Genomic DNA, 142,671 nt, shown 5'->3' with positions numbered 1-142,671 from the left:
GACAGCCCAGTGTCTGCCTCTCCTCACAAATACATTGTCATCGGTCACCTGTGTACTGTAGTATTGATTTCCTGCAATATAGAGATCAACGAATATGTATTCAAGATTAGCCCTTTGCCAGACACATTACACACACACCAATGTCAGCCACATTGGCTGGAAATGGGGTCTGTGAAAGCTTGTGCACACATAAGGGGAAAGAAATGGTGATATTTAATGTTTAATGGGATGCATGGAAACAGTAGAGCTTAGTGGGACCATTTATCTCAAATACTTTCTACTGTTCTAATATCAACCTAATCAAGCAATATGTTTCTGTCATAAAATATAACTCATTGTTGCAGGTAGACAATCTGCTGCAAAATTACAAAAATGTGACCCATTAATATATACCACGCAGATGCTCATTTATTCTTCAGTAAAGAACCCCTTTACTATTTTGGGCTAATAATGCTTGAACTATTAATCTAGGACCATTTTAGTAACGTTCAGAACCATGACCGCTTTCAACTACCCATAAAATATGTATATTAATGCATTTTCAGAGCATCTCCTCATTAGATACTGTGGTAACTAATTGTAAAATCTAAAACTTATTGATTGAATGTGTGAAATGCTCCTGCTCAATATAAATTAATTTGAATCAAACATCCCGCTGTAAAAAAATGTATCAGGAAATGTTTAAGAGGCTAAATTAGGCAGAAAAGGACATAGCAGTGAAATTATAGATGGGATTAAATATACATGAGATTAGGCTATTCATTCTTGGCATGGATACACACTGAGCACAGAGGAAAGATGGGAGGGGGGAAATGGTAGAACAATGGAAGGCAATGTGGAGATGGGCAGCTGTGGAATAATGCATCTATGTGATAGATAAGCAGCCATTGAATTATAGGGTCTTTAGGCAAGGTACATACTACAGAAATTTCTCTCTAAATGTGTTATCTATAAAAATTTTACCATTGACTGATAAAAAAAAAGAAGTCCTGATCAGCATACCGATTCATGTGTACACACTATACACGTTTTACAAGATTTACTTTCAGATCTGTGCTCTTCATCTGTCATAATCATCGGCTGAAAAGATCATGGGGATCAAGATGAGAGTTTTCTGGCGGGTTTGAAAAAACAATTAGATTCTAGCTATCATTTATTTAGTACATTCTACAAAATAATAACTAGAATCTGATTGGTCTCCACTTTTCAAACCTGCCGGAAAACTCTCAGCTTGATACATTTACCCCCATGACTCTGTAAACCCTATGGAGATCCTGATCGTGAGTGCATACACACTGCAGGATTGGAATAACATCGTTCCATTCCCGAACGAGATTTTCAATTCAGTTTGAAACAATTTCATGTGCTTTGCAGCAATAATCATTCATCATTTCAGGGTACACACTACCGTTATATAAGGCCAATCAGTCGCTTATCGTCTGATTGGCCCAATAATCCAGCTGAAAACATTGTACCCAGCCTTACACATGAAAAAACGGTTGATAAATTTACAGAATGAACTTGTGTGTAAGCATACCCAAATAACCTCATCACCAGATCTTAAATCCAAGAACTGGTTGAGTGGTTATATAACCAGAAAGAAATACCAAACCAGAAAGAAATACCAAACCAGAGAAAGTGTTTTTCCAGATATAACAAGCAGTGCACACCATTCCCACTTTAGTGTATAACTGCGTACCAGATATATAATCTTTAAAGCTTATCTGTGTAAAATCCAATGGGCTGTGCCAGGTCTGCTTTCTTTTAGGTCCACATGGTAACCTTGTACATTTCTCTTAACTAATAACAGGAATGGAAACATTGAAGAAGATGACACACTTTTACATGCTTTCAAGCTCGTCAGCTTCTCAACCTCACTCGGAACTGAAATCCTCTGCCACAAATCTGCCAGGAGTATGTGTGTGTGTGTGTGTGTGTGTATATATATATATATATATATATATATATATAACCACCCACCAGAGTGACATAATGGTAATGAGTGGGGTTATCTCTGTTGGCCGATCTTCACCCGTTACCAATATGTTGCCCACACAACATGACATGCCCATTGGATTTGTCTATAAAGTCAAAGGTCAGACGATGTGGTTATAATACATCCCTATGCAGCACTCAAAGCCTCACCACCACTATACAGAACCAAACAGATATTCAAAGCCTCATACTAAAGTTATGCATCAGTTTTGTGATTAGAGGTCCCCTATCCCTGTTGCACTCTGACCATTGTCCAGTGTATATAATTAAACCTGGGACATCGCCCTACACCAGTTGTATGGAGACATAACCCTACCCTAGGGCAGAGAGACCGACATTGCCCTATCCCCCACCTTTGCACAGAGACATCACCTTCCCCTGTTGCACAGTGAAACCACTCCCCCCCCCCTTACCGTGCTCAGAGACATCACCCCCCCCCCCACTCTTGCAGTGAAACATCATGTTTCCCCCTTACAGAGACATTGTGCTCCCTGTCACGATATTGGGTTTAGTTTTGGCCCACTTATTGCTGGCTGGCCAAACAGAGGTAACTTATATGCCACGTGATTAGCAGTTCTAAGTCATTCAGGAAACAACAGTTAAAAAATACAGCAGTGCTTTTATTGTGCCAAAAACACAAAAGCTATAAAATACAGTATGATATAATCTACCAGACAGGTTTACCACACACTGTCCCTTACCCCTCTAGCCCAAGAACTGCAATCTTAATTATCTTGTCCCTTGGCACAAAATTTTACCCTTTCCTGCCTCAGCAGGTTCACCAAGTAACAGGTCTCACAGGATTTGAGTGATTTCCAATAGCGATAACAGGATGCCCAATATACCAGAAGCCTAAACTTCAATACATAGACTGTCCCAAGCAGAATACACTCCCTCAGCCTGGACTCCTCCTTTTCATATCCAATTTAGTTCCCAGGATTACAGGGCTGGGCCAGTGTGGTCTTAGATAGGCGACTGCTACCAGGCTGTCCTTTTCCAAACCCATACAGTCACAGGCCCACCTGCTGGTATGACTGTATAGCTGGCCACAGCCAAGAACAATAGAAACCCACTTGTGTTACCACTTACCAGTCTTTATCTAGACTTGGTCTAGATAAAGACTGGGTGACACCTAGAATCTGCCTGCCAGCTGATTAGAGCTTCCTGTCTCCTGGTGAGACAGGGTTCTGCAGTCCCTCTGCGGGACATGTGACCAGTATCCTCCCATTAATTAACCAAATCCACCTGGCCACATTTAAGAATAGACAATAACAAAGTCATACTAGATACAATTGAATATAAGCGGTAACAGTTTGAGCTCTTTGAACACAATGATACATACAATGCCTCCCCCCCTTTTCCCCCCACAAACCCAGAGTGGGTGAGAGGGTGTCCAGTACGTTATGACCTTTGGTTGCACAGTCCAGACACATGCTCTCACCATACTCCCCCAGACATAATGGTTTCCCCTGTTCCGCAGAGTAATCGAACTCTTTTGTTGCATCACACTCCCTCCCACCCCCATTTTGAGCCCTACTCAGCACATCAGAAAAATGATGTGAAAAAAAAAAAATATACAAGCTTTTGATGAGATTTTGTTATATGGAGTCCTGCTGAACACATGAACATCAAAAGTGTGTTTGATTTGCTGTTGATGCTTTTTCATGCATTTTTAATCCACTGAGCAGATCTCCATTCATTACTTTGGAGTTCTGCCACAAGAGCAGATTGAAAGTAAAAGGCACTGATCAAAAATGTTATGCAACATTTCACAAAAAGGGTGTAATGTCCCCTGTCCCCTCCAAAATCCTATACTCGCTTATGCAGGGGGCTGGATATAAACGGTTAATGTGGATTTTCCATTTTTTTTCTTTTTCTTTTCTTTTTTTTTTTACAGTTTTTTTTTTACCAATGAATTATTACTCAAAATAAAATAATGGAGTATGGTTTGCCAGATTATCAATAATACAAGAAAGGTGCCCTCCTGGTGTCTGACAGGCTCTCACAAACATTAGTTTAAAAATCATATTTTTGCATTCAAGAGATGGTTGCTATTACCTCTGCAGTATAGTAGAATCCATAATCCATTACACAGTGGGGAGCAAGTGACACGACTCTCTTCCATCATCCATCCTAGGTCTGTGCAGCTCAGATGTCCGTGTGTCTCTCACTCTCCCTGACATCTCCACAGGGGAAATAGTAGTCAGCCAGGGTAAATATAAGGGGCAACATTGGCATGAAAGTCTGTGGAGGACACCACTGTTATAATCATATCTGGGGCTCTTTGCTGGTTACCTGGAATGTGGGAGACAATGCTGATGAACTCACAGCTGGAATAATAATATGTAGCACCCTGCAGGTATTCTCATGTATGGAGTCACTGCTAGTATAATCATATGTGGGGGAACTGTTGGTATTGTTATTATCAACCGTTACTTATATAGCGCCACATATTACTCACCGCCTTACAGAGTATTTTTAGCATTCACGTCAGTTTCCAATGGAGTTTACGGTTGAAATTCTCTAATAGGCAAACCGCTATTTGCTCTACACTGATTTTCAGACATATTATAATATGTGATAGAATGCATTATAGCTGCTTTACATTTGTAATAATTACCAGTAAATGTTAGTATATTTATGGTATAATCTAAAAAGTTATACAATATAATAAAAGGAACGTATTAGGCTGCTATGCTTTGTTTATAATAAATACTACAATGTATTGATGGTATAGTCCAAAAATAAAGGATACTATATAATAAAGACTATATTGCTGTTATGTGTGGGCTCCACTACATGTTATAATAAATATTATAAAGGGAGCACTGCACCCCTTTGCTTAGCGTACTTTATGTTGCGTAAATATACTGCATGCTCACAAACAGGCCCACCGCATATACGGGTATTCGTGGTTTGGTTTTGGCAAAAGCGCCATTGCATGATTTGGTTTTGGATCCCGATTTTTTTCTAAAATCCGTATTTTTTTTTTGCTAAAATCACATATGTTTGCTTTTTCCCCCCTACATTATTATTAACCTCAACAACACTAATGTCAAGTTATTTGCAGTCATTTTTTACCACCTCACAGGTCACAATATTATTTTCAATGTGACTGCAGATTTAGAAGACCAAGCCTGCCAGTCCTATTATTTGTATTTCAGCAATGACAATTAGCAATGGAGCAATGGAGCTCTCCTCTTTGTATGTTACCTATATAACACAGTGCAATGTGACTACAGATTTAGAAGACTGAGTCTGCCAGACCTATTATTTCTATTTCAGTAATGACAATTAGCAATGGAGCTCTCCTGAATGTCACTGGAGACTTTGAAGAACACTGCTACCTCTCCTCTTTCTTTTCTACCTATGATGCTGCCCAACTGCACTAGAGACTGCCAAGAACCGTGCTACCCCTTCTGTGAAATGGCGCTGGATCGCCGTGGAGGGCGGTACTTATAGAACCTAAAGCTCGCGAGATCCGAGAATCGACGATGTAACAATGACATTTTGCCTCATTTTCAATTCCGAGGGTGCGCGAAAGTACTGATCCGAAACTCGGATCTGCTAAGCGCGGATGTGTTCGGATTTCGGGGAACCTAGCATGAGCATCTCTAGTATAATCACATGTGAAGATCAAACCAATAAAGCAGACTCACTTCTTGCTAGGAAGCTTAGACAGAAGAAAGCACCCAATATGATCTGTCAAATTAAAAGCTCGTCTGGTCATGGCCTTTATCACACAGATTTAATTGGAAAATAATTTATACAACTTAGGTGACTCCCACCCTTCTCCTCCTGATATTGAGCAAGCCATATAGGAATACCTGCACTCATGCCATCTCCAAAACTCTCCCCAGAGGCTGTGTAGCTGCTGAACTCTGAGATCTGGGAGGAGACTCCGGATACCCTCCGCTCTATGAAAGTAGCTAACACTCCAGGTCTGTATGGCTTCCCTTTCTCATATTATAAGAAATGTGCAGGTGTCCTTGCCCCCAAGCTTACCTCTCTTTTCAACTCGATTCTGGACGGTGGAACCTTCGGTTGTCCCACAAAGAAGGCAGTTACCTCCCTATCTCATTATTAAACATTGATCTAAAGATTTTCGCTAAACTCCTTGCTAATACGCTCAACATGGTCCAACCGTCCTTAATCCATCCAGATCAGGTTGGCTTTGTCCCCTGCCGACAGGCGGTGGACAACACTGTGTGCAGGTTCTCATCTCTCTTCCTCTCCTGAGATGCTGAAAAGTTTGTCACAGGTGTATCAGCTCTGTATCATAATCCTACAAACTATCTCTTCCCTCTATCCCTGCTTATCTTCGCCCTGTCCACTGAACTACTAGCCTCCAAAATTATGTTGAATCCAGATATTTCTAATGTAGTGATGGCATCTGGCACAATTGAGGTAGATGACATCCTTCTTGCTATAACAAACCCCTTGATTTCACACTCAAGGTTGATCAATCAGATCCAAAGCTTCTTAATCCTATCTTACTTTAAAATTAATTAATTATAATAAGTAAATAAATACTACCAAGACAGAATTTCTGGATTTTATTTCTCCATGTCCCCCAATCAACTCCCCCCCCCCCCCAAAAAAAAAAGAAAAAGTAGCTCTTCCAGCTTACTTTCCTTTACTTATGTTCCTTATAATTGCCAATCCAATATCCCTAAGGAATACAGCCCAGTACTGATTACTCTGGGGTTGGTTGTAGGGACCCTATGCTGAGGGAGGCAAAGCCTAGTGCTGGTAATAGTCAAATCAGGATCAACCCACATTGTTTAGCCAACCATTCTTTTCTAGTTCCTCTCTTGGCTGCCACTACAGTTGTTCCAGTTGTTTTGAGCTGCCCGCCTTTTTTTTTGCTTTTTACTTTGTCTGTAAAAATGTAATGAATTATGGCAATATTGTGACTGGATCCAATATGATGATACTGGCTTTCAGCCCTTAATGTGTGTGGAAAGGAAATGATTACCTCGTTTGTTACAGTAAGGGGGGATGATGTCATTCTTTTATGTCCTACTAACCTCATCACAAAATTTATTTTCTTTAAAAATGTATGAGAGTTAATAACCATTAGAAAGGGACAAATAGATATATATATATTAGATATTACTTTGAGATAAAAAAAAAGTCCCTTCATTATGGTACAATATAACAGGAATAACAGGAATTAAAAAATATATATCTTATGTTGCAAGTCTTGGATAAATATACACCAATAAAAACCAACAGAATAGACTAACGTGGATTGAAATTCTAAAAAGAGGGCACAGGGAAAAAAAAAAATTAATAAATGTCACAAGGTATAATAATAACAACGGCATTAATGATAAAACAGTTTAAAGTATTTTGTAATGTAAATAGACCATAGTGACTTATATCAGATAGCTGCCACAGTTATCAATTATTTATTATTCACTGGAGAGGTGAATCTGCAAACATCCAATCAAAGCAGCCAGCCAGTGCTGCTGATTATCATCACTGTGTCTTGGTGTTACAGCTGTCCGGCACTGGCTAGACATTCAGCTCCTGACACGTGTATATTTGTCCGTTTCTGGGTCTACATCAGTCAAAATGACGTGAACACACCCTTACCAGGGTTTGAGGAGGGGGGATTTCCGTACCACGCTGCCGGTGGGCATGACCAGCATGCATGGGGGCGTGGTTATAATTTTAGACAGTGCTTGACTGCTCTCCAACTCTTCCTATCCCCATAATATACATGGGCAAAGTTGCGTGCACTACTGTTAGGTGCACGCAGCTCTCCCTTTTCAAGCAGAGTTGTGTGAAGCAGGGGCAGGGTCCAGCCACCTCAATTATACAGTGCCCCAGGCTTGGAGGGGGGGGGGGTTTCCAGGCCCTAGGAAGGAACCCCCCTTGGTTTGCCTATGCTTACTGTACTCGGCTTTTGTTCCCCTCCATTTCCCACTTCCATTCCGTCTCTCCAGTTGTAAGGAGTCACAAGGCTCCAGGGAGAGAGGAAGTAGTTGCTCACAACCAGGGGTAAAAGAGGAGAGCTTTGTCCAAGAGTCAAAGATTGAAGAGTGAAAGGAGCGCTGAGTCCGGGCTTATAAATATATGTGGCTTATAAATATATGATACTAATATTTAAGCCCAGATTTATACTCCCAGAAATCTTTGCGTCCATTTATGCACCATGATATCATTGCACACATGTGGAGGCCCTCTGCACCTCAGCAGGTGTAATGATGGCACCACACCTGGCCAACTATTATATAGGTGCTATTTTAAGCCAGCCTACACAACGCCACTGCGCATGCACTGCCCACAGTGTTGCATGTAGCCGATGTGTGATTGGCCTGTGCATGCATTGCCCACATGCAGCACTGCACATGCCCTGGGCATGGTTTATTCACAGGACATCTTGCAGAGCATAGCTGAAGGGGCAACTGTTAAGATGATAATGTACAGGAGTCACTAATAGTGTAATCTTAGTGTGATCACTGCTAGTAAACTCATATATGGAGTCACTGCTGGTGTAATCGTGCATGTGAGTTACTTTAATTACCTGTTGCAGTAACTGCTTGTGTAATCACGTAGAAGTAAACCAAGATGGGCTGAACACCATAAATCTGGCTAGGGTCCAATTTATATTTAATCTAAATATGACAATAACTAATTGATCATATATTAGCTCATAATGCCAAACGCAGGCTTGCCTCCATATATGGACTGTGTACTGAGTGATGATGGGTCATGCAAAACAGTTACATGTCCGTAATGGATTTAATAAATCTAACTAGAAAACTTATACAATATCCTATCAGTCACCTATTTTTCTGTTCAGTCTATTCTATGCCTGCATCTTCTTTGCTTATTCACTTATTGTACTCTGTCTCACTTCTCTATTTTATATTAAACTTTCCTAATTGCAGGAACTGATGAGACAATCTCCCTCCCTCCCTTCCTCCTCCTCAAAAGACATCTCTGTTGGTGCTCCCTGTAATAACACTACAAGCCTCTATGCCTCCACATCTATCTCAATTTAATTTCCCAACACATACAGATTGCAGTTCTATATTAGTTTTTCCATCTCCCTGAGTGTTTTCTCCCTAGCTCTTTGTCTATACCTCGCCTCCCAAACCATACTCTATGTACAAATACCAGAGAAAAGCAGGAGATTATAGGTAGATAGACAGACATACAAACAGAAATATAGTCACATCATGTGAGAGATAGAAGCATAGATCTGTCTGCCTGTGGGCCAGGATTTACAAGGTTCGCCACACTAGCCTGCTTTGTTTGTGAACCCCCTCCCATCAATGTGGACTTCTATAACATCTACCTACACCACATCACAGCAGTACATATGTATAATGTGACACGGGCACTCTTAGGTGATGCATACACAAATGGCATCTTGCGGTATATGCAATACTTTTATTGTTCCATCACATTAGACAGCATATACTTCTGTCAGAATGACACCAGGCAACCTAACATCCTTTTCCTGTCTGGTCACTGGCCACTGTCTGGCATCGGTCGCCATGCATAGTAGCACAATACAAAATTTTATACTTGAGACTCCTCCCAGGTGACAGGTGACACTCCCATCTTGCTTTTAAAAGGGAGTTCTCTGCAGGTGTTCTGTAATTGGTCTTTACCGCAGACACACCTTGTCAACTTTGCTGTTAGCTGTGGAAAAGACACTTTCAAAGCAAGTTAAATCACACTTTATACTTTTACTTTGTCACAAATGTCTTACACCTGTATACCTTAACCCAGTTACACTGCTATAAATGTGTGTAACCTTGTCTACAGCCTTTACCTGCAGACTATCAGCTGAATAGCTAAGTCCTCTCTTGGACGCCTGTGGCAGACCGCGTCCTTTGTCACAATATATAAATAATATTAAAATAAGAATAAAAAAATAATAAATATAAAACTTATATACTAAAATATATAATTGTAGCTAATGCTAAATCTGTTCCTGGGTATTACCCAGAGGATTAGGGTGTGTAAAAGCCAACAACTATTTTAAATATCTCCTTGCTGATGTATGGGTTTAGGCAGGAGCAGCTATTTAGGACATCATTTTAATTTTCACTAGTGTTCTTGTCATGTTTAAACCTCCCTCCTATATGAACTTGATATATGTAACCGCGCTGCCCCCCTCCACTGGAACAAGCTCCCTCCCTCCATCAGAACTTCCCCTAATCTAACCAGCTTCAAACGGGCCCTAAAAACCCACCTTTTTCTTAAAGCCTTTCTGTCTCCCACTTAACTTCCTACCTTATCTTCTGCCTCTGTCCCCCTACTCTCCCTCTCTCCCCTGCGTCTCTCTGTCTGTCCACCCCTCCCCTTAGATTGTACGCTCCTCTGAGCAGGGCCATCTCTCCTCCTGTTTCCACCACTTCTAACTCTGCTCTCCAGCTACTTAGCCCTCCTCCTCAAAGGTCCTCCACCCCACATCCACTTTCGCTCCCTCCTCCCCCCTGGGGGTCTCTCTGTCTTCCACGCCCCCCTTCTTGGGCCCCGTCATTTTCGGATCCTCCCTCCCCCTTCCCCGCCCTCTCTAGCTGTGCATTGAGCGTACTGAGTTGCTGTGTTTACTGTACTGTGCTGTCTCCCATTGTATTGTGATTTTGTTTGTCTCTGTACGGCGCTGCGGATGCCTTGTAGCGCCTTATAAATAAATATTAATAATAATAATAATATGCCACCTTTCTGGGCTGGCACGACTGTGGCTATAAAAAAGTATTAAGGATTTAATTTTAAATTCCTAACACTAATCAACACAGAATGTGCTGTAATGTCAAATAAAAATAGCAACTCTTTCCTCATTTCAAATAAAAAAAATAGACAATAATTGTTTGCGTAACTATTCATCCCAAACCCCACCCTCTGATTTGCTAAGAGAAACATAAATAATGTCTCCAGTCACAGGTCACATAATTCATTGGAGTTCACCTGTCCACAGTAGAAGTGTGTCAATAGATTTTATAAGAAACAAACCTTTCTGTCCTGCAGTCAGTAAGTGCATTTCCAAACAACAGGAGTTTCATCATGAAGATCAAATAATATTCAAAGTACATGCTACAAAAGCAGCAATGAATGGAAGAATATAGGACAATTTCAATGAATTTTAATATCTCTAGCATAGGCTCTTCATCAATCTGTTCTTAATGGGATGACAAATTGTTAAAGAAATGTTACCTAGAGTTTGCCAGAAAACACGTGGAAAACCCACATGCCAAGTGGTGGAAAATTCTATCTACCGATGAGATCAATAATTAACTTTTTGGAGGTTCATTTGGTTAAAATTGAGGGCTAAGGGGGCGGCATTTGTCTTTCTCGCCCCAGGCGCTAGAATTGTAAGTTACGGCTCTGCAGGAGCGTAATGCTATGGGGATGATTCTCTGCTTCTCTGCTTGACTGAAAGATTTGTTAAAATAGAGACTCCAAATCGACAGTGCAAGATGTAGACAAATCATGGAGGAAAACCTGTTGCAATCTGCAAGAGATCTAGGATTTGGGAGAAGATTTATATTCCAAAAGGACAATAACCTATAGCAGATTGCAAATAGTTAAATATAAAAAATATATTTCCTGGAGTGGCCTAGACATTAATCCCATTGATAATGTTTGGAAGGATTTGAAAGCTGTTGTTGAGCGAGTGTGGCTCAGAGTGGATATTGGGACAGCTGTGAGGGTATATTAGTGTGAATAGTATCATCAGGGATAAGATAAGAGATGTATTTTTAGAGAACGCCTAAACAGCCTGACTGGGCGTGGTAGGGAATTCCATAAGTGGGGAGCAGCACGGGAGAAGTTTTGTAGGCAGGAGTGAGAGGTGGTTACCAGAGACAAAGCGCAGGTCAGAGATAGATCTAAGAGGACAAGAGGGAGAGTATTTTGATATGAGATTTGAGATGTATGAAGGGATGGTGTTATTAAGGGCTCTGTAGGTTAGGGTGAGTAATTTGAATTGGATTCTGCAGTAAACAGAGAGCCAGTGCAGAGATTACACAATAGGGATCGATGTTCCCTTTTTAAAGTTCTGTGTGAGGTACATTCTGTGCCTTTCAACGTTCATTGAACAGAACACAGTTCAAGTGGAGAGGGCAATGCTGGCTGAATGCCTGCATGCATGCTCGCGGTTTATGACGACGAGTCCATTCAAAGAAGAAGAATATTTGGACTAATCTACCATTGATTTTCATCTGACCATAATTGGGCACTCTGAGATTACCAGGTTAATAATTAACTCTTTCACCATACTAGCTGGAAGGATTCCCCATAAGCAGCCTTATCTATCAACCTGGCACACCCAATACTCCCTAATGTGCACTAAATCACTTAGACAAACAGTTGGAAAAGAAAAACAGTGCTTTATTGTAAGATATACACCAGAATACAACTCTTTCAAGGAACAAGTACCAGGGGGGTCAGCATTCCAATAGCCTATTATACAGCCCTTTCATAAAAGACCTATATTCACTGTCTTTCCTGAAGCAATGTCCCAGCTGCTAAACCTCATGCTTTCACTCTGTTACCAGCAAGGTAGGGACCAAGTCTGATGACTCCCCACTTTTGGTAAGCTCACAAAGTGGTAAAATATGTGGAGGCTTGAACATCAGTGCACCAGGAGCTGTCACCCTTAGTCACTCCAATCTCAAGTAGAAGACTAAGGACCAAGTAGAACTCTTCTCAGTGGAGAAAAATCTTTTTTTAATCCTGGTCTGGTTCCCACAGTGGTGCGGCTTCAGCAAGTCAGATTTAAATAGTGTAGGCCCCCCGGATTGGCACCTGCTTATTGTTGGGGCTGTTAATAAGCCTCCCTTGTACCTTGTGGTCAGCAGTATGATCGCCTTAGTATCTGGGCATCTCAAGCCGTGCTCCAACTTAATCCTTGACCATCTTTTTTTTTTTTAAAGTTTTACTTTGGCATGGTCATGAAACAAGATACAATCTACATCAAGAATGTTCAAATATAAACAGAGGAAATAAATAGAATGTACGACGAGCATAGTAACGTTACAACTCAATGGATGAGTAATACAAAATAGAACACAGGGATCGACCAATAGTTTTTAATAGACAGTGAGAGAAGGAAAAAGAAAAGAAGAGGAGACGAAGAAGAGAGGAAAGAGGAGAGAGAAAGGTAAAGTGGCTTAGTCTAAGTTAGGTGGTAAGATTAGTTCTGAAGAAGAAATAAAGAATAAAGAAGGGGAGGACAAGGGAGACTAAGGAGTCACAAGAATGGAGAACGAGCTTGAAAGTGAGAAAGCCATTGGTCCTAGACCTTGGTGAAAGATCTAGATGAATTTCATTAGTCATGTACTCCATACATTGAGTCTGCCAGACCCTGTTGACAATGACCTGGAGGGACGGGGGAGTCTGCTGCCGCCAGTCTGCTGTGATTTGGCAAGTAGCAGCTCAAACAATATGTCATGTCAGTTTATTCTGATGGAGCATCGCCGAGGGGGCCCCCAGGGGTAATAGAAAGAATTCGGACTCCAGCGCCATGTCAATCTAAAGAAGCGATTGAAACGTGACAGTTTTAGGCACATCCACCAAACATGATGTGTACCCTCCTGGGAGCACCCCCACCAACAACGATCAGAGGAGTCAAGGAGAATCTTATGGAGGTGCGAGGGCAGATAGTACCATAGATACATTACTTTATAGACATTCTCTTTTATTTTGACACAGATTGAACTGGAGGCAGCATTTTCATGACTCTCAGACCATTTCTCATCTAACAATATTTCACCTGTGATAGGCTGCTTACCTTGGTGACTTTAAGTGATAGCAGCTCATTGAGGGTCATGTTAAAGAATCTAGAGATGCATAGAAAACCCACATGAACTGAGAAACAATATACATTAAAACACATATTCCAATATGTACATTCACATCCCAGTAATAAGTACTGGCGAGAGGGGATGCCAAGTGGGCTTAACTTTTATTTTCAAGTTGCCTGGCACCCTGCTCTCTTCACAGGCGCTGGTTAGAAATACTAAGGTTTAAAAGTGCTCTATTATATACTTAATAATGTATGTACTAATACATGTTTAATATTTAAAGTGACTTTAACCACCATACCCTTTTTAAATTTGGCATTGATTAGTTATTACTTCTGTGAAGTGTGTCCTACCGTTTTCAAAAATAAAGTTAACATCTTAGAATTGTATCCTCTGGTTTGTTAGCTTTGAATAAATACATGTCTGTAGGATGAATTATGTGCCATAGAGATTCCACATTTACTTAGACGTGCATGTCAACATTTCTTCATAACATTATCGAGTACTTGCAGTTACTGAATATAATAAAATAAAACACCTTTTAATGTTGATATCCTCTCAATATGCTTTTTACACTTTATATTACTACTATGTTTTCCGAAAAGTTTTTGGTGTTTTTAGAAAAAAACAGGTGTAACAGTTGAAGGGAGCATAGGCACATTTAAATGATTAATGCCATAGCAGCAGAACTTTGGCACGTTGCCTTGAATGACATAAAATTAAGCACATGATGAATCATTATTCTAAGTGGCAGATGTTTCAGACTATAATTAAATCAACTGCAACTTTACAATGTATTACAATGCATTATAAAGTTGCAGCTGTATATTGTAATGTTAAATTGTCCAATATCCAAAATGGTACATTTCTAAGACTTTTCCCATATTTATAGAGGAAATACGTGTGGCGTTTGTATGGTCTCCCTGTGTTTGCGTGGGTTTCCTCCGGGTGCTTCGGTTTCCTCCCACACTCCAAAAACATACTAGTAGGTTAATTGGCAGCTACCAAATTGACCGTAGTCTCTTTCTCTCTGTCTCTGTGTATATTAGGGAATTTAGACTGTAATCACCAATGGGGCAAGGACTGATGTGAATGACTTCTCTGTACAGCGCTGCAGAATTAGTGGTGCTATATAAATAGCTACTGATGATGATGATGATGATGATGATGATGATGATGAACTGCCCCTAGAACTTTTTCTGACCAAAGTAAATGCATGAATTAAAAAATCCCATAAAATAACAGGGATTATGGTAACATTTACCAGATATAAAGGGATTGCATTTTAACTTTAACCGAAATATATCATGTTTTTACAAGGTAGCCACCTAGAAGTGAAGCTAGTAGGTCCTCCTGCGCCCCTATGTGCTTATAGTTTACCACAAAAAATGTCTGACAACAAAGAGGTTACAAAACTATTACAGCCTTAGTCAGATGGGATTTTTCCTTGCGTCTCAACAGTGCAACTGCAGCTGGATCTGGAATATGCACAAAGCGAAGACCAAAATCCCTTGAATTAAACATGAGGCTGAGCGGGACCCTTCTGCTTTGCTCTGCATACAGCTGTGAGCCGTCCTGTCCATTGGGAAAGCTGTGTGTGGAAAACAGAATCCTCCCTCTGCCGCTCATGGAATTCCTCAGCCTTTTCTGACCACATTGACTTTGAAATGAGAATTTCTGGGTTTAAAATAATCAGGTTGTTTGTTTTCTCATTACTTTCCCCCCCAGGGGACAGGCCATCGACTTGGCCTTGTTAATTAACTTGCTTAGCCGCTACTGAATGTTATCAATCTATTTCATCTTTAAAAATGAACAAACTCACTGATCTATTAAAGCTGCCAGTTAGCTTGAGCTGGTAGTGATAGGTAAGGTAAATTATTTTCTCTTAGTACAATAAAAATAGAAAGCACGGCTGTGATGTGAGATCCGGGGACAGCAAGAATATTAGCTTTAACCTATAAGGATCAGCACCAGCGATGGGACAGCTCCTCTGACAACCTGAAGTTACTGAGCTGATCCATTCATCAAACCTTCACTGGTCTTCATAGCAAATCTCCCTCCAGATGCTGCTGAACTACATATAAAGTGATTCTCAGCCCTGTGCAGACAGAGTGGCTCAGCAACAGCTGGAGATAAGGGTGATGCTGTTCATTTATTTATTGGACTCTACCAGAGGTATGCAGCATCCATCAAACAGAAGACGTATCACATAAATAAAATTAGTAAATGTCAAAAATGCACGACATAATAGGATCTTGTGAGACAAACATCAGTGATAACCAGGTACAGTGTGCTGTAATTAGGTCATTTAATAAATGCATTCCATTTAAAGTAATAGTATATTTTCATATTTAGAGAAATTAATTTTTTTGTGTATTCATTATTTAATTTTCAGGCTGAAAACCATATTACCAGTCACTGTGGACACAGAGATTGCTAATTGCGTATATGGGCTGTGATATTGCGGAAGCAGTCAGCAACTCCTGCTGTGTGACCTGAAGTTGAGGAGTTATAGTGCTTTAGTCACTCTCACACTGTGGGTGCCCTAGGCCAGAATAGTGTGCGATCTGGGCTGACGATTGTGTGAGCAGAAAAAGAGACTAAAGCCTCATACCCACTGTTATTATTTTTGTGGTGATTCTTGCGTTTGCATTTTCATCTTAAGTGAATACAGTGGGTGTGATTATCCACCACAATACCAGCTACAGACGACAGGTGGAAGTGCAAGATCAACACAGACAGATGCAATGTGAGGATTCACCGCAATACCGGCTAAAGACGACAGGTGGAAGTGCATGATCAAGATTGACAGCTGTAATGTGAGGTTTCACCACAATACCAGCTACAGACGACAGGTGGAAGTGCATGATCAAGATTGACAGCTGTAATGTGAGGATTCACCACAATACCAGCTACAGACGACAGGTGGAAGTGCAAGATCAACACAGACAGATGCAATGTGAGGATTCACCACAATACCAGCTACAGACGACAGGTGGAAGTGCATGATCAAGATTGACAGCTGTAATGTGAGGTTTCACCACAATACCAGCTACAGACGACAGGTGGAAGTGCATGATCAAGATTGACAGCTGTAATGTGAGGATTCACCACAATACCAGCTACAGACGATAGGTGGAAGTTCACCATCAACACTAACAGCTGCAACGTGAGGATTCACTACAATACTAGCTACAGAAGTGGAGGTGCACCATTAACACTAACTGCATATTCTTTTTCACTTACTGCAAATAGCACTTTGCTAAAGGTCAAGTCAATTCTGACAAAGAGAACACACCTATATACAGCCTTTATAAGTCCTTCACTCCTACCAATCTTTGCAGAAGCAAAGGTAGAATTTTGTTTCTCTGCTGGTTCTTCAAGAGTCTTAATTTGTTGGTCTGTTCATAGCATTCAGTTTCATCCCTCATGATTCTACATTCTCCAAACCCATAGACCTTATCTTTGTCCCTTATGATTTCACCTTTTCCAAACCATCAACTTCAGCTTTGTTCCTAACAACCCATCCTTGCAGGACTAAGCGCCCTGGCTGGTTTGTGGTGTGTCTCTGATATCTACCCCAGCCAAGTGGTTTTCTCCCGGGAGTAATCAGCATTCTGACATTGGGGAGCCTAGAGGATCTCAAACTTCCTTCCGAATGTGATTTAAAAACATTAAGAATCTCAAGACAATGGGTTTGAGTTTGCAATGTGGTTTTACTGGCATTTGAACTTGCATGTTTTTATTAACTAAAAACAATCTCTAGTGGGTATGAGGAACATAGCCTCTGGGGCATTGTGTCTGGGCAGCAGTGAGAGGGCAAAGTATTGCCGTGGAGGTGTTTGTTCTGTTGGCAGGCACAGTGGTCGAAATGGGCTGGTATACTGTGGCATGCCATGTCACCACTGATCCTACTGCTTTGATTGTAATACTATCAAATTCCATTCACTTACATTTTTCATACTGCCACTTCTAATGCCCACTTCGACCACTGTATATATATATATATATATATATATATATATATATATATATATATATATATACGTGTATTTATATATATATATATATATATATATATATATATATATATATATACGTACATATATATATATATATATATATATATATATATAAATAAACTGGAATTATTGCTTGGATTGGTTTTTTTTCTTATAACTCAGAGAAAAGAACCATGCATTTCAAAGATTATGGAAACAAAAACTGTAAGAAGGGAAGTGTTGCTTTTATTATTAAGCAATAACATTCCAGATGCCTTGTAAGAGCGTTTTGATGTGGTAACAGGGTAAGTCCCTAGTCCACCCATTCCTGCCTCAGAGAACTCTCTTTATTTCCATCCCCCGTATCCATCTGAGCATGGTCTGCTTCTAAATGGCTCACAGCCTCAGGCAGAACACGCTGCGTGAATGCAGCAAAATCCTGCACAAATAACTGCTAAACGCAACCAAAGATCCCTTAGCGCTCAGTGGGAGGGAGAGAGAAAGCTTCATGCTCTTAATTGAAAGGCTCTGTAATATGAGAAAAATGTGTGTGCGTGCGTGTGTGTGTGTGAGAGATAGAGAGAGGAAGGAAGGAAACATATTTTCATAGCTGGCAGCAGTCGTTATATACTTTTCCTTTTTACGACTGTGTGGCATAGATTCCATGCTAAAGAAATACTTTGAGAAAATAAGCCATAGAGATTCTGTCTCCTCAGTGGAAATAAAGCTTTATATTCTATACATTTCTAGTAGCACATTGTTCAATATTTTCATTTTAAATTGCTGTATATTACCTGCTACTCTTTCATGAACCTATCTGTGAGTGGCCATTTTTTTAGGTACATCTCCGTGAATTTCTCTTTTCCCATTTTCCCTCAGTTCAGCCTGCATTGACACAATGGGCTAGATTTACTAAACTGCGGGTTTGAAAAAGTGGGGATGTTGCCTATAGCAACCAATCAGAGTCTAGCTTTCATTCATTTAGTACCTTCTACAAAATGATAGCTACAATCTGATTGGTTGCTATAGGCAACATCCCCACTTTTTCACCTGCAGCTTAGTAAATCTAGCCCAATATGTGGAAAGTGAGAGGGATGCTGAACTATGTTAACTGAGGCATGTCACATAATATTTGTAAGAGCAAGAGTGGTGGAATTCTACTCCGAATAATGTGTTCCATCTCATCCCTAAGATACTCAGTTGGATTGAGTTCTGGTGACTGGGAGGGACCAGCACATTACGCTGAATTCACAGTCATATTCCTAGAATCAATCAAAGGGAGTGTATTTACTAAACTGTGGGTTTGAAAAAGTAGAGAGGTTGCCTATAGCAACCAATCAGCTTCTAGTTATCGTTTATTTAGTACATTCTACAACATGACAGCTAGAATCTGATTGGTCGCTATAGGCAGTATCTTCACTTTTTCAAACCTGCAGTTTAGTAAATATACCCCATGAACCTTCTTAGCCATGTGGTATGGAACATTATGTTTCTGAAGAGTCAAACTACAGCTGCCATGAGAAGATGCACCTGTAACAGTGTTCAAACATTCTGTGGCATTTAATCATTGCTCTACTCATATCATGGGTCCCAATGCATGCATATATAATTTTTTTCCAGTTATCAAGTATCAGTATTCCTTAGCCCACTGTAACTGCACCTTTTTGCTAACAATAGTGGAACTTGGTGGAGTTGCTGGATGTCATATCTTATTGTGCCAACCGGTGTTATGTGCCGCTTTCAGCACACTATGGTATTCAGATATTAGTTGACTGGCTCCAGGGCCATCTTTCTGACTGGGCACGATGGGCAGGTGCCCCGGGGGCCTAGCGGACAAGGTGTTCCCTCCCTGGTCCCCTCTTCCATGATGCGCTCGTAATTCACTGCAAGCACAGCACGGAGGAGCGGAGAACAGCGACGAAGAACAGAAGAGGATTCAACTCGAAGAACAGGGCGATTGTAAGGTAAGTTAAAGGGGATTTGAAAAAAAAAGTGATTTTATATAATATACATATATATATATATATATGTATATATATATATATATAATATGGGCCCCAGTGCACTGCTTTGCCCGGGGGCCCATAATGTTGTTAAGATGGCCCTGACTGGCTTGTTGCCCTTCTCATACTTTGCACAAATCATGTCAGCATCCCTCAGCCCATTTTTATCAAGCGTTCTTGTTCTTGCTGGGGGGTCTTTTAGGTCTTGGCCTTTTCATGATTATATAGGTGTGACACAGTGATTGCTGTTTCTCATGCCAGCATCTCTGTCACCCACTACCATGCCAAAATCAGTCACTTAAACCTTTGTTTTCCACATTCTATCCTCGGAAGTACGCACATACATGACCCATAGGTATAGGCTTTAAACAGCAACATCTGCACATATAATGCTCTCACTTATTAAACAGTTAATCATATGTGAAGCTGCATTAACCAAAAAGACAACTTAACTATTAACTTCAGTTCAATTTCCAAGGCTATCTACGTGCTAATGTTTGTCATTAAAAAAAACTACATTTCTAAGACAGAATGGATCTTTAAGATTCATCTAAATTTGCTCTCATTAAAGCTCATCAGTATAGGACCTCTTACTGGCTTGGTTTGCATGAAGCCATTTGACAAGGTTGAAATCAGTCATTGAATAAATATATAATAGAGGATTTAATAGGACGACTTTATTACTTATAACTGAGATACAACGACTCATATGATCAGGGGTTTTGTCACGCGGCTCATTTAATCTGAAACTGCTGCAACATTTACATTGGTTCCTGAGTTAGCAAAATGTTATCCAAGCAGTGCTTTGGATTTTCTCCACACTTATTATAACAGCACAGACAGTTTCCAGGAGTAGCTCACAATAGCGCTTGATTGGACGCTGTTTGGAATTATATTATATGAGGGGATGCTTAAGGACTGTCTACATCTTCGACTACTGTTGATAAAAGTCTAAGGGGTATATTTACTAAACTGCGGGTTTGAAAAAGTGGAGATATTGCCTATAGCAACCAATCAGAGTCTAGTTATCATTTATTTAGTACATTCTACAAAATGACAGCTAGAATCTGATTGGTTGCTATAGGCAACATCTCCACTTTTTCAAACCAACAGTTTAGTAAATATACCCCAAAACCCTTTCATTAGGAGTGCATTTATATTACTTTATTAAAGATATACAGCCATCTTATGAGTAAAATCATAATTAGGGGGACGGGGGAATGTGTGATACTATCTAAATAATCTTGAGTTTCCCAGAGTAATAGAAAACAAAAAATCTGTAGCCCCGATATTGTATCCACCATAATATATGCAACATTTCTATTGTGATAAGAATAATTCTGAATATGCCTCAAAGACTTTAATTATTGCCATTACTGAAAAGAGGCACATTGGAATTCTAACGACCTTGGTGAAATCTAAGCGATCTTGCAAGTCCAAAGCTTATTTTACAAGCAAATAATTATGTCATTATTTTCTGTGTGTGCTGATTTTCTATGAATATATTTTTTTAAAGAAGCTTTTGCCATGTTAAAGGGGACATCTAGTGTTCAAGGACAGTTACTGCAATTCCAAGATAAACATGAAAGGATCCGAGTAGGCTTGCAAGCCGGCTCTGTACTTTTGCGCGTCTTCGTATCTGAATCGAGGCAAAACGTCATTGTTGCATTGTCGGATCTCGTGGGTTTTGTATTCCATAAGTACCTCCCTTCCCAGGAGATCCAGCGCCATTGCTCCCACAGAAACAGGGGTAGCAGTGTTCTTGTAATTCTCCAGTCTCCAGTGCCATTGCTCAGTGCCATTGCTTACACAGAAACAGGGGTAGCAGTGTTCTTGTCACTCTCCATTCTCCAGTGACATTGCTCAGTGCCATTGCTTACACAGAAACAGGGGTAGCAATGTTCTTGTAATTCTCCAGTCTCCAGTGCCATTGCTCAGTGCCATTGCTTATACAGAAACAGGAGGGGCAGCAGTGTTATTGTCACTTAAATTTTTTTATTGAAAATTGATTGGAAATGAATGTTATTGAGGTTATTAATAATGCAAGGATAAAAAAAAGAGCGAAATGATGTGATTTTAGCAAAAAAAATAGGGATTTTAGAAAAGAATAGGGATCCAAAACCAAAACACGGGGGTCAGTGAACATCTCTAATAATAAATGAATGGAAATGTGAACTTTTAATGCGTGTACCTGCTTGAATTCACATTACAGCTAATGTAACCACACCACTTTCACAATTTTCCAAATTAAACTCTATATATTCTGTAGCACTGTACATTTGAGCACTGATTATAGATATAGATGATTATATTACTTGCCAGAGCTAGTTTAAGATGAAGTGGGGCCATAGGCGGAGTTCTAGATATCCTTCTTTGATCGTCAACCCCAGTGCGACTGGTTTAATCATCAGAACATTATTACTTTAATCTAGATTTTAATCTCATGCCCAAGTATTATCCACTATATCAATTTTTCTTTTAAGAGCAGAAGTGCACATATTATACCAGCAGTGTCCATATGACTAAAAATCAGCAGAAGTTCAAACAAATTAAAGACCTTGAGGTCTGCTGAAAAAAATGTTATGACACCTCTTGGTTATGACAGACTAAGCTGGAGACACTATAACAGGAATACCCACAGCATGGAATCTCCGTTATAATGTCAACCAGCCTTAGTGCGCTCAGCATGGGACTCAATTCCCTAGGGACATCCGGATCACAAATAAAATGTTGGCAAACAGCCCTGCGGAGGTTGGTGTGGGTTGATTGATGTAAATGTATTTTTTTGCAATCCCTGGCAACACAAAACTGCTTGGGGCTGTTGGTGCTTTTAGAACTACAAGTGCCAGCAAAACCATGACTGCCAGAGCATGCTTGCGTTTCTAGACGTACAAGCGCAAGCATGACTTAGGACATATAGCGCACCTGGAAAAAAATACATTGAAATAAACACACACAGTGGCAAAGCCCTTTATTAGAAAAAGACCCCCCAACATATGCCCTATTTCACCAATATATATTGCTCACCAAAAAACATGGCTGTCTACTTTCTTCCAGTTTTCAATCCACTGGGATAAAAATAAAGCACCCACATGCACGATGAGAACTGTTCCTTGCAGACCCGCAACTCAGATTACAGGCTAAGACATCTGTCAGAATTTATTGATTACAGCAGTCATTGTATGAAGTTTCATTTTCTTCCAGTTGGCCGCTATAAAGCATCTAGCTACGTTATGAATGTGTCCTATGACTCTTGATGCATGCCACCATATGTGGGATAGGTACCCTTTTACCATAGTGCCTTCTTATTGTATCTATTAATGCCGGGAACTTAGTAGCAAATAATTGATCATTGAGTCTGCTCAGGTAGGCGCCTATGTACTTTTGCACTTGTCAAATCTTTTGGGATTGTCAGCATAAGCTATTGTTGTCTTTAAGAGGTTGTTGTGCCTCAGGAGACATATTTAGAGAGAGAATATCCTTCTTGTCTACCTTAATTTTGAAGTTTATGAGGTCTCCATACTCACAGATCTTTTTCCATGGGGAATGACGGCAGCCAGTCTATTTGCTGACAATAAGGCAAATAATTTTAGAACTACGTTAAAAAGGATATGGTTGGGCTGAGGGGCAGGGAGACATATGCCCTGGGCCGGTCCCATACTGGGTTACCTTGGGCTTGGTCACTGGGGTACATGCATTTTATTTTTCTGTAAAATATTCCTAATAGGCTGCTGAGCTAAGTCTCCCCCATCCCCTGGGGCTTAAATTTGCCAGTCCTCCCCTAGATGTAGACCTGCACCTGAACATGCTTTGGGGTCCCTATCGTTGTTTGGTATTATGGCAAGCTTACCCCTAGTGGTGCCATGTGAGACTTTATCAAGTCTCACATGGGGACGAAACGCGTTGAGGAGTTATAATGAACATCTTGAACATTACCTCAGTGTAAGTACTAATGTACTTTGTAATGGTGAATAAAGTTTTTTACTGATTGATTACTTTGGTCTTCCCTGGTTTGTGTATGAGGATCAGAAGGGCACTGACGGTGGTCACAGATTCATCAGAGCAAACTGCCGGAGGATCCAAGATACAGCCTACAACACCCAGAATCCCCTGATTGCATTCTGTTGGCTGGATTTTGACACAACAATCACCGCTTACCATCAGGCGGCCAGCCTTTCTCCAGGAACACAGTGGTTATCATCAGATGCATTACGGATTTAATACATAAACTGCAGTTCTTGGGAGGACGGATACCATCAAACAGAGTAATACTTTTTGTTCAGAATTGAGCCTACAATGGTATTTATGCTTTATAAACTATATTGATTAGAGTCAAGTCTACCTGAGAGCTGGAGAGACATTAGTGCATTTATCGTTGTGGAACACCATATATTAATTCTACGCGCTAAAGTACTGTTTAAAGTGTGTATGTAGATGTGGTTTGTTACATGTACCGTCACTGAGCGCTGCAGAAACTATTTGCAATTTTTACTTGAGGTCCTGGGAGAGTCTCTCTGCGTGCAGCTTGTGGCAAGGTGTTTTTGTCATTACAGGATTAGAGCGCTTATCCCTATTATATGTTATATACAACTGGAACATGGTGTAGTACACTATGAAGTGTCAGCTCTGCGGATAGCAGGTTACCACTGGAATGGTGTCGTAGTACACTATGAAGTGTCAGCTCTGCAGACAACAGGTTACCACTGGAATAGCAGCGAAGTACACTGTGTAGTGTCAGCTCTGCAGTCAGCAGGTTACCACTGGAAGGATGGCGAAGTACACGAGGAACTGTCAGCTCTGCAGACAACAAGTTACCACTGGAAGTACACTGTGTAGTGTCAGTTCTGCAGTTAGCAGGTTACCACTGGTAGGATGCTGAAATACTCAAGGAACTGTCAGCTCTGCAGACAACAGGTTACCACTGAAATAGCAGCGAAGTAGACTGTGAAGTGTCAGCTCTGCGGTCAGCAGGTTGCTGCAGGATGCAATCCACAAGGAGAGAAAAACACAGTAGGAGAAATGGAGCCACGTCTATCACCTAAGAGGTAGCTAAAAGAACAGGCACTAATCATCAGGAGGAGGGGCCTTCTGAAGATTGGAGCCAAAATGTATCAGCTTATAGGAAGGGAGCAGAAGGAATGAATAGATCGGGCCTGCGCATGTGCAGACCTGAAACATCCTCCCTGTTATCTCCATTGTTCCTAATCCCTAGTGGGAACTCACCACTACAGTTAAGAAATCTATGCACTGCCAAATGCGAATTAGTGCCAAGTTGGTCCATTCAGTTTGTCCTGGGCAAAAGCTGGCAAACACTAATGCAGTCCAAATCTTTCCTCCAATTCAATCCCCCCAAAAGAGGTAGATTGCGAGGGTGGGGTGTCTCTGGTAGTGTGACATCCTCTGTTGGTTGTGGTTGCAGCAGTGGTGATGTTGCTGAGTTGGTGCGACCCCAAGGAGCCACATAGTCCACAACGGGATGTTAGGCCATGATTGGATCATTCTCTCCAGAGGAATCACTCTATATCAATATTGAGCTGGAGCACTTTTCGGGGTATTACTAAACTGGAAACATACTTTTGTGGAGGAAACTCTAAGATTAACAGAGATTAGTTGTACAGAGCTCTGTCAGAGCACATTCTACTTGAATGACTGTTAAGCCATGACCTCCACATCTCATTTAATTCCATCACCACAGATTTTACCAGCTTGGGACAAACCTAGAATGTACCTATTTGCCAACCTAGTAGAACACAATACCTTCTGGGTGAATTCCATCCTTTCCTAACTTCTTAACTTATAAGAAGTCCATGCGAGTAGAACATAAGTCAGTTGTACAAGGATGTTATACTATAGTCCTTCACTTGATTTCATGAAGATTACATACTCACCACTTTCAATAACATCAGCAGAGATATGCAGTCCAGGCACAATACCCTGACGGTTCCCCTCAGGTCAAGGAATGTTTGATTATACCCCTCATTAAGCTGAATTCCCTCCTCCTAAAACTGCAACTCTAGCAATACAGTCTGATGGACAAATGATGTTTGCTCCCTTGACAAAGAGATGTGGCAAGAGGCATTTGAGGCTCCCTCCAAGGTGTTACTTAACTTAGTTAAGTCATCAATCTGTACATTTATTTTACATGCCTTAGATTGATTACATTTTGTTCACAATCCAACTCTGAATACCCAAAGTGTGAATTTGTATACACCTGACAAGTTCTAACCATATATGGTCAGTTAATGTATAAAGTGCTCATATTTCTCTTTGACCTCTTGAAGTTGCAAGTTCCCCTCCATGCCAAAATATTCCTCTTAGGTTCTTTTTTGTCCAATCTCTTGTAATACTTCATCAGTCTGCAGCACATGTTATTGTTATATGTCCATAAGGCCATAGCTCTAAGATGGCTCATCCTGCATCCATTCACCATTGCCCATCGGATCAAGCTTGTTAATTCAATGTATTGTATTGTAATTGTAAGAAGCTCTTCTTTATAGTTACCCTTCCATAACACCATATAACTGCAGCACCCCACCAAGGTGGCTTAATAGGACCACTTTAACATGTTATGTCAAACCACGGGGTGGCTACTCAACGGAATTCAAATAACTCTTTATCATACTTTACTTTTCTGTTTCAAACAAGTTGTTTGAACTTCTTAGAAGGTGACATATTTTACATGCTTCTTAATACTCCAGAAGGAAGGAAGTTAAAGGCACACTAGATCACAGCACAAGTGACATGGATCAGATATACCCACGCTGCTACTCAGAAGCGAAATTGTCAGTCTACAGCAATATCAAGATAAACTCGAATACAGAGCTGTACAGACTGTATATGAAGAAACCTCATATACATTCATCCAGGAGACACGATTAATAAAACGTCTCCAAGGTTTAACGATTCGTTTTAATAAAACAACATTTTAAAACATCTAAGGGATGTTTTATTAAAATGAATCGTTAAACCGTGGGAATGTTTTATTAATTGTGTGTCCTGGATTTATTTATAGGAGGTTTCCTCATATACAATCTGCTTCAATTTTCATAATACTCATAAAACTTTGCTGAATTAATGAAAAAGCAAACACACAAAAAAACAGGATAACAGGAGCATATTAAAGCAGAAGTGTTCATATGACTATATTACCAGGAGATGTTTTGTATTATACCAGAAGTACTTATTATTATATACCAGCACAGACCATGACATCACACCAGCATGGTTGGATGAACATATTATACTACCTACTATGACAAAAGAGTATTATACCTGCAGTGCAATATGATTATATATTATCACAGGTTGGAACCAGTATTAACATACAGGTAGTGCCCTGAAATATGACAGCAGAAGTGGGTGCACATATTTTACTAGCCATACTCATGACAATGGCAGCAGTGTTGGGTGCCTATATTATATAAAAAGTGCCCATTACTATGCCAAAAGAGGCTGCTATGGTAAATGCTGTTGGTTGCTTTGTTTGTGTGACTACATGTAGCATTGTACAACATTTTTCCCTTTAAATATGCCGCAGCCAAAGGCAGGTATTGCAGCAATTGTGTTTAGAATGTCGAGGTGGTGAGCGGAGCCGTAACTACCGTATATACTCGAGTATAAGTCGACCCGAATATAAGCCGAGGCACCTAATTTTACCACAAAAAACTGGGAAAACTTATTGACTCGAGTATAAGCCTAAGGTGGGAAATGCAGCAGCTACTGGTAAATTTCAAAAATAAAAATAGATACCAATAAAATTACATTAATTGATGCATCAGTAGGTTGATTAATGAATGAGTATAGATGTATTGGATTCGTACAGTATAAAGCAAATATAAACAGTAGACAGTATAAATATGGCACAGTGTTGAACAGAGGTAAATGTTACAGTGTTCAGCATGCAGAGCAGTATTTCTAATGGATGCTGTAGGGATTGCACTGATAAGAGTGTCCGTGCCGCTGGTAGATGGATGTAAATAGTGCTTCTGCCTGTATTAACTTTGGCAGCCTGGAATGCACACTAGGGGCTGTAATGGTGAATGTGTATCCCGTTCAGATGTGACAAAAGTATGCAATTACCTTCTGATGGTAGTCAAACTACCATTATGGTGGATGCCAGGGGTCTTGTGCGCGGTCCCGGGTAGGTTGGGTAGATGCTGACCGGTCTGAGCAGGAGCGATGTCGATATGGCTGTGAGGTCAGGCGGGCACGGGTGTCCTGCCCGGGCGGTGTGTGAGCTGGCACTGAGTGCTGGGTAGTTTCCCCGCTGGTGGCTCCGATCTGTGTTTTTGCCGGGCAGCATCTGTTCCTGATGTGGCTCTGCGCAGTGTGACGTGATGTCAGAGGTCACGCTCTGCTGCATCCTGCATTGCTCTCAGTACGGCACCTTCTCTCCCCACTAAGAATGCCGCTCACTTAGATCTCCCCGAGCATCACTCGAGTATAAGCCGAGGGGAGGCTTTTTCAGCACAAAAAATGTGCTGAAAAACTCGGCTTATACTCGAGTATATACGGTAGATATTATAGTGCCCTGGACACAGTGAACTCTGGCACGCCAACCCGCCGACTCCCCCAACCTGTCTGCATCTTGGTGGGAGTAGATGCTCCCTCTCAGCGGCGGCACAATGCCATCCTATGGTGGGGACATGCCTAGTCCTCTACAAGTCCAAGACCATTCTCCAACCATGTCCTGCCCTCTTCTAACTGTTCTTGTATCTTTGATTACCTGATGCTGCTGCTTTCGTCTAAAACTCACTTGCTCCTTGGCCAGATTCTGAAATGTTGAACTCCCCACCCAACCATACAGAGATTAAATCAGTAGCTTTTTCCTTCTACACAATCAGTCCCAGAATTTAATTAATAGCATTCACAAAAAGGGTGTCCGACGCTAGGAGATCGGCAAGCTGCAGCAATCTTGACAGAGGCTGCTGTATAAACCAAAGATTATCCCTTTTCAGACTAAACCATGCAGGGTTCCTGAGTAGCATGCAAAAAGAAGAGCAAATTAATAACATATTAAATTGACCCTGCTGGGGCCACTGCTTTATTATCATGTGGAACATTATATCGAATATTATAAAGAACTGTGTCACCTAACAACTAATACTAAAGATGAGAGAGAATTCAGTTTACTCACTGAAGTGGTCTGACGTATACTTTGTCTGCTCCCACTAGAGGGCAACACTTTCCATGTATAGCACCGAGAGGCATGAGTATCGTCTAAACATGACCTTGAAAATTCTCTTGCACAGGTATGATAATGACCTATCAGGCTAAAACACAGGCTGTAAAAGAATCACAATATCTGCAGCCAAAGATTAATGAGGATCATCAGCCAATAAAAAAAAAAGTTATTAGGAGACAAAAATATTACAGGTTTGCAAAACTAAATAAAGACAGCAGGAAACTAGGAAGTTATGTCTGTTGCACACAACTACAAGAGAAGTCATGTACCCAGGGCCGGACTGGCCATCTGGCACTTCTGGCAAATGCCAGAAGGGCCGATGGCTAGATGGGCTGGTGTAGGGACCTAGCCTATTATTTGCTGGCCCGATACTCTCTGGTCTCCTGAAAACTGGCTCCTCCCAGAGCCAGCCACCTTGCTACATATGTCGCAGATGATTGCTGCTCCGTTCCTTTCCCTCGCCAGGCTCTGCCCTCTGTCAGTAAACTGGAACTGTGCCCTGCAACCTGGACACAGTTTCCAGTTCTTTTCTGAAGGGGGGAGGGGGGAGTGGGTCATGGGTGGGGCGATTTACCACAAGTTGCATGGGAGGGGGGGGGGGGTTGTTGTCGTGAGTGTGACAGGGACAGGGACAGGGGAGGAAAATGTGTGAGAGTGCCCGGAGAGAAGGTGATGCAGGAGGAGGGATGAGAATGCCAGGGGAGAAGGTGGTGAAGGAAGAGGGGTGAGAGTTCTAGGGGAGAAGGTGGTGCAGGAGGAGGGGTGAGAGGGCCAGGGGAGAAGGTGGTGCAGGAAGAGGGGTGAGAGTTCCAGGGGACAAGGTGGTGCAGGAAGAGGTGTGAGAGGGCCAGGGGACAAGGTGGTGCAGGAAGAGGGGTGAGAGTGTCAGGGGAGAAGGGGGTGCAGGAAGAGGGGTGAGAGTTCCAGGGGAGAAGGTGGTGCAGGAGGAGGGGTGAGAGGGCCAGGGGACAAGGTAGTGCAGGAAGAGGTGTGAGAGGGCCAGGGGACAAGGTGGTGCAAGAAGAGATGTGAGAGGGCCAGGGGAGAAGGTGGTGCAGGAAGAGGGGTGAGAGTGTCAGGGGAGAAGGTGGTGCAGGAAGAGGTGTGAGAGGGACAGGGGAGAAGATGGTGCAGGGGGGTGTATGAGAGGGATAGGAAAGAAGATGGTGTAGGGGCATAGGTAAAAGAAAGTGTAAAGGGAGAGACATCTTAAAAATGGGAATGTCAGGGATGCAGCCACCATAAAACACAAGTAGTAATGAAGGATGGGAATGCACAGAGAAGACAAGTGTTAAAAAAAAAATTATAAAAAAAATCAAGCCTTCATACTCCATTCACTTATATTTTCCATACTCCCACTTCTAAATTTCCACTTCAACCACTGTCCTCTGTCCCTGCTCCTGACTGCCTGTGTGAGCTGACAGCTGCAGATCCCTCCTCTCCTGTCACGAGGAGGGATCCGCAGTTGTAGGAGAACAGAACACAGGATGCCATAATCAGGTAAGTTCATATATTTTCTCGTGTGCAATGTGTTTCTCGTGTGCATTCTTTCTTGAACTGGAGGCACTACTGTGTATGGCATAATGATTTGGGGGCACTACTATGGCATAATATGATTTGTGGGCACTACTGTATGGCATAATATGATTTAGGGGCACTATTGTGGCATAATATGATTTGTGGGCACTACTATGGCATAATATGATTTAGGGGCACTATTGTGGCATAATATGATTTGTGGGCACTACTATGGCATAATATGATTTAGGGGCACTATTGTGGCATAATATGATTTGGGGGCACTGTTGTGGCATGTTATGATTTGTGGGCACTACTGTATGGCATATGATTTGGGGGCACAACTATGACATAATATGATTTGGAGACACTACTGTGACATAATATGATATGGAGGCACTACTGTGACATAATATGATTTGGGGGTACTATTGTGGTATAATATGATATGAAGGCACTATTGTGGCAAAATATGATTTGTGGGCTGTAATGTGGAGGGTGATGCCGGTTGCTGTAATGTGGGGGTGATGTTGGTTGCTGTAATGTGGGGGTAAAGCTGGTTGCTGTAATGTGGGGGGTGAAGCTGGTTGCTGTAATGTGGGGGTGATGCTGGATGCTGTAATGTGGGGGGTGATGCTGGATGCTGTAATGTGGGGGTGATGTTGGTTGCTGTAATGTGGGGGGTGATGCTGGTTGCTGTAATGTGGGGGTGATGTTGGTTGCTGTAATGTGGGGGGTGATGCTGGTTGCTGTAATGTGGGGGTGATGCTGGATGCTGTAATGTGGGGGGTGATGCTGGTTGTTGTAATGTGGGGGTGATGCTGGTTGCTGTAATGTGGGGGTGATGCTGGATGCTGTAATGTGGGGGGTGATGCTGGATGCTGTAATGTGGGGGGTGATGCTGGTTGTTGTAATGTGGGGGTGATGCTGGATGCTGTAATGTGGGGGGTGATGCTGGATGCTGTAATGTGGGGGGTGATGCCGGGCGCTGTAATGTGGGGGGTGATGCCGGGCGCTGTAATGTGGGGGTGATGCTGGACACTGTAATGTGAGGGGTGATGCTCTAATGTGGGGGGTGATGCTGGATGCTGTAATGTGGGGGGTCATGTTGGTTGCTGTAATGTGGGAGGTGATGCTGGTTGCCGTAATGTGGGGGGTGATGCTGGTTGCTGTAATGTGAGGGGTGATGCTGATTGCTGTAATGTGGGGGGTGATGCTAGATGCTGTAATGTGGGGGGTGATGCTGGTTGCTGTGATGTGGGGGGTGATGCTGGTTGCTGTGATGTGGGGGGTGATGCTGGTTGCTGTGATGTGGGGGGTGATGCTGGACGCTGTAATGTGGGGATGATGCTGGTTGCTGTAATGTGGGGATGATGCTGGTTGCTGTAATGTGGGGGGTGATGCTGGTTGCTGTAATGTGGGGGGTGATGCTGGTTGCTGTAATGTGGGGATGATGCTGGTTGCTGTAATGTGGGGGGTGATGCTGGTTGCTGTAATGTGGGGATGATGCTGGTTGCTGTAATGTGGGGGGTGATGCTGGTTGCTGTAATGTGGGGATGATGCTGGTTGCTGTAATGTGGGGATGATGCTGGTTGCTGTAATGTGGAGGGTGATGCTGGATGCTGTGATGTGGGGGGTGATGCTGGTTGCTGTAATGTGGGGATGATGCTGGTTGCTGTAATGTGGGGGGTGATGCTGGTTGCTGTGATGTGGGGGGTGATGCTGGACGCTGTGATGTGGGGGGTGATGCTGGTTGCTGTGATGTGGGGGGTGATGCTGGTTGCTGTAATGTGGGGGGTGATGCTGGTTGCTGTAATGTGGGGGGTGATGCTGGTTGCTGTGATGTGGGTGGGTATTGATGTAGTTTGAGTGTGTGTGGGGGGTTATTTATTGCTGTAATTTGGGAACCGATAATGTATTGTCATGGTATTTATTGATGTAATGAGGGTGCTAACAATGTAATGTTGTGGGTCTTTAGGAGAAATAAATACCCCCCACACACACACACTCACACACACTCATACTACATCATGTTGTACTGCACCAGCAACGCGCACTGCGCCACCATCACCATGCAACAATATAGTGCATGGAGCCCACAGCAGGTGGGCCTGTGTGCTTTAAATGCCAGGGCTGATTTTTATTCCCAGTCCGGCCCTGCATGTACCCATACCTCTCAACGTTTGTGTCACCAGCAGCGGTTTGGTCATGGCGCGCTATGGGTGTGACATCACCCCTGAAGTGTACCTAGCGCTTTTGAAGTGATAGGTTGCACCAACCCCCACCACCCATCCAAACCCCTTTATTAGCGTGCGCACCATGTAGCCCAGCAGTGGACAGCATATCCCCCAACTCTCCCAGCTTTAGTGTGTGGTTTTAAGGCATCTCAGAGAAATTGGTCTTTCATTAAACATCTGCAGCTTCTTATTGAGATTTCTCATTGCAAAACCCACTAAAACAGCTATCATTTTACATTATGGGCCCGATTAACGCAAGCTGCGTTTTTAAAACGAGCACAGAACTTGATTGTACGTGCAGCGGTATTCAAATGTAAGTGGATACATTTCCATTTGAGTCTGGGGATAAGTACACTCGGCTTAAACAGTACTCCTCATATGTTAACAGACAGAACAGACTGCAGGATATGCATATACATATGTGCAATATCAAATCCCAACTTATAATACTATAATCATTAATAAAAATATTTATTTTTCAAAAAAATTAAATATATAAATCAGGATGTTTATAGTTATAACTCAGGATGCACAGTAAAAAAGTATAGCAAAGCTCACACATTCTATTGTCCATGTTCTTAATGCCCTCATATGATTACCACTGTCTGTCTGCATTACAGAATTATGTACCTTTCCTGGATAATTACTTTACATTTGGAACCCAATTGGCTCATCTCTGCTCTGCACATCCACTGGCAATAACAAACTAACTTGTATATCCCCATTTTTTTTCCAAAGGATTAAAAAATACTTTTCACACAGTAAGAATGCAGACTATCAGGTCCTTTTATAGGTGGCACATTTATGGCCAGAATGCATGTTGGATGAAAAAGTACTTAGATATAAGAACATCACTGCACAGAATTGACACAAATATACTATTATTTCTGGACCTTACAACATAGACAGTAAAAACACACATGTGAATTTCAGCAGCCAGCAGTTCAAAATGTACAAAATGTCTTAATGCGAATACCTTAAGGTTTCTACTTTTCTAAAATGTCCATTAGGGGGGGAAGGGAGAGGGAGGGGGGTCGGCCCTCCATCCCTTCATGTCCAGTCAGTGGAAACAATTTATATGACACATCCGATGTATACTATAGTCAATTTTGTAATCCTTTATTAATCAAACATATTAGTTATATTTTTATAACAGCATATACTATATATGTTGTCCTCTTAGGGCTAAACTACATCGGTGAATTCAATAGCTTTTCGAAGGCAAATAATCTCTTTCCAGTGAATTCCCGCTTTGCAGCAGCTTGTTTACTATGGGGTCATCTACACAATGGATTTTAATAGCTGTGTAGTGTGACCATCACCTCCGATTTAATCACATTGCGTGAATTTCAAGGGATTAACCTCATTCAATATCCATTAACTATAAGAGGGTGAGCAACTAAACACTCATTTGTGCTATTTTTGTAGGCAATTCAGGGGAGGGAATGATCCTTTGACCCACGTGGTGAGATTTCAGAGAGATCAATCTCAGGTGATTAATTGTACAATATAGCATAAAGTAGCACAGTATTTTCTAAGCGAGTAACCTCATGTGATTAAATCACAGCCGATGTCTTAAAGAGGAGAAGTTGAATATATTATATTGATTTTACTTTGTCATGCTGGCAAATTATTTTATCATGATAATTCATCATCATCACCATTTATTTATATAGCGCCACTAATTCCGCAGCGCTTTACAGAGAACTCATTCACATCAGTCCCTGCCCCATTAGGGCTTACAGTCTAAATTCTCTAACACACACAGACTAGGGTATATTTGTTAGCAGTCAGTTAACCTACCAGTATGTTTTTGGGGTGTGGGTGGAAACCAGAGCACCCGGAGAAGCAAACACAGGGAGAACATACAAACTCCTCACAGAAAAGGCCATGGTCCGGAATTAAACTCCTGACCCCAGTGCTGCAAGGCAGAAGTGCTAACCACTAAACCACCATGCAATAATACAAACTATCTGAGCACTATTAACCAAACACACCAAACACAATAACACCAAGATGCACATATATAAAAAATACTGTAGCCCTCACTGTAAAATATAAGATAATTAGAAATGTCAAGGCTTCTGTGACCATATTAAAGGGTAGGTGAGGTGATTTCTAAGATCCATCCTTTTTTACTTTACAGTAGATGCTGTACTATTTCTTACAATTTGTACATTTTAATTTGGAACAAAACAAATTCCACTAACAGTTGTGCATTCCATCATGAAGCATTTTCAATATAAGTGATATTACACAACTAATATTCAGTGCATTGGCTCTGGATGACTACAGGACCTTAGTGTCACATGATTATCAGCCTAACCCAACAGTTATTTTAAATAATGGCAAAGGCATGTATGATACACAGAGGGAGAGGCACAAATTGCTATTAAAAACACTAAACTGCAATCAGGCTATATTAGTAATTTTAGATTTTTCAGAACCGTTTCACAGGTAAACTTTAATGTCACATGTCTATGATAATGGGAATAATATAAGCTTATTGTAAAAAAAAAAATAAGTACATTAGGAGTCACTGAGGAGCAATGTTTCCACTTACAGCTTTATCACCCTGATTTTTTTTTCCCTTTCCCGTTGTTACTTTTAATGTCAAATACATCATCTTATGTATTTTGACAGTGAAATTTGATAGTTCAACAGAAAAAAACAGGACGAGACCTGGAAATCGTGAATTTAAAAGTGGAAACACTGCTGAGAATTCCATGACAATGTTAATAAAGGAGACTGAAGCTTTTATACCGATAGTTTAGTATAGGCAGCCTCCCCCTCACTACAGTTTAGTATAGGCAGCACCCCCCTCACTATAGTTTAGTATAGACAGTCCCCCTTACTATAGTTTAGTGTAGGCAGCCCCCCTCACTATAGTTTAGTTTTGGCAGCCCCCTCACTATAGTTTAGTATAGGCAGCCTCCCCCTCACTATAGTTTTGTATAGGCAGTCCCCCTCAATATAGTTTAGTATAGGCAGCCCCCACTCACTCCTCTTTCTTCTGGCCTGGAGTTAACCAGGAGGTCAAACACTATAGGTCCTCATGCGATGTATGCCAACACCTCGGGGGTCCCCCTACAGTCCATGCCAATCATAGGTGAGCCATTTAGGAGGGTAGCCATGGACATTGTGGTACCTTTTAAGAAACCTAGCTGAACAGGGAAGAAGTACATCCTGACCGTAGTTGACTACGTGACTAGATACCCCCAGGCAGTGGCACTAGCATCCATAGATGCTGAACATCTTGCCCAGGCTCTCATGGATATCTTAAGTGTGTAGAATTCCCTCAAGAAGTAGTTACCGACCAGCGGACGCAATTTCAAGGGGACTTTCTGTAGACAGTATGGGACAAATTTGGGGTCCATCTATTACGCACAACCTCCTACCATCCCCAGACTAACGGTCTTTGTGAGAAATTTAATGGGACCCTTAAGCACTTGATCCGGGCATATGCTGAGTCGGAGGGGGGAGACTGGGAAAAGTCATTGCAGCAGCTATTATTCGCGTACCGCGAAGTGCCGCAGGATTCTACCGGGTTCTCTCCTTTTGAGTTATTATAAGGGTATGGGGACCTCTCGACCTAGTCCGGGATAGCTGGGAAGGGTCATTCCAGGAACCTGAGGTTCCAGTATTGAAATATGTGGTACAAATGAGGGATAGACTGCAGAGGTTGATGCAGCTCGCTCATGACCATACTTTGGGGGTGCAGGAACTGCAGCGCCATTATTACAACCAGGGGGCTCGAGAAAGGGAGTTAGAAGTTGGACAGAAAGTGATGGTGCAAGTACCTGCCAGAAAGCACAAATTACAGGCGACCTGGGCAAAATAGGAAATAGGGGACGTGGAAATCTGCTGCCCACCTATGGACGACTCCGAGACTGAGCCCATACCCGACATACTCGCAGCAACAAAAAAGGACCTAGGGGTGGAGGCGTGCCCATAGGCCAGCAGTTAACAGGAGCCCAGACTCAACAGATGAAGGGAGTATTGGAGGTAGAGCGGCCTCAATTCACCAGCAGGCCTGGGCACACTCATGTAGTGGCCCATCATGTCAACACTGGGGAGGCTCGGCCTATTCGGCAACCCACGTATCAAGTGAGTCCCAAGGTGCTTGACATGATCAAAAAGGAGGTCAATGAAATGCTGGCACTGGGGGTCATTATACCATCCAATAGTCCCTGGGCTGCCAGTGTGGTGTTAGTTCCCAAGAAAGATCGGTTTACACGCTTCTGTGTGGATTATAGGAAACTGAACGACGTGACGGTGACAGACGGGTATCCCATGCCCTAGGTAGATGAGCTGTTAGACAGGCTGGGGGTGGCTTGCTATGTGTCCACGCTGGACCTTAGTAAGGGGTACTGGCAGATACCCCTTACCAGGGAGGCACAGGAGCGGTCCGCATTCACCACTCTGTTTGGACTATTTGAGTTTACTGCCATGTCCTTCGGAATGAAGAATGCCCCGGCCACCTTTCAGCATACAGTAAACCGTTTGCTGACAGGGTGTGTGGAGTTTGCCCAGGCATACCTGGACGATATAGATATTTTTAGTGAGACCTGGGAGGACCACTTGCAGCATGTGGCCCAAGTATTAGTACTGATTAGCCAGGCAGGGTTGACAATCAAACCAGACAAATGTCAGATGGGGATGGCGGAGGTGTTGTACCTCGGGCATAGAGTTGGTGGAGGAAATATTCGACCAGAGCCGGCAAAAATTGATGCCATCCTAAACTGGCCTCATCCCACCAACCAAAAACAGGTACGCGCCTTTCTTGGGATGGCGACGTACCATCGCAAATTCGTGCCCCAGAACAGCACCATTGCCAACCCACTGACTGATTTGACGACCAAAAAGTACTCCTGACAAATTGACTGGACCCCTGATTGTGAGCAGGCCTTTTCCCAGCTATTGAGTATCAGGTACAGGTGATAATAAATATCAACTGAACAAAGTAGTGTGTGAGGCACTCCTGTCCGAAAAAAATATTCAATATAAAATCAACTTTATTGATATGTACTTAAGAATTTTTTGACATAGACAAATAACTAAATCCCACCTGGATCGGTGAATTAAAATATACAAGTGAATAGAATTGAAAAAATGTGTAAAGAGAATTAAAAGATGACCCAGAAAAAGGGGGATAGCCGATCAATATTTTCAAATGAAAGTCTGGTATTGCACTATAGTTGGTATTTATAGTTAAGGTCTGGTCCTATATTTATATATTCCTGTTTTAGCAATTCGTAAGACCATCAAGACCTGATATAAAGTGTCTCTCCAGAAAAAGCCTAGGCAATTATCACTATGACTAACATGAAATGGTATGAAATCCGCATAAATTGAGATCCGAGCGTGTCTTTATGTGTGAAACGCTTCCATTATTTTTAAATCTCTCATAATGTATGGGTAAGAGGAAATATCAAATATGTTAGATTAATATTTTGATTCAATAATAATGGTAGCGGGCGATTCCGTTGGATTGATACATCATAAGAGGGACATAGCATACAATGCAGTGCCTATATATAATTACTTCACATATAATCCCACTCTAGATGTAAATAACCAAACAATAGAATCTGTATCTCAAGCTGGTACACATGTCACAATGTATTTAAACCTTTATTGTATTAGTGGAGTCGATCTAATTTATTAAACCATTGTTGCTAGATAGCTTAATAAGGCTGTGATCCACCAAAGTAGTATCGGTATGTTTTCTCTCAAATGTATCTCTACTTGCATTGATATTGCAATGTGCGTGACCAATATTACGAGTTCCAAAAGGTTCTCATAAATTATATTGCAGGGATTCCTCTCGGATATATCCCTTCATGCAGCGGTATGGCTATGTTATAATCCCCAATGGACTATCTAATATTGTGTTATCTAATAATGTTACACTTAATATCAGGCCTATAGTTGTGCATGGATATATTGCCTACTATTTAGCATTACAATATTCCTCTGGATTAAGAGACACAATCGCGGAGAGTCCCGCTGATCGGCTCCCTATTTCCGGGTCTGTGATGTCAAGGGTAACATTAGTCCCTATGGATACTGCCGATTTTTATCTAATGGTAGCGCAGGCTTTCTCAATGGGAGTCACATACTATTAGTGTGATTTCCAACAGACAGCTCATATATACCCCTGCACAATCATATGTGCCTGCTAGTGCACTGCACAATGCAACCTGTTACACTATACAGTTCTGTTGTCGCTAGCTTACAAGATAGCTATCTCTCACAATATTAGATAGTCCATTGGGGATTATAACATAGCCATACCGCTGCATGAAGGGATATATCCGAGAGGAATCCCTGCAATATAATTTATGAGAACCTTTTGGAACTCGTAATATTGGTCACGCACATTGCAATATCAATGCACGTAGAGATACATTTGAGAGAAAACATACCGATACTACTTTGGTGGATCACAGCCTTATTAAGCTATCTAGCAACAATGGTTTAATAAATTAGATCGACTCCACTAATACAATAAAGGTTTAAATACATTGTGACATGTGTACCAGCTTGAGATACAGATTCTATTGTTTGGTTATTTACATCTAGAGTGGGATTAAATGTGAAGTAATTATATATAGGCACTGCATTGTATGCTATGTCCCTCTGATGATGTATCAATCCAACGGAATCGCCCGCTACCATTATTATTGAATCAAAATATTAATCTAACATATTTGGTATTTCCTCTTACCCATACATTATGAGAGATTTAAAAATAATGGAAGCGTTTCACACATAAAGACACGCTCGGATCTCAATTTATGCGGATTTCATACCATTTCATGTTAGTCATAGTGATAATTGCCTAGGCTTTTTCTGGAGAGACACTTTATATCAGGTCTTGATGGTCTTACGAATTGCTAAAACAGGAATATATAAATATAGGACCAGACCTTAACTATAAATACCAACTATAGTGCAATACCAGCCTTTCATTTGAAAATATTGATCGGCTACCCCCCTTTTTCTGGGTCATCTTTTAATTCTCTTTACACATTTTTTCAATTCTATTCACTTGTATATTTTAATTCACCGATCCAGGTGGGATTTAGTTATTTGTCTATGTCAAAAAATTCTTAAGTACATATCAATAAAGTTGATTTTATATTGAATATTTTTTTCGGACAGGAGTGCCTCACACACTACTTTGTTCAGTTGATATTTATTATCACCTGTACCTGATACTCTCTAGATATTTCTAGTTATGAGAGCACCCCCTCAAAGCATGTATTATAATTAAACATATTTAATTGAGGTTTGTCCAGACCTTGGAGCGGATTGGTTCAATTTTTCTCTCTCTTTTCCCAGCTATTAGCAGCCCCTGACTTCCGACGGTTCATTGTGCAAACAGATGCCTCGGGCTGTGGAATAGGAGCTGTCTTGCGTCAAGTAGGGGAGGATGGTTGAGAACACCCAGTGGCCTATCTCTCCCGGAAACTTGTTGATCGCGAGATAGCATACGCCACTATTGAAAAGGAGTGTCTGGCCATAGTTTGGGCTCTCAAAAAGTTGCAGCCGTACTTATATGGGCGCGAGTTTTCGGTGATCACAGATCATAATCCCCTTAGTTGGCTACAACGCACCGCAGGGGACAATGGACGGTTGCTGAGATGGAGCTTGGCCTTACAACTGTATAACTTTTCCATCTCTCACAAAAAAGGTAAAGATCACGGAAACGCGGATGGTCTGTCTCGTCAGCGGGAACCAGACTCCAAGACTCATTGCGCCTCTGGAACTGTCCAGCCAGTCTCTCTCATCACGGGGTACATGGACTAAAAAGTGGTGGGAGGAATGTACAGCAACGTGCATGGTGTATGGTGTTACATCCCCTTAATCTAATCCATACCTGAACTGCACTTTTTAGCCATGTTGTTATCAGGAAGTATCAGTGATGTAACTATAACATCTCCTTGGAAAAGTACTTCAGGGGTTATACTTCACCTCCACAGGGAACACTCATGAGTTAAGTGACTGAAGCTATCATTATTTCTGTTTACTCCCTATTGTCCACTAGTGAGCTCTACAGCCAGCCAGGAGCCTGACCCAGCAGGGGTCACCTGAGGGAAGACACCTGGGGAGATAGGGGAAGGGGCTGGATAGTGTAAGCAGCCCATCGATCCAGACCTTTTGCATCTCTTCTGGGCTGGCAGTTCCCAGGGTGGGATTAGGAGGTGATAAAAGAGGCTACCCTGGGAGCTGGACACATGTGTGACTAACTTTTGGCCAAGAGATGATGCTCTGCCAGAGATTTGCTGTGGAACATATCTCACTGGATTTATTTGAACTGATTTCCTCATTTGTTGTACCTGCTATTGTTACGGGGCCGTGCTGTATTTAATCCTGTTCTGCAGAATAAATCACCCTTCTATTTTTCCCCTAATACTGTGTCCGAGTGATTTGGGAAGCACGTATCTTCAGAGCATGTAACAACAAGTGGCTGTTTTACAAGACAGCAGGAAATAAACATCACTTGTGCAATCTACATTAGCAAAACAATGACAGAATTATAAATGCTGGTTGGAGCTCACAAACTCTGAGCAGCTGCTGCTGTGAAGCTGGCACCTTTACAATGGATTTATAACTATTCAATCCATACAATATGTCCTATTGCCTGTGCTTATTGCATTGTATACCCTGGCATTATATAGTGATGGATGTGGATAATGCAGGTAAAAAGATACAACACTATCCCTGCATTAACGACAAGCAGATACATAAATGTGAGGTAAATATGCCCCTATAAGAAGTATGACGGACAGTACACATCCAACATACATCCTGTTCCCTCCACTCTCTACATGCACATTATACAGCTCTAGACATCGCACAGCTGTAAAATCATAGCGCCGCCCATCCATCGTCACGTGACTGTGTCAGAGGGCGTGGGACGAGGCTCACGTAACGTAACGCGCCTACGCTACTAGCAACCTAGGATTGGTTTATTCGTGTACTTGGATGATGACGTAATAAAGAACGTTGCTATATAAAGGAGCCTCGGGCTGGCGGGTGGTTAGTACTGTGTAGAGCGGGAATGGCGTCAGGTGTGTATAGACAGACATGTGTGGGTTCAGTGTCACGTGGTCTTGCTTGCGGCTCCTGGTTGATGTACCTGGCGGCCTATAGCCATGACCTAGAGAAATCCCCCAGTAGTGACCCTCGCTGGGGCTTCTGGGCAGTAACAGGTGTGGGCATCTCTAAGTGCCTAATGCCCATGTATGATACTGCGCACAGTCTACGTTACCGGGTGGTACCACCGTCAGGTGGTGGTGCGTCATGTATAGGGTTAGTGGTGGCTTACGTGTCTGTCTCCTTCCAGGTACTGCTGTCTACGTGTGACCTCCGCTCCGCCCTGACCGGGAATGTGACGGTACGAAGTGCTCCCTGGTAAGATGAGGTTGCCCGGTGCCTGTGGCCCCCACTCCAGGTATCTGTCTGTTAAAATGAGTTTAACCTCGGCTTGGAAAGGTAATATGAGTTCCTCAAACCAGACTGTTAAACAGGCCCACTTAGTGTAGTGAACCTCTGTGTGGTCTTGGAAGGAGTGCATTGTTGGGTAATACAATAACACACTTTTAGTGGGTGACTGTGCTTACACCTAGTCTATTGTCTTATATTAGCACTGTCCCATACACTCAACTAACCATATAAGAATATACAAGATTAAGAGATTTGCTACTACAATGTTTCATCTAATGACCTTTGCATGTCTGCATGAAATTAGCTTTTCTCTTTCTGGACACATATAAATACTTGACTTTTAATGTAAATAACCCATGTACAGGCTGTGCATTGTGAATGTGTTCCTGAAAAACACTGGCATTGGCATGAAAGATATTGGTTCTGAAAAGTCATGTGATCCTAGGGTTACAGGAACTTCAGCCCATATGCACTTACACCAAAGTAAGCCGTGTACATCTCAAGTTGGGTCAATGCGGCTTGAACAGCAGTTCTAGAAATCAATGTTCTGAAAAGTGAACTATTCCCTGAATGCCTTTTGCAGGATTATTTATCAACAAACAGCAGCAAACTTACATGAATGTTGCACAATAGAACAATAAATATTCCTTAATGCTGAAGGTGTATTATGTTTTGCTTAATTTACTAAAGCTCATTGCCATTGAAGAAATGGTATTTTAAGAAAAAATGGTGTTCTAAGAAACCAACATTAACTTTACCCTATAGTCTCTACAGGATGTACCAAAGCAGTAAGAGTATGCAAGTAATTGGTGACCCTATATATTCTGTGCACGATGGAGGGTTTTTTCCACAATCTAAATGATGGCCTGTAAAAGTGGATTGTAGATCATCCTGCTGCTTTATTAAGTTGACTTAATACCTTGATGCTTGTGCCCTTCCAGGCCAAGAAGTTGGCACTGCATTTTAAATGTCTCTAATCTTGGGTACCTCAAGGCCTTTCCCCTTGTATAATTGTGATGACCGCATGAATCCATCTAGCAAGGGCATGCCCTTGTAGTGTTCCAGACTCTAAGACAAAGAGCTAACACATTTTTTTATTCTGCTTTGCAGGTATATAGGGAGATTGCTCTCATCGCATCTAGTGTATGTAAACACTTAATTTTCTGCTTCTGAGCAAAATACTGGTAATGTAACTTGATTTATATGAAAATTGGATATTAATTTCAGCCAAATACTTGGATTTGCCCTTAATATTGCTGTATCTGGAAAATATTTAGAAATGGTTATTAGCATCTTGATGTAAGTCAGGCCTGTCCAACCTGCGGCCCTCCAGATGTTGTGAAACTACAAGCCCCAGCATGCTTTGCCAGTAGACAACCTGTTGATAGCTGGAAGGGCATGCTGGGACTTGTAGTTTTAAAACATCTGGAGGGCCGCAGGTTGGACAGGCCTGATGTAAGGATTTCTCCCATTTGTCTAGCTGAAGTAATTGCCCCCAGTAATGATACTTAAGGTCTGCCTCAGTCTAGTGAGGCAATGTTCTGATGTGCATATTGCCGCCTATTACAGTAAGTAATCTTTGAGATGTGAGGGGAAAATCCCCTTTATTGTTCATCCAGTCCATTAACTCAATTCTTTCAGTGGCTGGCTTGTTTCACATAGATTGATGTGAGGCTCTGAATGTTCACTAGGTAAATTTCAGATGCAGACAAAGGGTTGCATGGAAATGTCTTGATGTTATGGTGCATATTATTTAACTCAATAAAATTGTAATGCTCTGCTTCATTGTGTGGGTTTCTTTTTTTCAAAAAGTCTGTTGTAGCATACATTGCTGCTAATATTGCAGTTTCTTGATTCTGTCACTTGGGTAGTGTAAAGAAATGTCACGAGTACAGCATGGTGAGCAAACAGGTACTGATTACAGAAAGGCAAGTTACCATGTAGGAGTAGTGAAAAGCTACATCCAAAGGCTTCTGCTTCAATCCAGTTACAATTTGTACTAAATACTTCACCATCACAGGAAGGAAGAACAGACAATGACTGATGGAAATACTTTCTTCACTTCCTTGTTCCTTATGTACTTTTAGAACATAGAATAGCTCTTACTAAATGATCTTGCATAAAACAAGTATCTGCGGGCCTGCCATGGTTGATAGCCCCGCGTGACAGGATTAAGTAAATGGGCTTAAAAAAAAAAAAAATCGCCTGTGAAGTGATATCAGGACTGTTGAATGTAATAAGTGTTCTGTGTGTCTAAACCAGAGGTGGCCAGTCAGTCCAAGAGCCAAATAATATCTATAGGTACTACAAAAAGCTAACTTTAAACTTTATATATGTGTGCATATACATGTACCTAGTATAACCATATGCATACACTGAAAATGTAACATAATTTACTATATCTTGCTAAGCAAACAAGTATCCAACAATGCCAAATGTTCAGAATAATCACAAAATCAACGTGACTGCACAGCTCTTACCTCACTGCTGTGTCCAGCAGAGGGTTCAAAGGGCTACTTATACTCTTTTCACAGTAGCTCACACTTACTGCATCCTAGATCCCTCAGACCTCTTAATGTGCCCTGCTGATCTCTCAACATGCCATTTCTACTCATGTCTCAGAAAAGCCTATATGCCCATTGCACCTCTCCACATGCAAGTTAGACCTGCCACCAGATTTCACCACATGCCCCTTAAATGCCATCAACCTCCCCATATGTTATCAAACCTCAACATATTCTACTCATGCCAATCAAGCCTACCTACACACACTCCATATATTCCCAAATGCCATCACATCTCCTTACATGGCCATCATCCTCTTCACATGCCGTCAGACCTTCCATGCCCCTTACAGGAGCCACATTTCAAAGCTCAGAGCCACTTATTGGGCCACCGCTGGCCTAAACACTTCTCTGCCAAAGTACAGATCATGTCTTGTCCTGTTCTAAGCCTTTAATGTATATGCCCCCCAGAGAAGTACATTTTTTTTTAGATGCACTCCAGTTACATGACAGTTTGTCACCTGTAATTAATATCTGGGAAAGATATTTAAAAAAAGCCTGTTCTTGGGTGTTAAGCAATTATGAGATTGGAAACTCATCTGTGGCAACTTTGTTCTTTAATACTCCTGTTCATTATACCAGGTACCAGCGGCCAGAAAAAAGGATCCACAACTCTGTTATGCTATGTTTCTAGGTAAAATTCTTACCTTTATATGGTGATCTGCCATACTGCCACTTTTTCTACTGCCTTCATTGTGAAATGGAAATAACATTCCCACTACTTCTTCCATACTGCCACGTCTAAATTTCTACTTTGACCACTACTGTTATCTCAGATACAGGTAAAGCACAGTGGGAAAACATCAGAACACACAATCAAATGAACAGGTGGTGAAATAAAATATTACTTTGTGGTGGTATGATAAATTGTGGTTTCCACAAATCTAATCTTTTCATGACAGTGCATGGAGGGATAAGCCAAAAAGTGAGACGTAATTGTATACACTCACTGGACTTGTCATCTGCAGTATATTTTGCTGATAACTTTCACACAAATCTTTTCCACAATATATATAATTTTCAGTGATTGGTCATTTGGTAAAATTGATCACTGTTTGTAGTAAAAATGCCTTGCAGGAATTATCAAACATCTTCAATAAACCTATGATGGAAAATAAGGCTAAACAGGGTTTTGCTAAGCTATATAAATTATAGACCCACTACCAATCAACTCGTCTTTATGAATGTAGATTGGGTATCAAATATACAGCTAGTATAAACAGTAAATTTGGGTATCTATCAAAGACAATGATCATTCTTTTGTATATTTGTACAAATTATATTAATTACTTTATTTGCAATGATTGTTGTGTAATTTATACCACTGAAATCTCAGTGGTGAAGATGTATTTGTACTATACCCAACTTCATGGCTCCTTACTTTCCTGTGCACAAATTTACTCAGGCTACAGAAACTTGTAAATGCATTTAAATTACCCATACAGATTTTGGACATCCCCTCCCTCACTTTCAACTATGTAACAAATAATTTTGCCCTAAATAGTACCATGTGCTCCCTGCAGTACTGGTGCTGAGTGTCATTATTCCAACAGAATTGTTAAATTATAGAATTATAAAAAGCCTCTAAGTTATTGGATGCAGAAGCTAAACATGAGCCACTTCATCACAAGGACTCTATTGGGAGCTCTCCCGTTTTGCAATTCATTTTAGCTGTAATTAATCCGACGTGCATTCAGGCATGAGTGACACAGACTTGTATTTTATACCAAAGCATTACATTGTAATGAATGTGAATATAACTAAATGGATACAACACTATCCCGGTATAAATGTCTACCAGTTAAATAAATGTCTTTCTGTCTTATCATTGTATTATATAAACACCATGCACTATTTCCGCCACTCCACATCTCTTCATACAGATTCAATGCACAAATGTGACATGATCACTACAGCTTCTCACGCATGCACCGTGGGAGCTTGTAGTGGTTGGTGAGCAGTAAGACTCCCTGCCAGCCAGTGTTTGCAGGAGAGCTGTGCATCGCTCAGCTGACCTGGTGACAACTTTTTAGAAAATCAAGGTGAAACCTAATTTTCATTGCTGCTATAAGCAGTGATAGAACATCTAGGTTATGACTCCAGCATCAAAAACAGGCCCATATAGTTCATAGACCTTCTCTCTCTCCTTCATGTATGTACAGTGTAGGGATCACATTGTATCACTCACGTTTACAAGGCTTGCCATGGTAAGTGAAACAGACCATTGCTAAAATATGGGTGTAAATTGAAGCATTCTGGCTTAGAAAGGTAATCTAATCTGAAGTTTGTCTCAAACCGGAGTCTGAAATTAACAGGCCCACTTGGAACAAGGAACACTTTTGAGTGGTCTTGGACATATCTGTATTGTTGGGCACCATGTTAGTACACATGTAGTTTATCCCTAGATGAACTGAAGTAGGAATGGGATTTCATTAAGCGGATTAATTGCATGCAACGCAGAAGTGGTACTATGCATGTACTCTTTATTCAGATTGACAAGCACTCTAATTTCTAGAAACAAATTTTTATAGGAGCACTGCCAATCCATTCCAGCATTGATGTGTAACTAAAAGTTTATGGTACCACCCAATAGTAAAGATGGCATTGCAGGCAAGTGAGACAGCAGCACAGTTTTGAACTGTGCAGAGTTGGAACTAGATATTACCAGATTTATGATGCAATGCTGGTCCAATTCTAAACCCTTACAAAAATTAAATAAAACCTGGAAAAAGCTTTGGTGGAGACTATAAATGGTTCTATAGACTCCAGCTTTGCCGCTTGGGAGTTGCATTATGTCTTAGTAGGTGGTATTGTGATGTATATAGTGAACAAAATAAAACTGAAATGCCTGACTCCAGTGTTACATGGCTCCAGTATACATCGCTGCTATTATGGCAGTTCATGTATTAATCAGTCACTTGGCGTACAAAGAAATCTCACAGAAATAAGTGAGCTAACAAATTATTTAACTTGATGGACATTTTAATGTTCATTGAAAGTAGGATGGTATATAGCAGAGAATACACTACAGTATATTTTTAGTTCTACTTAGAAAATATTACAACTGGTACTGAATATTGCGTTCATCACCCAGCAAGAACAGTAATAAACTGTACAAGTGCAATGACATTAATTGAAAAATATTTGAAGGCACAATGTAGTGATGTATTGAGTATTATGAAATATTACAGAGGTTTTATCCCTACAAAATTAAGGTCTACATGAGCGTACAATGAAGCTTTCACCTTGGAACTTCACACAATAGTCTGTAAATTAGTCCTGAGATAATTTATGAATACGATGTTTTAGTGTATTTGTAAGATTGTTAAATACCCAAATTATAAGTAGAATTATATATTTTTATGTATTTCTATATTTTTATTTAAAATTTATATATACATATAGTTTTGGTATATAGTTAGATTATGTATTATATAGAGGTTCTGTTACAGATCTGGATTGTGTTGGATGGAGAGTATGATTTTAATAACAACATCCAAGGTTATTACATATTAGGTCTTTTGTTTTTTATTAATAATAATAATAATAATAATATCATTATGTGAAATTTTGACTTATTGTACTGTTTGTTACTATTGTGTTTTGAGGCTGGATTCAATACCAACATTTATACATATATGTACATATGTTTTTTGTCCCCTATATAGGGACATAAATACATAAAGAAATAAAATCTATTAATTAGGCTGTGCCTGTGAAAGATCCAATGGGAGGCAGAAGTTTACCCTATATAAGGGAGGTGATTTCGGGACAATAATTATGGCTTTGAAAAAGTCCACAAGCGGTGGACGAAACACGTGGTCTGACTCACTAGATTCCGTCTTGCTAAACCTCTATATACTTCAATATGAATGCCTGTCTCAATTCCAAATGCATACGTTAAAGAAAAGGAACCGCCTCGTGTGGAACTAACGTTCACCAAATTCTGGTGGCGTCCGGACAACATAAGGTGCGCTCCTCAAGCAGTACATCAGGGAATATCCTGGATTTAAGTGGCAGCCGGGACAGAGAGGTTCGCTTGAACCAACGCTCAGCAAAGACTAACTGCAATAATTTAGCTAAAACTCCTTCCTAATTGACAAACATGCCGGACATATCCCATACCAGGGGTAGGCAACCTGCGGCTCGCCAGGTGTGGGGTGAAACTACAAGTCCCAGCATGCTTTGCCAGTAGATAACCAGCACATAGGTGGCAAGGCATGCTGGGATTTGTAGTTTCACAACACCTGGAGAGCCGCAGGTTGCCTACCCCTGTCCTATACTATTTTTTCACCAACATATTTCCCCGACGGGAATACCCAGCATTGGGCGGTGTATTTATGAGAGACTTTAATTTGGTTGACTATCGGAAAGATGGCATCACTGTAGAATATTAATGCTCTGGATTTGAGGTGTCCCAATATACTTATTGCATATAGAGAGGTTATTTTTGTATCATCGGAAACGGTACGGGTAGAAAGGGCACAGGCAGTAATACAGGAACGCTAAAGGCAGGTAAAAGGACCTGATACTCTGGCACTGGGAGACAGAGAGGAAATGCCTTATAAATGCTGGGCAGCCAATGGACGGAGAGTGGGCGGCGGCGCTGTCATCAGCTGCCGCCGGAGGTTGTGATTAGCGTCAACGGGACGCGCAGATGGCCGGGCCGTAAGTGCAGTGTCTGGTTGCCTGGCAACCAGACGCATGGAGAGACAGCTGGACGACGCCTGACAGTACACCAGAATCGGAACTTGGCATATAGAAGTTTGTGCAATTTCATTCTTCTAAAAAGCATTGGCCGCATGGAACCACAAGGACAAAACAGCAAGTACCTTTTATTAATTGGAACTATATCTGTTTTCCTGGATATCACTGATCCAGCTTATCCGGACTCAGAGACTCTTTTTACACTGTTTTATGTGTCAGGATATGCTATATTATTTCTGAGATTATTGGTTTTATTGACATGGTAGTTTAGGAAAACATTTTTACCCCCATCATTCTTTGTGCCATATACATACTGTGAGTTATATGCTTGATCTATTATATTCAACATGTGTTAGTGCCCTATATGCTATATTTTATTGCAATCTTAGGATGTAAGCTCGTATGAGCAGGGCCCTCTTCCCTCCTGTCTCCATACCTGTTCTTCTGCTCCGTCTTTACTGCATCAGCCTGCCTGGAGTTTCTGAAGTTTTGGTATTTTTTGTTTATTGTTCAGTAATGTTTCACCCTGCATAGTCTACTGTTTGTGTTGTGTACGGCGCTGCGGAACTCTTGTGGCGCCTAACAAATAAAGGATAATAATAATAAAATCTGCATTACCAGTATATATAGCTAACAAATATTGATCATTTACAAGTAAGTATACACTCAACAAGTTTTACTCACACTTTGGAGTGCTGAATCGTTAATTCCCTTTAGGAATTTGTGTGAAAGGATTGGACACCCTACAGATCCATAGCTGCCCCTACCACCAGTAACATTGTTCTGAATGGGGAATACGTGCACACAAATACTAATGTCTTTACAGTACAGGCTCCTGCGAATGTCACGTTGAAAATTGTGATGTCAAATGAAACCTCTATATGACAAAGTTCATTCACCAAACTTTGCTACTAAGCTGATTGGACATTGAAAGCAAACAGATCCACCAATGTGATTAGAGTTTTTTGAACATGTGACTCATTGTGAGATCAGCCTAATTGGCTGATACTGCAGCATGGGTGGCAGCCTTTAAGCTGGCCGCTCTGCGCGCTGGCCACTCTGAGCGCAGAGCAATAAGATCATTGTCCAAATTGGTCACTCAAGTGGCTGGCTAGATTATATTCAATTTGGTGGTTTCCTTACAGTTTACACTGAGGCCTGTTGATGTGATCAGAAGAAAACTACAGGCCATCAGTGAATATATTTTGACTTTACTCTTTTTAGCATATCACTTGGCTCATTCTTGAACGTTGGACTTGTTTCAGTGCCACACAAGTCTCAATATTGGTGTGTTTAGCCAACACTATGTTCTATCATGGTACTATATAATTAGCTGGTAATACATAAAAAGGTAAGGAAACATTTACATTGAGGTAGGACAGGTACCCACATCTTAGGTCCAGTGGTTAGCTGCTAACCTAGCGCTACTGCTTTCCTGCCTCTTCTTCAGTTTTGTGTTGTATATAGGTCCACGCGGGTGCCCAGAGGGGGGGTGGAGCAGATACAAGGTAACGGGGGCCCAGGCAATCCTGTGTAATGGGAGGAGCCACTAACCTGGTGGGATCATGCCCCCTTTGTCAGCTATGGAAGAAGCCCCAAAAAGTTGCTGTACCAAAGCCCAAAATTCCTCTTGGCAGCCTTCGGTCCACTTACAGCCAATGCCTTGTGGAGGGGCCTTGGCTGAAGGCACATACTCTTATAATTATTATAATTAATTTTTATTTATAGGGCGCCACAAAGTATCCGTAGCGCCGTACAAGGACAAACAATGGCACAATACAAGGTGAAACAGTACAGTACAAGTAACAGTAAGCACTATAACTCTGGGGGTTCAGGCACAGCATGAAAGAGAGGGAGGGAGGGGAAAAGTCAGTACAGGCAGGTAACTAGGGCCCAAGAGGGTGGGCACGGATGACAGGTAAAGAGTCACTGAGGGGAGCGGAGAGAAGCGAGATGATATAGAGGGCAGAGGGATTGAGAGGAGGTGAGCTGAGTAGCTGGAGAGCGCAGTTAAAAGTGATGGATACAGGAGGTAGGAGAGCCCTGCTCAAAGGAGTGTACAATCTAAAGGGAGTGGAAGACAGACAGACACATGGATGAGACGGGAGAGACGGAGACGGAGTCGAGGAAGAAGGGATGAGAAAGAGAGGTAGCCGACCGGTGGGAGTTTAGGCATGAGACTGGAAGGCTTTTAGGAAAAGGTGGGTTCTTAATGTTCATTTGAAAGAGGACAGATTAGGGGAAGTTCTGATGGAGCAGGGGAGCTTGTTTCAATGGAGGGGAGCGGCACGGGAGAAGTCTTGGATACATGCGTGAGAGGAGGTTATAATGGCGTAATTTGTGTTAGTATGATGATGAGAGGTTGTGTTACATGATAAAAAATTAGTTGTCACAATTTGTAAAGCACCCCACATTTATTTCACTCATATTCCAGATTTTACATTTACCATAGAGCCATTAGAATCACTGGGCTACCCTGTATTTAGGCTTAGTGGCACTATTTGTGTTGATTTGTCACAACAGCTGCCTGTTGCTGTACATCACTGGAACCCATGTGCTGTAGTATGACCAGGATGCTGTACAGAATGACATGTCAGCACATAGATGACAGACGTCAGTCCCTGACATCTCTCTAACCTCAGGACTCACTTACACCCGTGACGTCATCACCTGGCTCCACCAGGTGCTCCTCCTCCTCCCCCCCAGTCTTGTGTGTCTGAAGACCCCCCTGATATCATGTGACCAGACCATGGAATGTGAACGACGGCTGGGTGAAGGGGGCGGGGTAATAGGAATCGAGTTATTGACGTCACACTCTGACCGTTTGACGCCTGCGCAGTCCCGAGCTGTCCTGTGGCCGGTGTTCTGGTGTCACAGCGGGACCGGAGCCCTGCGGACACGGACCCGGGCCCACGTACGTGTAAAGGTGAGAGGTGCAAGGGGATCTGTAGCGGTCATATAATGAAATGGGCTTGTAGGAAGAGGTTTCCGTATATGGGTATGCATGGAGCTGTGTACGGAAGCGCCTGTGCTTTATATAATAACCTCCCATACAAGGACTGGATATGTAAGTGGTTATAGCTGTATGTACATGCATCTTATAGAGGTATGTGTTCATGATCTGTATTGTATGTATATTGGATTATAGGATATCTATGTATATGCTGTGGTGATCTGTATTGTATGTATATTGGATATATATGTATAGGCTGTGGTGATCTGTATTGTATGTATAGTGGATTATAGGATATCTATGTATATGCTGTGGTGATCTGTATTGTATGTATATTGGATTATAGGATATATATATGTATATGCTGTGGTGATCTGTATTGTATGTATATTGGATTATAGGATATATATGTATAGGCTGTGGTGATCTGTATTGTAAGTATATTGGATTATAGGATATCTATGTATAGGCTGTGGTGATCTGTATTGCGTGTGTATGTAGGTCTGTATACATAGGTGTATTTGCATTGCGTGTATGTCCTGCTCAGGACAGTATCTCGCTGACATACTGGTGTTTGTTTATATGGGAAGTAGTTTAGTGCAGTGGTTACATACCCCCCTCACCCCATACTTTAAGGTGTGAGACCCACTAGGTCAGGGGTCGGGGAACTTTTTACCTTTTACCCCCAAATATATTTAGATACGCTGACGTTACCCCCTTGACTTGAAAATCATATATTATTAATTATTGGAATTCAAAATTTTATTGAATCTATTAAAAATTTCTTTGAAAGCTTCAACTACAAAACTTCAGGTTTTGGAGAATTGATGTTGCTTCATTTTTGTTAGGAGAGCATCAATATTGGGGGATTTTTATGTCAGAGCAATTTGGATACGGTCTTCAGCGTCCAATCGATTTCTCTGCTTTGTTTTTATGTTCGTTAGAGTGGAATTCCTTGTTCGCAAAGGTAGGTTGTTGCAAAAGGCAGCAACTTTTTGACTCCCTCCTCATGTGCAATTTTGAATGCCTTTGCAGCTGTTGACATCCAAAAATATGATAGATCATTATTGCATCAAAGCTCAAGAAGTGCCTATGCCAACCCTTGAGGCTCTTCTGGTACAACAGCAATTTCACATTTAGAGGGGTCTACAATCCAACTGACAGCATGTAAATCGGCAGCATTACCCCCAGGAATTTCATTTTTACCCATTTGGGGTAATTTACCCCTGTTATCTGATCACTGCGCTATGTGGTAATCACACTATATTCTCATGTAAATCACTGTGACTAATCTAAATGATTTGTTAGAGTTATTTCTGTGGAATAACAGATTACCATTTACACTGAATGCATTGAGTCATCTCGGAGTGCAGCCACTTCCCTTGTTCCATAGACCCTCAGCTAAAGTTGGAATGCTATTGTCTATACCCCTGTCTGTGTTTTCTTTGGGCTGCAGACCTTGTTCTAAAAGCCAGCGTTTAATCTGTCGTCATGTGATGGCAATTGCTTGTCGAATATTTAACTTAAAGCTGTAGGTTGCAACAGTTTAATTTCTGACTTTTTGTGATTGTTTTTTTTCCTGTATTGAGCTATGTACATTTTGCTATAAAAAGCTCACTTTTTGGAAAATAGATGTCCCTGTCCTTGGTCCATATATTAGAGCCCTGATTAGTGAACTGTGAATCCAGAACAGGTTACAAAACTTCTTTTTTTTTTTTGGGCTATAGTTTGATCTATGAAGTTTGGTTTAAAGGAAAAAAAATACTCCTGTATAAGGAGATATATTTTTTAACTTTACTGTATTTTTCTAAACATGCATTGAGTTGAGTGAGAGTTAGTTTTGTTTATGGAACCAGATTTGGTTCCATAAACAAAACTTCCATCTGGTCCAGTAGCATTCTACCTTCCTTATGTCAGAATGCCTCATCACTTATGCAAATTTCACCGTGCCTGATTTGTGTCAGAGTTGTATTGTCACATAAGGATGTAAGCCATGTTAATGCAGGTACATTTTATACAGAGCATGTAAGATTGGCGAATATAAAGGTATCGCACTTGGCAGTAGCATATAAAAGCATCATCTTCTGAAGAATTGGTTTGTTTGTTTTTCTTGTTTATGTTGCTATTTTGCGATCACCATTCCAGTAAGAGGTTGATGTGAATTTCCAATGTTTGCCTTAGTAGGGTGTTACTTGTTTGTTTTTTTAGTAAACAAAAATCTTTCAACTGGGATCATATGATTAAAATGGTTGAATCCTGCACGTCTTATTGTCTCTTGTGGAAATCTTTAATCAAACCTTTCTAATTGTGATATTTTGTTTTGGAACAAGGAAAGCAAAGTACATTTGTAACAATATCTCTGAATTGTAAGTACATCAAGTGTGTTGTAAGCAGTCATTGATATTTTATAGATATATAGGGCTAGATTTACTAAGCTGCGGGTTTGAAAAAGTGGGGATGTTGCCTATAGCAACCAATCAGATTCTAGCTCTCATTTTGTAGAAAGTACTAAATAAATGAAAGCTAGAATCTGATTGGTTGCTATAGGCAACATCCCTATTTTTTTTCAAACCCACAGCTTAGTAAATCTAGCCCATAGTGTGTATAGTTTATTCTTTTAGTCCATATAATTTATAGCCTGCAAGCACCATTAAGATGTTATGCTGGTTAACCAGTTTAAACTCTCCACTGAACGTGGTCATTATATCAAGAACACTATGCTTGTTGGTAATTAGGGCACTGCATCACATTCCATCAGACAAGAGAACTTGTGTGGATCTCCAGAAATGTTACCAGTCCACTACACCCTCTTTGTTCTTATGAACTGGTATTGACTTGTTTATTCCTTTTTAGTTATATACAAGCTGTTCTTTTGACACAAGCATGTATGGAAGCACTTTTGTCGTTGCTTCCTTGAGAAATTTGAAAACCACAGATATGCGGAACAGTGGTGTATAGATGAGGGGAAGTTATCAGTTTGTATAGAGTTTTCTTTCTCCTGAGGTCTTGACTCCTTGTTTATGTACCTCACTAGTAAGACCTAGTGAAATAGTAGATCATATCACAAAGTTCTAGTGGTCCAACGGACAAAGTGCTGGACACTCAAGAAGCATAAAACGGTACATAAGTCATAAAAGGCAACGTATATAACAAGTGTTGTAAAGAACATGCAGGAGGCAAGATACAAGGACATATAGGTGGATGAGACGGGAACACACAAGATGACATGAGGAGAGAGGCCCTGCCCATAAGAACATGCTGATGGACATTCGGAAGGATCTTTTCAGCCGCGTTCGCTGTGGGCATTCTTGTCTGCCCAGTTCTTTGGTCAAAACAATCCATACTCTACTTAAAAGATATAGCCATGCATTCCTCATTGATGTAGTATCCCCCTCCCTGAAGATGACTGTGTACAATAAGGGTGGAGAGCAGCATCTATGTATATGTTCTGGGCAGGGTGCATGTTGTAAGTGGGAAAAGCAGAATAATCCGCAAACAGACTTCTAAGGATTGCATATAATCTAGAAAGTAGCCACCTGAATTTTTATGTAGATTACCTGCTATATAGATTGTTTAGTTGTGCAGACTAGAACATGTGTATGAGATATCGCTGTTTGAACAATTTAACTAATGTTATCTGCTTTCTCTCTGCAGATGTGTTACATGGCACTTTCAAGAGCACTATCCTCTGCCTCCATATAGTCCAGGAGTCTGTGCAGTTTTTGTTGTCTTTTAGGTAAAGTGTACATCAAACTTACTTTTTGATCAAAAGTTTCTATAAGCAGCGATTCTCTAAAGTGTCATCTTATGGGCTTAATTTGCTCTTCCTGCTTGGTGCACATAACAAAGCCATCAGACACATACCAGCTGTGATCAGTGTGTATGTACACCCACATACAGAAGTTGTGATTGCTTGTCTCGCTAGAAATGCACAATGTCCAGCCTACTATCCTTCAGTCCCAACCCCTTCATTTATTTAAACGTTTCATTTTTACACTCCAACCTCTCTTTAGTCTTAAACTGATGAGTGGGAGGGCATTTGGGCAATCTGTATTACATGGATCACTTTTTTTTTTTTTACTTTTGAGTGTTTAATATATTATTTGCAATGTAACAAGAACTGATTGAAAGTCTAGGCTGAGGACCGGTCCCCACCACATTGGACAAATAATACTCAAGTCTTTTTGCAGGAACTCCTTGACATCCCTATAATCAGGGATCAATCTTGTTTTTGCCTTTTGGCAAATAAATGCGGCTAGTGCACATTCCACAATCCACCAAAATGCTCACATCACAAGATTCAAAATGTTGCACCACTTGCACATGCTGCCTTCTTGGTGGGCAAATCTTTGTGTTGTTAAAATAGATGCAATTTATAATAATGAGCTCATCATAATAATAATAATAATAATAAGCTCATGACATATACAAAATGTCATTTGGCTGCTTTTTTTGTAATTTCATTAATTATCTATACTATTTTAGCTGGTTATAGGTGTATAGATCACTACTTAACCTCTGTAAATTCTGCCAGTTTTCAATTAAAGCAAAAATGATGATGGGCAGTGGGAAATGTTGCTTATTCCTCTTCCTTGTGCTATCCTGGCCTCCAGGAATGCATTATACTGTGATAGCCGGGGATTATGGGATCTTGGGTTTCTGTCAGGCACCTGTATGGTGTCAAGTTTTGTAGACCTTGCGGCCAATGCTGGAAAGTCCGATTATTCTAGTCTGTAACCCTGTTTGCACCTATCTGCCATTATTGCTTTAATACTTTTATTTTTTTACACCTTAATAAATGCATGAAAAACCCATTAAAAATAAAATAAATAAGAGGCTGTAGTGCTGTTCACACTATTGCGTTCTAAAGTGTTAACGTTGCATTTACAGTTTTTAAATGCAACTTGCCTGTTTTCTCCACCATTGACACTCATTGCCAGGGTAATGGATTCTATTGGTAAAAGTACAACATAAGGAAATCTCATTAGACAAACATTCCTTAAGGGTGCATTTGTATCCGTTTTCCCAGAGTATGTGTAAACACTCCTAAAGGCGTAATGTTATGGCGGAGAAACGTTTATAAGTGGGGGTGGGGGGACACCTTTTTAAAATATTTTGTTCTTGAGCAGAAGTGTGTGAAGTTTTACAACAATTACATTCATATATAATTGTTGTTAAAGAACCATTTGAACTTTTCTCATCACAGTAACCTTTTCCTTCAATATATGTTATGTATTACATTGTTGAACTATGTCCTGGGCAGACATTTTCATCTGTAATTTTGACTGACTCTGGAGGTTAAACAATGCCGTTGGACATTGGTTTACTGTGCTGTGGATGACATGTCTGTAGACGTTAATTATATTTCAGCAAGATAACAAAGGGCAAAAACTGGTTCAAACAAGACTTTGTATAAAATAAAGTTATTATCTTTACTGTAAAGTAGGTTGGTCAAAAGTTGCAATGATCCTGACAATTGTGGGAATCTTGTTACTGTCTTTCCACTTGTAAGACCGTAACCCCTAATATTCTTTTCATATTGTACTCTTTTTGGATTGATCCTTTCCCATAAATGATACCTCAGTTTTTTTTTTCCTCAACATAAGCCCTACAGTAAGATATAACTCCACTCGCTGCATCCGTCATTTACATGTTATTGGTGACACCACAAGAAATATTTCTTCTCGTAGTTATGACTTGCTCAATATAGCGAATGGTGACATTTACAAAGGATAGGGTATAGCTGGGAATGAAATGCTCATGAAAGGCTTTCAGATATATATGGGATTTACTAGAAATACCTGAGCCGGGCCTCCTGCATGACTCGCATAGCTTTCATTACAGTGTACGCTAATCATGCAACGTAATGGAGGGGTCTGTAGTATTTCAGCATCAGCTGTGACTGGTCTGCCCTTTTCTGGGTACATAAGTGTAGCAGCTTGTGAAGAATTGGGACATCTGTTTTTGTGTCACCATCAGAGTACTTTGTGAGACAGAAGTCATTAGATGGGAATAGATGGTGGTGTGAGTGCATCATTTGGAATCTGTTTGACCCTCAGCAGTTTTTATATCAATATGAATCCTCTTGTGTTCCTCAAAGTTTTTTCTTTTTCCCCCTCTGCAGGTCTCAGTGTTATAAGATCCAGTCAGAATGGTGCAGAAGTACCAATCACCCGTCCGGGTGTATAAACACGGCTTTGAATTAATTATGGCTGTAAGTAAACTTATCTTTCTAATATGCGGAGTTATGTTTTTATTATGTATTGGACCAGTCCTTACATCATGGACGTGAACACTGTCTCTGTGTTTATACTAATCAAGTTCCTCATTTTCACTAAATTTCAGTATTTTTAATGTATACCTAATACAGTGTTTTAATTTTAGCACATTCAGGGGAAAGCTTAGCTTTGCTGCACTTCTCTCTGGTTATTTCTGCATCCACTGCAACAGTTATTGTTTGTCACAGCTATAATACAGGCCTTTAGGGTCTGCATCTGAAATCTGCCTGCTTTGATGTCATGTAAATCCAGCACACAGCCAGGAAAGTAGATTTGCAAAGCTTTTCAGCTGGGTTTCAGGCTGCAAGGCTTTTTCTTGTAACAATTTGCCATGAAAATCCCTTGCAGCTTTGGTAATGTGATTTTCATATATGCTGAACTGTGAGGTGTCAGATGTACTGCCTGTCTGATGAGAAGAGAAATAGATGTTGAATATGTTTGCATATGCAATAGTTTCCCTTGTGGTACCTCCGTGGAAGCTCTGCCCTCCTTTGTATTTTCAAATTGCCATTTTCCAATCCAAAGCAATTGTAAATTAATTTTAGATCTACATAGAATATTTCATTATGGCACCCTTAATCCTACAAAATAAACCAGTGGAGACTGGCCTCTTTAATTGTCCTTTTCTGGTGCATACGTCCCTTATATGTAAAATGTAAATGTTTGTAATTGTACATACTCCTGTTACATAACAACATAGTTGCCGACTTTGTGGCTCCGGGAGGACTGGTCACGTGACGGGTAGAAGGGGGTGTGGTGACGTACCTGCGGCACCACAGCCATGCCCCCATGATAAAATTCCTAAATTCACCGCATTGAATAGGGGGGCTTAATAACGCGATTAGGACCTCCCCCCGCTCCTTCCCCCTGATATTCAGTGGCGTGAATTTCGGCATTTTTTAGGATCCGGGAGGATTGCCTACCATTTTTTCTTATAACATTTGCAGATGGCTCAGGTTTCCTGTCTTGTTCTTCCATTGACTTTACTGTGTGGTTTTTGCTCAACAGCAGAGGAAATCCGAAATATTTCTATTTAATATTAGGAAAGGCTAAACTGGAGGCCTATCCCCAAGGAAATTTCTACAGAAGTCAAAAATAGATGCTCTCCTTTTTAACTGGTCAGAGTAATTTTTAGATCTTCACTGGCTTCAAATCTTCTCTGACCTTAGGAGTATCCATTTTTGTCTTCAAGTGCTTTTTAATATAAAATATTGAAAAAAGTACCACCAAAATAGCCTTACCTCATTTTCAACACCAATATTTGCCGGTATTATCTTGTCCTGAATCATGACCATAGATGTGAATTCCAGAAAACCACTGTATGCCAGAAAGTCTCAATAGACATTCTTGTGAGTGTGTCCATTTTTTAAAATGTATATTTCTATTTGAATTGTGAGCGTGCAATTGTTTTTTTTTTTTTTTAATTTCCTTCACATTATTGGACCCAGAGGAGCCACATCGCTTCCTTGGGGGGAATTAATTTAGCCATGAAGTGTCTTAAACATTTTGGAGACACTTCGTGGTGGAAATTTCTGTAAAATCTCCATTCACTTTTCCTCGCACCCCATAGAGGTGAGCAGAGATTTTTACCGTATTTGCCGGCAATGCGCGAGGCACGATGTACGCACGCCACGTAGCCGGCCATTAAATTCCCCCTTATAATTTGCTATTTTTATGGTTTTACAAAGATAGTCCACATTTTCAACAAGGTTCACTTCTTTCTCCTACATTAGTATCCGGTTATTCAACCTGACTAATGAAAGATCGTTTCTGGCTAAACATATAAACTCAAAAAAAAAGGTGTTGTCTGTATCCATTGGTGACCTCTGTGCTAATTTCTACCCAATATGGTGAGCTAACCCCATCAATCAATTGATAATAATGCTACTTATCATTTGTAGCTTAGTGAAAAGCGACAAATTCATTGGGACTGATGCAGATATAACTGCAGCTCCGCAATTTAGGGATATTAATGAAAACATTAAGTTATTTTCCAAAATGTCATCAACACATACAATACAACTATAAGTTATGTTTCAACCCTGTTGTAATTGACTGAATATTTTATATGTGTCCAGTTATGTTGGACAATCTTGACTTTAGACCAGTTTGCAAGCCTAGGTGATTCCTTTAGTGGTCTTCAGTGTAACTGAAATTTCTCATTGTGATTCACGAACTACCGGAGTTATTTTTGCATAATTGAAGTGCCCTGTGCAAGGCTTCCCCATAAGGGATACCAGAATGCGTGCACAATGCACATTTGTCCACAAAAGTACAGTATGTGATTAATCTGGTGCTTTATATTCCAAGGCAGTGCAGGGTTTCATACAGGCTTATTAATTTACATCTCTGTATATCAAGTAGATGCTTTGCAATTTCTTGGTTGGACAGTTTTCATTAAGCTGAATTCCTGAGTGTTCCTCATTAAACATTATTTGAATATTTGTGCAGTCTCTCATCATGGCGATCACACATTTGTCACAATCTGAACATGTTTTTTTTGGGTGGTTGGGGAAGTGGAATGTGGGAGGCTAGTTTATCTCTGTAAGACTTGTGCACGTTAGCTGGTATGCAATCACTCGCACGAACACTGTGTTCTGAAAACAGTTACATCTGTGCTGCCGACGGGCCAGAACACACACACACACACACACACACACACACACTTGATAATAACCTAGCTCACATGTTTATTTGGGAGGATATTTGGCATGTGTGAAATTATCTTTGGGTGCGGTGTCTTTGGTTTTCTGTGGCTTATGTTGCTTATTCCTTCAAGATTTGTGCCTGCTTTTAAAGTAGAAAATATCTATAGCAGCTGAGCAACACAGATCATTTCAAAGAACACTGGGGATAGAAGTGATTAAACATGCACAAACATGTTTTGTACATTGTATCGTCCACCTATGGCTGCTGCTTGACTCATTCACATTCCTAATCGCCATTGTGCTGACTATCTTCCTGGTGCAGCTACTGCTGTAAGTGCAAGTTGGCATCTGAGTAAATGACCCATTCTCCATGTCTAATGCCTAACAAATAGATGTATGTATTTTCCTTTGGCTTATATTTTAAAGTGCTTCTTTGACAATAATTCCACGTCTAAAGCTGATTGCTGACTATAGGAAGTTTCTGGGTGGGTCTAACTGATGGGAAAGCTTAGCTGCATTTCTGATAATAGAAGCGGAATAATTTTGTTTCCTGAATTGGGTCTCCTCTGAGAGATCTCTATTGTGAGATACAATGCTGTTCAGGCAGCACTGCTAGTAACTGGTATGGGGAAGCTAGCCGGCCCCTTAACCCCGTCAGTGCACAGGGCTTGTAGCACAGTGAAAGATATAGATATGTACGTTTTGTCTTTGTATTGTGTTCAAGTATCCTAATAGAATATAAATGAACTAGAGCAGCATGTATTATCCTGCAAATGTCCAAGGAAAGCATAAATGGGATAAGGAATGTGAATACTTCTGATTTTGTGTTGCTCTTGATCAAAAATACATTATTACACTTCATGTAATATAAAAATGTGTGTTTATAAATATACCTGACTTTAGGGGGGGAGGCGTAGAGAGACCCATGATATTGCGGTAACGCGGAGTGCCTTTGCGACCATTCCGGAAGCACTCTGCACGTAATTTGTAAAGGGTAGAACATACTGCAACTCCCAGTGTTTTGTATTGAGGATACACTTTTCGTGACATCACTGCTTGATGATGGTTGTTCTCTGTAAACACAAATCTATTACTTTCATTTCTTCTTTGTCTTCAGTTTCCACGGCCTGTGTGGAGGAAAGAGTATGTCTGCTTTTTATTTTTTCATTTTCTTTCTTTAATCCAGGATGACCTGGAATGCCAAGGTCAAAAGTTTTGTCTGTATTTTTTTGTACTTTTTTTTTTTTGAACGGAAAGAGTAAATGAATACATTATATTCGCGTAATGGAATCATCCTGACCAGTATGTCTCTCATCAAACCGTTTTCTACACCATAAAATAAAATTAGACAATATCATCAAAAACATGCTTGGAGCTGTGTATTCAGATCGAAGCTGTTCTGACTATTCCCAGTCAGCTTGGTCTAGCATGTGGCATCAGACTATGTTCTGAGGCCAAGCTGCCCGCACATGGTACTGGTGTGAACGGGCTGTTCTCCAGTTATATAAACTTGGCAGGTCTATGCAAAGGCATTTTGTTGTGTTTGATACAAAGAGGCCAAAAGTTATGGTTTTGAGATTTCTTAATTCCCAAAATTTAATGTCTACTTATGTGTGTGTATGTACATATTGTATACACAGTGGTCGAAGTGGCTTATGAAAAATATAATGAGAATATAAGGGAATGGAATGTAATACAATGAAGGCATTACGAGAAGTGGCGGTATGCCGTACCATTGTTTACTCCCCGCTTCACTGTGTGTGTGTGTGTGTGTGTGTGTTTGTGTATATGTGTGTTTTGTTTTGGCAAGATTACAGTGTGCGTAGTTTCTAGTGGAAAACCACCAAACTATCATACTCTGATGGTTATGGGTGCTGTAGGTGTGAGCATATCCTGCTAAGTGTTCCACTGTGGGTAGAAACACAGACCAAACAGTACGGCGAAACAAACTGAGTTTAGTACCAGAGGGTACTCTCATTGAAATAATAAACAATTGACTGGTAATAAATGGAACACACATAAATCAATAGGGAAAACACGTTCACTTAAAAGGTGGAAATACAGTTTCATCCATCGTCGGGAAAGTTCCAGAGTCCTTGTCTGTTCACCCTGTAAACAGTCTGTTAGCTGGCAAGGAATGCTGGGACTTGTAGTTTCACAACACTTGGAGAGCCACAGGTTGGAGCGACACTGACTGCGTCTTCCCAGGGCTTCCAGTAGCCCACAAATACAACAGTCCAAAACCATACACGTTAAAGACTAAACTGTTTAGTGAACAAATCAGATAGTGTGTTGGTGGTGTCTTTACAAGGTAAAACATTCATGTAATAATAAAAAGAAATACGCTTTCCTGGCCAACTTCTCAAGTGCCTGTATGGGACAGATCACTGTTTACCTTTCAGGCCTTGTCAAATGTATTGCTTGTATCCTGCAAGCTCCAGGTTTTAAAATGACATTGACTGTATATGATTGTTGAGCATGAAAACTGATTTTCTTTTTAATGTAATATCCTGAAAGACAAGTACATTTTACCCAGGAGCAGTTGGCGCCGATTTCCTGCTGACTTTCATTTCACACTGAGCTCCCTCCTTGATTACTCTGTGTCCCTAAGGAGCACAGCTGTGTTCCCCACTGTGACCCAATTCACTCAAGGAGAATAAGTGCCTAGAGTGACGTACAGTACAGTCAGCTGAACTTTGTACATACGGACTGCATGAGTAATGGACCCCTTCAAAGAACAGTTTCTGCTTACACCAGCTAATGTATACTGGACATGAAGCCAGAATGTTCAGCACCATCATGTCACAGTACCATTCTAATGGTAAAACTAAGTAGAAGAGCTTTAGCCAACCAAACATCTCCCCCCCCCCCCCCCCAAACATTAAATGCTATCTTTTACATATCAAATATCTTGCATAAATTCAATCTACAGTATGTAGGACTACGGTGTGTGTTTGTTTTTAAGGTGTACAGTGCAAGACCCCTCTCCACAGCATCCCGAAGTTTGAGAGAATTCTCCCTCTATTATATAAATAGACCTCGTCATGTCTTTGGATTAAACAGAGCAATTACTAGTGCGTATGTTGTGGTATCTTTCTGTTGCCAAAGAGGGCGCTCTTTTGTGCCTTTTGTAGCACAGATAAGGCCCATGATGGTTTTGCCAGGACACTCCGTACCATGTAAATAAAGCCAGCATTCTTGTGAATTGCAAGTGTTTGCTTTCCTTCTGTGTATTGTCCCAAATGTGGAAAAGTATCACCAAAAAATGGGAATGTAAACTCAACCTATCCTACTTATGTCTTCCCTTCTCTTCCTCTGCAGGCATATGAACGGCGTTTCCCCACGTGTCATCTCATTCCCATGTTTGTTGGCAGTGATATCATGAACGAGTTCCTCAGTGAAGATGGAGCAGTACATGTGGTGGAGAGACGCTGCAAGCTGGATGTGGATGCTCCAAGGCTACTTAAGAAGGTGAGTCCACCACCGGACATGGTCTTCTATAGTTCAGTCTGGAAGCTAGACTCAACAGTTCTCCAGTAGCTGTCATCATTACTGCTGAGCTAGATCTGTTTAGCCTCTGAATTCCATATGCTTACAGGTATTCTAATCTCCCTTTGTCTGCCGTTCACTTACAATACCTCTCTCCTCCCTAACCCACATTCTCTGGTGTTGCCATTCTTGCAGCTACATCCTTTGGTGTTCTCTGCTGTTCTCCTTGCATACAATTGTTCCTTCATATTAAATCTTTAGGCTCCAAGGTTTAGGAAGAATGCATCATAAAATGGAGATTTCATTGTAGAGTATATGCCTTTGAAACAGTCTTTCTTTTATACACATGACCAACAATGATGGTTTTTCTGATGTTGCTTGCTGGGGACAGTATGCAAAATAAGCCAATCAAGTTTAGGAGATCGGACTTTTGGGAACTGCCATTTACAGGGCAACATTTTGGGGGAGATTCAGTTCAGTGTGATGTGTCTCCGGAACAGACCATGAAGACCCATTGCGCCAATGAAGAGGATGGAATCTGATTCCTTACCGTAATGGCCGACAATATGCACAGCCAAAAATGAGATTGAAGCTGAAAAAGGTCAAATAAAATTGAAATCTTTTGATTGGCTGGTGTTTCTGGAGGACTGGTGGAATTGGTAGCTTGGTAGGAATTGTAGCTGGTTTTGGGGGGGGGGGGGGAAGGTCTGCTGAATGTGCCACCTGCAGTGTATTGAAGCTCTTATTAATGTTAAATTAGGAAATTGCAGTGGGCCAAGGGGTTTCCTCTGCATTGATAGGGCTTCTCTCCTCCCCCATAAAACCATGAGTACCAACAATAGTCTCTTGTCTGATGTGGGGTCTTGTTATGTGTTTGGTTTTCTTGAATTGTCGCCTCCTCTTGTCGCAATTAATTCAGCTAGTACTCAAGTAATAATAACTCACTGTGAGTAAAGATATATTTGACTTGTGTTTTTTGTTTAACTCCCACCCTGTTTTCTAGATTGCAGGAGTAGACTTTGTATACTTTATCCAGAAAAATTCCTTAAACAGACGGGACCGTACCCTGCACATTGAAGCTTACAACGAGACTTTTGGTAGCCGGATAGTTGTCCATGAATATTGCTGTTACACTGTAAGTATTTACATGTTTGTCTTGCTCTGTTAGCTTTGCCTGCAGATTTTGGCCCTGAGTATTAAGCCCTGTTCATGCACTAGAGGTGAACAAAATATTGCGAAAAGCAGCCTAGATGTTTTTAAGGGGAAGTAGAATATTGTGCAGTGGTCAATCACCTGATCTCAACCCCATCGAGCATGTGCTTCACTTGCTGAAGACAACACTAAAGGCAGAAAGACCCATGAAGAAAGCTGCACTAAGGGCCTGGTAAAGCATAACAAAGAAGGAAACCTAGCATTGGGTGATGTCCACACAGTCATTGTCTGCGATGGATTCATGACAAAGTATTAAGAATAAACATTTTATTTATGGTTATGTTAATTTGTCCAATTTCAATTGAGCCATGAAAAAATGGGGGACTGTATTCAAATAGTTGCAATTCCTGGGCAGCTCAGTGGCCTAGTGGTTAGCACTTCTGCCTCACAGCACTGGGGTCATGTGTTTGATTACCGACCATGGCCTTAACTGTGTGGAGTTTGTAAGTTCTTCCTGTATTTGCGTGGGTTTCCTCCGGGTTCTCCGGTTTCCTCCCACACTCCAAAAACATACTAGGTTAATTGGCTGCTATCAAAAAATTGATCCTAGTCTCTCCCTCTCTGTCTGTGTGTGTGTGTGTGTGTGTTAGGGAATTTAGACTCTAAGCCCCACTGGGGCAGGGACTGATGTGAGTGAGTTCTCTGTACAGCGCTGTGGAATTAGTGGCGCTATATAAATAAATGATGATGAATTCCTTAATGTTTCATACAATAATTTTGTTCAACCCCTTGAATTAAAGCTGAACGTCTGCACTTCAACTGCATCTCCATTGTTTAATCTCAAATCCATTGTGGTGGCGTACAGAGCAAAAATTGTCACTGTCCAGATATTTCCAGACCTAGCTACGTGTGGGGGTAGTGTAGACTTGTAGATGTCTTAAGGGTGACTAGCATGAATGCCTATTATACATGATTCTTGGCATCCTGTTGTGTGGGGAATTCAGTCTAGTAAGTTTTTTGGTGGTTATTACACCATTCAGCAGAGGTCTGCAGTAGGTGCAATTATTTGTCTTTGCCCTCCTTGTGGATAAACACTGTTTCTGTTTTACCTGATATGTTTTGAAGTTCGGAGTATTTATTTTCTCAGTATTTTCTTCTTATTCCTCTGCGTAAAGTGTAAGTGTAGGTTGATCACTTTACAATAACAAGAGTCCATTGCTTCTAAAGAGGTAGGAGAAGGGCAAGTTGTGAAACCGAAGTTGTATGAATTTGTATTCTTCTTAGGGTAATGTTAGGGAGCATATGAACATGCTATAATGGATATTATGCTGTTGTGGGGGTGGGACAGTCATCCTAAATTTGCTGCTTATTTTTGTTTGTAAAAATGTTAATTACGGAGTCTTGAAGCTTTTTCGATTTGGGATGAGCGGCGGAGGTTGAATTTTCTTGTAATTATTTTGAGATCCTTATAGAAGAAAAGAGTTGATGATCTCTATTTGAGCATTAGATGACATAATGAATCCATACTTGATGACACAATCGTAAGTCGCCAGAAGAAGTTTATGCAGCTGGTTGTCCTTGAGGAATAGTTATAGGGACATGGTCCTACTATGTCATTGTATAGACTTGAACTACAAATGCTGGGTAGTTGTTTGGCTGAACTGAATCAAATCTGTGCAAAAATATGTACAAGTAGGTTTATGTATGGTTGTCAGTTGAGGTAGTCTCCAAGTGTTCAAAAACAAATGTTTGAGGAATGAGTATAGACCTTTACACCTGGAGGTTGATGTGTGAGAGATGTTAAGTGTCTGCTTTGTCCTGATGTATTTTATGGACCAGGGGTTGGTAACCTTTTTCTATCGGAGTGCCGGCTAAATTCTAGTCAAGCCCAGGTGTGCCAGTTGTGTGTGTGTGTGTATATATAATACACACACACACACACACACACACACACACACACACACACACACACACACACACACACACACACACACACACACACACACACACACACACACACACACACCTGCCTAGAGAAATTCATGGCCCCAGTACAGCAACTCCATGGGTCCTCCCTTATAGTTAAAAAAAAATGTTGTGCCGCCGCACATTTTTTTCCCATGCGAGTGGTCATATAATTGGGGGTGTGGCAGTACATCATTGGGGGCGTGTCTAGCAAGTGAAAAGCACCAGGCCACCCTCTTATAGAAAAATGCATTACTCACACATGCCCCCTTGCTCAGCAGCTTTGCTCACATATGTCCCCTCTGCCCACATGTTTTAATCACACTTGCCCCTCCTATGCCCAGCACCTTTAGTGACACATGCCCCTCTCCATCACACCTTCTTCTTGCCTTATTCTCCACTGCACAGCTTAGGAAGATATCCAGCAGCCCACCGAGTACCATGTGACCACTGCAGTCACATGACCTGGCGTCTGCAGGTACCTGAGCTGAAGGGGATTTAGCCATTACCGATTCCCCTGCACTCAATATTTTTTTTTTTTTTAAAAAAGTACTTTTAAAATATCGTTTTTTTTTTTCAAAATTAGGTCTCCAGAGGGGACTATATATATATATATATTTCTCATTTTATGAGGCTAATATCATATTAACAGTAAGGGACCAGCAAAAAAAATGTTATGCCGCACAGTAGTGCCCCAGTTCACATCATACCTCATAATTGTGCCCCCAATTCATCTTATGCCACATAGCTGTGCTCCCAATTCATACTTTGCCACAGTTGCCCCCATAAATACATAGTATGTCACAGTTGCCCACAGAAACACATAATATGCCACAATTGCCCCCAGAAACACATAGTATGCCACAGTTGCCCCCAGAAACACATAATATGCCACAGTTGCCTCCAGAAACACATAATATGCCACAGTTGCCTCCAGAAACACATAATATGCCACAGTTGCCTCCAAAAACACATAATATGCCACAGTTGCCCCAGAAACACATAATATGCCACAGTTGCCCCCAATACATTTTATGCCACAGTAATGCCCCCATTTAATCTTATGGCCTCAGAATTGCATAAAAAAATTTTTTTTAGGACACTAATAAATTAATAAAAAATTATATAATTTTATACTTACCTCTTCTAGCAGTGATCCAGTCCGCAAAAGTGCTTGGGAGGAACTGCGCAGCCGGCACTGAACTACTGCGCAAGCGCAGCAGTTCAGCTCTTCTCCGGCTGTCATTTTTAATAAATGACAGCCGGAGAAGTGCTGAGATGTTGCGCTTGCGCAGCAGTTCAGTGTCGGGGAAGAAATGACAGCCGGGGAAGAGCTGAACTGCTGCGCTTGCGCAGCTGTTCAGCTCTTCTCCGGCTGTCATTTAGAACAGTCGGACAGCCGGCGTGCCAGGACTCGGGGCTGCGTGCCACCTCCGGCACGCGTGTCGGGGGTTGCCGACCCCTGTTATGGACTGTACAATCTCCAGCTTAATCAGTTCTCCTTGTTTGTGGAATGAATACATCCTAATGTTTTGGGAAGAAAACTTGTTGTGCATTGTTTGGTGTATAAACATTTACTAGTGAATATTTAACTTGATTCATTTTGCTTGTAAGAATTAAGTAACAAGGTTCAAGACCTAGGGCTAGATTTACTAAGCTGCGGGTTTGAAAAAGTGTGGATGTTGCCTATAGCAACAAATCAGATTCTAGCTTTCATTTTTTTAGCACCTTCTACAAAATGAGAGCTAGAATCTGATAGGTTGCTATAGGCAACATACCCACTTTTTCAAACCCGCAGCTTAGTAAATCTAGTTTCTAGTCTTCTGAAACAAAATGAACTCATGGAGCAGGCATGAACAGCATGAAGTTAAAATACAGTTGATCCAGCGCTAATGATCCATACTATGTTTAGACAATAATATGTGGGACTATGGCTATGTTTAATGAGGGAATGGACCTGATTAAATAAATATAAATGTTTATTTAAACAAGGATATAAAACCTAAGCAAACTAAAATAAGGATAAATACACATAGAATTTAATCGAAAGATAAAAGCAAAAAACTATTTAGAATAGGCAGAACTGTTGGAGGAAACTGACTTCAGTTGCTGCTAGTCTGGATAACCAACTCTGGAGTCCATAACAAGTTGGTGATAAAACTGATCCAAACGTATCAAAAATACGAATGCCTAATACCAAAGAAGTGTTGCCACTTTGGTCTCGTAAGATGAGGGCATATACAGCAATACTTGCTATTAAGTAGTCCTTCCTTATCCTTGTGGTTCTAAACACGCTGGCCAGCTTCTTGATAGTAGCAGACTCGCGACCCTTTGTGGTGCTGTAGTATGAGAAGGTGTGCGTTCCACTGTGGAACGCACTCACTGCTTCCTGATGGCTGATTCCTGGTTGGTGGTTAGTGAGGGAAGGTACCCAAATGCGTTTCGTCAATGGGGAATGTGCGAATCCCAACAATGTCAGTTTATATGTCCACACTTTGATTGACAGCTGTTAAATAGACACTTGAGTTCCATGTGAGCACTGTACTGATTGCCTATTGGTTAAAGTGATTCCTCAACACAGTGTAGAACAGTTTAATTGAGTAAACTGGGTAGGGTTAGGTAGTATATAAAACTATACACAGATATTTGTTATGCATTTGTCCAGGTTCCTTTAAGCATTAAAACTATATACAGGTTTTATGTTACAATTACGATTAAGCACACATAGCGAAACGCGCGTCGGCGTTCCGCTGATTGTGTACTCTACCTCTTGTTATTACAGGGAAACTTTGTCTCTAATTGCTCCAATAGATTTCTAGTTAGAATGAACAAGAACTAGGTAGTCAGCTCTACATGCTAGGGAATTTACCCCTTTTGCTCCATTAGACCCAAAGCTATAAGGAACAACAGTTAGGCAGTTAGCAAGACACGGTATATACCAGTAGGATTAATTGCAGCTGTACTTGCTCTTACTATCTATCAAAAGCTGGTTACCACTGGATGGGAAGCGGTTATCATACCGATAATCTATTACTATTTAGTACAGATTCTTTATTTCCCATGCAGAAATATGGCAACATAATAGTTCAAGAATATTAGACTACTCAGGACATATCCCTTCCTATTCTTATTAGAGGTGTTAATACTCAATCAGTGGATTTTAACACACACACTTGTTTTTAATTAGTATTGACCAATTATTTCGCTTTTAGTTTTGAATAAAAGTTATGTTTTATGTTCACCTCTCTACATTTCCAATCCATCTGTAAATATTAGAGAGTAGAGTGCATCTGATCCATTTCTTTTTCTCTTTTGGTCCACTTTATGTTACAATTAACCAGTTTAGAGAAGTTTAGGGGATTAATCTACCCCACCCCCCTTCCCTCTAAACCTGCATACGGCAACAGGGGTATTGGAAATAGTATTAGCTATTCTGTTTTATTTTAGAATTCTATATTATAACTTCAGATATGGTGCTTAGTGTGGGCTAACTCCAGGGCATCTTTGTTGTAACATTTTTGCTCAAATTGGGATTTTAAATGTTTACCTTGTACTCTGTAGTTGTTTATTTGCGCAATTTCTTCTGACTCTTAAACTGGCTTGTCGGGATGTTGGAAAGCCATTGTGGGTAACGATTGCTTGTAGCCAAGATATAACTATTAACATTTACCTGTTTATAGTATGTCTTGGTTACCAATCTGTTGTCTTGAATGTATATGGATAAATCTAGAAATTCAATTACGTTTTTGCTGTATTTTGTGGTGAATTTCAATTGGTAAGGATTATTTATGTGAGGTATGAAGTTGAGTAGGGATTGTTCATCTCCCTTCCAGATGAGGAAGATATTGTCTATATATCTCCTCTAGAGGACCAGGCTCGCTCCAAAGCCATGTTTAGACGATATCGCTTCATCTTCCCACTTGCTCATGAAAAGATTGGTGTAGCTTGGAGTGAACCTGGTCCCCATGGCAGTTCCTCAAATCTGTATGTAAAATTTTTCCTGAAACCAGAAATAATTATGTTTGAGTATGAAATGTATGCCTTCAAGAATGAATTCAGTATGTTCTAGATTGATGTCCTGATCATGTGTGAGATATTTGATGCTGGCTAATCTTTGTGAATGGTCGATCACCATATACAGCGACGTAACGTCGCTTGTGACTAGCCAGTAATCAGATTGCCAGGTCACATTCTGTAGAATTTGTAATATTTGTGTTGTATCCTGAAGATTGGGTGCCTACTTTTTCACGTATTTCTGAAAGGTAATGATCCAAATACTGAGATAGATTAACTGCTAGTGCAGGGTTTCCCAAACCCAGTCCTCAGGGCTCCCTAACAGTGCAGGTTTTCCATATCTCCTTGCTGGAGCACAGGTGTAGTCATTACTGACTGACACATTGTAACAGATCCACAGGTGGTCCTAATTATGTCACATGTGATCCATAAAACCTGCACTGTTAGGGAGCCCTGAGGACTGGGTTTGCAAAACCCTGTGCTAGTAAATTAATTCCAAAAATTATGGGCCGGCCGGGGGAATTCTGTAAGGTTTTGTTTATCTTGGGTAAATGGTAGAAAACTGAAATCGCTGGATGTTTGATATACTCTTGCTTAGTAAACAGGTGGGATCACTACTGACCCAGAAATATAGACTTATTTTGGAAGATTAAAAGATCATGGAGAAGTTTCTGGATTTCTTAATCGGCCATATGTTGGATTGACAGCATTTAAACTATTTTGGTTTCTACCTGGTCAGTCTTGGCTTCATGTCCTCAATTTTTCTACTCCAAAGTGGCTTTTTGAACTTTGTTGCATTGTGTGTTTGACATAATTTTTCACCAAAAGTAGGACAAGTATATATTTTCTAGTAGCAGGAGCATTATAACTATCCTCTTAGAGTCTCGTCAGATTGATGGGGAGAAGCAATATGCCCATGATGCTTCCGGTGCAGGTTGTGTTTGATGTTCATGTCTTTTAATGTGGAAGTATTTAGAAATGGTCTTTGCTACCTGTTCCCCAAAGCATTATGGGATAGACATTTTTCGCCTTTGTTCTCAAGGTACACCCTGACAATGATGACTGGACATGCTTTGAGCAGTCTGCCAGCCTGGACATCAAATCATTCTTCGGTTTTGAAAGCACAGTGGAGAAGATTGCCATGAAACAGTACACCAGCAATATAAAAAAGGCAAGTGTTTCCCAAATAAGAAAATAAAAGTATTGGTTATATAGTTTAGTATAATATCTTAATTGCTTGATCTTTTTTTCTTTTTTCAGGGTAAAGAGATCATAGAGTATTACTTGAAGCAAATGGATGAGGAGGGCATTACATCTATGCCTCGATGGGTTCCTGTTACCAAGCATCAACAAGAGTGTCAAACATCTACCTCATGCCATGCTGTGTCCCCTGCCCAAAATATACCTACTACAACTTCTACTGATGGGCATAGTAGCAGGGATGCCCTATCCTCATCATCCAGTCCTCCTGAGCCACTCAGCAGCACTCCAGATGGTATGTCCTCCAGAACTAAGGAATTGTCAGGAGAGTGTGGCTTTTATTTAGCAGGAGGCAACATTTTTTTTAATCTAGACTAGTAAACTGTAATTATGTAGTAGAAAGTAATGTGCTAATAAAAATAAAACTTGCAGGCTTGGCATGCAAAGCACTTTTTCAGACACCATTTACAATGCTTGCAGATATCTTCTTGGTCATTGTTTTGAGGTCATTTCATGAGAAGATTAGTGTATTCCTGAGATTAGTGAGGTAGTGAGCATCTCCTGAGTATATTGCTGTGTTTTGTAGATAAACTAGATGCGGATTACATCAAACGTTATCTGGGAGACCTCACACCTCTGCAGGAGAGCTGCCTTATTCGCCTACGGCAATGGCTACAGGAAACCCACAAGGGCAAAGTAAGTGGCTCCATTTCCTATGTGTATTTCTATATCTTGGTGTTTCGGAGTTGTCTACCAGCATCATTTCTCTTCTTTCTTTTTTTTCTTTTTTATTCTTTCTAGATTTTGGTATGTGCCAGAGAACCGTTATGTCATGTGTAATAAAGTCCTTGTCTTTTATATAGATCCCCAAAGACGAGCACATCCTAAGGTTCCTGCGTGCACGTGACTTCAACATTGACAAGGCCAGAGAACTCATGTGCCAATCGCTCACCTGGCGTAAACAGCACCAAGTAGACTACCTACTGAGCACGTGGAGCCCTCCGCAGGTTCTGCAGGACTACTACGCTGGGGGCTGGCACCACCATGATTCAGGTGCGCAATGAGCTTTCTGTTGAGATTTCATGACAAGTGATTAGAGCTCAAGGAAGTCCAATAGGTACAAGGGCGTCGTCAATACAAGTTGGAGAAAAAAATCTTTAGTGCTAGTTACTGTTTATACATCTTAATAGTTGAATAGTTTAGTAGCTGCGGTCTGCTGTCCTCCTAATCTGCAGATATCAGATGAGTCGATTTCTTGGAAACCGTGTAGATAAAGTGGGTCATATAAATGTTTTTAAATCCATAATTCTGATGGACTGTTTTTCCTGCATTCTGTAATTTAAGGATTGTGATTAAGGGGGAATGATAGTGGAGCAGGTTGGAAATGAAGGGCAAAACAAACAACAGCATTATGACACTATTACTTGACTTAATTTGTCCTATGTAATAAGAAAATACTTGTAGGTTAGTCTCCATTTTAAATGTTCTCACTCCAGTGAGTCCCATTAGGGGGAGGGGGGGGGGATCAGCTACAAAGTATATTGCTCTGTAGTGTGGGGCTAATTCATTGATTTTATGAGGTTTATTCTTATTAGATGGTCGTCCATTGTATGTGCTGAGACTTGGACAGATGGACACAAAAGGTTTGGTCAGAGCTCTCGGGGAAGAGTCGCTCCTCAGACATGTAAGTCTCTTACCATTTGTAATAAGTCCCGAAAGCTTTCTGCTTTTATTAATTCACCTTTTTTGCTTTCAGGTACACAGTTTTTATTTAATTTTTTTTATTTACTGTCTGGATAGCACATTTGCAAAATACTTTAAAACTATTTTAATGCATCTGTAACCTTTTGTATTATTCTGCAGAGGTTTACATCACTTTAGTCTTTAAAGGTCTTGTGCACTTTCTACCAAGTGTAGAAAATACCTTGGACTTCGTCCTCATTTTTATCAGAGCCTGAAAAGTGAGTTCTCAAAGGCTCTCACCGTAGTGTACAGAGTACCGAGTGTTATTGTCATCGCTGCAGGCAGCAGTAACACTGAAGCAAATCAAATGCTTGCTTGGAGCCACATGTGTCTAAGTCCAGTCACTTACACTATTTGTTTTTACTCTGTGTTAAGGCAGGTTTACCAAGCAGTAAGCATACATGTCAAACACCAGCTATTAACAGCGGTGTGTACTAGGCATAATTAATCATAAAGACTCCACACCACACTGTTTAAGCTGGTGCTATTAGTCGCTGTAGTCCCGTCCACTTGCATCCAAAAATTCGCCATTAAATTAAGGGTAACCTAGCTATGTTAAAGAGCTTTATCTATTAAGCAGACATAAAACGTGCAGTTAATCTTCATATTGAGTGAATGCAAAGGGGATTGGTTTATCTACGTTACGTTATTAACCCAGAATTCTCTTTGGTGACAGGTGCTGTCCATTAATGAGGAAGGACTCCGGCGCTGTGAAGAAAATACCAATATATTTGGGCGGCCTATCAGGTGAGGTTTAATGTTTTTTTTTCATTTACATGTTAAAAAAACAAATAAAACAAAATAGATTACAGATGTAATTTTGTGTCAAAATAAATGGATCCTGATTGTAATTTTGTGGTCTGATTTGTTCTCCACTTTGGTCTGAGAGGAAAATGATCTACTTTACAGACTAAAATGCAGATGATATAGAGAAGAGTCCTTATGATGCCATGCACATTTCTGAAATTATTGGCAAACATAGGTGTAAATCCAGTAGGTAAAAAGTATTCAAAAACAGCACAATAGACATAGCATAAAGCCATTTAAACATACTTAGCCACAAGACATGGGCAGGAGAGAGGATGCAGCTAGAACATTGCATCAATAGGCCATTTCTGCCATCTTATATCAAAATATGTTGCAGTACAAGGTAAGCCATACACCTACTGCAATAAACATCTGACACCACAAGGTGGCTGATGTGCATCTGGTATTGACATCAGTTTAGCAGAGCTTGCTGCATTGGTTGGCACCAGGATTTCATCTACAGAGGAAGTGGGGTGCATGAATACGTATGGTGCTCGTGAATTGATTGGTTTATTCTTTGTTTATGCATACTTTTGTTGTGGTGTAAGCTTAATATACACTATATGGACAAAAGTATTCGGACACTTGACCATTACACCAACAGGGACTGTAATGACATCGGTATTCAAATACATGTACTTTAATATGGAGTTGGTCCCTCTTTTGCAGTGATAACCGCTTCCACTCTTCTTGGAAGGCTTTCCACAAGATGGAGTGTTTCTGTGGGAATTTGTGCCCATTCATTCTGTAGAACATTTATGAGGTCAGCCACTGATGTTGGACAAGAAGGTCGGGCTCGCAATTTCTGTTCCAGTTCATCCTATAGGTGTTTGATCGGGTTGAGGTCAGGGCTCTGTGCGGGCCAGTAAAGTTCTTCCACATTGAACTCATTAAACCATGTCTTTGTAGTCCTTTCTTTGTGCACTGGGGCACAGTCATGTTGGAATAGAAAAGGACCTTCCCCAAACTGTTGCCACAAAGTTGGAAACATAGCATAGCAACAAAAACTGTGCTTCAGAAGCTTAATGAAATACATGCAGTTGCTCGGCCATGGAAACCCATTTCATTAAGCTTCTGAAGCACAGTTTTTGTGCTTATATTAATGCCAGTGGAAGTTGAAACTCTTTAGCTATGGAATCAGCAGAGCGTTGGTGACTTTTACGCACCATGCACCTTAGTAGTCATTGACCCCGCTTTGTGATTTTAGGTTGTCTTCCACTTTGTGGCTGAGTTGCTGCTGTTCCTAAATGCTTCCCATTCTAATAATATCACTTACAGTTGACTGTAGAATATACAGCAAGGATGAAATTTCATGAACCGTCCTATTGCAAAGGTGGCATCCTCCTATCACAGTACCAGGCTTGAAGTCACTGAGCTCTTCAGAACGACCCAGTTTATATCACAAATGTTTGCAAATGGAGTCTGCATGGCTAGGTGCTTGATTTTATACACCTCTGGCAACGGGTCTGATTGAGACACCTCAATTCAATAATTAACAGATGTGGCCAAATACATTTGTCCATGTAGTGTGTTTTTTATATATGCGGTCTGGGTTTTTTTTTGTTTTTTTTCGCTAAACTATTTCATGTAGGCATTTATCACAAAATGTTAACAGTAGAACATATTTTACTACTTCAGCATTTATATTATTAATGTACACATGTACTGTTATGCAGCTATCTTCATGATTTGTTTTATTGTAGCTAATCATATTTGGGTCTGTTTACCACAGATTTTCATTTGAGCCACCCTGTGGTGCCTTACTGCAATAGGTGTACTAGCTCTATTGTTTCCTACTATCAGTCCTTGAGGTTGATGGTGTTTTAAAATGGTTAGGAGTTTTCAGCACTGTGCATTGCATTTTAAGGACCTTTATTTGTTTTTATTCTCCCATGTGGTCTTGTTTAACTGTTTTGTTACCTGTGCTGCTTTGAGGAAACCTTCATCTAACTTCAAGTTATTGCCCTTAATTTACTACTTGTTTCTCAAACTGCACAGTGTGAATCCTTTTGTAGCTCATGCCTAGGTCCCCAGATTGTTCTCCAGTTGCATTGGTTCTTCAGAAGCCATCCGTCATTACTCTGCTTTTAGGGTACCCTGCTCCTTCCACTATCAAACTGTCTGCTGCCATTATTCCCCTCCTCACATCATGACACTGCCCTGTCACATGGTGCCCTGTCACATGGTGCCCTGTCCTCCAACCACAAGTGGACAAGTCACAAGATCAGCGCACATCTCCAGATGTTCACAACATCATAGAATATTTTGGATCAGACAAGTAGGAAATAAGGATTAAATACAGTAAAGTGTTCTGTCGCCTTTTACAAATGGCTCACCTAATAAAGCAAGGAAGACGGAAGGGAAAATTATATAAACACAGTATCAGAATAACGTTTATTAATTCCACTTAGACTTTGTAAATTTTGTTGAAAGCTGCTGCACGTGGAATGTGACTTGCTGTTTCTTTTCAGCTCGTGGACATGCCTAGTGGATTTGGAGGGGCTGAATATGAGGCATTTATGGAGGCCTGGAGTCAAAGCCTTGCTGCGCATCATTGAAGTGGTGGAAACGAATTACCCAGAGACACTGGGACGGCTGTTGATATTACGGGCCCCCAGAGTGTTTCCAGTGTTGTGGACATTAGTAAGTTTCTGTAAATGAAATAATATTCTGTTCCCCAGCATGTACAGGGTGATTTACATGCAAAGCTGATCAAATTATCCATAGCTAACTTAAAGGTCACACATTTACCTGCCCATCCTCATGTTGCTCCATACTGGTGGTTATGCTAAAATCTTCTCTTGGGACTATAAAATTTCCACTAGCTCTCCTGGAAGCGGTATTTGGCCAACCACAAGCATGCAGTGGCACCCGTTACTGTGTGTTTCTACAGAGGACCGAACAGTCGTATGCAAATGACTGTGCCGCACAAGCTAATTGTGCTGCCTCCATTTAAGAGTGTGTTACAAAATGTTTCAGCAAAGGAAGGGTCTATTTTTTTTTTTTTTTTTAGCGAATTTTAGAAATGTCTCCCCTGTCTGGAATAATGGATGGGATACTACCTAGGTTTAGAGTTTGGATAACCTTAATGGCTAATATCCTGTATTCCGTGAATGGACAGGAAGAATGTACCTCCTTTCATGTTGTTAATGCACATGTAAATACACTGTGACCATTAATATTGTCTTGTAATATTATTTTGTGATCTGGGTCTGTAGAAAGCAGAATGTTGATGGTCTTGTGATAGCTCAAACCTGGAGGTACTGGGCATGATGCTTTTACTGAATGGCTGCAAACATTGTATGGGCTCTGCAGAGTCCCAGTCCTTTAGTGCGATATATATTAATAGATTGGTGAAATGACTCGTAGGACAAAGTACAATGGTTCGTGGAATTTGAGGAAGCAAAGAAAACTTACATAAACTGGCTGTTTTGTATGAAAGGTGGAGGTTGTACTCATACAGGGGAGGTTGCAGCAAAGAAACTCCAGTAGAGTTAGCAGAAACTTTGAGGAAGTCATGTGTGGCGGAAGAGGAGGATGTTTGCTTAATGCAACAACTGCTGTACTGTCTTTGCCTGATGTTTCTGCGTTTACATTGTCGCTATGTTGCCCACAGTCAGCAAGGTGTTTATTTTTCTAGTGACAACAGGCTGTATCTCTAACACCTTGTGAAAGCTTTTTCCTCGAAAAAGAAAAGTCACATTATTATAATCCATCATTTCTTTGTGGTTTTCAGGTCAGTCCCTTCATCGATGAGAATACCAGAAAGAAGTTCCTGATCTATGCTGGCAATGACTATCAAGGCCCAGGCGGATTAATAGATTACATTGACAAAGAAGTGATTCCAGACTTTCTTGGTGGGGAGTGCATGGTGAGCAGAATAGGGATTAGTGTGTGTACCTAGATATTCTGATGGATGAGGAGAGAGCAAGGTCATCCCTTACCAGCAGAAGTGTCTCAGTGAGCAAAGTGCAAGTTGTTATGGAAGACTTTGTAGGTCAGGCCAGAGGCGCTAGTTCTAGTCCCAGTCGCGGCAAATTGTAATCTTGAGTCACAATTATTCTAATAAATACATGATAATAAGCCCTTATACTAACTACCATAAATATCCGTACAAATCTTGTCATTTGTAACCATTATTAGAGCTGGCAGCCACCTAAGGCTGCCTCATTGTAGGCACATCCATCACTGAGCGTTATGCAGTATGCCCAATATGTCTAATTCATCTCAATCACTCTCTTGCAGTGTGAGGTTTCAGAAGGTGGGCTGGTCCCCAAAGCACTTTATCGGACTCCAGAGGAACTAGAAAGTGAGGATATCCGACTTTGGACAGAGACAATCTACCAGTCCGCCAGTGTGTTTAAGGGCGCTCCACATGAGGTACGATGGGTGAAAGGTTAATATCTGGGCATCTCGCCTATAAAGTGTCTTGTGACCGCAGGCAGTGTTTTTCTTTCCAAACCAAACGCTCGTTTAACGTACATATTTGTATTTTCTTCTGTATTTGGTGTTAGTGGTTCATCATGTTAGGTTTATGAGATTGGATGTCAACCCAAATTATCTCCCTGATAATTTGTTTACTTTAATAAACTTTGCTAATGCTACTTAACATGTACTATATGTCATTATTGCCTGGGCTGTGGCACCCATCCTGCCTACTTCTGAACACTGCAGAATTTTTGTTTTTGTATTAAATCATGTGGGTCACTACAGCAGAAGGTTTAAGCTGCGTTTGTGTTCTTTTTGTTATTCAGATATTAATTCAGATAGTGGATGCCTCCTGTGTCATCACCTGGGACTTTGATGTGTGCAAAGGAGACATCGTTTTTAACATTTACCACTCCAAGAGGGCACCACAAGTGCCCAAACGGGACACCCTTGGAGCTCATGGCATCACCTCTCCCGTGGGCAACAATGTGCAACTGATTGATAAAGCATGGCAGCTGGGCCGAGATTACAGCATGGTGGAATCTCCCCTGACCTGCAAGGAGGGAGAGAGCGTGCAGGTAACCTTCTCCTGCCAGTTACCGCAATCTTTTTCCTAATCGTTTAGTTGCCACAGGTTGTAATACTTCCATGTTTGCAGGGTTCTCATGTGACACGCTGGCCGGGGTTCTATATCCTGCAATGGAAATTTCATAACATGCCTGCCTGTGCCACCAGCAGCCTACCACGTGTGGACGATGTTCTCGCCTCCTTACAAGTCTCCTCACACAAGTGCAAAGTCATGTACTACACAGAGATCATTGGCTCTGAAGATTTCAGGTACTGACCTAGCTTCTAAGATCTATATAGAGCATCTAAGCAGCCTATTCTTAACTACAACACTGGCACGTACAATGGTGTGACCATTTTACTTTGCTGCATAATACTTGTTTAATGCTTACTCTTTTCCTTTAGGGGTTCCATGACCAGCCTGGAATCAAGCCACAGTGGTTTCTCGCAACTCAGTGCCGCCACGACCTCCTCTAGCCAGTCTCACTCAAGTTCCATGGTATCCAGGTAGCCGGCTCTTGAACTGTTATCTGCACAAGCAGACCTGACAAAGCAGATACACCACCTCCCCTCCACTGACTGACTGTAACCTTTCCCCATACATGAAGTTTTCAATCATGTGCCATTACTTTTACTATTCGCTGATTGGCTTAAAGACGTTGCCCTGTATTCCTTTCTCAGGGCCTTTTCCATCTGTTCGGATAGCAATTGCAAAAAAAATATATATATATATATATATATATATATATATGAACTGCACTCTGATCAATTTTTTGACAACCTGTCTTGTTCTTTGCGCAGTTACACATTTGTTTATCATACAGCAGTGTGCATCACATGTCATGTTGTAAGCAGTGGGTTTCCATATAACGGCGGTTGTACTGTGCCCCCTTTTACAGCTGTAATTTCTAAAAATCTGGGGATTTTTTTTTTATAGCCTGTTTAACCCATTGGTCGTTAGAGGCAGTCTCCTCCTCTGCTGTAAAATAGATTATTGTTGTAACTTTGAATTCATTGCCATCCCTCATACGGTGAGGCTAATAATCTCTTTATGTTCTCTCTCCATGCATTACTTGTGCTTCCCATTCTCACCTCTTCACAGCTCATCCTGTGTCCCCATCCATGGTCATTTAGGTTCCTGCATCTCCATTTTTAAACGTTAATTTTTTCATTTCCATTTTATCCCCTACTATTAAGAACCTGTTTAACTTTTTCATTTTTGTTTTTTTGTTATTTTTGTTCCCCCCCCCCTCCCCTTACCCTTTCCCCCCCCCCCCCTCCCCTCACCCTTTTTTTTCCCCTTACATTTTGGTTACAGAGAGCCCCTCCCTCTGTCTGAGTCCATGCTCCCTTCTCTCACTCACCCCCAAGACCTGAAGTCCTGTTCGGATGGGCTCCTGCGCCTCGCCCCTTCCTTCTGGGGCCAGCACTTTTCCACTCTCTACACCCTCAGACCCCCCGTCTTCCTGCGGTGGCCCCCCTCATGGCGCCTCCCATTCATCCGGGAGGCTGTGGGAACTACGGCCATCGAGACAGAGGGCTCCGACTCTTCCTGAGGCCATGCATGAAGGTTTAGGGTGTCCGATTTGGTTTACAGATAAAGTTGGCGTTCTGGCTTTCAACTCCCTACCTGATCAAATAATGCAAGTCAAAAAAAATGCTCGATGTTGGAAATATTTTCCATTGCACTCTTGTGGAGGAGTTGGCATGTATTGCGCACATAACTGCTTCACCATATCCTTTAATGCATAATGTAAGAGCTGTGATATTCTTAGGCAATAGGCACACAGCATCTTGTAACCACCTTCTGGAGAGGTTGGAGCAGCAAAACTCAATCTGTCCTGTAATACTATCCGTTCTGGCTCATCCAGAAACGGCTGTTTTCGATTAGTTGAAAAGTACTTGGCATTTGCCGTATGCTATATTGGGGTAGTTCGGTCTACCACTGTTACTCGTAGCCATGTCCTACCACTGTCACAACTGATAGGGTTGGCAGAGAAGAGGAACATTGCTGAGGAAATGCCTGGCAATGAAAGCTGCCGCTCTCTTAAGTTAAGACATTTTATAATCCATCACGGGAAAGAGTGTTGACCATATTTCTTGAAACATTTGCATGTAATAATGGATGATTTCTGTAGCCTTTGCCTGTTTAATTGCAAGGGCTTTCTCATGAGTGTTAAGATTAATCTAGAAGACTAAAGCTAAGCCAGCTAGTTGTCTGATGGAACATCTGGGTCAAAGTATAAGCTTCTTGCAAATCAAGCTCTAATTAAGGAGACCGTATCTCTCTGTATTGCAGTCCCACAACACGACTGGTTTTCTTTGATCATTTAGTCATTGGACAAGTTTCCGGTCACCTTTTATAACATCTGACCATGGTTGAGCTGGGAATTGCCCCTAGTTGGATCAGGGTGATGATCTGCCAACAAAGGTGCTAGTGGCTTTTGTTTCCTAGAAGTGTTCAGTAGCCTTGATAGCCATTCTCTCGCTCAGTACTACCAGTTTATCTCCAGGTGGGGTACACTGACCATTAAACTGACACGTGTGTGCTCTACAAATCTCTTAACCATTTCACTGCCTCAAGGGAGTGCAGCAGCAGAGTACGTTCCCCCTAAACTAGTCTGAGGCCAACTCAAGTTGCTCCTGAAAGTGCCAGAATATATTTACCTGTGTTTTTAAAAAGTTTATCTTAAAATGAATAATATATCTGTATTGTGTTTCCTGAAGAGGATCTTAAACATAGAAATGAATTGGTTTTTAGACCCAATGCATTAGTACGCTGCATTGTTCTGAGAGCTCTCTGCCTGTTACATAGAAAATGTATTTGTCGCCTTCTGACGGTTTTGTCAGCATCAACATTGCTGGCAGCTGTGCTAGTTTATAATTGTGAGTGCCTGTAATGAGTGTCACACGTGAAAACCTGATGATGCGGACGAGAAGTCTGATAGATCATGTAGTATCTTGCCAACTTTGCCAAAGAAGAATATCTGCATGTTCTGAGCTAGTCGCTATGTTACGCTCATTACAGCATTGCAGTTAGATTCGTAAGCTTAATAGATCAAATTTTAAACTAGAATATATGGCACTTGCACCAAAGAGACCATGCACACACAAGGAAGTAGTTACATAAAAGTAGAGAGGGCATACACTTACGTTATTAGATCACGGTCATAACCTAATGAGGGTGGCTGCAGTGACTCCCCGCCCTAAAGAAAGTCCGTTCACACAATATCTACTGATGCCAGAAGGACACTGGTCCCGAGACAGTGATGTTGGTGGTATTACTAGAGGCAGATCTTGTCATGCAGTTTTGTGTGGTATATCTGAAAGGTTAAAATAATGCACAATAATCCCATATTTTATATCCTGGATGATCACAGCACATACATCTCTCCATTGATTGTCCTTGGTTTGCATGATGAGTGATAAGCAGTCACCACTTCTTCCTCTTTGGATTGTGAGGCCATCCCTAATCTCCTGGAAATAAGGGCTTATTTACCAGCTACAGGGCTGTGCCTTGTTCACTGGATACTGTGTAGACTCCCTACCCCTTATTCACCTTTTATTCATTCCTCCAAGCATGAAAATAACATCCATGCCACACACGTAAGACCTTTCCACGTGCTAGGATAGACACCAGCTCTTTTAGGACATCTCCAGTCTTAGAAAGCCAGGGTCAGCTAATCGTTTCAGGTCAATCCCTGGAAGGAATCATTTGCACATGTCTTTCTATAAAGTTTTTTGTTTTTCTAATATTTGCAATTTGTGCTCTGTTCTTTGTTGTAATATGCATATCAGTTGTAAGGTGTTTCTTTTATCCCCCCCCTCCCCCAAGTAGGGAGTGAATGTGTGTATGAGTGTGTGAGACAATAGTACATCAAAATGACAAGACCTCAAGCTCTGTTCTAACAATTTATTTAACATACAGGTAGCTTTTCAAAGCATTTTTTTAATTGTTAACTATAATAAACATTGATGCTGTATAAAGCTGTGTGATGTGTTTTGTTTTTTTTTGTTTTTTTTTTTATTATGATGCAATAAACTTGAATTGGGCATGATGTGTGCTTTAGGCATCAGAAATGAGCCGTTTGGTGAAGGTGCACTGATCTAGTTGTTCAGCGATAAACAGTCATATGGACTGTTGTAAATGTTTGTATATTCTCTGAAGTGCTGCATGATATGTAGGCGCTATATAAATATACACGGTTCATATACTTTCCTATCCAGTGTGGGTGAAGTCCAAGATGACCATGGAACTGAAAACGAGGCAAAACGTCATTGTTACGTTGTTGGATCTCGCAAGTTTTGAATTCTATTAGTACCGCCCTCCACGGTGATCCAGCGCCACTTCACAGAGGGACACAGAAGGGCTAACACAGTTCTTGGCAGTATCTAGTGCAGTTGGGCAGCGTCATAGGTAGAAAAGGAAGAGGAGAGATATCTGTTCTTCAAAGTCTCCAGTGACATTCAGGAGAGCTCCATTGCTAATTGTCATTGCTGAAATAGAAATAATAGGGCTGGCAGTGTTGTTCTTAATCTGCAGTCACATTGTACTATGTTATCAAAATGGACTCACAGCAGTACACAGAAGACCAGGACAACCAAGCAGCTGCTCGCACCAGTCATCATAATAGTAATCCCTCTACGTCATCTGGTAAAGCCTATGTTAAAGTACATAGTGTTTTTAAGTCGGGGAAACAAAAATGTAAAAAAAAACACCTTTTAACTAGGTCAAGAAAAAAAGAACTTTGCCTGAATTACAGGTATCTGCAGAAAAAAAATAAAAAATTGCCAACGTGTCATTCTACACACGCAGTGGTGAGGAAAGAATGAGGCATTCGCCGTTCTCTGAGTGCTAGTTCTGCAGCTGTCACTAAGGCATTTTCTGTTAAGGTCAGCCATGACCAAGCAAGGCCTTGTCATTCTGACTCCAAAAGTGGTGTCCAAATACTTTTACGTGTAAAAGCCGAGCTGGAAGAAAACAGTAAGGGATTAGAGAACAATGTATGTTCAGATTCAGAAATGACACAAATCCCTGGGGAGAGTCTATCCACGAGTGCTAAGTGTAATCCTGACCTTTCTGATAGTGTACCCATAAAGAAGGCCCCTTTCAGCATTTCTGCTGTTGTGTGTATGAACAGCCCAAGTGTAGCCGGTGATGCACCAATTGAGGATGCCATTTTGGAATTGCAACAGGATGAGGGGGATATTTGTGTAGCTGACGAGGGCGCTAATGAGGATGTTGATGTTTGTGTAAGTCCTGCCCCAGTAGAAACAGTTCTTGCATGTGATAAGAAGGCCATTGCCATGCCTGGGCATAAGACCAAAAACTCCACCTCTTCTGTGTGAAATTATTTTTACCCAAATCCTGACAACAGTTGTCTAGTCATTTGTAGCGTTTGTAAAGCCACAGTCAGTAGAGGTAGGGACCATAACCATCTAGGAACCTCATTCATGTTACGCCATTTGAAGAGAGTTCAGGACAAGCTGTTCGGAAAACCAGTAACTTATGCTAAAAAAATAACAACAAGCCGCATTATCATATTATACAGTTACTTGAGGTCTTGTGTCCCCGTTACCAAATTCCATCACAACACTGTTTTACTAGAAAAGCTATTCTTCATCTCTACCAGAATGTTCATAAAAATGTAATTATTGCGCGGGGACATGTGATAGTGGGTGGCGATTTTAATGTGACTCTTGATCCTGTCCTGAACAGGTCTTCCCCTTCTTCTTCCCGGCGGGGCTCTTTCATTTCAGCAGAATCTACTTCACTTGCCACACTGCTCTCTCATCATCGCATGTATGACTCCTGGCGACTCTGTAATTCAGACGCTAGGGATTACACCCATTACTCTGCCCCCACCAATTGTACTCCCGCATAGACATGATACATGTATCCCATGCACTCACTCCCTACGTGACTCAGGCGGGCATCACCCCACTCTCATGGACTGACCACTTAGGGGTGTTCATTATTCTAGACCTCCTCAAAACATCACCACCCCGGGGAAAGTGGCGCCTAGATGACACTCTCCTGCTCAATCAGACGACCCTCTTAGACCTCAATAACTCAATCGCCAATTATTTCCAAGATAACTCTGCTATAGATGTCCCCCCAGGCGTTATTTGGGAAGCACACAAAGCCACTATACGTGGTCATTTGATTAGCCTGTCTGCGGCTTCTAGGAAAAAAGCTGCAGAAGAGATATCTTGTTTAGAGCGCAGATTGGCCTCTCTTCTTTCCCAACACCAGTCTCTTCATGACCCTGCTCTGCTCACCCAGATCACCTCGTTGAAAGGTCAACTTAACACTCTTCTCTCCCGTAGGGCTGCTATTACTATGCAGAAATTACAGCAACGGTACTACGATAAATCTGACAAAGCAGATTCTGTGTTAGCCAGAAAGCTTCGTAAGAAGATGGCTCTAGGTCACATCGATAAAATTTACAACTCACAAGCGAGCAGAGTTACATATAACCCTAAGGAGATAGTCCAGACGTTTCAGGAATTTTATTCCTCCCTCTATAACTTAGCCCCACCACCCCCCCTTCTAAGAGCTCATACGGTGCCGTCTCTAGACGAATATCTAGCCGCCACCCCCCTCCCTAGGCTCACTCCACCGCACATAGAGTCCCTGAATGAAGACATTACCCTCACCGAGGTTTTGGTGGCTATTAAATCCCTGAAACCCTCTTCAGCTCCAGGCCCTGACGGTTTCACCCCACAATATTATAAGAATTTCGCTGCAGCTCTAGGCCCCAATCTGACATCTTTTTTTAACGAGATCTTGGATGGTGCCACGTTTGATGCAGCCACAACCAGAGCTAACATCATTGTCATTCCAAAGCCAGGGAAGGACCCAACTCTCTGCTCTAGCTATAGACCAATATCCCTCCTCAATGTGGACCTTAAAATTTATGCAAAAATTTTGGCCTCTAGATTGAATCCCCTCCTCCCTTCCCTCATCCATCCCGACCAGGTGGGATTTATCCCAGGGCGTCAAGCCCCGGACAACACTAGGAGAACAATCGACCTGATCCATACAATTCACAGGGGTAAGCTTCCCTCCCTCCTTATGTCATTAGATGCTGAGAAGGCGTTCGACCGCATCTCCTGGTCGTTTATGGTTGGGGTGCTGGGAGCGATGGGTTTCTCTGGCAAATTTATGACTGCCATCTCAGCCTTGTACCGCTCCCCATCGGCCACAGTCTCTGCAAATGGTCTGACCTCGGTCCCCTTCACTATTTCCAATGGCACACGGCAGGGCTGCCCCCTCTCCCCGCTCATTTTTGCCCTTATCATAGAGCCATTAGCAGCTAGAATCCGGGCTAACCAGCAGATACTAGGCATCCCGGTGGGTAGCTCTTTTCATAAGATAGCATTATATGCGGATGACGTCCTGTTAACTATTGCTCACCCAAGTCTTTCCGTTCCTCCTCTTGTAGACGAATTAAATCTCTACGGCCACTTCTCAGGATATAAAGTTAACACTGACAAGACAGAAGTCTTAGACTTTTATGTTTCCTCAGCAGACAAGGTGTCTTTAGAAAGTTCCTTCCCATTTAACTGGCGGCTTCAAAAACTCAAGTACCTTGGGGTATACTTGACTAAGCAACTTCACCAGCTTTTTCAGGCCAACTTCCCTCACATCCTTGCTCAAATTAAGTCGGATCTTGTTTCGTGGTCGCAATTATACATCTCCTGGATAGGTCGTATTAATGCGGTCAAGATGAACATACTCCCTAGACTCCTCTACCTTTTTCAAACCCTCCCCATCCGGGTCCCCCCCTACGTTTTCATGTTTCTCCATTTCCATGTATCTAAATTCATCTGGGCAGGTAAGCGCCCCCAAGTCCGTTTCAAGCTTTTACAGAGAGCCCCGCGGGGAGGGGGACTGGGAATCCCTGATTTTCGACGCTATTACCTCTCCGCTCAGCTTGCTCAATGCGTTCTGTGGTGTAGTTTAACTCCCTCCAGGGTCTGGGTCGAGATCGAGGCTGAGAGTCTGGGTATGCTTTCCCTATCTACTCTCCTATGGCTCCCACGGGCTCGTCGACCAAAACGTGTCTCCCTTTATCCGGTCATTACACATTCCCTGGCGGTCTGGGACTCATGCTCTCAGAAATCTGGCCTCTCCCCCCATCCCTCTCCCCTAATTCCTTTGTTTAACTCCTCAGACTTCGCTCCAGGCCTTACTCCTAAAGCATTCTCCTCGTGGACCTCACAAGGGGTCCGTTTCTTAAACGATATCACCTCTACGGCTGTGTTCCCCTCATTTTCTGACATCCAATCGCAATTAAATATTCCCACTAAATTATTCTACCAATTCCTCCAGCTCCACCATTTTCACCATACTGCCAAAACTCGTCTCTTCTCCCGTCCCCTTACCACATTTGAACATCTTTGTCTCCGTCAGTCCTCCACGAAAGGCCTTATTTCAACATTATATTATGAACTCGCCCCACCTTCCTCAGACCTTAGAGTTTCGCATGAACTGGCCTGGGAACGTGACCTTGGTGAAGTTCTTTTGAGCGAGGAATGGTCGGAGATATATGAGAATGCTGCCTCCAGCTCAATCTGCGTTAAAATAAAAGAGAATGTCTATAAGGTATTGTACCGTTGGTACTACGTTCCCTCCCGGATTCATAAAATTCTTCCAGACTCTTCTGATCGCTGTTGGCGCGGGTGCTCCCATGAGGGTAACTTTATCCATATATGGTGGACTTGTCCTAAACTCTCAAACTTCTGGGCCGAGATTAAACACCTGATCCAATCGATTCTCCAGATAGCGATACCATTAGAGCCTAAATTTTTTCTTTTGCCCTTGGGAGCACCAGCGGCGACTCGACATGAGAATAAGTTAGCTAGGCATATCTTATCGGCAGCTACCTGCCAAATAGCAGCAGATTGGAGGCAGCAATCTCCACCTTCGCTTCAGGCCGTTATTAACAGAGTTTGGCAGGTTCAGCGCCTGGAATACATGACCAGCATTATCAATAGGACATCAAGATCGTTCACTAAGGTATGGAGCCCATGGCTCTCGTTTTTTCAGGCTTACTCCCCTTTCACTTGACTTTACACCTACATATATCCGTCCTCTTTTTGAGAACCCCTTTCTTCCTTTACTTTTCTGCTCTGTTCTAGTCTCTCTTCTCCTCTCTCCCTGCGTTATGCCCTCCTCTTTCACGGCATTTCGCTCTCTCCCTTACATCTTTAAAAAAAAAAAATTTGGTCATTCTTTATACACGTAATTTGACCTCCTTGCACTGATTTTTTTACGATATTCTGTTGATTTTATATCATGTTTTATGTGATGTGGTTTTTTTTTCTTGCTGACACTGCATATCGGTTTTGTTTGTTATTTGACCTTCCAAAAATAAAAATTTAAAAAAAAATGTAATTATTGGGCTACAAAATGCCATTCTACCCACTGTACACTTAACCACAGATATGTGGACAAGCGGAACTTTGCAAACTAAAGATTATATGACTGTGACAGCCCACTGGGTTGGTGATTCGCCTTCACCAGCAGGAACAGCAGCAGCATGTACCCAAGTACATCACATTTTTCAGAGGCAGGCTGCTCTGTGTATCTGTGTATCACCGGCTTCACTAAGGCATACAGCTGACAATCTATTACAATAGCTAAGGGATGTCATTGCAACATGGCTTATCCTGCTTGAGCTCTCCTCAGGATATGTCATTTCTGATAATGCTACCAATATATTGAGAGCATTACAGCTGGGTGAATTCCATCACATTCCCTGTTTTGCTCACACAATAAACTTGGTGGTGCAGAGCTTTTTTTAAAAAAATGACAGGGACGCGCAAGAGATGCTGTCTGTGGCCCGTAAAATATCTGGACATATTCGGCAACAGCATGTAGGAGATTGCAGCAGCTACAAGAGCAATTTCATTTGCCCTGCCACCAGCTGAAGCAAGAGTTGGTGACAAGGTGGAATTCGACCCTGTATATGCTTCTGCAGATGGAGGAACAGTGAAAAGCCACCCACGCTTACTCCACAAGCCATGACATTGGGAAAGGAGGGGAGATGTATTTTAGTCAAGCGCAGTGGAGAATACTTTCCGTGTTGTTCAAGGTGCTGAAACCATTCGAAGTAGTCACCTGTGAAGTGAGTTCAGACACTGCTAGCTTGACTCAAGTGATTCTCTTAATTAGACTTTTGGAAAAGCAGCTTGAGAAACTGAAGGAGGAGATTAAACAAAGCAATTGTGCTAAGTTTGTTGGACTTGTAGATCAAGTACTTCGTTGCTCTGTCGCTTACCATCCAGCCAGGTCGCTGCTGTCTTTGTTTGAAAGAGTATAAAAATAATATTGTGACCTGTGAGGTGGTCAAAATTGTCTGCAAATGACTTGAAATTAGTGTTATTGAGGTTACTAATAATAATGTAGGGGGGGGGAAAGCAAAATTATGTGATTTTAGCAATAAAATAGGTATTTTAGAAAAAATAGGGATCCAAAACATGAAGTGAATCCAGATCAAAAACCAGAACACTGGGGTCAGTGAACATCTCTACTTCCTGACTGTCCAGTTGTGCAAGAACTTAGACCTTCAGCAAATCTGTCTATTCTAATTCATTTACTCCCCAAGAGCCCACATTTACCAGGTGGGTTGTTCAGAATAACTTTGTAGATCATTGTCCTCATGTCTTCCCTGTTCTCCTGGCTTAATTATTAACTGAAAATAATGCAGCCTGCACTACCTTGTTACCTGCACCAATGCATCTATTGGTGCACCATGTGTATTTCAAGGTGCTCGCCCTCCCAGATCATCTCCCCAGTAAAACTGTGCAGTGAGGGGGGGAGTCCACCTCCAAATACACACACTGGAAAGTAAAGTTGCTTCAAGTCCAACCTACTATGAGAACATTTATATATGTCTCCGGAAATGCTGTTTGGTTTAGCTTTTTCACCTAAATGGATCACGGGTGGAAGTATCTGAGCTGTCTTTATTACATATACAGACATTTCTAGTTGTATTTTATAAGTCCAACTGGAAAATATTAAATATGTCCCAATTAAAAATATAGGAGGTTTGATTTCCAAGATCTGGAAGAAAATGTAGAAGCGGTATCTGGATGTCCTGGAACATGGTTCACTTCCCTAGTTGCACCTTCTTCCTTTTATTTAAATAATCCTGTTCCACAAAGTGAGATCTCATTTTTTTCAGTTAGGACCATTAATACATCTGGTCCAAACATGGCAAAAACACAGCCCTGAACTTTCCTGCTCTCTCCATGAAACGTGGACATGTTTGTACCCCGCAGGTGTACCTACACGATTGCCTGTTAATAAACTGGCCTTTCCAGCTGTTCCCTCAGCCAGGTCTGTAAGCATGTTATGGGCAATTTGTCATTTCAGACTTTTGCAAAGATTTATAATATTATCCTGCAACCTTAGGACCTTACATCCATCCATCGGGCACTACACTACATTCACCAGATGGTAAATACCTGGCATGGACCTAATATAGTGATCAGTAAACTCATCGTTTTTCCCCACACTCCAGCCAAATGCTAGATGCATCACACAGTAGAGCAAACATTGTTCAGGGTCTGGCAGGCATTTGAGAAGAAAATCGTACAATCACGAATGTAGAATGTGATTATAGTGGTCTAGCTCGGTTGTCCCCATCCACTGAATATAGTGCAATAATTGCACTATAGATAAAAATAATATACAGTTTGCTGTCCTTAAATCATTTTGCCAACCAAAATGTATTATTATTTTTATGTTTAATTATAATATAATTTAAGCTTGGGGGGGAAAAAAAGAAAAGTGCATGGGATTATGTACGATAAAGTATTGACAGAAGGATATAATAGTAATTGTAGACAGTTGACCTGCAATAGCACTCAATGTTGGTCACCAAAATAGTGTAAGGAGAAGATTAATGCTAAAAGAGATCAAACAGAATTTCTCCAAAGCCCTCCCTTTGTAGTCTACAGCAAAGCCATCTTTTTATATGTGGGCAAGCGATAAGTAAAACTCGATGATAATGGAAATAGCACAGAGTAACCAGCCTATATAAGAATGTATGCACATCAGTGCAAGATACAATGAAGGTTTTTTTTTAAGGTAAGGACATACTCTTGCAAATGTAACACTGTTTTTCCAATTTGTTACAGCAATGAGTTAACATAGGCAATACATATTTAATACATATAGGAATCAATTATTTGTAAATACTATCACAAGATCCCAGTGAGAGTATGTAGTGCAGTAATCACATTAATACCTAACAAGTGCCTGAAGGAACAGATTTGCAACCACATAGAAGTTAGGTATGTTCCTGGACATTCCCCACAGGCTTATGTGTCTTAGGCAATGTTATCTACAGTCATTAGAATAAAATAATCTCTACTTGTTGACTGTAATTTATCTTTAAAGACCACAACTCTCTAAGGTCATTATTTTGACCTTCAGAAGTCCCGTAATTTTGTCACTGGTGCAAAGAACAGCCACACACATAAGAATGTATTGATTTCAGACTTTGTACGTGGTTTGCAAGTAGCATATAATGACAAGTAATAGACAAGATCCTTCAGCGATCACGACATGAGACCTGAGAGTACATTTTGCTACTGAGAAAAGCATCTCGCCATTCAGTTGCTATGGCAATTTCTGCACAAAATCTTTCATGTATCTATTAACCCACTTATGTGCCAGAAGGGCCCGAATAGTTCTCTGCGTTAATTATGTCTACGTAGAAACACAAATATTTGTTGAAATAACATTTTCGGGTGCAATCCATTTTATTTTTGAAGATCTGTCACCTGGAAACCTCTTATTTATCAGAACATTAAAGTCCTGTGGTTCTGCAGGTGGCATTTTGTCTGGCAGAATATATTTTCTATATATTACATAATCCAGGGTTTCCCAAACCCAGTTCTCAGGGCTCCCCAACAGTGCAGGTTTTCCGGATCACATGTGACATAATTAGGACCACCTGTGGATCTGTTACAATGTGTCAGTCAGTAATGAATACACCTGTGCTCCAGCAAGGAGATATGGAAAACCTGCACTGTTAGGGAGCCCTGAGGACTGGGTTTGGGAAACACTGACATAATCTAAGGTTAACAAAGAAAATCTTGTAATATCTAAAAAAGGATTTTAGACATACATCTTTGGTTCCATTACATTCACAAATTAAAAACTACTGCTGAATTTTTCCAGAAACTGATTTTTTTGAGAATGTGCCAGAAAACCAGTCCAATCATTTTGACGTGTGTACGTACATCTATATACAACAGTGTTTCCCAAACCGAGTCCTCAGGTCCCCTGACAGGTTTTCCAGGTGACTAGGGAAATAATTATACCACCTGTGGATCTGTTACAATGTGTCAGTCAGTAATGAATACACCTGTACTCCAGCAAGGAGATAGAAACACTGATTTACAAAGAAATAAGTAATCTGTGTGTAATCACATGATAAGATCAAAGTAATTATGAATGAATAGTAAAAAATCTTTTCAGTTTTCATTTTTCTCGTCCCATTAAAACCTTTCTATGCCAAAATACCTTTCCCATCTTCCCTAGACTCCTACTTCTTCCCAGACCTCTGTCCCGTGTCCGACTTTTCAAACCTATTGTGCTCCTACATCCCTGGGTCCTGGGATTTTAATACTAATTTAAACTGCAGATTGGGCCTAATGTCATGCAATGGGGTGTGTTTCTCTGCAATACATAGCAGGCAATGGGGTTGATGAGCAGAACACAGTGGATGAATCCCCATATACCCAGACCAGGAATATAGCTATAAGAGCCTACAATAGTCTACTTACCATAGCACACATGTATATTACATAGTACATGTGCAGTATCCACTTTTATGCTGCAATATGTACATTTCTTCTTGTCAAAATCTCATGCTTATTATAGAATTTTTGTAATCATAAATAGGTATCTTACACATAAACAAATACACATAAATTACATGTACCCATTGACATCTCTCCTCTAGCTTGTACCACGTGTTCCTGTGTCTATAGTCTTATTTTATTTGTGAATGTTGTTTTCTGCTGTTGTCCTATTGTGCACCTCGGCATTCCTAGGCTTCCACCAAAGCATTTCGGTTTATGGAGCAAGATGATGGTGTTTGCATAGGAGCACGAGTTTGAACAGGCCAAGGGGCGGAGATGAGCAGAGACCGGGTGCTCCTTGCAAAGGGTTCAACTCTAGGGGCTTTCATTGCAGTGCAGAGGGATGCAAAGCCATTTTATCACCACAAAGGGCTTGAATTTTGTACCAGTCTTCAGGTCTTGCCTTCGTGGTGCACATCGTACTACAAGCATTAGATGTAATTGTATGTCTATAAAAAGATTTACACACGTAATAGTGCCAGATGTAAGGGTCCCCTTACTCTCATCATTAATATAAAACCACAAATGAGTGTAGACCATGCATCACATATTCATTGTTAGTACAAGGACATTACTTGTTTACTTTCCCATCTGTTTGTCCATCTATCCATGCCAAAATCTATATTTCATATGGTTCCCCAAGTCTAAATTACCTACATCTGTGCAATGTTTTGTTTTTTACCATATGCTGCATGCTCACCTTCTTCATATGTCTCTTCTCGTCATACCTGATTCACATTTCCCTATCCCACCGCCACACCTGCTTCACAGGCAGGCCCAGTGGAACATGGTAAGAGTGGCAGAGGGGCGCTGTGCTTATTGGGTGCCCCACCAGCCTGCCTGCGCTGGAAAAATATACTAAGTGGCGTAGATCATGTACCCACTTCGGAGTCCACTCTGAGCAGAACAGGTATCGGAACAAATGCAGGGGTAGTGGGTAATGGCGCATGCACCTTCTCCGGGCAGGAGGGTGCTGGAGCCATATTCACATCTCTTTGTTATGTCTGCTCCCCACACCTGCATCACGTCTCTTCCCTATGTCTGCTCCCCCCACACCTGCATCTCACGTCTCTTCCCTATGTCTGCTCCCCACACCTGCATCTCACGTCTCTTCCCTATGTCTGCTCCCCCACACCTGCATCACGTCTCTTCCCTATGTCTGCTCCCCCATACCTGCATCTCACGTCTCTTCCCTATGTCTGCTCCCCACACCTGCATCTCACGTCTCTTCCCTATGTCTGCTCCCCACACCTGCATCTCACGTCTCTTCCCTATGTCTGCTCCCCCCCACACCTGCATCGCACGTCTCTTCCCTATGTCTGCTCCCCACACCTGCATCTCACGTCTCTTCCCTATGTCTGCTCCCCACACCTGCATCTCACGTCTCTTCCCTATGTCTGCTCCCCACACCTGCATCTCACGTCTCTTCCCTATGTCTGCTCCCCACACCTGCATCTCACGTCTCTTCCCTATGTCTGCTCCCCCCCACACCTGCATCTCACGTCTCTTCCCTATGTCTGCTCCCCACACCTGCATCTCACGTCTCTTCCCTATGTCTGCTCCCCACACCTGTATCGCACGTCTCTTCCCTATGTCTGCTCCCCCCCACACCTGCATCGCACGTCTCTTCCCTATGTCTGCTCCCCACACCTGCATCACGTCTCTTCCCTATGTCTGCTCCCCACATCTGCATCTCACGTCTCTTCCCTATGTCTGCTCCCCCCACACCTGCATCACACGTCTCTTCCCTATGTCTGCTCCCCACACCTGCATCACGTCTCTTCCCTATGTCTGCTCCCCCACACCTGCATCACACGTCTCTTCCCTATGTCTGCTCCCCACACCTGCATCTCACGTCTCTTCCCTATGTCTGCTCCCCACACCTGCATCTCACGTCTCTTCCCTATGTCTGCTCCCCCCACATCTGCATCTCACGTCTCTTCCCTATGTCTGCTCCCCACACCTGCATCTCACGTCTCTTCCCTATGTCTGCTCCCCACACCTGTATCGCACGTCTCTTCCCTATGTCTGCTCCCCCCCCACACCTGCATCGCACGTCTCTTCCCTATGTCTGCTCCCCACACCTGCATCACGTCTCTTCCCTATGTCTGCTCCCCACACCTGCATCACGTCTCTTCCCTATGTCTGCTCCCCCCACACCTGCATCTCACGTCTCTTCCCTATGTCTGCTCCCCACACCTGCATCTCACGTCTCTTCCCTATGTCTGCTCCCCACACCTGCATCTCACGTCTCTTCCCTATGTCTGCTCCCCACACCTGCATCACGTCTCTTCCCTATGTCTGCTCCCCACACCTGCGTCGCACTTCTCTTCCCTATGTCTGCTCCCCACACCTGCATCTCACGTCTCTTCCCTATGTCTGCTCCCCCCACACCTGCATCTCACGTCTCTTCCCTATGTCTGCTCCCCACACCTGCATCACGTCTCTTCCCTATGTCTGCTCCCCACATCTGCATCTCACGTCTCTTCCCTATGTCTGCTCCCCCCACACCTGCATCTCACGTCTCTTCCCTATGTCTGCTCCCCCCCACACCTGCATCACGTCTCTTCCCTATGTCTGCTCCCCACACCTGCATCACGTCTCTTCCCTATGTCTGCTCCCCACACCTGCATCACGTCTCTTCCCTATGTCTGCTCCCCACACCTGCATCTCACGTCTCTTCCCTATGTCTGCTCCCCACACCTGCATCTCACGTCTCTTCCCTATGTCTGCTCCCCACACCTGCATCTCACGTCTCTTCCCTATGTCTGCTCCCCACACCTGCATCTCACGTCTCTTCCCTATGTCTGCTCCCCACACCTGCATCTCACGTCTCTTCCCTATGTCTGCTCCCCCCACACCTGCATCACGTCTCTTCCCTATGTCTGCTCCCCACACCTGCATCTCACGTCTCTTCCCTATGTCTACTCCCCACACCTGCATCACGTCTCTTCCCTATGTCTGCTCCCCACACCTGCATCTCACGTCTCTTCCATATGTCTACTCCCCACACCTGCATCACGTCTCTTCCCTATGTCTGCTCCCCCCACACCTGCATCACGTCTCTTCCCTATGTCTGCTCCCCACACCTGCATCACGTCTCTTCCCTATGTCTGCTCCCCACACCTGCATCTCACGTCTCTTCCCTATGTCTACTCCCCACACCTGCATCACGTCTCTTCCCTATGTCTGCTCCCCCCACACCTGCATCACGTCTCTTCCCTATGTCTGCTCCCCACATCTGCATCACGTCTCTTCCCTATGTCTGCTCCCCACACCTGCATCTCACGTCTCTTCCCTATGTCTGCTCCCCACACCTGCATCTCACGTCTCTTCCCTATGTCTGCTCCCCACACCTGCATCTCACGTCTCTTCCCTATGTCTGCTCCCCACACCTGCATCTCACGTCTCTTCCCTATGTCTGCTCCCCACACCTGCATCACGTCTCTTCCCTATGTCTGCTCCCCACACCTGCATCACGTCTCTTCCCTATGTCTGCTCCCCACACCTGCATCACGTCTCTTCCCTATGTCTGCTCCCCCCACACCTGCATCTCACGTCTCTTCCCTATGTCTGCTCCCCACACCTGCATCTCACGTCTCTTCCCTATGTCTGCTCCCCACACCTGCATCTCACGTCTCTTCCCTATGTCTGCTCCCCACACCTGCATCACGTCTCTTCCCTATGTCTGCTCCCCACACCTGCATCACGTCTCTTCCCTATGTCTGCTCCCCACACCTGCATCACGTCTCTTCCCTATGTCTGCTCCCCACACCTGTATCACGTCTCTTCCCTATGTCTGCTCCCCACACCTGCATCACACGTCTCTTCCCTATGTCTGCTCCCCCCACACCTGCATCTCACGTCTCTTCCCTATGTCTACTCCCCACACCTGCATCACACGTCTCTTCCCTATGTCTGCTCCCCACACCTGCATCACGTCTCTTCCCTATGTCTGCTCCCCACACCTGCATCTCACGTCTCTTCCCTATGTCTGCTCCCCCACACCTGCATCACGTCATCCCCCCCATGTCTGTTCCTCAACATTTGTTCTGCATGTCTCTAATCCACAGCTGTTCCTATATTTTACGTTTGTTTTCAAAATAAGCTTCCCAAGTCGGTCCCCTATGCAGGTCCCATAATGGGCTACCTTGGGCTGGGTCACTGGGCCACCTGCATTTTTTTTCCTTTAAAATATTCCCGGACTAAAATTTGCCAGCCCTCCCGGCTATGTCTATTATATATATATATATATATATATATATATATATATATCCTCATGTCTGCTCTGCCAGAACAGCGTCACATTACCATTTCTCCATGTTCCCCTCTGACTTTCTTGCAGTTCAAAAATCTTATCACTGTTCTCTCCTCTTCACATTTATTACAGTGACAGCCCTGTGATGAGCAGTGAAGAGGAGAAATCAGCTGAGAGTTCAGACCTGACAGCATTGGTCAATGAGCAGCAAGAAGCAGCGAGAAAAGGTGGTTGCTATGGCAACCCTCGTGAAGTGACTTTCTATATCTCTGTACAGTGTAATATTATATGTTAATGAAAAACAGAAAATAATGTGCATGTCTATGGCTCTACAGAACTAGGCATTTTTTTTTTTTTTATGGAATATTCCAATGGCATGTGTGTTACATATTATGTCTCACAATGCTACCGGTGTTCACTTTCATTCAACGAATTTGGGTTCCTTTCTGCTGTTTTATTGGGGCTACAAACAAGAATGTAAGCATTAAGTCTAATAGATGGCTGCCAATGTAAGCATTAATAATACTCATTATATCACTCATATATCTGAAATATAATCACTACTGTGACCTGGATCACTTATAAATAACTTATGGTATAATTTTATTTAAAGGAAATAGCACAGGGCGCTTATATATATAATTGCCAATGCACTAATTTTTAATATTGTGTATATTTTGGTATAGGAAATCGTTATTTCTGAGACCAGGGTAAAAAGTTCATTTTTTTTTGTTTTAACCTTTCTAGAGGAAAAGCCTAATTTCTGATGTATATATCTGATACAATAAGCCTTTGTTTTTAAAGCCTTTTGTATATCTTGGTGTAAGGAAATGTCTTGTTTGTCTTTATTGTGGAGATTCACAACCTATCTCTATCTTTTGTTGTTAGCGTCCAGTGTACGTCTAACATCTCGGCTCCACTGAAGGCAAATCATCTAACTTTATAAATTCTTTGTAACGCCAGTAATATTTTTTTTTGTTAAATATAGGTAAAAAGTTGGCCATAAAACAGGTCTTATTACAATACAATAAGGAAATTGGTCACAAAGTTGTCATTATATGTTTAGCACAATACTATTTTGCACCGATCAGCAAAAGGAAAAATTTGGTTTCTTGATATTGTTAATGCAGTTTCCAGCATCATGTATATTGATCCAGCTAAGTGACTGGTAATGGTTTCTGTACAAAGGGTAATAAGGCCGATCATTAAAGCTCGGCTGTTAAATTAATCCAGGAAAAAGCATTCCAGCCAAGAGCAGCTTCTGTTCTCGTCTTCTAGTTAAAGCTTAATCCTAGTGATTTCATGGGGGCTCTGCAAACCTCTGTTATCTTGGTCTCCATACAATCTAGAGGGACCTCAGCGTCTTTAGCCAAATTGTCTAGTTTAAATATGTTTCTATCTATGCAGACAGCGTCACTGTGTTCCTGAGGATTGTATTTAGTAGGATATCCGGTTGTTGCAGCCTTTGTATTTTCTCAGTGAGAGGAATTGGTAGTGCTCCACCTCCTGTCTGCTAATAGGTTTTTCATGATCTCCATAAACAGAACAATTATTATCCTCTATAGAAAACCAACATAGTTTTTTCATACTGCAGTTCTGCAAAATATTTAGTATATACAGTTGTAAGTCACTGTGTGGGCACCGCTGGTCAATGTGTAAGCTGCTGAATTTGCACATATTGAAACAAAAAAACAAAATGTGAATGTGATGTGCAAAAGTTTGGGGACCATGTTTGTCAGTTGTGAGTAACCGAACACACTCGAACTTAGGAGATCCGAGTACCGAGCCGGCTCGGTACTGTCGCGCGCCCTCGGAATTGAAAACGAGGCAAAACGTCATTGTTACGTCCTCGGATCTCGGATCTTGCGAGTTTTGGATTCCTTTTTAAGATCCAACATAGTGAGGGGTCGGTGGGAGGGTGGACTGCTGTGTGCCAATGTGTTCTAGATGTGCTAGGAACTGCCTTGTGTTTGTGTCATTGCTCTGTCGCTTAGCATCCAGCCAGGTCGCTGCACTATTTGTCCGAAAGTGTATGAAAATAATATTGTGACCTGTGAGGTGGTCTAAATTGACTGTAAATGACTTGAAATTAGTGTTATTGAAGTTAATAGTAATGTATGAACAAAAAAATAGCAAAATTATGCGATTTTAGCATATTTTAGGATATTTCAAAACCAAAACACACGAGGGCGGTTTTGGTTTTGCCAAAACCAAAACACAAAGCTAATCCAGATCAAAAACCAGTTCACGGGGGTCAGTGAGCATCTCTAGAAATCACAGCTTCCAAATGCTTCTTGTTGCCAGCTACGAGTGTTTCTATTCTTGCACTAAGAATTCCCTACTCACCCACTTTTCCCGACGCATCGATGCTGGGGTGTTTTTAGGGTACTGGGTTGGGTCGGCCTAGCTCCACTGGGCATGCCCCCCTTTTCGGTGGCCACCTTCTGATTGACAAACTACAAATTTTGAGAGGTACATCAGTGATATCTGACTTAACACTTTGGGAATAATCTGTCTGTTTTAACTCTAAAAGGGCACATTTGTATTTTAATTGGACAGTTATTGGACCCACAACACACATTTGATGCAGGTAAGCTAGTTTATATGCACACAAATGCCCAATAGACATTTAAACACACAAGTGCCCCCCATGCATCCCCTATGAATAGTTTAGTAGAAACTGGAGGCTGGACTGAGCAGTATGTTGTGTGCGCAGATACACAACACGTCATTTGTCTCCTGAACGATTAAACAGAATCATTCTATATAACAGGTTATTTATTTTCTAGTTACTTAGTATTTCCTGCTTGCATCTATAGGTATTAATTACTAACCAGTGATTAGAAAGAAAAAGGTTGGTACAATACACAGATAATAATAGGCTCGCCCTGCTCAGGGCTCCTTTTCACCTAATACTTGTGTAATATGACTTATTCCTATATCCCACATTGACAAATTTCCCCATAATACTTTGTATATTCTGTTTATGTTCTGTATGTTTCGCTGAATTACTGTTGGTTGTAGTTAAGTTTTCTGTATACTGTGTTTTCTTTGTTCTGCCCAGTGTCCGTGGGTTAGGAGCCTTCTGCCCTTGTTACTCTTTCAAAATTATTTTTGTTTGATCCATTTCAAGGTATTCTCAATTTGTTTTCTTTGACTGAGTTCACTTCTTAATTTAGTAAGCTCTGAAGCTCCCTCTTGTGAGTCACTAGTCTTCTGCAAGGATCCTAGCAGGATAATAGCCTTAGTAAGGCCGGGTACTCACTACAGGTTTTTCACCCGATTATCGGGCCAATCACACGATAAACGACCGTTTGGCCCGATATCGCATTAGTGTGTACGCTCCAACAATGAACGATTATCACTCCAAAGCACATCGTATCGTTTTATTTGATTTTATGAATGGACTAAAAATCTTGTTCAATGATGGAACGATGTTCCAATTCTGCAGTGTGTACGCACTCACAACCAGCAGTGTAGGCAGATCTCCATAGAGTCTACATATTTTCAGCAGATGGTTATGAGAGATGAAGAGCACAGATCTGAAGGTAAATCATGTAAAACGTGTATAGTGTGTACCAGAGCCGTAATTTAGAATTCTAGCGCCCGGGGCGAGAAAGACAAATGCCGCCCCCCTAGCCCTCAATTTTAACCAAATTAACCTAGACTATTCCTAAATTGCACCCCCCTTCAGCGTTGCGCCCTGGGCAGTCACCCCTGTCGCACAGCCCTAGTTAGGCCCTGGTGTGTACACATGAATGGGCATGCTGATCAGGACATTCAGTCGTTGATAAAATCGTTAATGATATTGCATCCTGAGACATTTTCTGTAGTGTGTATCCAGCCTGTTCCAGTTATTTCCTATTGAAAGGATCTATCTGCCATTAATAAGAGATGTAATCCCTCCCAAGCCATAGCCTGAGGGAACTTGCTAGTGATGCTTTGGGTAAAGTACTTTAAGCGCAGATTCTAGTTCTGTAGTCGTCTCAGGGACTTGTAAAAGGAAATCGTTATCTCCAAGAGTAGGCAGTCTTGTCAGGAGTCAGTTTATGGAATGATCTGACCTTGTTGTAATTATTATATTCAGCTGGAACATCCACTAGCAATAATCAATACTTGAAAAAGATTGGTGTAGATGAGAATAAAATGTATAATCTCTTATGTGGTCGTTTTGTTGACATTATGTTGATAAGGATTTAGGACGTTTAACACAAGACTAAATTAAGGTATTGAAGGTGGTGGTAGGAGATAGGAGTAGGATCTAACACTAAGTTAAAATCACCAATCACATTAACTGTCTGTAACAATGTGTTAAAATGAAAAAAAAAAAAAAATTTATCAACAAAAACATGTAGGGAGATGGGTTGGGGCCTGTGAAGAAGCTATTGTGGTTGGTGTTATCACAATATCCCCTGTTCTAATGATATATGGCTTCATTTAGATTTACTAGCAAATAAAAAAAAAAAAAAAAAAAAAAAGGGAAACATTTTCTCCTGTCCAAACCATGCAAGTTGTACAAATACATTTATTTTATTTATTAAATATATATACTGGCTGCTTTTGCATGTAGCACACTGTTGAAGTTAAATAATTGGTCGAAGGTGGTAGTTAATAATTTCTGTAGACTACAGTCAGTTGCGATGTGATTAATATGCAATGTAATTATTATCGTAACATAGAAATAATAATTCATGTTTAATGTATTTCCTATCTTTTAATATAAAATATAAAGTGGTGAAGAGGCTAATTAATGCTGCCAGCCTTTAAATTACATCAAATTTGGTATCATTCTGCTTGCAATTGCATGAGAACATTTCCAGTATTATTTATGTAGCATTCGCACAATGCAAACGCTAGTTATAAACAATATCACATTTCATACACCAAATAGCAAGTCCAGAGATGTCATAAAAGAACCAGTTATATAGGTCTAGAGGCAGGAGCCTAAAGGAGAACACCTGTCCACTTCAAGGAACAATGACCAGAGAATTCAACCAATGGGACATTGAGTTCTTGGGAGGCTGTGACCCATCGACCTATGAATGTGGACCTTAATACTGTATCTTTGTGATGTCACTTCTTTTTACAATTGTACAGTGTATAAATTGTTCACCTCTGGCTTTGGAAACCAGAGCATTCGATAATGATATAAAATGAAGAGGCATAATAAAAAAAAAAAAAAAATACGCAGAAAAAAAATAACCAAATAGTACAATAATAAGCCGGAGAGAATGACCATGGGGTCAATTGAAACATGTCCAACTATAGAACTGCACATGAGTGAGTTAAGTATTAAGCTATGAAACCATGGAAACACCAGGCATTAACAACTACGAAGAACATCATTATATATAAAAAAAAAACAACCAAACAGTAAACATACTTGTCGCAATGCATTATGAATTAAACAGCAATGAATAAACAGGATTTTAAACCTTCAGGGAATTTACTATAGAACCAATGCAGCTTTATGTTTGTGAAATTCATATGTGGTAATTGCCATAAGAAAGGGGGAAAAAAACCTTGAACTAGGAAACATACTAAATATGTATGGAAGTAGTTGAAACAAAGAAAAAAAAACATTAGTATGGGCAATTGTGAACCAGAGGGCTAGTCCTAGCTTATGATCAGTAAGAGGTTCATCAAAATTAGTAAAGAGAACATACATATGTTTATGAGGGCACAGGTAATCTTCCTAAAGGAGACCTCTGTATCAAAGTGTTCTGGAGCGGCATAAAAAGCAGGCAATATTGCCAAGACGCAATCACATGGTGATGAAAATATATATATTGCAGGTGCACCAGTCATATCTTGGTAGAATGTTCTGCTTGGTGGTATTAGATCTTTGTAAGGTTTGTCTACTGTAATCCATTTATTTTGGCGAGAGGACTGAGAGGCTTAAAATGACTTTTGCTTTGAGTCTAATTTCGGTAGGAAGATCTTCATATCTTCAGGATGTTTGGATTTTATTTGTGGAAACCGTCTGGCTGGATGGAAATCCTCATTTGTGATCTTGTGATTTCTTAGAATGGAAGAAATCAGTTTTAGTTCTCTTCATCATTGCAGAGTGATGCTGACCAGATCATTGAATAGCTGAAGTTCCTGGCCTTCAAAAGAGACAGGTGAGTTTAGCCTGCGGCATAAAATATCTCCTCTTTTCATTTTAAGGCACAATTCTTGTGTGGTGTGGTCTGGTCTCCATCTCGCCCAGAGATTTGAAAAGTTTATTTTTAAAAACATTTTTGCAGTTCTTTGTTGTGATTTTTCCAACCTCGTCTAACCTTTCTTAGTGGTGCACAGCACTAGGGGTACTTTTTTCCTTGTAAAGTCCTTCAAAACACATCTTCTGCCACGTGCTATGTGTGCAACATAAAGATATCCTGGATTAAGCAGCCTCTCTCAGCCACAGGGGCTGGCTGGCAAATTTTAGCCCGGGGAGGGCAAGACTCGACTCAGCCGCCTATTGGGGACATTTTAAAGGAACAATAATGTAGGTGGCCCAGTGCCCCAGCCCAAGGTAGTCCACTATGGGAACAGCCTGGGGGTCAATTGCCTCCCTAGCAAGGTAGCACTGCTCACCATTATCATGGACTTTCTTCATGTCTACTGCTGTGGCTTTATCACTAAATCTAAGAAGAAGCAAACTTCCTATCAACTATTAAGTTAATAGAACTTAAGTAGAACTTAACTAGTACACAATAAGTGGCTTTACACTGCAACACCCACCAGTACCTCTGCCGGACAAGGTAAATATAACGTGGGGATTATAAAGACAGTGAGAGGAAGTTAAAATGCTCCTTCTGTAGCGCTGACTGCAGACAGAGGCAAGCAGATTGTCCTAATGAGAGTTCCTAAGGAAAAAAAAAATAGAACAAATTTATACACACTTCTTTCTGCTGGATGTGGCAGCAATCGTTCAAGAATACACCAAACCCACACTTTTTGTGTGGCCAAATGTAATAAACAGTGTTTTGATTTGATCACCTCTAATAAAGTCCTGGTTTAGAAAAGCAGCTCATGAGGTAGCAGCTAAGGAAACATCTGCTGCAGTAGTTAAGGTTTTGTCAGTTTTTGTAGGGTAGACTTTGGGCTAGATTTACTAAGCTGCGGGTTTGAAAAAGTGGGGATGTTGCCTATGGCAACCAATCAGATTCTAGCTTTCATTTATTTAGTACCTTCTACAAAATGACAGCTAGAATCTGATTGGTTGCTATAAGCAACATCCCCACTTTTTCAAACCCGCAGCTTAGTAAATTTAGCCCTTTAAATCTATTGTTACATATTAATGACCTTGACAAACTGTCCTTTTACTTGCCACTAAAATATAACCAGACTGTTTTTTGTCAGCACACGTGCAGATTAATTTGCAAATAACTTAATATGAGATCTAATTTAGATAAATTAAGGCCACACTACGGGAATTATAATACAATAATATGTAAGACGACTGTTACCCCTGATAACAGGCTCCACAGCAGTGTTCACTTTCAATTTGATAACTGACAAAACAGTCTCACTCTGCATGATCATTTTGTAAATGTTACAAATCCTTATTTAGAACCATCCTCAAATATGAGACACATTTTTTTTCCCCCAAGGTTCAACAGACTAATGGTAAATTAGGGAAGTGGAATGTTGCGAATACACAACTGGGTATTCCAAGGGCCGGATTAACCCAAGGGCTTTCTGCTGGGTTATGGGCTTGGGCAGCTGGAGGTCTCAAACAAAGATTTTTATGAGTTCTATAATTAAAAATTAAAAAAAAGTCTTCCATAATGTTCTTCATCGGGGTGTGGCCCTGCCCCCCACTGTCAGTGACTGTATACGGCCATAGCTGCTGTCCCTGTCAGCGCGGGCACTGTGCGCCGTAGGCTGCTTAGTTAGGGGGTCTCGTGAGAGTGAGACTATGACATCTGTATGTCAGTCTCACGAGACCTCCTCACTAAACAGCACACAGCGCAACCTTTAGTCAGAAGTGTGGCGCAAATAGCACATTCACTGTAAGTACAAATTTTACTTTATCAAGCAGTGGGGTAACTCCCACTAATAATTAATTCAGATAAGCAGAGAAATGGTGTTTTCTGTTCAGTTCACACATGCTGGTAAGAGAAACATAATTTACTACAATTGTAGCAATAGTTTTTATAAAAGTCCTCCGATTGGCCCATTATAGGTTTAGCCATTTTTATAGATGGTATTATATTGTCTAAATTAGTACATGTAAGCATTAACAGATTTGAAGTGCATATTAATAAATAGCTTATGGTTCTCAATATTAGGTCCCATATTAAGATCTAGGAAGGTGATGGAATATTTTCTTGCTGTATTATAATGATAATTTTTATTTATATACCCGATGAAATGCCTTTTCCTAAATCAAAACATCATTGTTGTATCTAAACCATAGGTACATCTAATTTGGTCTTTAACTTCTTGTAAATACAGAGTAGGTATATTAAAATGAACATTTGTCAAGCGACTTATGCCTAATCAGATATTACTGGGGGCCCCCAGTAATATCAGATTGGGGCCTCACAATACCCAGAGCCCAAGGGCCTACAATGTCTTAAACAGGCCCTGGGTATTCCTAATGTGTACAAGGCTAAAAACGACCATCTCCTTGATTGTACAGGTGACACATTTTTATCCACTTGGTCATAGACAAAATGTTGTTTCATTAGTAACAAAGTTGGAATTCCAGGGGCCGCAGTCTTATTCCTTACCCTGACCTCAAACCCATTATACAACAGGGCAGTGTTGTTGGCACTGGCTTCACCCTTAGCACACTTGTAGCCTCCCAGTTGTAGTAGAAATCAGCCAAGGATTTTGTGATGGTCAAACTACGCATTTCGCAGCTTTTCACAATTCAAAAAGTTGGGAGTATGTTAACAAGGTGTGTTTGTAAACTTGCGAACCTGCAGTTATTTTGGAAATACACTCACTTCATAGCCTAAAAAAATAATTCCTATACCTTTGATATTAATGGTGTCTCGTTCGCAATGTCATTAGCCCCAGTTTATTTTAGTCTTAAAATGTTCATGAAACTTTCTCAGTCTTCCGTCGTTTTCTGTGTTATAACCTGGAAAAAGTTTACAGCTTACCGGTTTTGAATTAACAATAACCGCAGTCATTTTACCGATTTAAATGAGAGGCAGGTACTAAATATTAATAATAAGAGAGATCCACCCATTCTGTAAGACTTCCAATTTACCTGCGCAAATCTCCTTGTAGTACACTGAACCTGTGTAAGTTTCATAGGTTGATCAGCTCCTATAAATTCCAATAGCATCGATATAAGGCATACGGGTATTTTTTTGGCCATACATACCAGTATTGGACCAATTGCGGATATCACAGTGTATATGGTAGAGATGAGACAAAGGATGTAGACCCGAGAGGGAGAGGTTCAATTAGGCTTTACGATTTAAGTTATACATTTTGGATCTGCATGAAAGGTGCACTAACTGATAGATAAAATATTTAGTTGATCTCCTGTTATCCTCCTCAACTCTTTACAGCATGTGACTGCCAATGCATGTCAACCTTTACAATTATCCCAATGTCTTTCTGCCAATAATTCACTAGACAAATTCATAATTTGGAATAAAATTAAATGATTACATTTCATTCATGCAATCATCCTTTTGCTTTGTCAAAGCCTCCTTTCAGAGAATGCACATGACACATTTAAGTACTCAGGAGGAAACCATCATAATATTTGTTAGGTTTACAATTATTACAAAAATTGTCAATGTTAATGTTTTTCACTTTGAACAAAAGGATAATAAAACATTTACAAATTACACCATCTAGAAGGTGGACAACTTTTTTTTTTTTTATTTGATTTAGAGTGCCAAATAGAAGCTATTGCATCTCTGACAATAATGGGATCCTAAAAACAGACTGATCTAGAGTATTGGTTCCGAACGGACACTTGTTTCACCAAGAATACAAGGATGGGATTTCCCTCACTGCTACCAATTAGTGATTCTGCCCGCAGTGTTTGTTTTATTGGAGATGTCATGCCCTATAGCATTAAGGAATATGCTAGCGTATGAAATAAATAAATGTCACATGATATTTTAGGCTGTGTATATTTGCACATGATCCTCTATCAGTGACCCTGCCCGGGAGAGAGGAGTCCCAGATGGTCACCCTGCAGGGAATAGTCAGGAAAAGAATTGTGGACTTTGCACCTCTTGTCACTGTCATCTTTCATGTATAAGGATCACAGGTCCATATTTACATGTGATAGAAACATCTGCAGGCTTAAATCTCGTGTACCACAATTACTGTTAACCCTCTCACTGCAAGACTGCAACAAGAAAATGATTTAGACCTGTGCGGTGACCAGAGTATGATATTTTCTTTTATATGATAAAATTAGGGGTAAAGTAGATATATTCATTCATAGACACATAAATTACCTACAAAACAATGATGCTGCAGCGGCTACAGCCATGGATAGAAAACATACTTGTAAGGAAGTAAGCACAGGGGTATCTTGCTGTCCCCAAAAATCTAAAACAAGCAATTCTCCAGATTGTGCCCAGGAGGCAAAAAGAATTAAGTGACGGCATGGATTATTAAGTTAACTCATGTTTTTTCCCCTCCTCAGGAGCAACTGCATCTCAGACTTCTCCAACCTCAGTGGTAGACAAGAAGGAAGGTGGGGTATTGGGGATAGAAACATAGAAAATACAGAAATTCCCAGATGTTGGGACACTTTGGAGGATTTACTGCAAATAATGTAAAAATATAATGCAGTCTAGAGGTCCTGAATAACAGCCAGTGATTGATATAATGTTTGGTTTAGTCCGTAAAATTCGTAAGTGGTAGCAAAATAGGATTTTTGATAATGAGGATGTCCGACAGGGAAGTAGGTAGGAAGAGTAAGTATCAATGTCAGAGGGAGGTGTAAGAAATCTGGAATAACATCATTAGACACTGTCAGAGAGGGTAGAAGAGACACTTAATCACACAGAAGGGGATTCTTATCAGAACAGTATTTCTTGTTTCTCCCCATATTAGGAATCAAGAAATGGACAGCTGTAGAATTCCGGAAGGACTCTACAATTGGACATGATGCAAAAGAATTAGAAGACTGGTAGGAAAACTGGAGGAATTCAAAGACTGTTTCCAGATTCCTTTCTCTCCCCAACTAGGTACTGATATTAGACAGGAACCAAACTGAAGCTGAAGGTATTTCTGACAAATGAGATTGGGTCTAACAATCCAGCCATTCGTCTATTATTTTGTTTTATAACCCATGGAGTAGCCCCTCATGGAGGAATAAGAGACCTGAACTAGATTCTCAAGATGTTGCACCCTGTAAGACCCAAACATTGCTTTGCAAAGAACATGACGTCACAAGGATGTTTTTTCATCTCCTCTATAGTTGGTATGTATAGTATAAGTGAGAACTGGTGATCATTGGCGGCCCCTGTTCCTTATTTGTTGGTTTTATTTGAACTATATAAAAGGATTTTACCCCCAATCAGGAATTACTTACTGAAATAATGTATTTCTCCATTGACACCAGGTCTAAAACATTAAAAATGTCTCCCATTAAAAATGTCATATATATGAAGTGTGTGACCAAAAGGAATGAATGTGATGGACAGTGTATTGTAGCACTAGAACCAATCAGACAGAGGTAGTGTGGGTTAAGCTTAACTGAAATGTCTGAAAACCGACAAAAGGGGGATTGTTAAAGAATTTGCCTACTTGACAATGATATTATTCGTATTGGGAGAGAATCAAAAGGTTAAAGGTTTAGGGATAGTTGCCTCCATATTAAATGGTCCATTTTATATGCATAAAAAAACAGTACTGTGTATAGGGAGCTATGTACATGTCTGTGGGAATTGTTAGTTTCCCGTTACACACAACATCTGCATTCACCACACATGATACAGGCCCTCCTTCTCCCCCCCCTTGCTATCAGCAGGGTCAACATCTAAGTTACTAAACAATTGTACTACTAAGCTATACTCTAAACTAATAAACTTTTATACTAGAGGTATGGAGAAATGGGGCATTACATAAAATACCAATCATGTATTGTGTGAGCTGAGTAGTGATTATGAATATCAATTATTAATATACTATATTTTTCTATCGTAGTGTTGATCAGTGTTTATTTTTTAAAATGAAAATTATTACATTTCAGGGCGCTCAAATTTGTTAAGTGCTTGTTATACTTGAACATTCCGAAGAGAAAGTAAATCAATATAGCAAGAGGGATACAGGGGAGGTGTAACCATGGAAAGATCTGCTAAATTGCTATCACATCCATTAAGATTTTGTTTTAGTTGCTGGGGCAGTATCGGTTATATACTGTCCCATTCTCTAACCAGTGCCAGTGATTAAATATAGTTCTACAGGATAGAGAGCAACTTAGCAGAAATGGTCACAATTCCAGATATACAAAGCGGAGTTGTTTTTTTTTTCTCTTCTTGCTCTGCCAACGCTGTCTGCATCGGGATCACCCATCTGGAATAATTCTGGGAATTAGCTGGAGTGTATGTTTTGCTCACGCTCTGATGCTGGAAAAGCCAGTGTAGCCCTCTAATCTCTGGTAGTTGGGGACTCGTTGCTATGCCTGCAATTAATAACTCTGCTCTCCCAGGTACATCTCACTAGGACAGCTTGCATAATGAAACACCAAGCTCAGTAATCTCGTGATAGTTTCTAAGAGCTATGAGGGTCATTAACCCTCTTGATGCTGGAAGAGACACTGCCGACAAAGTGCTTATTCATTTTTTGGATTTACTCCTATTCTTAGTATAATATCTCACTATTATAGCCATATAAATCATTTGGAAAGAATAAATCATGTATGCCCACATCACGTTTCTCAATGCTTACATCAGAGGTAGCATATATAGTTTAAAATAGTTATTAAACAGTTAATAAAAGCATAAACAAAAACCACAAGATGGCTGTACAAATTTTTGACCACAACATCTTCCTGTATCAGTGTGACACGAGCTTCGCATTAGTACTCTGTGCTGTTGTGGGACCCTGCTCATTCCACTCTCCATCTCTCTGGGACTTCCTGCTTTCCTCTACTCCTCTCCTCAAATCATAAGTTGTAATTGTTAACGGGCCCAAGTTTATCATGAAAGTCTCGAGTTTTGACACCCAAAAGGATTGTGACCATCTCCTGTCTTAGGAGGACAGGGGTAGAGCTTAGCTTATACTGTAATGATTAGAGTATAACTAAACTCCCCCAAATAATACAATCATAAAAGAGCAGCCAATATAGGTATTGCTGTGAACTATCTACCTCAAGAAAGGACAAGTCTATGATGATGAAATTGCTTTGCTCTAGGTGACTTAAGTGGGATCTGTTAAAAGGTAAAACAGATGAAGATAGTCCACTGCAACATCCATGGCTGCACAAAGGGATGACTCTTAATTGATTAAATGTGGGATGGACTTTCACCTAAATATGAGAACATGCTCTTGCCAACCTCACAATAATGACTAGAGTTCTGACATTTGAAGTCAATTATTTTCTACAAAAGGTGGCACATCTGTTGCAACTGGCACTATAAAACCACTTGTATAAATATATAAATTGTAATATATGTAACAAATGTATAGAAAACAAAAAAAAATAGTGATACAATAAAAACAATGCCAATTGAGATATTGACAAGAATAAATTACAAATCTCTGATTCAGTGATATCATTAGCACTTTGTGAATTGATAGGCTGCATTCTCATGAATATTTGTTCAGCATGAAACATGTATAATGTAAATATAGTTGACTAAAGCTTACAACCAGAAAACTAAGACCAATAGGCCTAAGGCTGTGTAAAGGGAATCTTGAGAGTGTAACTTTGATCAGCAAAAACTTTTTAGACGGTAGAGACCAAACAAAGAGAAAGTGTTATACAACAGGGGTCCAGCATAACAACGGTCTTCCATTGATCTGATCAGATCAATATTGTGAAACCATTCCTGGGGGTAAATGTATTAAGTGTCGATTTCTGCAAGTTGGCGAGTTTGCAGTGAAAATTTAAACCGGCAATGGCTTTAAAGGCATTGTTTGCAGCCTACAGCCTTTGACACCGTGGATCATCGTCTCCTACTCCACACCTTGTACACCATTGGCCTTTCTGACACTGTCCTTTCATGGTTCACCTCCTGCCTTGCGAACCAATCCTTCCCTGTTTCTACCTCTGGTTGCCCCTCCCATCCATACATCCTACCCATAGGAGTCCCACAGGGTTCTGTCCTTGGCCCTCTGCTTTTTTTCTCTGTTTACCTCTTCCCTGGGTGAACTCATCAGTTGCTTTGGCCTCCAGTACCACCACTATGCAGATGACACTCAACTCTACCTCTCGACTCCTGATCTCACCCCTTCCCCCCTCACTCGGGTGTCCAGTTGCCTCTCCGCTATCTCCTCCTGGATGTCTTTACACTTTCTTAAACTTAACATGGCCAAAACTGAATTTATTGTCTTCCCTCCATCACAAGTCTACCCCCCTCCCAACCTCTCTATCACTGTTGTGTCACTCCACTACTTGGGTGTCATTCTTTACTCCTACCTCTCCTTCACCCCTCACATTTAATCTCTGGCCCAATCCTGTTGTTTCCAGCTCTGCAACATCCCCTGTACTAGACCCTTCCTCTCCCAGAATGCCACCAAAAAAACTCTTATTCACACTCAGATTTTTTCCTCATCTCAACTACTGCAACCTTCTCCTTATTGGTTCTCCCTGCTCCAATCTCCTCCTCTTCGATCTTTATTAAATGCTGCAGCTAGACTTATCTTCCTCTCTAGACGTTCCACATCTGCCAAACCTTCCATTTCCTCTGTACGGCGCTGTGGACCTCATGTAATGCCTTAAAAATAAAGGTTAAAAATAATACATGAATTTAAGGAGCACCTAATATGATATGTGTGTGATATAGACATACGGCAGAATGGAATCTACGTAGAAGCATTATCATTATGTTCATTTCTTAAATACAGGCTTATTAACTGCAGTCAGCAGGTGGCTACAGCTGGATGTATCACTCTGCATCCTAATTTAAGCCTAATTAATAAGTAGAATGATGCACTCAGCCATAGCTATCTGCTGATTGATATGGAACAGTGGTCACCTGCCAGGCCACATCAGATAATTCTACTCCTGGGGCCTTGCCAAATTTTAGGGACACTCACTGAGACATTAGAGTGACTAGCCATCAGCCTTATTAAAGTTATGTATCACTAAAGTAGCTATTATACAGTGTTTAGATATGCTAGTGTGACACTAATATTAAAAGGGGTAACTGGCTTCCTGCTTGCCCCCGTTCCCCTCCCCACATCATAACATTGTCGTAACATGCAGCACTGCCGTCATCACACAAATTGACAGATCAAAAGATCAGCACTTATTTCCTAAAATAATCTGTGCTGCTGTAGACATTGGTGATCTGCTTTTTTCAGGTTCTGTGACTGTCCCAACCCACTTCAATACAGGGAACACATGGGTGAGCAGGAGACGAAGAATGATAGCAAAGAGGAACTTAGTCCTTAACAAATGCACCATGAAAAAAACATTTCACTTTGACTATTTCAATCATTCAACAATAGATGGAGGACAAACATTCAATTTATATCCCACACCCAGCAATAGAAGGGGAGCAGTTAGACCCCTAACATTAGGCCATGATGTAGAATTCTTCTCAAACACAGACTTTGGCACTTGGTTGGGAGCTACGCTATTCTCCTCGCCCAGGGTGTGGATGGTGCTTAGTACTGCCCTGGCACAACTGTTCTAGGTAGAGCCAAGGACATGCCCTTTCATATGAATAGGGTTACTTATTACTATACCAGAGGATATTTTCATATTACCCTGACTCCACAATGCTTCAGGTGGTGAAAGTTGGTTACCACAGCATTACATTGTGCCAGAGGGAGCAGAGGAGAGGTAACCCGTCCTGCACCGACCCCCTCCACCCATAGAACATGACATTAGGCAACATATATTTACGGTATTCTACAAATTATTCAGCTTCATTAGGGACTTGTTGTAAGATCTCACAGATCTGAGGGTAAATCTTGTAAAACATATATAGTGTGTACACATGAATTGGCACGCTGATCAGGATTATTATTTTTTTACCAGCCGTTGGTAAAATCGTTGCAGATATGGCATCAGGAGAAATCTGTAGTTTGTACCCAGCCTTAGACACATGGTTTATCAACTACATCCAGGTTTGTCTCAATGTTGCATGTTGTTCCGACCAAACTGCATGGTAAATCTGGATGTAAAACACTACTTGAGGCCAGATTTACTAAGCTGCGGGTTTGAAAAAGTGGGGATGTTGCCTATAGCAACCAATCAGATTCTAGCTTCCATTTATTTAGTACTTTCTACAATACGACAGCTGTAATCTGATTGGTTGCTATAGGCAACATCCCCACTTTTTCAAACCCGCAGCTTAGTAAATCTAGCCCTTAGCGTGTAAGCCTCCTGTGTAGCCTGGTGCAGTTTGCCACTGCTAGAGAAATACCAATGCTTTTTTAGGCCCCTTGTTTCAATGAGAAACACAACAGGCTAAAATAGCTTTGTGTGAGTTATAGTAAAGGTAAGGGACACATTTATTGAGCCTCTCCGGTGAGATGCCATTGTGCCTGTCACAAATGGCTTTTTTTCTGTTATGCCATTCAGCAACATTGTGCAGTGCTCTTTGAGACCTTGTGGTTTTGTTTGACACTATTTCATAAGAAGTTTGCTTTTAGCAAATTACAAATCAGATCATGAAAATCAAAGGTTTGTTCAAACAACACTTCAGTAAATCCCAGATTTAACAGTAGCAGACACTTAGCTAAACCTATACATGTTTAACAGTAGAAAAGTTTGGTATAGAACTGGATTGCAGAATAAAAACAAATAGACAAGTTTATTATGTATATTCTCTTTAGTCTTTATAACAGGGTCCCACTATAGGTTAAATAGCAAGGGCAGCCAGACCTTAGGAGAGCATTCTAATATAGAATACTGACCTTTTACCACAGATAAGCTCCTGGCAGTTTTCTGCAGTAGACAAGACATGGTTTGACATTGCACAAACCAAATGACACTGCAGTCTATTCAAATACAACATAATGTAATCTCACATAGCTAGTAGTCAGGCTACTAACATACTGGAGAATTACGTTTTAGAAGCACACAATTTCCAAAAATTTATTCAGACACAGTAATAATAAGCAAGCCAAACAAGATTAATTAAAATTTGATGTGGCTCAAAGCAAAATGGGATCCCCCTTTCTCTTAAAAGCAATGACCCAATCAGTCCGCTACGTAGTCCCACGTAGGTCCAGTATAGAGTACAGCCCCAAACGCCAATATGCAGCACTACACTGAAGCAGGCAACTCCATATAAGGCAACCAATATTTAGTAACACCCTGTGTCATGGCGGAGAGTTCAATGGTTTTTTTTCTTTGACTTGGGACCAGAACTTCCACAGCAGTTATGCACCACAATCACTTGGTGGCCAGGATTTAGCAGCTGTGCAGAACAGGAGTAGATGACAGACATTGTGCCTTGAACTGACATTTTTATGTAAAGCAGCTTTCATCTTGCACACCTACATTTTCAACAATGGATTGTTTTGGTAATGCCAATGTTATATGTTTCTGGATTATCATCAACAACTTGTTGTTGTGATGGGTGCAGCAGAAGCACTTGCGGAAAATGTCCTAAATAACCAAAGCTGAGGCCTGGGTCCTAGGTGTAAAAAAAAGACGATATATCTATTTAGCTTTATCAAATATCTATAGCCTAATTAGTAAATATGTCAGAATTAAATTGTTCATAGAATTGACTTAATTCACACACTTTAATAAAACAACCCTATAAAATTAAATACATAAAAATGTATATACAAACACATAACACAAATAAAAAAAAAACAGTATAAATACAAATTTCCCTACACAGAACAATCCATACTGCCAGAAGACTTATTAAGCATGAAATTAACTATACTATAGCCCTAACTAGGAAATAAAGTTTCCTCAGAACCAATGGACTCCCATATGTGTATAAGAATAGCAAGAAGTAATCCACTCAGCAGTCTAGGTTGTCTAGTGGGTAATTATGCATTAAAGACCGCATACAGATAAAATCTATAAAAATATAACACTCTAATAATATTGAAGGGCTGAATAAAAAGCCTAATTTCCCCGGGCATGTCCGATAGCAGAATAGATTATACTGAGATCCACAGTAAATGTACGTTAAAGAATTTATATAAGTTTTATAAAAGCAGTTGTAAGAACTAGTGTTTTAGGTTTTGTAGTCCTCTAGAGCGCATTCACATCTATCTGCTGTTAATGGCTGGGGAAAAAAATGCATTAACACCAGAAAAGCGTATATTTCTTATAGGCTGATACCCATTGTTGAAATTGTAAACACAATGCATTTCCCTTGTATTAATGTGTGCTACTAGTACAATGGATTGTATTCATCATCGTTTATTTATATAGCGCAACTAATTCCGCAGCGCTGTCCAGAGAACTCACTCACATCAGTCCCTGCCCCATTGGGGCTTACAGTCTAAATTCCCTAACATACACACACACACACACACACAAACACACACACACACACACAGACTAGGGTCAATTTAATAGCAGCCAATTAACCTACTAGCATATTTTTTGGAGTGTGGGAGAAAACCGGAGCACCCAGAGGAAACCCACGCAAACTCCACACAGATAAGGCCATGTTTGGGAATAGAACTCATGACCCCAGTGTTGTGAGGCAGAAGTCCTAACCACTAAGCCACCGTGCTGCTCATGAAGGAAATAAACATGGGAAAAAGCCGAAAGTACCAATGCCCCCCACTCCTACTCCCACGGTATGTGTGAACAAGCTCCTAAAGTAGATGACGTAAATTAATCCTTAACATTCCCTTCTGCTTAATCAATGTCCATTTATTTTAGAAATGAAGATGCTGGATCTTCCACTACTACTTTGATTGCAGGTAAGCGTGCCCACCGATAGGAGGGTGAAACAATGATTTTGGCATGCCCAAGGTAATATTTGCATTTTGGGGCTGAAATAGTCGTGAGTATGTTCAACTTGAGCCGATTACAGATCCTGATGGTTGGTATGACATACCGACCTCCATCCTCCTCTTAGAACAGCCTATATGTCATGTTTCACCTTTTCCTTGTCTCTGAATGGTGAGCAGGACTATGTGCTCATCATATAAACACCAGCCAGATAATGAACATTCAAGTTTATGCAACACCTGTAACCTTTGTTATTTTATCAACAGGTTTGTCCGCATACAGCTATAACAACAGGCGTTAGTAGATTGCACATATGATTAAAACGTTGAAATGTTTTGTGGATCAGTGAATTGATAAGCATCATTTTCCAGGCTATAAATAATGATGCTCTGCATATAGTATGTAAACATACTTTTCCCTCCAGCACTGACAAGTGCCAGCAGTGCAGACATATGGGAAGAGGGGATGTACTGTTTGTGTGTTCTTGCGGTGATTTGCAAAGAGGGGTGCAGTTTTCTGTTCGGGTATCTGTGCTGTGGTTTCGGGCAATATAGTAATTATGTGCCAGTAGCTGTCAGTGTGAGACTTATCGTTGGAAAGGTCACTTGTCAACTTTCATTAATTGTACGCTGTAACACTTTATAAGTCACCCTGGAAATGCTGGTAATTCTTCCAATGGTCTGGCAGTCAAATATGAAAATTATGATGGATCTAATTCATTTCTCATACCAAGACCCATACAGAGAACACAATCAATTGCCAAAGGTAAAAAAAAGATGGGTTCACCAAGAGAGTATCAAGGCAATATTTACTATTAATGTGGTTGTGGAATTCATAACTACATGCGATAGTGGTGGTAATGACACTAATAAAATGTAAAAATGGATTGGATGCCTTCTTAGAAGAAAGGGTATCTAAACCTATAATTAGTAGACTAGTAATAAACCATAAAGTCCTCTCTGTTCAGCATAAGTTACAGGCCCCCTGTGAAGAACAGAATGTAATCCATAGCCCTTTCTGATGGAAGCTATAAAATGTCCATTCTAAACTACAAAAATCCCTACTGGTAGGCTGTAGTGCAAACTTCATCGCTCTCCTCAAATGCCACCTTTTGCTCTGAATTACTGGAATAAGATAGATAACAAAAAATTAAGACATGGGGAAAAAAAAAAAAGTTTAGGTGATCATCTGTACTTTGTTTTGTCTTTACTATTTGCATCTCTCCAGTGTCCGAAGTGGAAACGTAGTGTAAATATAAGTCAATGTAACAGTTTTACAATGAAGGCAGTAAGAGAAGTGGCTGTATGGCATACCTCCATATACAACAACCCCCCCCCCCCCCTTCCTTTGAACATGGCATCTCCCTAACCAACACTTTGAAGAAGAGAGTCACATGACCCAAGTGGTGGGACTTGTATTTTAGCACAAATTATGAGCATTGATTAAATGGTTCTGTTTAGTCCTTACCAATATTTATTAAGGTTAGAATAAGAAGATGCTATCAGTATAAGCAAAATACAAGGTCATACATTATTTTGAAATTTTTTCTCAAGAGAAAAGAGGTGCATTATCTATACAAAATGTTCTTCCAAGTATCAGTAATGGGTGAGAAGGTCCTTTGTTCTGATAGATCAGTTTTCTTTTTCTAATGATACTGATTATTTTCTGTATATTGTTATCATGTACGGTACATGTCATCTTTTTCTAATTTAGGCTACAATTGAAGGACAGAAAAGCATTCAAAGGAGCAAGAAATGCATAAACTGAAACTACAGTACAGGATAAGTTCACCAAACTGTGATGGAGCTGACAAGACAGATTCAAGCAATAAAAGACACTAAAATCAGTCAACCCTCTATATACAACAAGTTAACCCGTGCATGATACTCATGCATTCTAGTCAAATCAAGCTACTTAAGGTGTTAAAAAGGTTCTTGTCATGCATTTGGGCCTAGCCCAAGCCTCCTCAGGGGAAGAGCGTTACTTCCCGACGCAAGCGCCCTATTTAACGTGGTTTTGTCCACATGTCACCACCTCATCATTCTTCTCCATCACCTCATCCTTCATCTTCATCGCCACATCCTTAATCTCCATCGTCTTACTGTTATAAAACCTCTCGATACACAACGTTTCTGCTAAACACCTTATCGCTATGCTCAATCAGTCTTCCTTGAAGGGCAGTATTCATAACCTGCACTTTCACATCACTGCTTCTCCATACTCGTGAAAATGCGACATACAATTGTCCATGACCAAACACAGGCTCTGGTAAATAAATATCCACACGGTCAAGAGTTTGAGCCCTCAACTGGTAAATTTAGCCTTTACTACCCCTCCCATGGGGGGAAGGGGGGAATGATGGAAGTTAACTGACTTCACTATTATAATTTTTTTGTCAAATAATGTCAGAATACCAAATTTCAGGTCAATTGGATGAGCCCTTTCTGAGAAAAGTTTTTTACACACACACACACACACGCCGCTAGGCATATATATATATCTATATATCTATATATATATATATATATATTAGATATGATGTTTCCTTCTTAAAGAGGCCGATATAAAACGGGATATATATTGATAAGGGCAGACATCCCACTTGGGTGATTTATTCAGTGGTGTAAGAATGTGATTCTAATGAAGGTAATGTGAAAATGAATAAATGCCTATGAACATACCCCTTTTGTAGCCAAAATACAAAAGTTTATTTGCTGTTAAATTTCTATTTAAATTTTTAATCGTATAGAAACAAAACAAGCAAATGTGATCGCTTATGAAAGGCAGTGGGTACCGTCTTGGAAGTCTTTCTATTCTCATACATTGATACACTTGTAATCAGTTGTAAAACATTTGCCATTGAGAATGGATAAATCGTACAGGATCAAAGTGAAGAGGTGCTGCCACGATCCAGAACTGCTGTCACAATAAAAGGCTACACTTGCCTGGGAGCCCGTCAGTGTTGTCTCTCCAGAGTGGTTTTCCTGCGTCAGCCAGCAACATGTCTTCTGTATACACACACACATCTATCTATCTATCTATCTATCTATCTATAGATATAAATATATCTATCTATCATATAAATCATACTGGTAGGTTAATTATCTACCATCAAACTGACCCTAGTTTATGTGTGTGTGTGTGTGTGTTAGGGATTTTAGACTAAGTTCCAAGGGGGCAGGGACTCATGTGAGTGAGTTTTCTGTACAGCGCCGCGGAATTAGTGGCGCCATATAAATAGCCGCTGATGAGGAGATATAACAGCTATATATATATATATATATATATATATATATATATATATATATATATATATATATATATATATATGTATATATATATGTACTTTGTCAATAAGAGATGAGGCACAAATTATGTAGCAATATTTCTGCTATGTAATGATTGCAATTAAAAATGTAGATAGTAAATAATCTGTTAATTGCTACTGAGGGCAAAAACTATACAGCTCCTTCCAGACCTCAGATCAGCATTTCCTGGTACGACTCCACACTGTACTTCCAGGTCTGAGGTCTGGTCGGATATGTCACAAAGATCAAAATCAAGCCTGGCTATGATAGGCGGCTGTCTGCGCATGTGAAAACTGGATACACCGAGTGCCCCCCATAGCAGTGAACATATGTTGAGCGGCCCATCATGTCAGGAGGCACAAGGCAATCCCCACAGCTTTTACTGTAACCTTTTGGGGCACAGAAGAATGTAAACACACTGCCGATATTCAGTCATGCTGCTACCAAAGGCCCAAAAGCCCCATGCATCACTACTATATTGTCATGGTGCAGGCCCCATGTGGCTGTCAGTGTGCCGTGCAGGGTCGTCATGTCTCGAGTCAGAAGATCAATGCACCATCCCACCGCCATATACAAGTCTGCTACTTTATATAATTCCTATAAAGTACCATCTAGTCTACAGCTGATATTTTGACCTGCAGTTACTGTGACTACCCAATTCCTAGCCTACCACCCACCTGTTAGAAACCCACCATAGTAAAAAGATATAGTGGTTTATTATAAACATTGTCTCTCTGCCTACAGTAGTTGTGACTGAGAGGGAAGATATCCTGGGGCGCTCATTTAATCTACAATCTGGGGGACAATCTTTGATATTAACCACCAAAGCTTTGATCCAAATCTGCATTGATTCCGAGCCTTAGAGTATATAACATTGAACCTTCATTTAAAGTTTTGGAAGTAAATAAACTCCTCTCTCAAGGAGAGGTGGGCCCAGACTCAAAATATGTCAGGGGGTCTATAACTATTGTGGGCAGCTCTGACGCATCCAGCAATATATACAGATATATTTCTCTCTCTCAGTTGCTGCTTGTGCGGATCATGGAATGTTTGGACCATTTAGAAAAGTTATAGGTTCTGTTCACTCTAGCTGTGTATACAGGTGGACTAAAGCAATCCAATCATTTGCCGCATATAGTACATACCCACACCTCCTAATAGCCTTGACTGTGGGAGTCAATTTTTATTGCCAAAACGGGGTGACATAGACATAGATATTATGGGCAAATTGGGGCAGCTTGTTGAGAGCGAAACCAACCTCTATATCAGCACTAGGAAATAGGATACAATATACCGCAACACATCACCAATTGATTTATCAAAAAGGGTTTTTGACAGACACAAACTTAAAGAAGTGGCCTTGAAAGTGGAAGCTGAATAGGGAACAGTTACTAACCACGTAATCTAAAATTAAGAACGGTGATGAGGAAGAATACCTTCTATCTGTCCCACAATACATCAAGGTCAAGATGAAAATATCGAAACACTGGAATTTTTGGAAAAGTGTTGCCTTTGTAGGAAACTTAGTGCCATACAAACCATGAGTATACCAAGGCCAAAGACCTTAGATAATACATAGCAGTTTATTCCAGCTAGAATACATGTAAAGCATATAAAACAAACATGGACCCCATTAGTAATCATAATACACATCAGTCCTTGCACCATTGGAGTTTACAACCTATATTCCCTAACACACACACACTAGGGTTAACCTACCAGCATGTTTTGGGGTGTGAGAGGAAACAGAAGTACCAGGAGGAAATAACAGCAGCAGCAAATGTCAAATTCCTGAGAACCAACGTAATACACAGATCCAAAAAGCTATATTTAGCTTGCTTTCACAACTTGAGATAGTGGACCCAAAAACTTGGAGCACTTGCACAAATGGTCTAAGCACAGACACTGATTTGTAAAAGTTTTTAATGAGCCCAAGATAGTTCTGCACATTCAACTGGTAATAGAACTTAAGCACCATTAATCATTTTACCCCACTTCATAAAGGCTGATTGAAGCCAATCAGTTGAATAAGAACATAAAAGGAATGTCCCCGCTAAGGAATAGTCATAACTGATAGAACACTAGCTCCAGAATGAGGCATTAGTCCCCACGTCAACCCAATTATATTTTACATTTTGATATTTTAGACAACCAATCTGTACTTTTCAAAAACATGGCCTCAGAGCCCAATTCTTTTGATGTTATTCGCACTATTTTTTCCACAAGTGACATTTAATTCACTGTTTTAACCATTTAATTTCCCTCCTGCCATCCTCCTATTTTTTTTCTGATAATTTTTGTTTACCAATTGCACTCATTTTTATACATCAATTCATAGTCATTAATTTCGTTTTAGCATATTGGCCACTTTTTTTTTTATCGCTACTATCTTTTAATGCCCATACATCATTTAAGTATAACTATATTTGAAGGATAAAGATAAAGGCCAACCATTATAATAGTCAATCCGTAAGTCTATCAAAATCATCAATATTGACAGTAAACATACTGTATACAATGATCCTGAGCTGCAGGGAGACTACCCTGCCAGTCAGACCACCAGACTGGGTGATATTATTGTTTATTTATATGGCGCCACAAGGTATGCGCAGTGTCGTACAAAATACAAAAATACAGTGCAGACAGTATACAAGGGTACAGCAGTACAGAGTAAAAAGAGTATAGCCAAGACTTCAATATCTGCAAGCATAGCAAGTACAGTGCTGTAGGAGTAGAAGAAATGGTATTGAGACAGAAGGGAAGAGGGCCCTGCTCATAAGAGCTTACATACTAAAAAGAGGAGAAACAGACAGCAGGCACATGGGGAGTCAGTAGAGGGGATCAAGGACATGAGGAGACAGAAAAGTGGGAGGTGATGAGAACAAGGATGGAGAAGTTTAAGTTGATTGATGGTAGACCTTGAAGAGGAGATGGGTTTTGAGAGCCCGTTTGAAGGAGCTAAGATTAGGGGACAGATGGATGGAGGGAGGAAGGTCGTTCCAGTGGAGTGGGGCAGAAGGGGAAAAGTCTTGAATTCTGGCATGGGATGAGGTGATCAGTGCAGAAGAAAGGTGACGGTCACTGGCTGGACGCAGGGAACGGGTGGGAGTGTGGATGGAGAGGTTAGAGATATAAGGGGCAGTGGAATGGGAGAGGGCTTTGTAGGTGACAGTGAGGAGTTTAAAGAGTATTCTATAAGGGAAAGGTAGCCAGTCTAGGGCAAGGCAGAGAGGGGAGGCAGAGGAAGAGCAGCGTGAGAGAAAGATAAGTCTTGCAGCTGCATTAAGAATAGAGCGAAGAGGAGCGACATGGGAGTGGGGGAGGCCAGTGTCGAGAAGGTTACAGTAATCAAGATGGGAAATAAGAGCATGGATGATGGTTTTGGCACCATCCTGAAATAGGAAGGGCTGGATGCGGGCAATATTCCACAGTTGGAAGCGACTGGATTGGGCAAGAGATTGAATGCAGGGGGTAAAAGAGAGGGAAGAGTCGAGGGTGACACCCAGGCAGCAGAGTTGGGGAACAGTAGAGATGGTGGTGTTAACGGTGATAGAAAGTTCATGGTGGGTTGAAGATTTAGAAGGAGGGAAAACAATGAGTTCAGTTTTTGCAATGTTGAATTTGAGACAATGTGAAGACATCCAGAAGAGGCAGTCGGAAACACGAGAGAGGAAGAAGGGGGGGGGGGGTCAGGAGACAAGATGTAGAGTTAAATGTCATCGGCGTAGAGGAGGTACTGGAAACCAATGGAAGAGATGAGATTACAAAAGAGAGTTGGTATACAGTGAGAAAAGAAGAGGGCCAATAAGACAGCCTGAAGGACTCCAACGAGGAGGGCGGAAGGGGGTGAGAATGAGTCAGGAGTGGAAACAGAAGAATCGGTTGGCAAGGTAATAGGTGAACCAAGTGAGGACAGTGTCAGACGGGCCAAGAGACAGAATGGTCTGCGGAAGGAGGAGGTGGTCCACGGTGTCAAAGGCTGCAGAGAGGTCCAAGAGATATGATTATGTATGAGCTTACCACAAAACATAAGATGTTCTTTTATATCAAATAACGTATTACCACCAGCATGAGGAGGGAAAGTGTTTCTTCCTGACCTGGTAAGTGCACCAGGCCAAAGTGGAGTTTGTTCCCCACATTCTCATCCACTGTGATGGTGTACCACATACAAATATCCAAAGAAGATCCCTATAAGAACCTATTATAATAACATAAGTAATTTTAGACACTAACTACTATTCTTTATCTTTCACAAGCTGTCATACATACATCCAATCCAATACCTTTGTACACAGTATAAAACCAGCAATGCCCCACAGTCAACTACAGGAGGCCATCAATACTATTCGAGAAATTAATCCTATTTTTATGACTAGTTTTTTATTAGGATTAATATTTTAATCTTTATATTACATGTACCACTTTTTCCCCCATGGATCACATCTTTCAGGATAATGATGATAATGTTTATCATCACTCTCTATATCTCTTAAGCAACAAGTACATTTTCCTTACCCAAATATACATATTTGGGTAAATATTTTTATCCACATGACAAATCTTTAATCCAAATGAGAACACAGACAGAAGAGCATGAAAGAAAATCACTCTGCAAGTCTCCAAAAGCTATACGTATTACTGGACTATTCCATAATTGGAGAAACACTTGTAGCAGCACAACCACTTAAACACTTTGAAATTAACACTTAAGTGAAAAAGTATAGCTGTGCTGACAGCTGCCTCTTTATTCCTTATTTGGGTCAGTCAATCTGGCAGATCTCTGTTCTAAAGAGTGCATATTAATTTAATTAACTGAATTAAAATAAAATCTATTCCTAGAATTTTTTTTATTTTACCAAATAATTATGAATATACTTCAACAAATTAATACACCCCACTCTATGTTGTAAATCTTATGCTTATTCCTTAGTTTCAGCAGGGTAGGCGTTTGACGGTCTTTTCTGCTGTTCTGTTCATGAGATTGTTATCCAGGCTCCTGCTTAACTGAGGCCATATACGCTGCGTTTGTGTGTATGTCTGCTCAAGTGTGTGGATTAGTGTGTCTATGTGAATTGCTCATTGCTAGGGGTGTATCATTGGTGATAGTAAGAAAAAGATCCTTCTGTGTTGAGTGAGTCGAGAGCCTGGAGCTCCATGATCCGGCTTTTAAAAGCTTGACTGCATGGAAGCACACCGAAGAGTAGGGTTAGTGATGCAGCCATTCCTTTACCGTCATTATTCTGGGCGACCTACTCTAAAAAGGCCTACATCAGGCCTGTCCAACCTGCGGCCCTCCAGATGTTGTGAAACTACAAGTCCCAGCATGCTTTGCCAGTAGACAACCAGTTGATAGCTGGAAGGGCATGCTGGGACTTGTAGTTTCACAACATCTGGAGGGCCGCAGGTTGGACAGGCCTGGCCTACATGGTGGTCATGGCTGAATAGTAGAGGGCCAACTCCCTGACATACCGTTTTTATTCTGCTTTGCTTCTGTGCCCAGTGTTTTAGTAATATTTAGTGGTTTTTTTTTATATTGTATTTGTGTAGTTTTGTCCCTGTTCGATAGGGAAGGACTCTAAAAGTCTTCATTGCAAAATATTTCACTACCCATAATGTTTCACTAAGCATTCATTCACATTAGTGACTGTCAATAATACCAACAACTTAGAAGTGGTAGTACAGACTGCATAGCCTAGTTGCCAACCAGAGAAACAATGTATCATCAGCAGCAGCGATTTATATAGCGCCACTACTTGTAAAAAGGCACTGTAAATACTAAATTGTAGAGCTTTTAAATAGATCGAATCACAAAATGTTATTGTGGTGCCATTATAAATACATTTATTTAAAATGGACATTCCATTTAAGCTTTTAAAACGCCACTTAACATTTTGTATATTAGACACTGAAGAGTCATTGATTCCACTGATAGCGCCAGGATAATAATCTGTGCATTTGATATTCTTATCATTTGTGCAATCTAACATGTCCAGTATATCGCTGGCTCTATAGTGCCAGAGACAGTCAGTGTATAACCATCTGTCCTCCTTTCTAAAATATCATATTTTATTTAAGATCATCTGAACTTAGCAAATAGTTTTTAAAAAACTAAAGTATACTATGATCAAAATCCACTTGATCTGTAATCATATTTATAATAAGCAAAGAATAGGTAAGTCCTGACAGTCGCTATGTTTACAATTTTATGGTCTGGCTATTTTTAGAGCATGATAATGTTACAATAATAAGATTATGTAGAAATAACACTCATCTGTAGTTGATAGATGGAACCTCAGAATGTGGCACTGTAAAGAGTTGCTATAACAGTTCTATGGAGAAGACATCTGACAGATAATTAGTCAAATGGGGATGACCATGAACTCCATGGGCCTGATTCATTAAGGAAAGTAAAGCAAGAAAATGAGTAACTTTGAACACTGGCAAAACCATGTTGCAATGCAAGGGGTGCAGATGAGTGTATTATTATGCAGATAAGGAAAATACTGGCTGTTTTTTCCATATAGAATGCAAATACTTGATAGCTTTATTTTTACACTGACATTAAAAGTTGATCTAGGACATGCTCTACCCATTCATCTGCCATCACATTTTAAAGTTACCCCTACCCTCCTCCAGTACAACATGGTTTTGTCAAGGTATGGGCACCACAGTGGCTTAGTGGTTAGCACTTCTGCCTTACAGAACTGGGGTCATGAGTTCGATTCCTGACCTTATCTGTGTGGAGTTTGTATGTTCTCCTCGTGTTTACGTGGGTTTCCTCCCACATTCCAAAAACATACCAGTAGGTTAATTGGCTGCTATCAAATTGACCCTAATGTGTGTGTATGTTAGGGTATTTAAACTAAGCTCCAATGGGGCAGGGATTGATGGGAGTTCTCTGTGTACAGTGCTGCAGAATTAGTAGCGCTATATAAATAGCTGATGAAGGTTCAAAGTTACTTTTTTTTGTTTTGCTTTACTTTTCTTAATGAATCAGACCCTATAACTTTAGAGATGGAAGTAGAATTTGATAGTGTGCATTATGGGCAGAATTGTTATGATTCTGTATTTTAATGTGTAGTGCAATTTGGTTCACATCACTAAATAGGTCTTGCTACCATTCTTAACATTATTCATTTGCTCGATGCAAGTTGAGGTCAGGGAACTTTTTGTGCTAATTTCAATCATTGTGGCCACATCTCTTTTCTTCCACTGAAAGCTGACATTTGCTTCTCTAAAATACTTACAGTATGTTACAAATGAAAAAGCCTGAACATAGTTATAAATATAAATGAGCTTTATTCACAAGTGATATTGTTCTCTAAGCTAACTTATATTTAAAAAAACAAGCCCTGTCACTGCACACCCTGTGTAAACTCAGGGGAAGTAAGGTACACAAGGAAAAATACATATTGATCTTTTAAATATGCTGCAAGGGATAACGCTCAAGGCTGGCTGTTACACAGGGATGCATGGGCACAGGATTGTGCCTTCTATGGTGGAGGTTGCATGCCTTAAGAATATGTCTACTACACTACAATTCATAAACAGTATAAAAGTGATTTACTGTATTAATTTGACTGCACCAGCCACCACTTCAAACTGTATATATTTTATCTTTATTACATTTCTGTTTGATTCAGTGGTCGAAATGGAAATGTAGAAGTGACGGTATGGAAAATGTAACGGGAATGTAAGTGACTGGAATTTGATGGTTTTACAATGAAGGCGGTAGAAGTGGCAGTATGGTATACCACCGTATAAACCCCCACTTCCACCACTGGTTTGATTGAATCTGATACAATTGGGCCAACTCAACAACACAATGGTTGGCAGTTTGGCCAAACATGCAAAATTAATCTACCTCATTTGATAGAAATCCACTAAATAGGCTCACATCATCTGAGCATGTATGCAGTTAAAAAGGAATTGCTCCTCCCCTAAATTGGCAGATGCTTCTGGGACTTTTGTTGTGACCTCCGTTGCATAAACAGACCTGGAATTTATAAAAGGTTCAACTTATATGTTAGAGGTTATAATTAATAATAATAATAATAATTTACAATTGTAGAAAGTATTTCTTCCAAGTCTCATTCAGTTTATGGTCACATATCAGATAAAAGGAAAATAAATGAGCAAATATTTGAAAACTTTAGGCAATACATTGCATAAGGGGAATATAATTTATTATAAATAAACAAACTAATAAATATATATATATTTTTTAGTGCTTGTTTATTTATAATAAATTATATTCCCCTTATGCAATGTATTGCCTTAAGTTTTCAAACGCTAAATATATATATATATATATATATATATATATATATATATATATATTTTTTAAAAAAAAAAAAAAACCATTGTGGTACATAAAGAAAGCAAACATGTTCTCTAGTGAGTGGAATGATTAAAAACACAACAATCATTTCACCACAAATGCGTGGCTATTTTATAACAGCGAAGTCTCAGGTGGTCTACTGGGAAGCCTGACCTTTCAAACAGAATCATTTTTTCATGTGGAATGGGAATTGAAAAGAGTGATTGCATTTTATTCATGTTGGCAATGGCTGAATTTAGAGTCCGTGTACAAATTATTAATATATAATCTCAATGTTCTGCTGGGCATCCCCCCTCCGCCTTCTGGCTTGCATCAGGGGCATCCCACTGTTCTCTGGAGAAGTTTAGAGTAATGAGGCAGCTGCAGGCTTGTGTCAGATAAACCTTTATCACTCCATGTGCAGCTAGATAACAGGCAGCAGGCTCGCTGCTGCTGCTGTCTATAGATGAGCATCATCATACCAGGATTCAATGTTTTTCCTCCTCTATCTAGCGGATCAAAATTCAGCCAAGCAAGAGACCCATTTAATAACATCCTCTATATACTGCGATGAGAGGAAGCCCCATTTGTAACACATTGCTATTCTTATTTAACTTTCCTTTTGCTCACGGAAATGTTCATGTGTGTACACCTTTATACAAGAGCAATGCAAATGTAATTTTTGGACTACTTGTCATTTTGTTATTGCCATATACACTCAACTCCAGAATTATTGTCAACCCTCCAGAAACTGGTCAAAACAATCATATAAAATAAACAATACAAGTAATGATTAAAATGTTACTCAAAAATGTTAGGAGAAATTGCATACCATATAGCACACATCATTCCTACAAGGGTGTTTTATTTTAAGAATAGTGCATTCTTATTGCTCCAGGAACTCAATTGTTGGCTATGACTATATCCTGTTTCCCTGGGTATAAAAACATGAGGTTACACACATGTAAAATCCCTTTGGTATTATCCATGTTGATGGATAGCAAATAGCTGGCAACTCAAATGACAGAAGGTTGTGGACCTGCGCAGATTAGGAAATTATTAAAAAATAAAATTAGAAGTCAGTTGAAATTACCATTAAGCACAATCAAGCCAATAATAATAAGAAAAGCATGGAACAGTTGAAATTTTGCAAGGGAGACATTAGCATACTGCCCCCACATACGGTGAGGAGGAGGGTAAGAGACAAAGACAAACCCAACGATCACAATTTCAGAACTGCAGTTTAGTTGAATCTTGGGGTTTTAAAATGCCAAAATCCACTGTTAGATGCCTTCTCCATGACAAAAAAACCCCAACTTTTTGGAAGCTTTTTCCACGAAAGAATCCTTTCGTGACAAGCAAGACACAAAATGCAGCTCCCGCACTTTTCTAAATGTCATTGGAACTACAAATGGAATTGTGTGATGTGGTCAGAAGAGAAAAATTTGTCTCCAAATTTGAACACAATTGAAAACCAGTGGTGTGCACTGAAAAAGGCAGTCCTCAATCAACAACCCAAGAATATCAAGAAACTGGAAAAGTCCCCAGTGGATGAAACAGTAGAAGCCTATTCTACATATTGTACAATTTTTGACCACCGGTGGCTTCTATCATTTTCAGTACTTCCGCATTCCACACGCGGTTCAAATGCCAACAATAGACAGAGAAGTGTCACACAGAGAAGAACGAGACCAGTGGGGACCCAAAAAAGATCTGCTTACAATTTCATTTGTGGTTCGTGGTAGGGTGAGCCAGGGATATAATACATTGCACGTTCCAGTCGACGTTTTGCCATCGAATCCACTGCCGCTCCATAAAACACATATTCTGCCATCTATCTACTGATTCCATACTTACATTTTATCATTTTTTTTTTTACAGATCCTGTTTTCCTTGGTTATATATTTACTATTTTTTCTTTGGTACAGTGTTTATTTTTCTGTCCGTATTATTTTATTCTGTTAATCAATTTTTATTGCTATTTCACTTATTTCCATCAAGTCTCATTATTATCACATAACTAGCTGCGTGCCCTATCCATTATGCTCCCAGGTGAGCATTGCTTTTAAAAGACTACTAAAACCTAAAATGTAAATGTTCAGATGTGAACCATTGAGGCTAAATAGATTGTTCAGTGTTACCTCAATATCCCAATTCTCATCTAAAGGAAATAATTAGCACCCCACTCCTCTATATACTAGTTGGGTATGAAAAGTTGACACTGAAAATGTCTAGTCATAAGGTCGGCATTCATAATATCTGCACATTCAGTTCTGGGTAAAAAAAAAAGAAAAGAATTAGATTAAAACAACCAGTACTGCCGGCATATGCTGGTATTCGCACAAAATATGTGTGTGTGTGTGTGTGTGGGGGGGGGGGGGGGCAAAAAAGTTTAGGGTCCTACTGTTTTTCTAAGCTTTGCCAAGCTGGGCTGGTGGCACTACTGCGGGGAAACCTGCAGCTTGTGGTCCCCCCCTGCCATAATGCCGAAGCCAGGCAAGTTAGCGCTGGGTTGGATTTTGCAGTACAAGTTCCAGTATACCATAGCTGCCAGGGCATGCTGACACTTGTGGTTCCCCAAGGGCTTGGTGGGACCTGTAGTGCACCGAGAAAATTGTAAGTAATACAGACAAGTGGCAAAATTATTTTAATTGAAATAAAGACACTCCTACACTACACTCAATCACTCTCTTTATTGCTCACCTAGATCCAGGGTCTTCATCATCAAGGATCCTTGGAGGGGCAAAATAAAATAAAAACTAATTTTTATTTATCAAACAAGTAGTATTACCACACACCCACTGCCCCGGGAGTGTGGGAAGAGCCCTAGTGCTATCAGCACTGGGCTGGTTAAACCTAAGGAATGGGGAGGTGCACATTTTTCTTTACGGACCAGTTGTCCCTATAGAATCCAGCCCAGTGCTGACCAGCATCAGGCTGGTTTGGCAATATGTCAGAGGGACCCCACACTGCGGGTTTCACTGCTTTAGTGCCACCAGCAAAACCCAGGGGACACCTTGCCCCATTTTGCTAGTACCAGCCTAGGCTGGCAGCTTGGTTAAGCTGTTTGGAGGGGCATGTGATTTTTACTTTTTGCAACATTTCTTGGCTTTTTTCCCCCCATGTATTTAAGATGACTTCCAATAGTTACGTTATAAAAATAAGTATTTTAAAGCTACTGCTTTAAGTAGACATTTTGAATGTCCACTTTACAACCCTGTAGACATTTTAACTGTGTCAACCTTATGAACATGTAGACATTATGACTGTTGATATCTTGTTATAGACATTATGACTGTTGACTTTTCAGCTACATCCTGCTATAAACACTGCAGTTACTTCAAGTATGTTATTCAGTTTTTGCTAAATATAGTGGCTTTACGTGCACCTTAAAAGTATTTTTCGGACAAATGCTAAAGTGATATTATGAAAACATGCAGGTACCCGTCTAATAAATGTAATACATGGATAGGTCATAGCAGGTTTAGGAACAATTACTTGACAGGAAGTATAATTATTAATAATAATAATGCTAACTGCAAGTCTTTTGGTATATAAGCTGGTCTAATAGATGGACTACTTACAACAAATTCATATAGACATTTGCAAATTTGTTTGTAATTACTAGTTACATTTATACTTCTTTCTCCAAAAATAATAAGTATTTTTACCATTGTCAAATAATAAATCTGAAAGTGCATCAAGATTAAGCACAGCTAACTAAACTGACCTTTAACCAGAATGTTTTTAGTATCTGAGATAGCAGCAGTGGCATCAGAATAAGCAGTATGAAATATAACTTGGTAGTGAAAAGGTTAACACCAGCATCTCAAACACAAACATTAGAAGCGAAATACAGGGAGCGGGTCCTCCTCCCTTACAATCCAGCTTCAGGCAGCTGTGCCTGATTGGATAAAGGCACATCTACCTCAGAGAAAATATGAATAAATAGTTAGAGGTGCAGGGAATCTGTGCACACTGTTCTAAGGCACAGGACATCAGGTTTTGTTTAACTGCCATAAAAACCTAAATCACTGTGCAGTGCAGACATGTCATTGTCTGTCAAGGAGAAGACTCAAATCAGGCTGGTGTTCCTGGGAGCAGCAGGTGTGGGGAAAACATCGCTGATCCATCGTTTTTTGCAGGATACCTTTGACCCCAAACACAGGAGGACAGTGGAAGAGTTGCACAGTACAGAGTATGAAACCACTGACGGGACACAAGTGAAAATTGAAATTCTGGATACCACTGGGAGTTATGAATTTCCGGCCATGAGGAAGCTGAGTATGCGTAGTGGAGATGCTTTTGCTCTTGTATATTCTGTAGATAACCCAGACTCCTTTGAAATTGTGAAAAGATTGCGGGAAGAGATCCTAGATGCGAAAGAGGAAAAAAGCCCTTCTATGGTGGTAGTTGGCAACAAAAAGGACAATGGTGATGGCCAGAAGGTGTTCTGGGATGATGCAATGGCAACAGTTGAGCTGGAATGGAACTGTCGTTTGCTGGAGACTTCAGCAAAGGAGAACATTAATGTCACAGAGATATTCAGGGAATTACTGAGAGAAGTCAACCTACCAAGTCAACTAAGTCCCGCACTGAGGAAGAGGAGGGAGACAATTCCCAATGAGCAGAATTGCAAACCTCCAATGAATAAGACCAACAGCTGCATAATCTGTTGACACTTGACCTTCTCTAAGACTACAGCTGCCAAAACTGAAAATGAATGGGGATGGGCGGGTACCATTCATAATTTGGAAAAGGCTGCCCATCATAGGTGATTTGTTCATGTTAAGGAAACTACAGTGAAGAATTGATTGCTTTATAAATATAGTATGTTTTTATGTATGAGGGGTTATTTGTGTACAAACGTGGCACTTGTTGCTCACACTTAAGCCCAGATGTGTTTACAAACATACCCCATGGCTTGTTCTTAATGAGATCAAAACTGTGGTTGAAATGTTTTGCTCACAAATAGTGCAAAATATAGCAATGAATGTTATAATCTGATAATTGGAGTGTATTAAATGTTCCCTTTTTATATCTGGGTACCAATGGAAAGACTGTTATTCTTACATAAATCCAACATTACATACAAGAGTAATTATGTAAAAATCGCCATTAAAATACTTATTTTATAACGTAACTATTGGAAGTCATCTTAAAGTTCCATTACCAGTTAAAAGAACGCAAACAAATTGCAGGTTTCAGTTTTAATTCTAAGGTGCTTTGTAATAGCTTTATAATGTACCACACCATGTACATTCTGAGGTATAGTGCAAGGCAATTTTTAAGTATACATTAAGATTTTTTTCCATTTTACAGTAAAAAGTATGCTATTTTTTTATCCATAACTTTTTTCCTTCCAAAATGAGTTCCACTTCTTTGACCCGAAAGCATGGACACTGTACCCAAAAGCTTCACTGTCCAATAAAGAGAACATAGGTGGAAAAGGGTTCTTAGCAATTAGATTGTTGCAGCTTGCTGTATGTTTATATTTATCAGAATACACTTGAGTTTGCTACAAATCACACCCATTGTTTTTAATAGGAGGTGTCATTTGTCTGAAATTCACATTGCAGAGTGGTCCGAAAGTAGCAAACAAAACACAAATGCAGTTTATTGCACTTAACACTAGTTACACAACACAAATCGCTTGTATAGCTCGGTCTCTCTTCCAGAGGCTCAGCCTAAAAAAACAAAAAGTGAAAATAAATACAGAATGTTTATAGAGAACTATTTGTGTGTAAATGTGCGCTATGCTGTATCTAAGCAGATCATCCTGTGTACCGTATGTGCATGCAGGTTTCAATTATCCTCTCCACAATATCAACCATCACACAAACCGTTGAAATATTTAAAGTACAGCGTCTTTAAAAACAGACGTGTAGATGCATAGCAAGACATATCTGTCTACACAGATTATCTGCTGTACTGTATGTGTGTTACCATAGGTTTAGTTAACTACTGCAGACTATTAACCATTCTTTTGACATCAGAACATTCCTTTTTACACAAGTCAAACATATATGGAGACACGTCTAATATCATAGTGAGCTCATTGAACCTCTTCAGGAATAGGTGTAAAATAATCATAAAATGCAAACCAGTGTCAAACCTCAACACAATGCCTGTGAGAATACTGCCACCTAGTGGCTGTGACTACTTCACATAAAAAAACGGAAGCTGAATGGATCAATTAGAGAAAGAATATCATTCTGCTATAAAGAGATTCTATAGAAACATGAATGTTCAAGTTCTAACATTTTAAGCCTCAAGCACTTGAAAACATTTGTCGACTGACTTATTACATACTTGCCAACTTTCCCGGAATGTCCGGGAAACTCCCGAAATCCAGGTAAGTCTCCCACATACTGCAATTTGCTAGCCAAAATAACGCGATTTGCAATGAATTGCGTCCACCGCCCACCAGTCACGCTCCCTGTACGAAATCTCCCGGACTTCATTATGTAAAAGTCGGCAAGTATTGTCAAGCATGATCATTTATTACAGGATTGGTTTGTGTCAACAAATTGTATATGCAAGTAACATACAATCTGATTACATTTTTGGTGGTATTAATGCTGGAAGATAAATCATTTTGAAAGGTTCAGCAACTTACCACTATATGGGTTGAAATTCTGGCTTTGCTTTGCAGTCTTTAGGGCACAGAAACAAAGCTATAGGGTGAAGACATGTGATGTGACATTCAATGCAGCCAGTTACACGCCACAGCTCACCTATGTGCAGTTTTCCTTGTATCTATAATATAAATGTCTAGTGGCGTGTGTTAGTCTGTCTGTGTGTGTGTGGAAAAAATAAAACCAAGCTGCAGCGCCACCTGCTGGGCGGAGTTATACACTGACCTACTAAATTCTTAGTGTGTGTGGGAAATTTTTTTTAGAAAGGGCTGAAATTTGGTATACTAAGATGTTTTTAATTTGTTAATTTAATTTGTTAATTGTTAAAAGTGTTTATAAAGATTTAAAAAAAATATATATATTTCTTGAAGGAGAAGTGACAGTGGGGAGTGGTTGGTGGTTGCCGGGGGTGACAGTGGGGAGTGGTTGGTGGTTGCCGGGGGTGACAGTGGGGAGTGGTTGGTGGTTGAGGCCTGGGCTATGGCCCAAATGCATGACAAGAACCTTTTTAACACCTTAAGTAGCTTGATTTGACTAGAATGCATGAGTATCATGCACGGGTTAACTTGTCTTTTAAATATGTAAGGGACTACTGTAATCTGAACTAGCAAATGAAAACAGTATATTGAATCATTCGACAATGATCGCATTGCTTTATAGCATGGCTCTACCGAAGTCCTGAGTTGTGTTCACTATATCATATGATGAATGATGAAAGTTGGTTACTGTTAGAACCACTATGTGAAAATTGGGCTCCCTTGGAATAAAAAAAAAAAAAAAAGACAACTGAAGATCTTTGTGTGTCGTGTATGATCCCCTCTTCCCATCTACCAAGATTTAAAAGCAGACAATTAAGAGAGCATATGGCTGCGATTATAATCATATGAAATAAAAAGAACACCCTCTTTCAAATCTGTTTTTACATATCAGAACATAACTAACAAGTCAAAGTCCTAAAATGTCATAAAGCTAATCTCCTGTGACAAATGACCCATAACAGGCTTTACTTTGTCAATATAGTTTATGCAACAAAAATAAGGCAACATAATGCAAGCATATGAGAAAATGAAGTACACCCTACTGTTTCCACATTAATAAAAAAGGTCATTACTACCAGCTCCTGGTTCTACAGTGCGCTTCATTATCTGACCAGGAAATACTACCAACACTATATAAATGCAGGTTCTTTGGCGGTTCAGTTTGGAGTCTAAGTTTTGTGTTAACACCATGACAAGGAGAAAAGACATTTGCTTTAATCTGAAAGCATTTGTTGCTGCTTATAAGTTGGGAAAGGGATATACAACAAGTCTATTTTACTGTGAGAAAGATTACATACAAATGGAGTAGAAGACTGTTGCTAGTCAGCCCTGGGGCTAAATTTGCCAAGCTGCGGGTTTCAAAAAGTGGAGATGTTGCCTACAGTAATCAGATTCTAGTTATCATTTATTTAGTATATTCTACAAAATGACAGCTAGAATCTGATTGGTTGCTATAGGCAACATCTCCACTTTTTATAAAACTACGGGTTTGAAATTTATCCCCTGGAGGGGTCAATTCCAGTAAATTCACCCAAAGAATCCAAAAGCTACATCCATGCATCTACAGGCCTCTTGTCAACATGGTCAATGTTCATGAGGCTGCCATTAGAAAAAGTAAGGCTTCCATGGCACGGTAGCCAGGAGAAAACAAATTCTCTCCCAAAAGAAAAAAAAACAAAACATTGTAGTGTTGCTTAGGTTTGTTGCAAATAAATGAAACACAAGACCTCTGAAACAATGTCCTCTGGACAGAGGAGACCAGGGTATAGTGGTTGTCTTAATGCACAATACCATATATGCCAAAAATCCAAACATATCGTCAAGCACAGTGGTGAAGGGATGAAGATTTAGGGTTGTTTTTGCAGCTACAGGACCTGGACACCTCATAATCACCGAGTCTACTGTGAACTCATGTTTAAGAGGTTTTGTTTTTTTTAGAAAAAAATGTTAGGCCATATGTATGACAACTGAAGTCTAGCCAAAATCAGATCATGCAACAGGACAATGACCCCATAAAATGGCTGAAAAAGAAAACAAGCAAGGTTTTGGGTTGGCCAAGACCAGACCTCAACCACACTGAGATGCTGTAGCAGAGAACAAATGCCTTTAAATATCCATCAACTGAAGCAATGTTGTAAGGGGAATTTAGTCAAAATTCCTAAAATAAGAGGCTGATAAACTCATGCAGAATTTTTTTTTTCATCAAGCGAATGTTGCTAAAGGTTCTACAAGCTGCTGAATCAGGATGTATATTTATTTTTCACACATGGCTTCCTCATATTTTCTATATTTGTCCCATATTAGATTTAGCACTTGGCGAGGACTAGATGTAAAAACAAAATTATTTTTTTTGTACATAAAATGTATATATTCAGGAGCCCAGCATATAGCACTATATAGAACAAAGTTCAGATGATACTATGAGCGACATTAGTGAAGGGAAAGCAATTTGTTTATGGAAAACCTATGTTTTCCAGCAGAGCTTGTGACTGAAGCACTTGCAGAACCATAGTGGTGGAGTAGGTTGGATTTCACAAAGGTGATGGCTTAGTAAAACATTTTTAGGACTGTGGTTATTTAAGCTTTGGATAGAGTTCTTACTTGTACATAAATAATAAAAGGTTCTGAGGCTAATGAAACGCAAGTTATAATTACCAATACTAATTCCATAGCCGTATAATTTACGTCGGTAGTTAAAAGGGATAGGTTTGCAACAATGGTTACCATGGACATTTTGTGCGTCAGTTGGGAGATTGGTCAATTATATATAAACATTAAATATTCCACAAATAAAACAGGACATTCAACGTATTTTTGCTTTTTAACCACAAGATTAAAACTTAGATTTATTGTACTGATGTTTCAATAGCAACAACAATATTAACAGACACACACATATGTATGTACATATAAAGGACAACACTCACAGGGCCTGTAAGTACAGTCTTCATAAAGGTCTTACCAATCGACCAAAACATTGCATACACAGTGGAAAAAACTTCAGTTTTTGCTTATTTACAAGTCCTGTAAGTATTGATCCAGTAGACATCACTACTGATCTGTTCCTTCAATAGCTCCCATTTTATGCTGTGTACTCCAATTACACTAGTCCCTAATGAATTGAAATACTGTTTTTTCATGAAAATTGGGCTCACTAACAGAATGTCAGCCTCCATTATGAGTAGTTACTAGACACATTTTAAATATGGTTTCACAAAGGAAATATGTCATGTTAGGCTCCCCTTGCTACACCTAGAAGAATGGTAAGGGTCGTGTGTGCAGGAACACAGAAGATTAGCACCCCCAGCACCTCTATATAACAGGTCATGTCACGTCCAATCATGCTCAACAAGGGATGTTCTGAATTTTAATAACAGACAACACATCTTCTCAACAGCCAAAAAAACAAACAAAACAAAACTGCAGTTTATTAAGTTTTAAAGAAGCTTCAACATTTTGAAAGCATCTTATGGTGCAATTCGTTAACAAACACATTCTAGGAGAGAAAAAAATAACATAATAAGCCACAAATGTTCTCTTGTCCTTAGATTTCAGTTACAGACATTGTAAGACGCCAACATAAGAAATACACAAAAATGTTTTGTATTTTTTTTTTTTTTTTAAATTCAGTAACATATTTGGAGAAATTCCTGTGTCCTTCAATACCAACATGGGCAGAATATAATTATATATATATATATATATATATATATATATATATATATATATATATATATATATATATTTATATTATATCTTCATGTTATCTCATATGTCTTGTTTGTCTGCACACAGAGCTGTCCCCCTGTCAGTAAGAGGTATATTATAATAAATGCTCTATGGGCATTCCTACAACGTGTTAAACCAAGCCTTGCAACCAGTAGCTCTCCAGGTGTTGTAAAACTACAAGCCCCAGCATGCTTTGCCAGTAGATAGGCAGCTGATAACTGCCAGGGCATGTTGGGACTTTTAGTCTCACCCTACCTGGAGAGCCGCAGGTTAGCCAGGCCTGTGTTAAACCGTGTACTCTTCAGCTGGGGGACTTCTGTGAAGTTACAGTTTGCATTATTCTTTTTCTCCCCATATACATTACAAAAGTGCTATGTCACCTCTTTTCTGTCAGGTAGGCCACATGTGATACATTTAGCAGTCCACCAAGTTGTAGATCACTCTGGCAGAAAAGTGGTTAGCTTGAAAATGTCTGTAGAAAAAAAAAAGTAAAAAACCTTTCATCCTCTTTTTGTAAAGAATTCCTGCAGACAAATACAGAGAGGAACTGCAGGCCGATATCTCTCACAGTTGAGCAATTAACATTTGCTCGTATACGATCAATAGCATCATGCAGTCCCACTGTGTGCTTACATCGTACTGCCGGCCTTGCTTGTACAGTAGAACTTGTGTATTAACAACAAGTAACCCTTTTGCAGCTAGAGAGATAAAGGGCAATGTTAGAGTAGTAAAAACTATTAACATTTAGTTTTTAAATCTTTGGGACAATTTTGCATCCAACAGAAATGAGTGAAACACAAACATTTTTTCACAGAAAGAAACTTTGTCAGACGTTCCTCTTATTTTGTATGTAAACCTTTTAAACTTTGTCATTCTCCCGCAGGTGTTATAATTAAAAAAAAAAAAAAAAAGAAAAAAAAAAAAGAAAAAGCACAGCTAAGTGCTGGAGAGATCAGCATCAAAATGCACATATATTACTGGTTACTCAGACAGTAGAGTAGAAAAGTAAAAACTAAAACACTGAACCAATGACCACTTGGAGTGCCAAGATATTAAGGATTGTCCCAGTGCCTGTAACAGACAAATTATAATTCTGAAGATGAGAGAGGGGCTGTACCCTCCCATGTCACAGTCTGTTCCTCTGCCCGATGAAGGGCAGTGTATGGCAGACAGAGGTAGCATTATGAAGTAACACAAAATATTATTCATTAAAGAACACCACCCTCAACACACAAACTGGGGTTAAAATACACAGGTTGTACTGTCTGTAATAATCTCCCCTGTCTGATTTGCCAGACGGGTGAGAAAAGGACGTTCAATATTTGCACGGGACAAATTAGTTTTGCTTTTTTTAAAAAAAATTTTAAAAAAAATTCTCTAGTACACTAAAACAAATGGTAAATTCTGTCTCAGACTTGGCTTGTGCATAGATCGGGATCCTATAGATTGCTCCAGTACCCCAAAGGATTGAGGGCCAGCAGGTACTGAAGGCATTTAACGCCAACCCTGTTGCAACGAACCCACAAGGCAGATCTATTTATGGGCCATTCTAGCAAAGCGGGGTGGCACCAGCTGTTGCAGAGATCCAACCCATACATTTGATAAAACCAATTTAGACCTATCACTCCCAGAGTCCATTCTGCCTATTTTCCTCAATAATGCCAAAATAGACCCCAAGAAGCAACTTGGAACAGGAAATGTATGGCGGTGTCTGTTAGAATGATGGCTTTACCATCAGTTCTCTGGAAAATTATCTTGCTCTTTTTTTCATATCCTTAACAAAGACCCAGTAAAATCATGGTTTGTGTTTTAACATAAAGCAATATTCTTTTTTTTTTTTTTTTCTTAACATATAAAGCACTCTTGAAACATTTCGAGTCCATTATTTGGTAAATATGTATCTGCTACAAACAGGAATTGTTTGTCTCTCTCTGGTACTTTTTCAGTTCTTCACCCTTTTATTCTCAGTGCTCGGCATTGGGTAATCTCTTTCAGTTTTTTTTTGTTTTTTTTTAAATTTCCTTTTTTGTAAATATCTTTTGTCTTTTTCTTAAAAATACAATGAAATGGTTGTGTGGTGTTCTACTCCTCTGGAAATGTCCCGTTTTCCTGAGAAAGATTTCCACAATGTGCAAGATAGTGATCAAAAAGATTTTTTTTTTTTTTAATTTTCGTTCACTGACGAAAATAAAAACTTTTGACAAAAAAAAACCAAAACCTAAAATATAAAAAAAAAAAAAGGGGGGAAATAAAATGTTGCACAGCAATGGCTAAAGTTATTATTTGTTTTTTTTTTGTTTTTTTTTTAATAAAACACTGGTACTTTCCCCGAGATGTAAAGGAATAGCTATTCAAATTCGAAAATAGATTTTTTGAAATTCAATGGAAGTATTTTTTTTTCTTTTTTCAGTTTTGATTTTTTTGTTTTCCTTTTTTTTTTTTTTTAAATATTTTTATACTTATTTTTGGAGAAAAGCAGAAAACACAGAAGAGCAATAAAATGAAACGTTTTGTAAACAGGTTAGAGCCAGGTCTGGCTTCTGCTTCTAGACGCAGTTCAAAACCTGCATGATGCAGTGTTGTTTTCTGGGTTCTGCTAGTTGTGGCTGCTCCAGTTTGCTTGTATAGTCCATGTGCTGGAGCCAAATACCTCACACATAAATGCAAGTGTCCAGAAATAAGAATTACTCTTCAAAGATGAATCATTGGAAAGGTAGACAAATGTGTGTAAGTTTTTCTTCAGATATAAGCACGCTGCAAACGTTCGTTTTTTTTTTTTT

General features: G+C 40.6%; 3 protein-coding genes, 1 long non-coding RNA gene and 1 other non-coding gene across 11 annotated transcripts in view; 4 read left to right on the top strand and 1 right to left on the bottom strand.

Annotated features, from left to right (window-relative positions):
- The first annotated feature begins 41,627 nt into the window (after positions 1–41,627).
- Positions 41,628–43,949, top strand: LOC142160534 (uncharacterized). Its single transcript, XR_012693264.1, has 3 exons — positions 41,628–41,792; positions 42,068–42,216; positions 43,279–43,949. It is a non-coding gene; the product is annotated as an uncharacterized LOC142160534 (long non-coding RNA).
- Positions 41,829–41,984, top strand: LOC142095530 (small Cajal body-specific RNA 16). Its single transcript, XR_012677795.1, has one exon.
- Positions 43,950–52,258: 8,309 nt separating the features above from the next.
- Positions 52,259–84,670, top strand: SEC14L1 (SEC14 like lipid binding 1). 3 transcript variants are annotated; one of them, XM_075177744.1, is made up of 18 exons: positions 52,259–52,365; positions 56,047–56,128; positions 58,517–58,606; positions 64,640–64,789; positions 65,811–65,942; positions 72,981–73,109; positions 73,199–73,433; positions 73,725–73,834; positions 74,002–74,191; positions 74,734–74,822; positions 75,558–75,628; positions 78,160–78,331; positions 79,425–79,559; positions 79,934–80,068; positions 80,443–80,694; positions 80,775–80,953; positions 81,089–81,190; positions 82,002–84,670. In XM_075177744.1, the coding sequence occupies exons 3-18, from the start codon at positions 58,544–58,546 to the stop codon at positions 82,237–82,239; spliced, it is 2,382 nt and encodes a 793-aa protein (XP_075033845.1). In that variant the 5' UTR covers positions 52,259–52,365; positions 56,047–56,128; positions 58,517–58,543; the 3' UTR covers positions 82,240–84,670. The 3 variants fall into 3 exon arrangements, with proteins under 3 accessions (XP_075033845.1, XP_075033848.1, XP_075033846.1); XM_075177745.1 differs by lacking the exon at positions 52,259–52,365 and adding an exon at positions 52,527–52,545; XM_075177747.1 differs by having other exon boundaries at positions 81,089–82,136.
- Positions 84,671–133,445: 48,775 nt separating this feature from the next.
- LOC142095029 (ras-related protein Rap-1b-like) lies at positions 133,446–134,524 on the top strand. Its single transcript, XM_075177743.1, has one exon. The coding sequence runs from the start codon at positions 133,536–133,538 to the stop codon at positions 134,163–134,165; it is 630 nt and encodes a 209-aa protein (XP_075033844.1). The 5' UTR covers positions 133,446–133,535; the 3' UTR covers positions 134,166–134,524.
- Positions 134,525–138,973: 4,449 nt separating this feature from the next.
- TNRC6C (trinucleotide repeat containing adaptor 6C) overlaps positions 138,974–142,671 on the bottom strand; it is a 240,152-nt gene continuing 236,454 nt past the window's right edge. For all 5 annotated transcript variants that reach the window (XM_075177739.1, XM_075177738.1, XM_075177741.1 and 2 more), the window contains one exon: positions 138,974–142,671. This exon is cut by the window's right edge and continues 1,619 nt beyond it. The gene's annotated coding sequence lies outside the window, so the exon portion shown is untranslated.

Source organism: Mixophyes fleayi, chromosome 6 (genome assembly GCF_038048845.1).
Source record: "Mixophyes fleayi isolate aMixFle1 chromosome 6, aMixFle1.hap1, whole genome shotgun sequence".
NCBI classification, from domain to species: domain Eukaryota; kingdom Metazoa; phylum Chordata; class Amphibia; order Anura; family Limnodynastidae; genus Mixophyes; species Mixophyes fleayi.
The sequence above is the reverse complement of the archived record's forward strand: the minus strand, read 5'-3'. Positions and strand labels throughout refer to the sequence as shown.

Coding starts and splice junctions, on each gene's coding strand:
- SEC14L1 (XM_075177744.1), top strand. CDS start 58,544: ATGGTGCAGAAGTACCAATCACCCGTCCGGGTGTATAAACACGGCTTT. Junction 73,110..73,198: donor ACACCAGCAATATAAAAAAG/GCAAGTGTTTCC, acceptor TTCTTTTTTCAG/GGTAAAGAGATCATAGAGTA. Junction 80,069..80,442: donor TTAAGGGCGCTCCACATGAG/GTACGATGGGTG, acceptor TTTGTTATTCAG/ATATTAATTCAGATAGTGGA.
- LOC142095029 (XM_075177743.1), top strand. CDS start 133,536: ATGTCATTGTCTGTCAAGGAGAAGACTCAAATCAGGCTGGTGTTCCTG.